Source organism: Neovison vison, chromosome 2 (genome assembly GCF_020171115.1).
Source record: "Neovison vison isolate M4711 chromosome 2, ASM_NN_V1, whole genome shotgun sequence".
In the NCBI taxonomy this organism is placed as follows: Eukaryota; Metazoa; Chordata; class Mammalia; order Carnivora; family Mustelidae; genus Neogale; species Neogale vison.
In genome coordinates this window covers 85,579,765-85,701,660 of record NC_058092.1, presented here as the reverse complement: position 1 = coordinate 85,701,660, position 121,896 = coordinate 85,579,765, and the positions used below count along the sequence as shown (strand labels likewise).

Sequence of the window (121,896 nt, the reverse complement as noted above, 5' to 3'; positions counted from 1 at the left end):
TTCAAGAGAGGTTTTCCTCATAGTTCTATGGGGGATGAAGTTGTGACCAACTAAGAAATCATTTTGTTAGTCTAATGACAAGACAAGAGTGTAAAGAAAAAGATGGGGAATAGGTGAGAACCTAGCCAGGTAAAAGTGAGACTTTGTGATCTATCAAATGCGATGTGGTAGTCAAGATAAATAATTTTTTTAAAAAGATTTTATTTATTTGACAGACAGAGATCACAAGGTGGCAGAGAGAGAGAGAGAGAGAAGGAAGCAGGCTCCCTGCTGAGCAGAGAGCTGGATGCGGGGCTCAATCCCAGGACCCTGGGATCATGACTTGAGCCGAAGGCAGAGGCTTTAACCCACTGAGCCACCTAGGCGCCCCAAGATAAATCATTTTTTGAATGTTATGATTATGTCTAAAAAGACTTAGTGCTTAGTTTTGCACTTTCAAAAATCTGTCAGTTACAATAAATGTTAACAGTAAACATTTGCAGAATGGAGTGCCATATGTTAGTGAAGCACTAACTGTAACTTGGTTCCTTTGGTATTCTCCATGCCTGGGGGTGGATCTTCTAGGTTTTTTGTTTCGTTTTGTTTTGTTTTTGAATCTTAACTTCTTACTAAAGTTCTCATGTAGCAACTTTGACAGCTGGCCGTCTCTTAACATTTTTTTTTTCCTTTTTAAGATTTTATTTATTCATGAGAAAGAGAGAGCATAAGCAGGAGGAGGGGAGAGGGAAAGGAAGAAGCAGGATCCCTGAAAAGCAGGGAGCTCAACACAGGGGCCCTGTTCTAGGACCCTGGGAGGATCATTACCTGAGATGAAGGCAGACACTTAACCAACCAACCCAGGTGCTCCTCTCTTAATCATTCTTATCCTTGTTGTTTCTGACTTTTTTCTGCCTCACCTTGATAAGACACATATATATGCGAATGTATTCAAGTTGTGTAACCTAACCCATGCTTGGCACTTGGGGTCTGAATATTTAGCCAAGAGATTGGTTAGTTACCTTATTAAGGCAGATGGCTGCCGACACAGCATTTTGACCAGGTGATCCCGGATTATGCTTAGACCCAAGCAGAACAAGATCTAATGCTCTCTGTAATCAGACGGCAACTACTAATAGCCATGCTTGACTTATGGATGGATGGTGGTAAGAAATGTGAGGACAAGGACAGAAAATTGCAATTTTGAGGGTCTTTGGAGAGACGATTTCTAGTAAGAAGACGGTGATTCTTGGTTCTGTAATTTATGTGTTGTGTGACTTAGGGCAAGACACTTCAGCAACGTTCTCTTTATAAAATGGGTATAAAACATTTAGTGTAAAGTTGACTGTTACATGGTAGGGGCTCACAAATGTTTATGAAGTCTGAATTTTTTATTCCAACTAATTGGCTATTAAGTTGGACCAAAATGGATTACATACATAATAGCAGCCAAAAACACAAGAATTAGGAAGAATTTCAGCAAGCCAAAAACTGTTTTGAATAAATTGAGACAGCCTATGTTCCTAGATGAGATTAAATATGGTTAGTGTCAGTTCTTACACATTAACTTACAGTGTGAACAAAAGTTTAGTAAAAACAGTTAAGGGAATACTTTTTGGATATGTAAAAGTACTTAAGAAGAACAAAGGGAGGATATAAAAAACAGGATTCTAAAGAAGGAGAGTAGGAGATTGGTAAGAAATAGCTCTAAAAATATTAAAACAAAATATTATAATAGTTAAATGAGTAACTTCAATAGTATAGCACAGAAATTAGATAATTAAGAAATGTAATCACTATAAGTCATATTCAATTCATGAGTTTGGAATGTAACAGTTTGGAAAAAACCTAAGTAATGTCTTACCTCATTGCTGGTTACTGTTATAAAAAACAACTATTAAATCAGAAAAAATTTTATTAAATTATTGAATGAGGTTGTTTAAATTTTGAAGAGATAGAAGAGTTCACAAAGATAAACATGAAGAGATTTGATTGAAGAAAAATTAAAAACTTTTGTAAGTTAAAAAAAAAGCCTCTGACCAAAAATAACAAGGCAAATATTAGGGAAAAAACGGTAGCCAAAAGGATATAGTATCAGTATTAATAATTCAAGGCCTGTACAAATGGAAAAAACAAACAACTTGCTTGACTTTATTATTTTGGCACATTGAGGATCTATATAAATAAGTTTGTCAAGTTTAACAAATAAAAACTCATAAAAACTGAAAAGTTTGAATTTCTACGTAATTCTTATCTGAAGATAGAGATAATTATCTGCAGTAAAAATGAACCAACAGTAATGAAAGGCAAAGACAAAATAGATTAACTTTGGTCATTTGATGTTATTTTGTTCTATATTATAATTGAAAACAACAACAAAGAAAGTGGAATGGAGCATGTGGGTGGCTTAGTTAGTTAAGCATCCAGCTCGGGTCATGATCTCAGGGTCCTGGGATCAACCCCCACTTTGGGCTCCATGTTCAGTGGGGCATCTGCTTGAATTTTCTTTCTCTCTCTCCCTTTGCCCTTCCCCCAGCTCACTCACTCTCAAGTAAATAAATATTAAAAAAAAAAAAAAAGACACATGAAACAATCTTTATGGCCACTTTTAGGAGGTACACATATATTATATCCGTTCTGGCCTAGAGTATTAGCCTTTAGCAAGTTGATAAAAGGCAAATGAAAAATTTATGGAGGAGTACAAGGTTTCACGAAATACTAGCGGAATGTACACTTGCTAACAGAGCTACTAATATAGCAAAAGTTTATTTTGCTCCTAATTTCAATATGGCTATTAAATAAATTACCAAACAGCCTAAAATTCTTCCTTCTCTTTTTGCCCTCCCACATCCCACAAAAAAAACAAGTACTCCAAATAAGCAAGCCCTAAATAAATGGTAGTGGTCAACAGACTAGTTAATTATTAAATAATGGAATGAAATAAAATATGGTCCTTTAGAAAAGATTTTTATTTTCTTGGCACACAGACATAAAAATGACATTTTTTTTACTAGATATAGCAGTTGAAGACATATTGGAAATGAATTACAGTTCACTAGGTTATAATGTCCACAGATATGATGACAGGTCTCATGTTTCCTCAACTATCTTTGAAACATTAAATTATCACAGCATACTGGTTATACTGGTAAACTTACTTCTCCTGTTAAAGAGTAAGGTTGATCTGGATTACTGAAAAACCAAGGCACAGAACCATCACCAAAATGTAATATAATTGTACCTCATCCAACATCACTCAGGAATGAAGCATTTTAATTAGGTGTTCTTCAAATGACATTTATCCCTCTAAAGTCTAAAACTGTTCTTTTAACTACTTTTGATGAAATAATGTCTAACATGCTTTCTTAAACTTTAAAATAGACCATGCAGATAATCACAATATTCTTTCCCTAATAGTCCTTATTGGAATATCAACCACTTAATTTTCTAGTATAACATGATACCCTTAAAAATTACTGAGGTGGCTAATTGCCTTTCAACCCAATATGGCTATGTTTTAGAAATTATCAACTTTTTTCTATCTATCTATCTGTTTATCTATCCATCCATCCATCCATCCCATTTAACTACCAGCTATTACTTAATTTCATTAAATACATTGGTTTTCAGTTATTTTTCTTACCACCTTTAATATGAGGTTAAGGTAGAGCAACATAACTGCAAAAAACCTTTGATGACTAATGGTTCACTCTCTCAAGGTAGGTCATTCCTTGTAACTGCAAAGGTTAGAAAATTTATACGTTGAGCAATGAAGAAGGAAGGGACATTTGGAAACTGATCCGTTTATAGTGACCAGACAACTAAATTTGTAGGATTTAATCTGCTTTAGGTTGGGAAACCAAAAAAGTAAGCTGTTAAAACTATTTCTAAAGTAGGGCCAGCTTTGAAGAAGGGTGTGCAGGACACATTAAGTTGCAAGAGCTTTTGAATGTGGGAATCTGACATCTTTCACATATTTTTGAGACCTAGAAGTTTAAGTTACTTGCTTTTCTTATTTTTATTTCTTAGTCATACTGAAGATGGTTGGGTATGTGACCTTTAACCAAGAAAAGTGTTACAGTACCATTGTTTTATTAACTATAAATATACGACTGAATAATATTAAATAGTAATGAAAGGATTTTTGCAACTATTTTCTTTCAACTAAAAGTACAGTGGTCTTATTTAAGTGTTTCTTGAGATAAGAACAGTAAAACAATAAAAATTCCATCTGGAGAACAAAGTATTATTCAGAAATATCAACTCATATAAATGTTAAAAACCTATTTCCTTTTATGACTTCAGAATTACGGTCATGAAAAACTTTTTAAATGATTCTACTGAATTCAAGATAACTACTAAATTCATATATTTTTACTATATTAAGATTGTTCTCAATGCTAAGCTTATGTAGCTTTCAGTTAATAGGAAACTAGCATCTACTCTGACCCATCAATACACTCTTACACACAAACCAAAAATAAGTTTTAGAAAAATTAATTTAGCATGTTTTTCTTCAAAGTTCTCATAAATATGACCAACAAATGCATTTTGAGAATGTAAACCATCTCATAGTAGGAAACAGGAACTCAAGATTAATTTTATAAAACGTTTTAGGAAATAAATTCTTAAATGCTTGTTTTTTTTCATATATCCTATGTATGCATCATTAACATAAAATTATGGCATTCATTATATTAAAAACATTAATATATTAGTGAAATAAAAGCACACAGTGAATATCTGTGCTCCATTTCTGAACATAAAATTGTAGATAGATACTTCCGTGATTCAATTATTTGGTTACTATTTATCAAATGCAGTGTGGAAGGTGCTAGGAATAATACAGTAAAAGGTGAGAGAACATTAGTTAACTATAGCATATTCTGCATGTATTATTACTAAATAAAATATAATACCACAATTTGAAGATACTTTTCCATTTCTTTCATTACTACATTCTCATATTTCATTTTTGCTTATGTACAGTAGATTACATGATTTTTCTTTTTCAAACTCCAGATCAAACTCTTTATTCCTAGGAATTTCAAGAATTCTTTCTGAATTCAAAAAAACATCCTTTTGGTTATGATAGTTTTTGTTTCTGATTCAAATCAAAAGATACCTCTGTACATTAAAAAAAAAAAAAGAACAACAACAAAAAAAAGAATAGTGCTTTTGAAGTCTTACCTAACTGGGTATCAATATCCTGTGAATAAGATTTTTTTAAATGATTCAAGCCTGTGCATATAAAACATTTACATTATATTTTGACCTTGCACTCCATAACATAAGTGACTGCATACTTAATACATATCCACGAATCAACTATAAGTCATAAAGTGTTTCAAGAACAGTAGCAATTGACCAGGCTTGTGTTTCACAGCTGAATGGACAGTACTGGCCATTCTCATTGGTCAGTTCAGGAAGTCCTTTCCAAGGGGATCTTAAAAAAAGAAAAGACATTTTATGAGCTTTAACACATAAATTGTTTGTATTAACGAAATAGTCAATACATTTGGTGCTTTTTCCTTCTAGTATAGTTAAACAATCATGGGTAGTCATTTGCTACAAAATAAAAGAGATATCCTTATGATCTATGTATAAAGAATTTAGATTGAAATTTTAAGGTGTGCCTGGGTGGTTCAGTCATCTAAGCGTCTGCCTTCTGCTTGGGTCAAGATCTTAGGACTGTCTCCTATATCAGGCTCCCTGCTCAGCAGGAAGTCTGCTTCTCCCTCTCCCTCTGCCTTTCGCTCCCCCTGCTTGTGATCTCTCTCTGGCTATCTCTCTCTCTGTGTCAAATAAATAAATAAAATTATTTTAAAGTAATCTGAACCCCTTGGGCTTGGACTCAACCCCAAGACTAAGAGTCACATACTCTATGGACTGAGCCAGCCAAATGTCCCTGGATCTTGGCTTTTAAATAACATTCTTCATAAATACAACAAACAAACAAATAAACAAACAAAAAAGTAAACAAACCAGGGATAGAGAATTGCCCAACTAGACTGGGGCAGGGAAAGTAAAAGATGAGTTTAAAACATTTTATTGGGCCAGAAAGCAAAGTTCTTCCACTTCTGACAAACATCAAACAGCAGAGACAGTATTTCCCTCCTGCCTGAAACAATCAAAATACTGGAGAAGGAATATGAAACAATAATCTTCGAGATACTGGATATTAGGCAACAAAGAACAGTGATCCCTAAGAAATGAGAAAAAAAAAATGAAGGAAGCCCTATGACTACCATACCTTACAGCCTGGAGGGAGTTTCCAGGACTTGGCACAGGGAAGGGAACACAGGTAGAGCCTCGCAGACTCCTTGAGAGTCCAGGAAAAACACTAGAATTTTCAGGACAGAGTACAAAAAAGGAGAGAACTCTGGAGATATGCAGAGGGTCCCACTCAAGTATTCACCTACCAATTAGTCAACACACATGAGGAAACTAATGAAAGACGGGGAAGGAAACTAACAAAAGATGGGGAAAGAACCTCCTGAAAGAATTAAAGTAGTACCTGACATTTAAACAGGGTCAGCAACAGTGCTTATTTCCACCAGCCAGGTTTGAAAACTTAATAATTTTAGGGATATGGGATAGAGAACTCAGATGGGCCATGACTCATTAGTGGAGAATAATTAGCCCTCGACTAAATGCTGCTCTAGCCAGGCCCAACAAAGCTTAAAATCAGGGGTGCCTGGGTGGTTCAGTCAGTCATGCATCTGCCCTCAGCTCGGGTCATGATCCCAGATTCCTGGGATAAGGCCCTGCATGAGGCTCCCTACTAAGTGGAGAGCTGCTTCCTCCTCTCCCTTTGCCACTGCCCCTGCTTCTGTGCTCTTTCTCTCCCTCTGTTGAATAAATGAAATTAAAAAAAAGTTTTTTCAAAAAAGCTTAAAGTCAAAACCTGAAAGGATCAAACTGTTTCCAAATAATTTAACTGCATTCCAAAACAAAGTTAAGATTATTTATAGAAATACAAAAAAATCTAATACCAAGCAAGATAAAATTCATAGCTGGAATCCAATAAAACACCAGCAGGTGATAAGTAGGATAATACAACCCATAAGAAGAAAATAATCATTTATAAAATGGAAATAACTAATAATAGCTCATAGCTAAGTTAGTATCCTGTCCACATGACATGTACTAACTAACATATTAATCCTCAAAACAATCATGGTACATCCATTATATGAGGAATCAGGGCCAGAGAAGTCAAGTAACTTGCCCATGGTGACACACCTAGAGAGTGGAGAAGTGAATAATAATAATAATAATAGGATAATCATAATGATAATAGCTATTTTATATAGTTTCTGGATTAAATGAGTGGTATCATATAAATGCATTTAGAAAAATGCCTGGAACACAGTAAGTACTCAGTAAGTATTATTTCCTATTATTATAATTGTTATTAGCGTGAGGTAAACAAGGGGAACTTAATACAGATAGCATAAGGTTTTTTATGAAAAGAAGAAAGCAACAACTTCAAATACTATAGGCAGGTCAAAGAAGAGAACTTGGAAGGAAGTCATGGGATCTGGGAATGAGAAAGGATCTTGTTGAAGGGGCGCCTTCATGGCTCAGTCAGTTAAGCATCTAACTCTTGGTTTTGGCTCAGGTCAAGATCCCAGGGTTGTGAGATCGAGCCCTGCTTTGAGCTTTGGGGAGTCTGCTTGTCACTCTCTGACCCCCCGCTCCTCCCCTACCTAATATAAATAGAATCTTAAAAAAAAAAAAAAAAAAAGAAGAAGCAGCGAAGCAAAGGAAGGTTCTTGTTGAGTGGTCACAGAAAGCAAAAGGAATGAGGCTACTCCTATAGGAAGTTTGCTGAGAAGAAAACAGAATGCTAGGACACAGCTAGAAGTAAGAACAGTATGAATGGACTTTATTTAGGATGGGCTGACAAATTTCTTTCTAGCTTAAGAAGAAAGAATCAAGTGGAATACCAAGAAAGGATAATTAGTAGAGCAAGAACATGGAACAGGTGGGAGGGATGAGATCATGGGTAAAGTAGAAGAGTGATCCCTGCAGTGCAAGATGATTTTACTTCTCACAGACAAAAGAAAGAAAAATAAATGCAAACAATAATAAATACTGTGGGGCAATAAAGATAGGATATAAGAATGTTCACATCACATACAATCAGACTCAATTTCTAGATGAGGAAAAAGAATTATGAAAGGGTTGGGTTTTCTGTGACTGCATTCAAGTGAATAAAATCAAATTTTGAAAAAAATAGAAAACAACATTCATGGTGATGGATGGCAGCCCTTTGTGTTCATATAATCAAGGAGATAAAATTTATGCTGTTTATGCACAATTATTTTGAGCAATAAGCTGTACATATACAGGCATGCCTTGTTTTATTGTGCCTTGCTTTACTGCACTTTGTAGACACTGTGTTTTTTACAAACTGAAGGTCTGTGACAACCCAGCATCAAGCAAGTCTATTATAGGCACCATTTTTCCAAAAGCATTTGCTCACTTTGTCTATGTAATATTTTGGTATTTCTCACAGTATTTCAAACTTCATTATTATTTTATTTGTTATGGTGATCTGTGGTCAGTGATTATGATTTGTTGAAGGCTCAGATGATAGCACTTTTTAGCAATAAAACACTTTTAAACTAAGGTATGTACATTGGTTTCTTTAGACATAATGTTATGGCATATTAAATAGATCACAGTACAGTGTAAATGTAATTTTGACATGCACTGGGAAACCGAATAGTTGCCTCACTTTACTGTGATTTTTGCTATACTGCAGTGGTCTAGAACTGAACCCACACTATCTCCAAGGCATGCCTATATTTAGGATTAATCTATAATTTGGGAAATTAGGATAGCTTTTGACTATATATATATATATATATATATCATCTTACAAAGACACATAACTCTGACACTATCTCTAATAACTATGACAAAGGAGGTGACAAATGGATTTGAAATAATAGGAAAAACCAAACCTGATATTTTAATTATAGTAAAACATTTCTGAAAATTATTCATTGATACATCTTTATTTTTAATTTATTTTTAAATTAGTCTAAATAAAAAATAAACATACAGTATTATATTAGTTTCAGCTATACAATAGAATGAACCAGCATTCTATACATTACTCAGTGCTTATTAAAATAAGTGTATTTCTAACCCTTTTCACCTATTTCACTCATCCTTCCCCTGCACCTCCCCCATGACGACCACATATGTCTTTAAATCATTTAACTCAAAGGGCCTGGCCTGAATACTTTTAGTTTTTGTATTTATTCTGTTTTAGTCATACCCCCAAATATCCACTATATTTAAAAAATCAGACTATTCCACATGTATAAATCATGCAATATCATCTTCAAATTAAAATAAATAGTAACTTAAAATAATTAAAGGAAGGTGACAATTATATCATTGAACTTGTCATACTAAAGAAGAGTAAAGCTTTGAAATTTCACTGGGATACCTAGAGTATATGGAAATGAATTTTAAGGAGTTGTTATTTACCTAATATCTAATGAACCGACTAAACACTAGTTATGGAAATTACATGACCCCTGATGACTTACCTCTCAAGATGAACGTAGTGTCGGGAAAGAATGTTTTTAACCAAAAACACAGTCTTGGCATTAGCCTCAGGACCCATCAATTTGGAAAAATATAATTTTGCACGAAGAAAATACCCAACGGGCCACAGCCACTCCTAAAAAATGGTGATTTAAAAGTAAAGAAAAAGAAAAAGAGCTGTGAATACCTTTAAAGCTATTTGAAAAATAACTTCAACTGAAAACTCTGAAAAGAGAATGAAATTCTTACAGGTCCTTGGTGATAATTGAAACCTTTAGCAAGATTGTAGTTGTCATTGTCTAAGGCATTGTCATAAATTCCACAGTAAACCATATCACTGCAAAATGATTGAAATTTAGGTTAGAAAAAGATCAGTTATTACACAAGAAGCATTAGAAAGATTTTTCAATAGCAAAAGTAGGAGAAATAATAAAATTATTTTGTCTTCCAAATCTATAGAATAAGCTCATCATCTATCTAACCTTAAATTAGTATATACTGAGTTTAGAATACTTTGGGGTTTTTTTTACAACCCATTTAAAAAATTAATTAATTAGCTAATTAACTAATTTCTAAGTAAGCTCTACACCCAATGTGGGACTTGAACTCATGACCCTGAAATCAAGAGTCACATGCCCTACTGACTGAGCCAGCCCAGCACCTCCAGAATACTTTAACAATGTGTTAGGAAATGATTAACAAATAGTTACTGGCTAATAAAAAAAAAAGATATAGGGCGCCTGGGTGGCTCAGTGGGTTAAGTCGCTGCCTTCGGCTCAGGTCATGATCTCAGGGTCCTGGGATCGAGTCCCACGTCGGGCTCTCTGCTCAGCAGTGGGCCTGCTTCCCTTCCTCTCTCTCTGCCTGCTTCTCTGCCAACTTGTGATCTCTGTCAAATAAATAAATAAAATGTTAAAAAAAAGATATATATATGAAATAAAATAAAACATATAAAATATATATAGTATTCAGGTATCTTGCCTTCAAGGAGTTAGTCTGACACTAAATATTTGTTAGAGTCAATTATTTTACTAAGCTTCTCATATACTGATGATGACTAAAATACACACAAAATAATTTGAATTAGTAAACATTAAAGATACATTTTCATTAATTATTATATATGAAAGGTTTTTTTTAAAAAAAACATTTTATTTATTTATTTTACAGACAGAGATCACAAGTAGGCAGAGAGGCAGGCAGAGAGAGAGCCGGGGAAACAGGCTCCCTGCTGAGCAGATAGCCCTATGTGGGGCTTGATCCCAGGACCCTGGGATCATGACCTGAGCGGAAGGCAGAGGCTTTAACCCACTGAGCCACCCAGGTGCCCTAGGTTTTTTTGTTTTTTGTTTTTTTTAAAGATTTTATTTATTTATTTGATATATAGAGAGAGATCACATGTAGGCAGAGAGGCAGGCAGAGAGAGAGGGAAGCGGGCTCCCCACTGAGCAGAGAGCCTGATACGGAACTCAATCCCAGGACCCTGAGATCACGACCTGAGCCAAAAGCAGAGGCTTAACCCACTGAGCCACCCAGATGCCCAGAAAGGTTGTTTCTTAAACTTGTCCATGAAGTTATTTTAAAACTAACTAAAATTGGAAAAAGTTTTTTTAAAAAACCTAATTAAAATAGATACTTATCAAATTACAAATAGCAACCAAATAGACATAGAAAATTTATATACTTACAAACTTAACAAACTATTACAAACTTATAAAGACACATAATACAGATATGTTTTTTTCTAGACATAAAGATAATACAAGAAAGTTATCTGTAGTCAGTTTAATAAATTATCACTTTTTTCTTTTAGTGAGAGGCAGAACTTGCTACATGAGTAAGCTTGAACTGTGTGTTCCAGTGGTTCCTAACACCCCTGAAATTATGAAGAACACCTCAGAATGTAGATACACACAAAAAGTCTGCATCTCAAGACTGAAATGAGTACACAGTAAATTAGGAAAATTCTTCAAAGGTAAGGATATTATATAGAAAAGGGACTCTGTCATATATTGATATAGAAAGCAAATTATGTTGGGTATCAAGCTTTAAAGGAAAACAACAAAAGACAAACAGGAAAGTCATTAGAAACTCAAGAAAAAACAAAAGTTGGAAAAGAAAAGAAATATAAAATGGCATAAATACATAATCAAAATAAAAACAAAGTCAGTTAATGGTTTAAATAAAAACAGTGGGGTAATTATATAGAAAGGATGGAAATGGTTGGTAGTAAGGTGAGGAGAGAGTTACTCTTTTATCTGTCATCATTGGAAGTAATCAATTAATGTCTAATATTTTTAAAAAACTCAAGAAACATCTGTATACACATAGTATTTAGAAATATGGAGGGAACTACTGGGAGTTAACAACTTGGAAAATAAAGACTGTCTCTAAGGAGACAATATGTCTATGCTTCCAATGTCCATAATAATCATGTATTACTTTTATAATCAGAAAACAATAGGCATTAGGAAATATTCATAATGTATTAGTTTTATAAGCTTAAAACTCTTATTGATTACTCAATATAGGACAAGCATGAATACTGATATTTAATGAAGATACAGCTGGTATTTTTTTTTTTTTTAGATTTTATTTATTTATTTGACAGAGAGAAATCACAAGTAGACGGAGAGGCAGGCAGAGAGAGAGAGAGGGAAGAAGGCTCCCTGCTGAGCAGAGAGCCTGATGCAGGACTTGATCCCAGGACCCTGAGATCATGACCTGAGCCGAAGGCAGCGGCTTAACCCACTGAGCCACCCAGGCGCCCCACAGCTGGTATTTTTAAAAACTGTTTGAACACAATTTCAGAGAGTGTGCTGACAACCAAAAAAATTAGGGCTGATGCAATATAATATCAACAATATTCTTAATACTTATACTCCAACTTACTCTGGGTCAAAAGTTTTCATGCCAAGATTAAATATAATTAAATATAATTATTTATTATATACCATATGAACAAAATTCTTAAGATTTATATTTTAACTTACTCTGGATCCAAAGTTTTCATGCCAAGGGGACCAAGCAATTTTTTTTCTGCAATCTCCAGAGCTTTCCATGCTTTTTCTGCAGTAAAGAGCTCAGGGGCCTAATGAATGTCAAAAACAAATATTCAAACTTTCAAAGCTCACAAAAGAATTAGTTTTCACCCACAGTGGAACATAAACTATTCATAAACTTAGAAATGAATACTATTTAAAAATTTTAGTGTGGGTTGAATTGGTTTTGAGCACAGATGTCTAACCAGATCTAATGCTATGGGGCTGACTCAGAAGCACTGTTCTTGGCCTTGGAAGGTAGGAAAGATGCTAGAGGTGATTATTTCCTTGTGTCATTTTAAGAACGTGTATGAGCTCCAAAGGAAGTTGCCACAGCTACAATGAAGGCAGAGCACACTTAAACACACCTAATTCATTTTTCAGAAGATTTATAATAGCTTCCTTTAAGTGTATCTGGTAATTGTTTTTTGCTTTTGGAGTTATAGCGAAAAATAGAAATAAATTGCATTCTAAAAGCATGAGTAAATTTATTTGTGATACGGAGAAGGAGAGAAAGCATATTTAGTACTCTTTTTGATAAGGTAGAAACAGCTAAGCAGGCACAGAAGGGCACACACCTTCTCTGTTTTACTGTCCTTATAGTTTACTTTTAGACTAAGTAGAGATAAAATAAAGGGAGTCTAGAATTCCTGGCTAGATAGAACACATTACAGTAATACAATGAAGGAAACAGAGTACGAGTTGAAGCTACTCACATTAATTCACCAGTCTAAAGCTTCCCAACTAGGTGTTGAGGTACTAGTGGTCATTGCACAGGTGTGCCGGAATACCCAGGCCTTCAGCTTTCCAGGCAGGGGGCGGCCCCGTGGCTAACTAAAGCAGTTGGACCTGGCACCACTAACCTAATCCATTTTGTCCAGTATTTGCTGTACAAATACCATTATTTTCTATGTGTGCTATCATACGAAAAACATTGGGAAGCACTTTATTAGTTGTCATCTGTTATTTTCTGTTTTTTGATGCCAGATGTTGTAGGTTAAGGGTGGTATGCACAATGCTTTATTAATTTAGAAAGACTGTATTAAACTAGCTAGCAAACAGTATGCTTTTTGGCAAGTAAATGAATTTGAAAACAAATGGGAATAAAAAACTAAATATACTCTAAATAAATAAATAAAATCTTTAAATATATTCTATCACAACATTTCTGAAATTTGAAAATAACAATTCACTTACTACAACCATTGCTATGGTAAAATTAGGCCTGAGTTGATAGTCACACCAAGGGCTTGAAGCTCCATAACTATCTTTGTATATGCCACGTTTGTGAACCAGATTAGGATGCTTTTCATTAGAATCTGAAGGGTCTTCTGACACATGAAACAACTTTTCGAAGTTGGCTTGTATTTTTCTGTTCCACTCCTCATATGAGACTGTCACAACCTTTCCTGAAACATGAGAAAAGACTTGGCAGTTTTAAGCATTCAAAGAAAGCCATATATTTAGTTACAGCCAAAGAGTAATATTTAGGCAATAAATTATTCACTTTTTAAAAGTATCAGGGTCTTTTGAAGGACAGTAGTCTGAAACTTAAAATTATCGTTCATTGTATTACCAGAAAGGATTAGATTCCATCAAATGATCCCTGATTTGTCTCTGTATCACTCTTAACATGTTTGATAAAGTTACGTGTATTGTGCACTTAAAATGAGGTTAGTCTGAAGAAGTGCCAGAAGTGTAAAATATATACGGATTTCAAAGAAAATACTCCTCCCACAAAAGAATGCAAAGCAGCTCATGAATAATTTCATGCTGATTACACGCTGAAATAACATTCAGCATATATTGAATTAATAAAATGTATTATCATAATCAATCTCCCCTATTTCTGTCTACTTTTTAAAATGAGACTACTAGAAAATTTAAAATTATATATGTGGCTGAAAAAGATAATATATATGGCTCAAATTATATTTCTTTTGCATAGCACAGTTGTAGAAAAAGAGATGTAAAGATTTCATAAGTGTTCACAAAAATGCAACTTGCTCACAGTCACATTAAGGACAAAGAAAAGCATAGTAAGACAGTAACTATGATGCTTGTCATATCTCAGGTCAAAGTTGCTGCAAAAATATGGTTAGTCACCAGGTTTGTTATAATTTTATACTAGGAAATTAATGTTTTTTCTTTCTTCTTAATCTTAAGGGTTTCTAATATTAGTTCATAGACTCAAATGATGATTACACAGATTAAGAGTACAGACAGTATATTCAAAGTTTCTTTTTAAATGAAATAAATAGCTTACCATGTTTTTTTACTGTGACTTCATGATAAGGGAAAATTCTTTTTTTGGATAATTCCAGCAACCAACGGACAGCAGATTTACTCAGGCCCACAATTTCCACAGCAGACCCATCTCTAAAATTAAAATAAATTTTGTTCTGTGAGTTGGAGTCATTTAAGCACTACTTAAAGGGCATTCAGTAAAAAATTTTGATGAATTATATACTATAAAAATAATTATTTATAAAAACCCCTCACTTTATGGAAATGTATACTACATATATAAGAAATCACTCCTCTTACTATTTTGCCATTGCTTACCTTCTTAACAATTAAAAAAAGTTCTATGAAGTGGAATAGTGATTATGGAGTTAAAGGAGATGGCAGCTGGAAAAGGTAGGGGTGAGGAACCAGAGAATACTGAAATTGAGCACCAGAGAAAAGATAGCAAACATGGGAGATAAGGCTGGATAAAGTCAGGGAAGATACACATAATCTGAAAGCCCATTTTTAAGAAAAATGAAAGGGAAGTATAAGAAGATCTAATAATGTACCAAAATAAACATGTTTTAAAAACAATTTGCAAAGCATGTAACGACACATAAAATTAAATGATTTTTTTCACAAGTCTGACTGAAGATAAAATTTGGAATAAGAAAATAGTTTCTCAGACTTAATACTTTTTTTTTTTTTACTTAATTAATTTTTCATTTTTTAAAAGTAGGCTCCACACTAGGAATGGAACCCAATAAAAGGGCTTAAACGCATGATCCTGAGATCAAGACCTGAGCTAATATCAAGAACCAAATGCTTAACCAGCTGAGCCCTCTGGGCACCCCTAGTATGTAGTATTAAGCATTTGAAACCATAAAAAGAAATGATGGGATAAAAGATTAAAAAAAAATTAGGGGGGAAAAGGGTTCAGAAATCAAAAGTATTCCATAAAAACAGGATTTGGGCATTTTCTACATTTATAAAAGATGGGCATAATGAAATATTTACAATGAAAGCAGTTCAGGTTAAGATAAGATCTTAATGACAGGGATAATGAATCACAAAACTTTCCTTTGAGGTGCTTGTAGAGAATCAACCATGAGAATTTCCAGAAAAGAACAAAGAGCTTTACTTGATGACTTGTAACAAGAGAGTTATATTGTAGGAGAGAAAGGAGTGAGTGGAAGAGGAAGTAGGAGGGAGGAAGGGAGAGTTTCACTGATTGACTTTTTATAAAGATCATTTACTTATTTATTTATTTGAGAGAGAGTGTGTGCACTTGTGTGTGAGTCCGTGAGTGGTGGAGGAGACAGAATCTCAAGCAGACTCTGCACTGAGTGCAGGGCCCAGCGTGGCGGTGGGGGGCAGGGCAATGTGGGGCTTGATCTCACAACCCATGAGATCATAACCTGAGCCGAAACCAAGAGTTGGACGTTCAACCTACTGAACAACTCAGGTGCCCCACATTTTGACTGATGACTTCTGACTGATGACTAACCATAAAGACTTCATGGTTAATAGAATAAAAGACTCCACAAGTAAGTGGTTTTAAAAAGGGTATTATTATACAATTACCATACAAATAAATATTACCTTGGAGTGGCAGGGATTCCTCTGTTTCTAGCTCTGTCACTTTCTCCCATTTTATCCATCCAGGTGCCACAATTTAAGCGATTTCCTCCATAAACAAATCCTGTTTCTTCGTCAACCCCTGCGGTTATATTAAAGCCTGAAAAAGCAAAATAGAACATTTATAAAATCTGATAGGGATATAATAAACTAGGAAAACTACTCTGGAAAGCAATGTGGTAATACCTTAAAAGTTGAAGATGTGCATATTCTAAGTAATTTCATTTCTAGATATGTACTTTAGAGAGATCCTTACCTATGTGCCTATGAAGGTGTGTACATGGATATTCAATGCAATGTGTTTGTATTAGCAAGAAAATAGTCACTGAGCAGAGGAGTGAATAAACACAGTGGTTTATTCATATGTGGAAAACTCACTACACCATTTAAAATTAATGACCTGGATTTACAATGCATCATAACTGATAAGACCCCAAAACAAAATGATCAAGCAAACAAGTTGCAAAAGGATATGCATAATAAGATACCTTTTCTTAGAAGTTTAAGATACAGATAATACTTATACAACCATGTATGTTGATATGATTATGTCTAATATGATAATACTTGATAAAATTTAAAAACATAAAAGTTATATGTATATATTATAGTGTATTTATAATATACTGGCTACATACTATATAATATACTACATGAATAATGTAGTATATAGAATAAATACTACATGATACAAATCATATGTAATTTACACATACTCAAACACAAACTCATAAAATACAAATACATACATGGCAAAAAAAATCCTGATTATAGCATAGTCATTAATTCTAGAGAGGGAGGAAAGAGAGAGAGATAAAGATGAAGCTTCAGATCCATTTGTAATGGTTTATTTCTTTACAAAATAAAAAAGAAAGATCTGAAGAAAATATGACCAAATGTTAAATGTTTGTCTAATTTTATTTCTAGGCTTAAAGGTGTAATTTATATTATTATTTTCTCTTACTGAAATGTTTCAGTAAAACCTACAATCTTACTTAAAAACTACAATTATTCACAGATATCACAAAAAATGTTCTTTTAAATATAAAATCAATTTCTATTCTGTTCCCTAAGTGAAGGATAAAAAAAGTATCAGTGATTCTTACTAGTTCAATCATATATACAATTTGTATGTTACCACTACAAACACTAAATTAAATAAAGGGTGTTAATTACTGTTTAAAATATAATTTAGAACATGTAAGAAGGAATTTAAGTTCTTTTTTTTTTTTTTTAAAGATTTTATTTATTTATTTGGGAGACAGAATGAGAGAGAGCACAAGCAGAGGGAAGTGGGAGAAGCAGGCTACTTGCTGAGCAGGGAGCCTGAAGCTGAGCTCAATCCCAGGACCCCAGGATCATGACCTAAGCTAAAGGCAGATGATTAACCAACTGAGCCACCCAGGTGCCCTAGAATTTAAGTTCTAACATCAAAATTTGCCAATGAGTTAGTGAGTTATCTGAAATATCTGAGTTAGATCACTTAAAATGATTATCATTTTACATTAAAAACAATCATGTTTACAAAAAAAAGTCCACAATCCTATTACCCCAACAAAACTATTACATTTATGTATTCCTTTCTAGTCTTTTCACATAATATTTTCATAAATATTTCATATCAACTATTTTTCATGTATTACATTCAACACCCATAAGTCCTTAATAATTACATTATATTAATATTACACAAATTATTTTTATTTATTTATTTATTTATTTTTAGATTTATTTGACAGCAAGCAGGCAGGCAGGCAGAGAGAGAGAGAGAGAGAGGTGGAAGCAGGCTCCCTGTTGAGCACAGAGCCGATGTGGGGCTCGATCCCAGGACCCCAGGATCATGACCTGAGCCGAAGGCAGAGGCTTTAATCTACTGAGCCACCCAGGCACCCCAATATTATACAAATTATAAAAATTATGATTTGTAGGAATTACAGAATTTTTCATTCAAGTCAATGTAAACATTTCCTGTTAAACATAAAGACTGTTGCATCCTTTTATGTAATTGTAAGCAATGTTATGATCAATATCATGTAATATCACTTTTTTATGTGTTTTAGATTACTTCATGGACTAAAGTCCCAGGGGTGGAATAAATTCACGAACAAAAGCATGAATATTTTATATCTCATAAAACATATTTGGGTATCTATCTATCTATCTATCTCCAAGTTGCTTTCCAAGAAGAATGAGTCAATTTACAATGTCATCTGTAGTATCTGAATACCTCTCAAAACTAAAAACAGTTATTTGTTACTGTTTGTTATGGACTGAATTGTATAAACACCCAAATTCATATGCTGAAGTCCTAAACCCAGTATATCAGAATGTGACTTTATTTGGAGATAGTAATCTAAAAAGTTAATCACATTAAAATAAGGTCATTAGCCCGGGCTCTAATCCAATTTGACTCGTATCCTTGTAAGATAAGGAAATTTGGGCACAGACAATGCACAGAAGGAAGCTGATGTGACAGTACAGGGAGAACACCATGTAAACATGAGCATGGACATCTACCAGCCGAGGAGAGGGGTCTGGAAGAGATCTTTCTCTCATAGCCCTAGGGGCCAAGTCAACCCTGCCAAGACTTTAATTTTGGACCCCTCACCTCCAGAACTGACAGACCATATTTCTGTCATTTAAACCACCCAGTGTGTGGTGCTTTGTTACAGCAGTCCCAGCAAATGAGTACATTGTTTTTGCTAATAGCAGACTTACACTACTATGTGCCATGCACTGTACTAAGTGCTTTAACATACATTGATAACATACATTCAATATCATTGAATCCTCATGTCAACTTTAGGAGGTAGGTGCTATTATTATCTTTCTTTTACAAATACAGATGAGAGAGGCAAAGAGAAGTTAAAACTTATGCAACAGAACACAGCTAGAAAATGAGTAGAGGGGAATTTTAAGATAGCAAGTCTGCATATGCTGATAAAAAAAAAAGATAGCAAGTCTGCTTCTAGCATTGGTGCTTTCATTTACACTATGCTCTCTCTTATGATAATTTACTGGGGAAAAATGGTGACCCATTTTAATATTAATTTGTTTGAGTACTGGTAAGACTGAATGCTTCTCAGGGCACCTGGGTGGCTCAGTGGATTAAAACCTCTGCCTTCAGCTTGGGTCATGATCCCAGGGTCCTGGGATCAAGCCCCGCATCGGGTTCTCTGCTCGGTGGGGGGCCTGCTTCTCTTCCTCTCTCTCTGCCTCTCTGCCTACTTGTGATCTCTCTGTCAAATAAATAAATAAAATATTTAAAAAAAAAAAAGAAAGACTGAATGTTCTCTTGTGTTTACCCCAAGGCCCTGGGATCATGGCCTGAGCCGGAAGCAGATGCTTAATGACTGAGCCACCCTGGCACCCCAGGTCTAAATTTTTTAGTAGCTGAAATAAAGAAAACAATAAAGGAACTAAATAGTAGATGGATATGGCTGAAGAATGAATTAATGAGATGGAAGATCAGACTAAAAAATTTCCAGAGGCAGCAGGAATGGATAAGAAAAAAATAGATAAGAGGGGGAAAAATATATTTTTTCTTAAAAATATAAGAAAGGAGCTAAAAGCTGTGTGGGTAGACACAAACAAGAAGATATCCAAATAATAGTACTCCCAGAAAGCATAAAGAAAAGAAATAGCTGAAGAAATAAAATGACAAATATTCCAGAAATAAGAGAAGATATCAGATTGAAAGGGCTCATAGAATGCCAAATGAAACAGATGAGAAAAGTTAGAATAAAATCCTGAATGAAAACAAAGAGATGGTTCTGAAAGCTTCAAGAAAGAAAGAGTAGATCACTACTAATGGAACAAGATAAAGGTCAACAGAAAATAATTGGATGCAAGAAGGCAATGGAATAATACTTTTTAAAATATTGGAAAAAAAAGAACTTAAACTCAAGTGCATTATGTCATTTAAATGTGAGAACATAATAAAAAAATTTCCAGTCATACAAGGCCTCAGAAGGTCTGACACATAAATTCCAACTTTAAAAACACTTGGGATGCCTGCGTGGTTCAGTTGTTAGGTGTCTGCCTTCGGCTCAGATCACTATCCCAGTGCCCTGGGATGGAGCCCTCCATCGGGCTCCCATCCACTTCCCCTGCTTGTGTTCCCTCTCTCACTGTCTCTCTCTCTCTGTGAAATATAGATAAAATCTTTTAAAAAAGTAAAAATAAAAACCCTCTTGAAGATAGTGCTCGTAATACAACAATGGAAACAACGATAACCTTAGAGATCATACATGCTTTTTTACTGGGTACTGTTCTGAGAGGTTTCATAAGTAACAAATAAATGAGATTAATTCATTGAATTAACTCAAATAAATAAATCTTGGAGGATGTTGTAAGAGAGATGGATAGAAAAGATGATCAAAGTACACCTAAAAGTTTATTGCTACCTAAAAAAAGAAATAACCAAAGAAAAGAGAAAGAAAAAGTCGAGTCAAAATAATTCATTAAAATACAGATGGGGCACATGCTAAATTACTAGTTTGGTTAGGAATCAGTCGGTACAGTTATATAGATATAGGTCTTAGGAACAAAAATCATAAGGACAAGATGAGTGGATTAAAATGGAATGTGTTGGTTCTTCTTTATTTGCAAAAGGCAACCCTACAAAGTTAATAAATGTAAGATATTATCTTTGTGACATGAGGGTGGGATAGGATTTCTGAAATAAACTACGGTGAAGGACATCATAGATAAGGTTAATTTGGCTTTTAGTGGGAATATAGACTAATGTAATCATTATGGAAAGAAATTTGGTAGTGTTTAATCAAAGAGCATACAAGTATAGTGTATGAGCTCTGATACAGTAATACCAAGTGAAAGAAGTCAAACACAAAGTACAAATACTGCATGATTCCATGTATATGAGGTACATAGAACAGTTAAATATTTAGATGCAGAAAATAGAATAGTGGTAACTAGGGGTTAGGGGATGAGAGAATGGGGTTATTGTTTACTAGGTATAGAATGTGGGATGATAAAAAAGTTTGGAGATGGATAGCAATGATGGTTATACAACAATGTACTTAAAGCTCCTGTGTACTTAAAATGGTTAAAATGGGGGCGCCTGGGTGGCTCAGTGGGTTAAGCCTCTGCCTTTGGCTCAAGTCATGATCACAGATCGAGCCCGGCATTGGGCTCTCTGCTCAGCGAAAAGCCTGCTTTTCTCTCTCTCTCTCTGCCTCCCTCTCTGCCTACTTGTGATCTTTCTGTCAAATAAATAAATAAAATCTTTGAAAAAAATGGTTAAAATGATATATTTTATGGTAAAATGATAAATGTGCATTTTGCCTCACATCAAATGTGCATTTTGCCTCACAAAAAACATCAATAGTAAAAAAAGAAAAAAACCCAATAATCCAATTAGAAAATGGGCAAAAGACACAGACATTTCATCAAAAAGAGATACAGATGACAAATAAGCACATGAATAGATAGATGTTCAATACCATTACTCATTAGGGAATGCAACTTAAAACCACAACATATAGTGGTGTACCCAACCACCAGAACAGCTTAAAAAATGATTAACATCAAATGCTGCTGCGGATGTGGAGAAGGTGGGTCTCTTGAGTTTGTTTGGGGGAATGTAAAAAGATACAGCTACTTTGGAAAAAAGTTCAGCAGTTTCTTATAAAACAAAATCCATACTTACTATATGACCTAATCATATTCTTGGGCATTTGTCCCAGAGAAATAAGAATTTATGTTCACACAAACACCTGTATATAAATGTTTATATTAGCCTTATTTATATAAACTCAAAAATGGAAAAAACCAAAATGTCCAACAGATGAAATGTTACATCCATGAAAGAGAATACTGTGGAGCAATACAATGGAATAAACTATTGATAACATGCAACAGCTTGGAGGCATCTCAAAGGGAATTATGCCTAGTGAAAGAATCAATATCAAAAGGTTGCATACTATATAATTCCATTTTTATATATATTCATTTTTTAAAAAATATTTATTTATTTGACAGGGACAGAAATCACAAGTAGGGAGAGAGACAGGCAGAGAAAGACAGGGACAGGCTCCCTGCTGAGCAGAGAGCCTGAGCAGGCCTCGATCCTAGGACCCTGAGACCATTACCTGAGCTGAAGGCAGAGGCTTAACCCACTGAGCTACCCAGGCGCCCCTCATCTATATATACTTAAAATGATAAAACTATAGAGATGCAGAACAGACTAGCAGTTGCCAGGGGTTGTTGGTGTGACTCTAAAGGGGTAGCATGAGGAAGACCTCTGTGCTGATGGAGCAGTTTGGTATCTTGACTGTGCTAGTGGTTACATGAAGCTATACACAGGGCAAAATTACACAGAACCATATACACATATGCTCACACACAAATGAGTAATATAAAAATAGTTACAACTGAATATGGTCTAAAGTCTATTTAAACTAATGTCAGTTTCCTGATTTTGATATTGTACTACAGTAAGATATACAGTAAGGTAAGATATCCTCATTGGGGAAACTGGATGAAGGCTTCAGAATATTCTTATCTATAATTTTTGCAACTTTTTTTTCCTTTTCTTTCTTTCTTCTTCTTCTTTTTTTTTTTTTTTTAAAGATTTCGTTTATTTATTTGACAGAGAGAGTGAGCACAGGCAGATAGAGTAGCAGGCAGAGGCAGAGGGAGAAGCAGGCTCCCTGCCGAGCAAGGAGCCCGCCCGATGTGGGACTCAATCCCAGGAGGCTGGGATCACGACCTGAGCCGAAGGCAGCTGCTCAACCAAGTGAGCCAGCCAGGTGTCTAATTAGGCTCCACACCTAACCTGGAGCCCAAACTCATGACCTTGAGATGAAGACCTGAGCTGAGATCAAGAGTCAGGCACTTAACTGACTGAGCCACCCAGGCGCCCTATTTTTTGCAACTTTCTATCAGTCTCCAATTCTTTCAACATTAAGAAGTTAAAAAAATCTACATGCACATAAAACAGTATATGCTTTGCAGAACATAAGTTAGTACACAAAAATGTATATGTACTGTATGCTCTGCAAATGTCTGTGCATTACTTCCTGTTTCTAAAGGGTAATAAAATAAATTATCATTAGTCTTGCACTGGCTGGTGATGATAGTGTGCCACAAAAATAAGAATATTATGAACTTCTAAGAGGATAAAAAAATGTATCTATTTTAACTCTGTAGATGAAACTTTTTACAAAAAGAATTTTCTAATAGCCCAAATTAGAGACAGATTGTAGATGAAATCTTAGTAGCTGTGTGACTCTACTGTGTGACTCTTAGCCACTTAGTAGCTGTGTGACTCTAGGCAAGCTACTCTGCTTCAGTCATCTCATCAGTACAAATGGGAACACTACAACTCACCCCCAGTGTTCTTGGGAGTGTAAATGAGAGTAACATAGGTAAAGAAGTTAGCATAATGCCTAGCACATAGTAAGTACTTATTATTATAATTATAAATGCAACCACCAAAATTACCTTTCAAATTAGCTGACAAAATATATTAAATTTTATTTTTCCTCCAGAAGCTCAAACTAAACCTGTGAGATCAGGACTGTGTTAATTTTTCTCACTGTTATATCCTGAAGTTTTATACACAAATAAAATATTAGTCAAATATATGAACAATTAGAGGATTTAATTCCACATCATCAGTAAATCTTTACTATGTAAAGTTATGTACCTTCATCCTTCATGTTTCGATCTATCTGCGGACCAGCATTCCTTTCTCGGAATTGGATGCCCTGCATATGTCTCTGCATTACTTCCTGTATTACTTCAAACAATGGTTGATCCTGTTTGAGACATAATGGATATTAATTCTGTTAGAAATTACATTTTTCTTACCTTCTCTCAAATCCCATAACTGATTTTCTGAAACATATATTGTCCTTTGGGGAAGAAATGGGGATCACGGGTGAGACTGGGGAAAGAAGGAGCTCTTATACACCAAATCGTAGAATCAGCCTTTGGCATATGAATATTTAACATACTATAGTTTTGACTATTCATGTCTGTGACATCAAATAGTTTGTAATTTTGCTGACACAGAAAAATGATTCTTGTGAATTTGTGTAATTTCTATTAGAGCGAATTGTGTAGCTAATAAATGTATCTATCTTACACAGAGATCTAAACTTTCAATCAGCATTGCTGTTCTTACTCATTCACATATATAGTAAGGGGGATAAATTACACACTAAAGTGATACTTTAGGTAAAAACTTTTTTTGAAAGATGTTCTTTGAATATTTCATGATAGAAACATCATGGGGACACAGACCTCTGCTAACTCTAAGGTGGTTTAGAAGTCCTCCGCAGTCACATACCAAACAAATTATAATATAAAGGTAGATCAGAAGTGGCAAAAGAATAGTATCATTGTACATTATTGACTGGGAAGAAAACCACTCAAAATGTTTATTTATTCTGCACTGTTTATAACATAGCCTCTGGACTCCCTGGATTGGTGATCAGGCTTTCCACAATTTGGTTCACCCTTTCCCACTTACTCTTACTACCCAGCAGGTACCCTCCATAAAAAGCCAAATCAGACCAAGCAGTATGTGCTAAACTGTGCTTCGGTCCACCCTGCACTTTATTTTTCCTTTCATCTCTGAAGTCTTCCCACACCTTCCCTCATTTCTGCTGAAATCCCACTTACCTTTTAAGGTTCAGTTTAGGTGAAATTTTAGCTACTTAATGAAGTCCTCCCTGAGAACCACCTACTAGATTATCTCTCTCCCTTTTATGCACAGCATTTCCCATGCACTTCCTTTTACAATGGCCATATTAGGTACATATCATATCTTCTATCATGTTGCAAGTTCTTTAAGCAAGAAGCAAGTCTTATCTGCTCAGAGAACTAGCAAGTGCTAAACATATACCATTGCTTGAAGAATTTTTCAGATTTGGATTCTTTATTACATACATTTTTATATTAGAGGCTAAGTTATTTTTCAGGAAAAAAAAATTGTTTGAAGAGGATTTTTACCAGTGTGCCGGCAGACAAAGGAACAGAATCATCTGTAGGATACATTCTGGAAACTGGGCACTTGAGAATGTCTAGGCCATTTGGAACCATTTTACAGTAATCCTGAATACACTGTAGCCACCACCACACAGCATCCCGGCAATTGTATCTGGCATAAGTTCCTTCACCCAGGAGATTAGGAATGAGACCGTGTCTCAGGGTACCAGCAAATGCTAAAATAATATTCCTAAAACAACAGAATTAAGTGGATCATTCGACATGAAAACAATCACTTAAAAGATTTAAGTCCCTTTTTGTGACTATTATTTCAGATGCATTTTCTCTCTTGTCCCTATTTCTTTGACTTTTCATGTAGAAAGCGGTCATAATATGAGAGATTAAGCACTGAATTAAAAGCCTGAAACCTTGATCCTAGCCCTGGCTTTTTCCTCTGACAATCTGTGTGGCTTACCCTCTCTGGGATAGTTTTTTCATTTGTGGACTTAGGTATTGGACTGGGTGGCTTTTAGGGTCCGTTATAGCTCTAGAGTCTACTTCTGAAATCTGCGGTATTTCAGAATTGAAGTAAATGCGACATGAACTGTATTGTTTTAAATACTGAAGCAAATACATAAGAAAATAAATGGGTAAAAGCTGACCTTGGAAATCATGATTTATTTTCAAAAACTGGTAGAGAATATTTAATCTTTTAAAGTATTATTGTACCATCGTATACCAAATGACAACTTCGTAAGATGGAACAGCATTTCTAAAAGGGGCATGAAAGTAAGACTAGGGTTTAAAACCTAGCATTGCCATCTGTATGATCTAGGAAAAGTCATTTAAAATGTCCAGGCTTCAGTGCTTTTTGGTTAAACCATTTAGAAATTTAATTAATTTTGTGTCTCAGTTTAACGCCCACCTCTTCAGTAACAGTGCAGTTATTTGTATTCTGCAGTACAAGTGTTAATAGGGATAGTGACACTTCAATTAAGAAAAGGTCAGAATGCAGCAATTGTAACCACCCAGAACAATGTCATACACTTGAAATTTGAATAAAAAGACCTCTGTCCATGAATATCTCTGCAGAAGGAGGAAGTAGAACTCTCTGTGGTACAGACAGCCTTGTGCTGGCCAAAAATGGCTTTCCTACATGCTTCAACCTAATTTTTAGGTGGCCGTGGCCAGATCACTAGATTCTAAGGCAAGAAGGTGAATGGAACTGATGTATGTTAAGTGCATGAAACAGGTGTATTTTCCCCACTCTCTTTCCCTCTCTGCGAGCTGGCTGGAGAGTAGTAATCAGAAGCCCTAGGAGATGTTTGATTCTCAAGAAGAAGGAGCCTATATCCTTGAATCATTATGTGGGAAGCCAGCTCCTGAACACCCACGTAGAACCAGAAGCAAGAAATAAATTTCGTTTGTGAAAAACCATTGAAATGTAAGAATTTATAATTTATAGCACCTAGCACTACCTTAACAAATACATTATCTCTCAGAATCATCCAAGTCAGTGTTGACAAACTTTTTCTGCAAAGGACCAGACAGTAAATATTTTAGGCTTTTTTGGCCATATATATGGTCCCAGTCATGCATCCTTCTTCTTTTTTAAATGACTCTTTAAAACGTTAAAAACTGTTCTTTGGGGGCGCCTGGGTGGCTCAGTGGGTTAAGCCGCTGCCTTCGGCTCAGGTCATGATCTCAGGGTCCTGGGATCGAGCCCCGCATCGGGCTCTCTGCTCAGCGAGGAGCCTGCTTCCTCCTCCCTCTCTCTCTGCCTGCTTCTCTGCCTACTTGTGATCTCTCTCTGTCAAATAAAATAAATAAAATCTTTAAAAACAAAACAACAAAAAAAAAACTGTTCTTTGCTCGCAGGTCATACAAAACAGGTGATAGGCCATATTTCTCTGACCCCTGATCTAGATAGTTATATGTAAAATTAAAAAGCAGAAATTGTTGATGGTAGGGCGCCTGGGTGGCTCAGTGGGTTAAGCTGCTGCCTTCGGCTCAGGTCATGATCTCAGGGTCCTGGGATCGAGTTCCGCATCGGGCTCTCTGCTCAGCAGGGAGCCTGCTTCCTCCTCTCTCTCTCTCTGCCTGCCTCTCTGCCTACTTGTGATCTCTCTCTGTCAAATAAATAAATAAAATCTTTAAAAAAAAAAAAAAGAAATTGTTGATGGTATACAGAAATGATAATTGGGAGCCATGATAACAAGGAAAATAATAACAATGATTTATATTATTATGATTTACATTTATATATGATGATTTATATATAATTTATATGTAATGATTTGCATTTATGTAATACTTAGCATGTGACAGATGTTGTTCTAGACACTATAACTGTATTAATTCATTGAATCCTCACTAGGGACGCCTGGCTGACTCAGTTGGTGGAGCATGTGACTCTTGATCTCAGAGATGTAGATTTGAGCCCCAAATCTACATCTCTGAAGGGATGTACTCTGAAGAGATTACTTAAAATCTTTTCTTAGAAAAAAATTTTATTTATTTGAGAGAGATAGCAAATGCACACTTGTGAGTGAGCATGAACAGGGGAGGGGGAGAGGGACGAGAAAACTCCCCACTGAGCATGAAGCCCTACACAGGGCTTGATCCTGGGATACTGAGATCATACCTGAGCCGAAGTCAGATGCTAAAATGGACTGAGCCACCCAGGCATCACCCAAAAATAAAATCTTAAAAAGAAACCCTTAGAAAAACCCTGTAATATAAGTACTATCACCATTTTACAGAGTACAAAGAGAATAAATAATGTATTAGTTGGTAGTTTGGCACCAGGATTAGAATGTGGCATCTGGCCCAAACCCAAGTTCTTAACCACTATACTGGCTGAATCCTAATGTTCCATGTTCTACTTCTTAATCACAGTTATTTAGGAACATTTAAGGAAGAAGCAAACAGCCTCCCAAATTTCTATAACCCCACAATGGTCTCTTAAGTGAATAAGAAAAGGTCTTCTTATATTAGGTAATAGGGAAGAATGTAATACATTTCGGATGTCCACTTAGAAATCTTCAATCTAAAAAAGAAATTTTCAATTTTAAAAAGACCCAAACCAGAACTTTTGTCATTTGAAGAGGGAAACTTCAGGTTTTTTGAATGACATCAAAACAGGTATCATTTAAATTCTTTTTCTGCTGGAAGTTTTAACTTGCAGAGCAGTGCTGTCAAACTTTTGCCTTGGGCTGCTGAAGATCACCTGGAGCCCTTGTAGAAACACCAATTTCCATCCGCTATTTTACCCTCCCCATCCCCACATTCAGAGCTCCAGCATAAGGACCAAGAATTTGCATTTCTAGCAAGTTCTCAGGTGATGGTGACTGCTGATCCGTGGTACTGATTTGTGCTGATCTGAGTGGCACTGCTGTACAGCCTCTCTTTTCTACCTTTGACAATTTCATTCATATTACTGTGGCATAAGAAAACATTATTTTAAGTCTAAAAGACACAACTGGAGGTTACAAGGCCTGACAACACATAGAGGAAAACCTGATACTCTAATTCTTTCTACACGACTCAGCCTTCATTATAGAAGGGAAAAAATGATAAAATTCAAATTTTACCCAAAAGTTCATCTGAGTTCTTATACTTAATTTGGGCATAGAAATTTTACTCTTTAGTGAGTGATGTTAGTAACATGATTACACACTTTTTATTTTTACTGAGATCAATTAGCAAATGCTGAAGATAATTTGACCTATAAATGAAGGACTAGAACTTAATAACATCAAAGATATCCACTCCTTTGAAATTCTAAGATCTTATTAAATAAACACATTTTAAAAAACTACTTAAGGAAATCATACCTCCTAAATGTTATGAATAGATGGCAAGAAGGAAAGTTTGAAGAGCATGTGAAAAACATTTACACATAAACTTGCATTGCAACTTTTTAGAGATCTCCTACCTGGCCTCTACATAGCGTCCAGTAATCAGCAGTAGACCTCTCAGTGCAATAAAAGTATCCCTTCCCCAGCAGCGGAAAATACCAGAAGAAAAATGAGGTAAGCCTAATAGAAAACAGAACAAAGTAATACGTTAATCTTAATAATACACACAGGCCTATGAACTCCATTACTGTAGGTCAGTCCCCCTAAGGCAGGGGGACAAGAATGAGGGAGTCGGCAAGCCCTCTAAAATTATCTGTAAAATGTATGACTATACCTATGTCAACATTTCTGTGATGAATTTCCATGTTTTTTTTTTTTTAATATTTTATGTCTTTATTTTTGAGAGAGAGAGAGAGAGAGAGAGCAAGAGCAGAGGGAGAGGGAAAAGCAGACTCCCTACTGACAGGAAGCCAGGCAGGGCTTGATCCCAGGACCCCCCAGGAGCATGACCTGAGCAGAAGCCGGATGCTGAGCCCACTGAGCCACCCAGGTGCCCAGAGGTTCCTTATTCTTATTTTTTTCTTTTTATTCTTATTATATTCTTAAAGGAATCTGTGACCTCAAGGGAATTAAGAGTCAGGGGCAGAAAGGGGTGCTTATCTAAATGGATTAGAATGTGAGTCTTTAAACACAGATAAACTTTCTTTTGATAAATTAAGGGTTGAAATCAGAGATCTAATATTTAACATATAAACAAACACTTAATACAATATTAATGGTATATATATTTTCAGTGACACAAGTGGGAACGGTTACTAAAGCATAAAGTATACTCTCCAGATATGAGAGTGGAAGAGCTCCAGAGAGAGAAAGCTGTGCCATGTAACACTAATGATATATTTGAAAAGATTCTACCTGCAATTAGAGGCAACAAATTAAATATGAAATGATGACCTTAATGATACATAACTGAACATGTTTATTAATTTATCGGTCTAGATTCAAACTTTAATACCAAATTTCTCATTAATTCAAAACTACTTAAAAGTGTTACAGGGGTGCCTGGGTGGTTCAGTCAGTGAAGCATCTGCCTTTCGCTCAGGTTATAATCTTGGGGTCCTGGGATTGGGCCCCCCATCAGGCTCCTTACTCAGCAGGGCATTTGTTTCTCCCTCTGCCCTTCCCCCTACTTGTGCTCATGCTCTCTCCCTCTCAAATAAATTAAAAAAAAAGTGTTACAGTTTGTTGGCCAGGTTTTACAAAAGAAAATAGAGATTTCAGGTACCAAATAACTTGAACATTCTACGTTATTTACATTATGCACAAGATAAAATAGGGTGATTGATGGATAAAATCTAAAATTTTTTTATTAACATATACTGTATTATTTGCTTCAGGACTACAAGTCTGAATCATCAGTCTTACACAATTAATAGCACTCACCATAGCATATAACCTCCCCAATGTCCATAACCCAGCCACCCTACCCTTTTCCCTCCATCCCTCAGCAACCCTCAGTTTGTTTCCTGAGATTAAGAATCTCTTATGGTTGTCTGCCTCCCCAGTCCCATCTTGTTTCATAAAATCTAAAATTTTACTTCTATACTGAGTTTAGTTTCTTATAAAACATGTCAAGAATACACTGTTACCTTTATTTGTACTAAAAACAATAATCAGTAGGAAAGTAAAGGAAATCAGCATTCTACTCAAAAAAGAAATATGCTAAAGCAAAAATATAACATATATTTCAGGAAGGGAAAACTAAGGTCTTAAGTAAAATGTATACAGTATCCATTCATAACTATCTTCTAAGCATTTAACATTATTTGACATTATCTTGTTTTCTTGTTTTCTGATTTGTTGCATGAGTAACTGTCTTTCCCTAGAAGAAAATAGGATTCACAGTTATAGAAACCTTTACTGAATGAATGAAATAAAAGGCTAATTATAAAAGGTAAATTGAGAGGCAAAAGATTTGACTACAACAAAAGAACATTTTGGCCATTTAAGTTTCTACTAATTGGGTCTTTACCTTTTTTGGAGCAGACATTTTTTCTAAGAAGGATCAGAATTAAAGGTAACATCAGATACTTCTTTCCTAAACTGTCTCCAAAATAATGGTATAAAATTTCCCTAAACACTTCGTACATTATTTACACATAGTTGATTATTGATATCTATCTATCTATATATATATATATAGGTTTATATATAGTTGATGGTTATAATTTTGATGACGATGAGGATAGCAGTTGACCTATACACCACTCTATGCCATGCAGACTTCCTGGTACTTTAACCCATTTAACACCTTGTATGAAATATGAGTATAGATAGATTCAAGGGCAATTTTGAGTTGATATATCCCAAAGTATAGTCAGTTCGTCTTAAGATTTCAAAACTATAAAATCTCTAGCACTGATATGTGGAGATGTTTGCATTAACTTTTGACCTCTAAGAGTATATGACTTACAGATCACATATTTTGTGAGTGACTTCTACCTTGTCATTTATTATACAAGTTTATAATTTTTTATGCTACTATTACCAAAGGCTTGGTATTCATTTTAAAATGAACCCCCCAAAACCTGTCTACAAATATGTGCAGTTCTATACTTTGTTGGTATGAAGTATACAGAACACTCCATTGGGATACTGGAAGAAAATATAAAAACTCCTATTTATATTTATACATTTATCTTTATAGTTTCTATTTTTGTTTTATACTGTACCTGATTATAAGTATATTGAGTATCATATCTTCTATCAATATATCATTTATGATATCAGTATATCAGTGTACTTATTTTGGGAGTGCTTAACAACAGCAGTGAATAATCAAGAATGTTGAGATCACTATTTTGTGTAATAGACTTCTAAGCAGCAGGCTTTAAAACCAAATTCTGCACATCAATTTTCTTTCCACAATGATACAGTTCAGTTTCATGAGAATCTTCATGGATTCATAGGGGAAATATAAGTACCAGGAGAAGATGAAATAGTTGAATGAAAATCTAAAACACAATTATGTAATAAAATATAATCATTCTAAATGAAAAGTTAATTTCTTTTTTAATTGTCAGATCTAAGTCTTTTTTCTTGATGAGGGTAGATGCAAATTTAAGAGGAAATCACATAAATACTATTACTTTCATCTTGCAATTTGGTAATTTTCAGTTTAGTTTGGAAAGTTCTAAACTCAGTGGCCTTAAATGTCAAAGAATCTATGAAATCTAAGGAATGTTAAGACATCTATTCTTAGATTTGTTACCTGATTCAAGTTTTAACATTACTTGCAGGAAAGGATGCCAAAAAATATAGTTGAAAGCATTTGACTGCAATTAGACACATAATAAAAAATTATTTGACACTTGTTTTGTGTTTTGTAACACAAACAAAAACAAAGAGGATCTTATCTCTTGGTAATTTACAAGATTGATTTCATTTTTTAAATTGGGAAAAAGTATAATATAAAAGGGTAGTAAAACAAATCTGATAAAAAAATACAAAATGTCAAGAGTCAGGAAAAAAAAAAACGTGCAGAAGGATTGACCAGCCACAATGAAAAACACACATAAATAAATGCCTGTTGTACAGTATTAATTAAATAGTAAGCACAAATATTAGTTCTACAAGTAGATATGAAATCTTATTAAGCAGTCACATAAAATCTTGGATAACATCATGTCTTTTTCTAAAAATAGTGATTTTCCCATAACTTTTCCTCCTTGAATAATATTGACTGACACATTTTAACCTGTATGTAATTTCTTACCTGCAGCTAGAGACACACAACACTGCTCCTTTTCTTTTGTGATCTCATTTAGCCTGTATGGTACATCCATAAGTGAAGGTGAAAGAAGTGGCAGAGAAGGGCACTTTCCTACTCCACACATCTGCACTGATCCCAGTGAAAGGTGTTTCACAAAGGTAGAGCCATTCTGAACAAAGCTGTAACAAAGTGGCTGAATTTAAAATACAATTTGTAGAAATACAAAAATTTTTATTATTTATTTACTTAAAAAGTTTTATTGTGGTAAGAACACTTAACTTGAAATCTACTCTCTTAATAGATTTTTAATTGTACAATTCAATAATGATACTGTTATTTACAAGCACAATGTTACACAGCAGATCTCTAGAACTTACTCTAGAGAGTAAGGTCTTGCACACCCATTGTTTCAAAAATTTTTAGTAGTATCATTTTAATTTGATTCTTTCCTTCAACTAGCCTCTCTACCAGATGTGTAACAATGGTAATACTGGCTGAAAATATTTCAGTTTAATTAGATTTCAGAACTGCTTTCATTTCACCCAATATTATGGCTGGTTTTAAGTTTAAGGCCTACTGTGCAACAAATGGAAGGGCTGAAACTTTTTTTCAAATATTTTATTTATTTATTTGAAAGAGAAAGAAAACACAAGCTGGGTGAGGGGCAGAGGAAGAAGCAGACTTCCTGCCAAACAGGGAGCCCAAATTGGGGCTAGATCCTGGGACTTGGGGATCATGACCTGAGCCAAAAGCAGACGTTTAACTGACTGAGCCACCCAGGCACCCTTGAAGTTTTGTTCTTTCTAAAATTATTCCCAAATCAGTTTGATGGCTCTTCAGTGGTTCATTCAGATCTGTAATTTCATTTTAGGGAAATTTATCACTAAGGGAAAATTTCACTCATAGTAATAGCAGAATAATTTTTCTCTAATGAAAAATTAGGAAAAAAACTGTACCATATTCTAAAAACTATATCTGTTAACAAGTCAAAGAATAAATAGAAGTAAATAATATGAAACAATTAAATTTTCCCATGAACATGAGTTCTTAGCTTTACTGAACAGATTTTAATACCTATGTTTGTTTTTGTATGCTCCAAATAAAAGGATGCAAATACTATCCACTTACAAACTTTCTCAACTCTATGAATCTATGACAGTTCTTTATGCTTTGGTCTTTAAAGAGTATATAAACTGACTATATATGGTTTCAACACAAACATGCCTATTTACTCAAGCTTTGTTGGATATACCTTGACATCTGCTTCCATGCTATATCCAGAAGAGTGGTGTATGCACCAATTAATATAGCATCGAAGTAACATGGGATGAGATAACGTGGGATCTGCTTCAGGTAGAAGAACATAGCCTGCAACCATTTACCAACCTATTATAAAAATAATTTTAAAAGTTATTTTGGTGTGAATAGCCAAACTATGGAAAGAACCTAGATGTCCATGAACAGAAGAATGGATAAAGAAGATGTGGTATATATACACAATGGAATACTATGTAGCCATCAAAACCCCCTGAAATCTTGCCATTTGCAATGACATGGATGGAACTAGAGGGTATTATGCTAAGCGAAATAAGTCAATCAAAGAAAGACAATTATTATATGATCTCTCTGATATGAGGAATTTGCAAGGCAGGGTGGGGGGGTCATCAGGGCAGGGAGGGAAAAAATGAAACAAGATGGGATTGGGAGGGAGATAAACCATAAGAGACTCTTTATCTCAGGAAACAAACTGAGGGTTGCTGGGGGGTTGGTGGGGAGGGATAGGGTGGCTGGGTTATGGACATTGGGGAGGGTATGTGCTATGGTGAGTGCTGTGAATTATGTAAGACTGATGATTCACAGACCTGTAGCCCTGAAGCAAATAATACACTACATGTTAATTTTTTAAAAAAGTTAATTTGGTGTGTTTACAGGCTAGGTGCATTTTAAGAGGTAAATCCAAACATGCAGCTCTACTATCTAGTAATCTATCAACCAGATTTCCATTTGTTAAAATGGGATGATGAAGAAGGGAGGAAAGGGGGAGTTTTCAGGTTAGAAAACTATGTTAATTTTATATACACCATAGTAATATAGTTTTTATTGTTTCCTTGTTTTATGAACTAGAATAGACTTTTACTTACTTCAGCAATAGTTCCTGATCGTGAAATAAGTCGGTTACTGACATAATCAATCATCCAATCTCCAGATCTCAAATTATCACAAAAGGGATGTCCCAAGTCATTCTTTGGTCTTATTTCTGCCAAGACGGACATTAATCCTGAAAATTCATAGAAATATCATGCTGTTACTGGCAGAGGCAATTTGTTCCCATAGCCTGGGCTACGGCTGTCTCTTAGTTATACAGGATGAACACATATAGAGGTAGACATAGGGGCTGTTAAGACCACAGTTGCACTTCCCATGGTTGGAGATGTGTGTGGCCACATATCTTTGCCCTGAGATACAAACACATACTGAAGGAGACTACTGTTGCAGGAGCTATGTAGAGCTTTCCAAGATTCCTAACTTCTGAGACTTTTCTTGTTCTTCTGAATTTAAATATTATAATATTCAAAGGCAACTAACTGGCATAGTTTCCCCCCAGCCCTAAGGCATTGGGGGGAAAATTGATTAAGTCTGTATTTTCTCATTTAAAAAGTGGTGGAATCATTAATATTCAGGCAATCACAGGAGTGGTTTCAGAGAGAGCAAGAGCATCTCTGATGATAATAGGCCTGCTTTGGAAAGGATCTTTGAATTATAACAAGAGGGAGTTGGAACTAAACAAGCTACCAAGGTGAAGTATATGAGCATATTCTTTTTTTTTTTTATTAAAGATTTTATTTTATTTATTTGACAGAGAGAGATCACAAGTAGGCAGAAAGGCAGGTAGAGAGAGAGAAGGAAGCAGGCTCCCTGCAGAGCAGAGAGCCCGATGCGGGACTCGATCCCAGGACCCTGAGATCATGACCTGAGCCGAAGGCAGCGGCTTAACCCACTGAGCCACCCAGGCGCCCTATGAGCATATTCTTAAGTAATATTCAAGCAGAAACATTAGAATTTCTATGCATACACAGCAGTTTCTGTTATTTCAATGATGGAACAATAGTACTTCTTTCATTACCCAATAATGTAATAATTTCCACATTAAAAATATTGTATTAATAGCCTCACCAAGTTCATTTTGACTAATTTTATTTATATATTTAGGATTTAATTTTACTTTGTATATAGCATGTCTTGAGAAATAATAAATATATAAATTTAAGATGTAGTTCTTTCTCCCAAGAGGCTTACAACCTTCTTTGGGAAACAAAGCATAAAACATAAAAAAACTAGAAAACAAGACAATATAAAAAATAATGCTCCACTTTTGCTCTAACTTTTTTTCTAACTTTTTAAAAAATATATTTTATTTATTTATTTGACAGACGGAGATCACAAGTAGGAGATCACAAGTAGACAGATGTAGATCAGAAGCAGGCAGAGAGAGGTGGAAGCAGGCTCCCTGCTGAGCAGGACCCAGGGATCATGACCTGAGGCAGAGGCTTTAACCCACTGAGCCATCCAGGCACCCCTGCTCTAGCATTTTTGAAGAAGGCAAATATAGCTCAGTAAATATAAGTTTCACTTGTTGAATAACGGTGACATGATGAAGCAGCATTTTAGAAAAAGAGATCTGATCAATGGAATGGAATGTTCTGTGGAAGAGGTAACAAGAAATTTGAAAACTGGTTACTTGGTTTTGCAGACAGGACTTAGTCTTTGAATAGGGTGTTAATTGCGAAAGTAAAAGACTATGGTATACTCTAGAGAACACAGAAAAAATTCAGTCACAATCACTGATTGAATACAGAAGATAAAAGGGACAGATCCAAAAACAGATTCCTAGATTCCAACATGACTTATTATTATAAAAAGTAGAGAAGAAGAGAAGGGGGATTTTGTTTAGGGGAGAGAAAGTTAATGAAGTTAAGTCTGACTTAATTGGATGTTGCTATTAAGAGTCTGCTAGAAATATCCAGTGGAACACTGGAAATACTAAACTGTCAGAGAAAAAAAGGGATTGATACAAAGTAAAAAGTAAATCAGGAGAGAGTTAGTAAAGAACTAGACTTAAGTTTAAGAAAGAAAAGGCCAGAAAAGAAGTTCAGAACCGTGCGGTTTTTTCAGTCAGGGAGCAGAAGGAATTCAACAGCTCAGGTGAAAATGGAGTAAGCAGCTGTCTAGGACTGGTAACATATACATTTCTCTATTTTGCACACCACAAACATTTTTTGTTGAAAATGAGACTGTTTTAGAAAAAAAATGTCAAAAGCACCAAAGTCTAGAAGAAAGTTACTGGGAGCTTTGTTATGTGCTTGGTTTTGTAGAAAGTACAAAAGCTAAAAAACAAGAATGCAAAAAAGGCAAACATTGTTCTTTCTCAAGGTGTAATCTAGTTAGTGGGGTCTTAAGGCTAACAATTATCAAGTACTAACTATGAACTGAGCATTGTCTAAGTGCTTTGCATGTATTAAGTCACTTAGTCCTTGTGGTAGGCACTATTACTGTTTCCATTTTACAGATGAGAAAATTGAGCCATGCAGAGTTTACTCCAAGGTTATAAAGCTAGTGAGTGTAACGCAGGGAATCTAGAGCCCATTCTTAACCACAACAATAAATATTCACAAAACACTGTACTAGTTAGTAAAATATCTTCCAAGTAAGATGGTGTAGCAAGTAAGAGGCATAGTAAATTAATGCAATGGGTATCCAGGGGGACTAAGATCTTACCATGAAAAATAATAGTTAAAGGAATGTTTTGTGGAAGATATAAGAGTCAAACTCATCCTTAAAGATCGGTTAGACGGACAGAGAAAATGAGTTGCAAAGGAGGCATGATATGTGGAATACTACATGAACTAGGAATACATGTGTGATCAGCCACATTTCCTAGATAAAAATCCAAGAAAATATTTCCAACCAGCTGGGTTAAACTGAAAATTAAATATTTAGATCCTATGTCCTGCCTCACAACTACTCTAACTACAGAATGTTTTACTATAAGTTCTCTTTTTGGATAAAACAAATATGCAATGAAACAAAGTTTTTGATTAGATGAAAAAGGAAGATGAATGTATTATATTTACAACCTATACCATTTGGGGCCCAAATAAATGTTCTCATTTAGTCTTCAAAAAAGCCTATGTGAGGTTCATTTTGTATTTCATTACCGAATACAAATCAACAAATTCACTATTTGTATAAAGCAAATAAAAATACATCTTTTAAGCCTAAAAAAAAAAAAGCCTATCAATTATACAATACTATTCACATCTTTTAAAGGCAGAAATGGGCACAGAGAGGTTAAGTTACTGGCTGGAGGTCAATGAATGAGTGGGTGGCAGGGCCACAATCTGAACCCAAACAGTTGGATTCTAAGCCCACACTTTAATTCTATAAAGAAGATACCATATGACCCTAAAAAACTCCCCCAAACACAAAAGCTTAACTATCCTTGTATTTGCTTACCTTGAAGACCTGCATATTTAAGAGATGACCAGTTTGGTATGTCATAACAGCCTCCACCATCCTCTTGTTCTTCGGCTTCACATCGGTAAAGTACCTGATTCAGCTCAGCCAAAGTTAATTTTGAGGCAATGCTAAGAAGTGGAAAATAAAGAGAACTGGTAAATACAGTAAAATGCTGTCAATAAAGAAGAAAATCTGAATCATAACCATAAAATACCTTAACAATATATGTTTTAGTACCTCAGCACTATAATATACATTACAAACAATATATGTTATAAATAATAATTAAAGGATAAAACATGCTAAAGATTCAGTTAGAAGTAACATTTCTTCCAAGCCAAGAAAAACAAATCAATTGCCAAATTTTATTACTTGGAAGTATCCTGGAAAAATATTTTGGTTGCTACAACCTTTTTCTCACAAATTTGCTTTTTTGTTTTTCTTTTTTTCTAAAGATTTTATTTATTTATTTGACAGAGGGAGAGAGAGACCACAAGTAGGCAGAGAGGCAGGCAGAGAGAGAGGGGGAAGCAGGCTCCCCTCTGAGCAGAGAGCTCAATGTTGAGCTTGATCCCAGGACCCTGAGATCATGACCTGAGCTGAAGGCAGAGGCTTAACACACTGAGCCACCCAGTTGCCCCACAAATTTGCTTTTTTAATCTTTCTTGATGGACTTGGTTTTTTTCTCTTCTTTATATTCTTTTAAGTAGGACATCAATAACATTTTTATGTTAATTATCCTAAAATTGAAATACTTGTCAAGGACCAGCAAAGGGATAATCAAAATTCATAGTTAACTATCTTAGAAATCATGTAGTATTTCTCTCCTCTCTTAAGATGGCACTGCCCTTTAGCTCGGTTATTCAAGAAACCAAGATTTTCTTAGCTAAGGATGATTCTCGATAATAGAAAGAGTCTGTTATGGCCTTGGTTTCTCCTTGGTCCGTGTAGCAGTGAAACTGTATAACTGACCACACTTGAATACAACACAACCTTACCTTTTTTTAAAAATAATTCTAGCTGTTCCAGTCATTTCATTCTACAGAACTGAATACATATCCTCTTGAATTTTATGTGAAAATATAACCTCTTAAATGTACTTCCTTCTTTCTCTTTTAGTTCTGTCTCAACTGAGAAAATTATGGTTGGCTGGGCTTTGTTCCCTGTTTCTGCCAGACTCTGTCCTCATTGTTGGGACAGACTCTTCCTTCATCCACTATTTGTGAGTCAAGTTTGAGCAAATCAATCAGCAGTCTCAGTACCAACTCCATTCTAGGCAAATGCTTTCTGACACATAGCCAGTGAACTTGCATATGAATTACCTGGGAAGCTTATTAAGATACAGATTTCTTGGCCTTACCCTGATAATCTGAGTAGGTCTGAGGATGAATATGCATTTTATAAGCATGCCACAGAAACATAAAACAGCTTCATCACAGATATTTTTACTTTCATTTCATTGCATTTATTTTTTTGAATATTTTATTTATTGATTTGATGGAGAGAGACACAGCAAGAGAGGGAACACAAGCAGGGAGAGTGGGAGTGGGAGAAGTAGACTCCCTTCTGAGCAGGACCTGATGCAGGGCTCGATCCCAGGACCCTGGGATCAGGGCTTGAGCCAAAGGCAGACGCTTAATGAGTGAGCCACCCAGGCGCCCCACCACAGATATTTTTAGAAAGCAAATACTTTTATAATAGTTTGAGTTGAACTGATATCCTTAATGATAAAAGCTCTTATAAAAACAAAAAGTTGAACACAATAAAAAAATGGGTTAGTACATAAAATGCTATTTCACTGGATAAATACACAGCCAATGAACAACAAAAATTTAACTTGGGGCACTTGGCTGGCTCAGTGGGAAGAACATGTGACTCTTGACTTCAGAGTCATGAGTTTAGGCCCCACGTTGGGTCCGGAGCTTACTTCAAAAAAATAAATATTTTATTTATTTTTATTTATTTTTTTTTCTTGTTATTCTACTGTTTTTTTTTCAATTTATTTATTTTCAGAAAAACATTATTCATTATTTTTTCACCACACTCAGTGCTCCATGCAAGCCGTGCCCTCTATAATACCCACCACCTGGTACCCCAACCTCCCACCCCCCCGCCACTTCAAACCCCTCAGATTGTTTTTCAGAGTCCATAGTCTCTCATGGTTTACCTCCCCTTCCAATTTACCCAAATTCCCTACTCCTCTCTAACGCCCTTTGTCCTCCATGCTATTTGTTATGCTCCACAAATAAGTGAAACCATATGATAATTGACTCTCTCTGCTTGACTTATTTCACTCAGCATAATCTCTTCCAGTCCCGTCCATGTTGCTACAAAAGTTGGGTATTTTAAAAAATGATGTGGAAGGAATATGGTGTATGCAACTTAGCCTCAGTTCAGAAAAACTGTGTGCACGTGTGTGTGTATAGAGATGCATGTGTGCATGTGTGTGTTTGCTCATATCTATAGCTACATATAGAGGGTGCGTGAGTGTGAGTGTGCACATGCAAGCGCACATACAAATGATAAAGCAACAGGACATGTGAACAACAGATGATGCTAATATGACTACTGGTTCTTGGACCACTGTCTGAGTAGCCTGGACATAGAGGACCCTTAAAACTGCTTAAATCAGGCTTGCAGTAACTTACCAGTTATTAAAGTGGCAAATCTTTATAAACTAAGCTGTACTTACAAAGCAAAAGGAGTTTTTAATATAGGATCTGAGTTGTCAACAGCAAGGCTCCCAGATTTAAAGTGAGGACTGAACTGTGTCAGATGATTTCGAAGAATTCCAACAGCAACTTGTGCATGTGGATCAAGACTAACTCTGAAAACGTTAATTTAAAAAATGGTTACTTTTTAGGAATCATTTATTCAAAATTAACAGAATATGTCATCTATTTTACAAGCAAAGCCAACAGTTTGAACTCCAACATACCTGAATATAATAACACTTCCTGGAGACAAGTTTTCAAATTCTATTTCTTGAATATATTCATTGGGTCCTTTTGTGGCAATTCCAGCTTGTTTAACAATTTTACTTTCACTAAGCTTGAAAAAAATCATATAAAACCATTCAATCAATAATTCTAATGTCTTTAAGACGTTAAACATGGTAGTAAGATGAGAGTCCCAAATACCTGAATATGTTCTCTAATTTCTACTGTGATGTTTGGCATTCCATTGATCGCATGCTCATCCTTCTGATAAGGTTTTGTATTTCTCTCAACAGTTCTGGCTTCAAGAACTACTTCTTCAATTTTGCCTACGAATAAATAAAAATATTAGTGAAATTTCACATTAAACCATCTGGAATTAGGAGGTGCTAATTCAATTTAATTCATTAAACTTAGAGTTGAATATGAAATAGCAGTCTGAGAGTAGATCATTCTACCCAAGATGTATTTTTTACTCAATGCTTTGTTTTTAAAATTATAAATTAACAAAGACCTCTCTGAAAAAAGATCTTATCAAGTAATAATGGCTTAGCTCTCGGGAATGATCTATAACCTTCCTAATTTTGAGCAGAGAGTAAATAAATCCCTTGAAACATTATTTAAAAAAATGAAAAATTTCAGAAATACAAAAAGTAGGGAAACATTTTAAAAAGCCAGATCCTACTTCTTAGCTGAAGAAAACATTACAAATGTGTACCCTTTCTTTCCCTTCAGAGGTAACAGTCACCTGCAATTTGGCATTCCTAAATCCTGTGCATTTTACTACATATATCTGTTTCCCAAAACAACATACATTATTTCCCATATTTCCAACCTTTATTAGAGTAGATCCAAATTATATATATATACATATATATATATTTCTGCAACTTGCTTTCTATTAAACAACACTATCTTTTAGATTTGTTCACATTGCTACATAAGCTGCAGCTCATGCTGCTGCTCATTTGTTTCAAATGCCAAATAGTATTCCATAGTGTGAATACACCAAATATATTCCTGTTTGCCCATATTCTAATGGAACATATGAGAGTTTTTCAGAGATATACCTAGGAGTAGAACTGCTGAGTCAAAGGATATGTAAAACTTGAATTTTACTATTTAAGTAATTTGAGCCATTAATCTGACAATAAGTAACAGTACCTTTTGATCTAGAAATTCTACTTCTCAAAATAATTATTAAGAAATTATTCAAAAGAAAAAATTATTCCTAGTGTATATTCATTGTTAAGCATACTAAAGAATATTAAAGATGGAATACTAATATAATAAAACATGAAATATTTAACATAATGAAAATCACAATTCTGTTACAAAATGGAAATGTTTTAATGAAGACCAATGACCAAAGCAAAACCTGAGATAATATTGTTCACACTGATGGAAACCATGTGAAACTGTACACATACATTAGCAATAATCAGACAAGATTACTGACTATACACTTGTAAGCAGTTAAAAATAAGTAATGAACATTTAACCTTGAAACTATTCAAGTTGAGGGGCGCCTGGGTGGCTTAGTGGGTTAAAGCCTCTGCCTTTGGCTCAGGTCATGATCTCAGGATCCTGGGATCAAGCCCCGCATTGCATGGGGCTCTCTGCTCAGCAGGGAGCCTGTTTTCTCCTCTCTCTCTGCCTGCCTCTCTGCCTACTTGTAGTCTCTGTCAAATAAATAAAATCTTAAAAAAAAATCCCAACTATTCAAGTTGATAATCTTCAAAAACTGGAGTTTATATATTTAATAACTAGCAACCAATATAGAATATGATGATTTTTATGGGAATCTTCATCCCCTCAATTAATTGCCAGACTTGGACAGTTGCTATATGCACAGGAGAATGTTTTGCTATAAAATATAACAATAAGGAAGAAATAAAATACACACATCTAGAAAAAAAATCTAGCAATAATAAGGATATGATTTAGGGGTACGTTTTTATTTATTTATTTAAAGATTTTATTTATTTATTTGAGACAGAGACAGAGATAATGAGAGAGAGCAGAGAGGGAGCACAAGCAAGGAGGAGAGGGAGAAGCAGACTCCCCACTGAGCTGGGAGCCTGATGTGGGTCTTCCCAGGACCATGGGAAATTAATTTGGGGTAACTTACATTTTTCCTACATGGACAATATCGTTATGGAAATATTCTCAAATATTAACATTTTCTGAGTTGTGAAATAGCTTTATTTTCCTCTTAATTTACTTCCTATTTCCCATTTTGTATAAAACAAACGTATTTCCTTTATACCCAGGAAATACGTATGTATATTCATGTGTTATATATATGTATATGTATGTATATTTATAGTGTGTCTAACTGTGTACTTGTGTATGAGTACGTACACACACACACACACATATAAACCAAAGTGGAAAATAGTTTAATATTTAAGGCTTTTCCTTTTTTTTTTCCAATTTATTTATTTTCAGAAAAACAGTATTCATTATTTTTTCACTACACCCAGTGCTCCATGCAAGCTGTGCCCTCTATAATACCCACCACCTGGTACCCCAACCTCCCACCCCCCTGCCACTTCAAACCCCTCAGACTGTTTTTCAGAGTCCATAGTCTCTCATGGTTCACCTCCCCTTCCAATTTACCCAAATTCCCTACTCCTCTCTAACGCCCCTTGTCCTCCATGCTATTTGTTATGCTCCACAAATAAGTGAAACCATATGATAATTGACTCTCTCTGCTTGACTTATTTCACTCAGCATAATCTCTTCCAGTCCCGTCCATGTTGCTACAAAAGTTGGGTATTCATCCTTTCTGATGGAGGCATAATACTTTAAGGCTTTTCCTAATCCATCCTCAATTCCTTCCTAGCCCTCTTGTCACTCCACTATTTTAAGCAAATAGATATTTTCATTAGTCCCCAGATAGTCTTACTAACACCTATTAATATGAATTTTCTTTTTTACATCTTTCAAAAACTATAAAGTTCCACCTCCCTTGAGAAGCCTTTTCTAAATACTCAGTGATTTCTCTCTTTTGTGAACATATAGCAATTACAGTCTCTCCACATCTCTTCTTTGACAATTATAAAACACATCCCAGGGTGCCTGGCTGGCTCAGTTGCTTGAGTGTCTGCCTTCAGCTCAGGTTGTGATCCCAGTCTTAATTTCTTTCTTTAAAGTACACTCTATACCCAACATGGGGCTTGAACTCATGACCCCAAGATCAAGAGTCACATGTTCTACCAACTGAGCCAGCTGGGTGCCCCAAGTTATGCAAAATTTTGAACTCTTTTTCTCAACTACAACCACACCAGTACTGTGTTATAATCACAGTAACATTTTTTGGTTGCATTACCAGGGATGCACATTTGAGGCACTTCTTTGCTGTAAAATGAAGTCTTAGGATTCCTGAAAGCAGTTCTAGACACAGATACAACAGACTGATGAATGCTGGGTGAATGTCTTGTTACTGCCACTATGTCTTCATCAACCTGATCCACATATACCTGAGAAACAGAAAGAGAAAACATGTTAGCCTTCAAATTGGAAAAACTTACTCTGAAACTGAACCTTAAGAAACTTACAAAAAGTTAGTTTCTTGCCTGAATGAAACCCTTGGCCCCAAGTTCTTGATGAAGTTTATTGATAGCACTTCTGGCTGCAATAATTCCACTTTGGAAATTAACTTCACCTTTATCTGATGGAGATGCTCCAGGATTCCACTTCGTATAAAATCGTTCTTCAGAAACCACTGAAATCTGAACAAAGTTAAAACTCAGCCATGTGTACATTTTAATTATAATGAGATCTTTTAGTAAAAATGCTCAAAGTTGTTGGCCATGTGGATTTAAAAAAAAACACCACCAAGGCATACCTGGTGAGGCACTAATTCATCATAGCCTTTAGTACTTCCACTAGCACAACATGCCATGGAAACAATCGTGGTACTTGGCAGAGCATCATATTCTGACCTATGCTAGAAAACGAGAAAAAAAAACCCACCAGGGTTTATTTTCCTTCAAATGCAAAGTGCCATCCTATTGCATAATGAAGTAAAGGACAGTTACATAGTTACATACTGTAAGACATTAATTGGCTTTATTTTATTATTTTTTGATATTAATTTGCTTTAGAATTGAACAAAACATTCAAAAGCTAAGTACCACAATCACATATAAATCTAAGACATGATTCTGAAGCATGTGGATATTGCCACTAAATATTGGATCAAAAAATTTATTTTTTCCTTTTTCAAGTTTTATTTAAATTCCAGTCAGTTAACATAGAGAGTAATATTAGTTTCCGGTATAGAATTGAGTGATTCATCACTTACATACCACATTTCGTGCTCACAAGTGCCCTCCTTAATCCGTCTCACTCATTTAGCCCATCCCCTGCCCTTCTCCCCTCCAGCAACCCTCAGTTTGTTCTCTTTAGTTGAGTCTGTTTTAATTTTTTTTTTCTCCACTATGTTCATCTGTTAGGTTTTTTAAATTCCACATACGAGTTCAGCAAAATAAGTAAATACAAGAAACAGAATAGATCCTTACCACAATGGGACACTCGTTATCGTGGGTAATATCCATAAACAGGGCATGTGCAATAGCTGGCATTAGCGGCCTCAGACAGGGCTGAACAAAGGATCCAACAGGTTCTCCTCCATATCTGTAAACCAGTCTGCCCTCTTCGTGGCTATTATATGCACTCATTGCCTCTGCAAAGCATTACAGAATATTTTAACTACCTTCATTATTACTGGTCAAGAAGAGGTTAGGTTTCTTATCATGGCTGAGTTTCCAAAAAATGACCATAAAATATTATAAAAAATAAAACTGCTTTAAACATTTAAACAAATGTCTATTAGTTTAAGTGACCAAAATGTCTTTTCTATAATTGGCCACAGAAATGGCTCATGTAGGTAAAAGGGAACATATGTTGTTTATTAGGATGTTAGCCATATAGGATCTATGGGAAAAAATCTAAGATTCCATCATCTATCCAAGTAGGAGATGAAAACTAAATTTGTATATTTTCAAAAACAAAAAAATGCTGTTGTTCATGAATCATCAATTCATTCTACTCATCTTTCAATTTAAGAGGAGATGTTTTACCCCAGGAAAAGTGGAAACTTTTCCTGATAAAAACAGACTGAGATAGAGAAAAGTTGGTGTAGAGTTTTTAAGAGAACATTAACTATGTCAAATATTATTAAACATTGTATATAACGCTATTAAATGCCTTTTAATCTACTTATACAAAAACTAAAGCTTTAGATGGGAAATATACATCAACAAGCCTACCTCTTATTAGGGAACTAATGCCCAGTCTAGTAACAAAGATATTGTCCAGCTCTTCGCTTCCTGTGAACAGTTCGGCTACTACATACAAATTGGGTTGCAATTTTCTAGCAGCATCCAACATGTACTGTAAAAAGCACAGTCACAAATGTAACATAAAGAGAAAAGCAAGTGGGGGGTAGGAAAGGAGACAAGACTAGGCATGGATTTGACATGAAAATGTCATGGAACAAGACAAAATGGAAATTCAAGAAGAATTTCCAAATAAATTTAATTGTGCATATGTAAGAAAACATAAAAGGAACACAGGAAACAAGAAAATTCATAAAGAGATTAAAACAGTTAAAAAGGAAGATTAGATTTTGCAAAGATACAGAGACACAAAGGAGGAAAAAGGAAGAAGAAAAATGTTAGTGTCACATTAAAAAATGTAAACCATAACACTGTGATTCTGCTAGGCTTTCACCCTGTTTTATGTGTGTTTGTTTGTAATACCTCTAACCAGACTATTAATTTGCAGGCTTTTGACTAGGCCATTACTGGTAAATTTCCTGCTGGTGAATCATTTAGCTATTGCAAAGATTAGGTCTAACTACATTAAAAGCCAGATTTTCCTACAAATGGTAATCAGCTCTTAATCACAAACCAAATTGGTTCCAATTTTCTTAATATAATGTTTGCACAAAGGTTAATAAAATAATTGAAATTCTGTCAGCTAACAAGTAGGGTCCTAGAAGATTTTGTAACTTAAAAATTAACAAATTGAGTTTTAATTTTCTGTTTTGCCACAACGTTGCGATAGTTATATATATATATATATATATATATATATAGTGCAACAGCTATATAAAATATAGCTGTTGCTAAGAGCACAATAAGGAAAAACCTCTGCTAGTTTTTGGAACTAAAAAATATTCTACCGCTTTAACTAATGTTCACTAAATTCTTCCATATTAAATCAATTTTTCATCATTGGACTAAAATCATATTCATTATAATACTGCATTAAAATAACAGAAATAGATATTTTCCAGATAAGCATACATTTCCAAAGAACACTAAGTTGTCACTAGGAAGCTATCAAAGATCTTATAAACAGGATGCAAATTGTGTTTATAAAGCTGTATTAGATAGAAGATACTGCTATAAATTTTGGCATTGCCTCAGTTTCTATAAAAAGCCCAAAGAATGATAAACAACCTTCATGTTTACAATTACATTTTTATAAATAATCAATAAAGATGGAATCAATGAGGCTAAAACAAGCTTCAATATACTTTAATGTTAGTGCTTAAATAATAATATGTAACAAGTGACTTCATTGTCTATTAATATATTAAGAGCAATCAGAAAATAATAAGAATAAGATAGATACTTGCATATTATTAAAAGGATAATATTAATCCTTTAAAAGTTAATAATGAAATATTAGAAATATTTTAATAATATACATGGTGATATGGGTATGTATATATCATCAGAGACAATATAATCTATTTCCCTAAATTGAGATAAAAATATAAATGCATTAAACATTTTATAGCCCAGATATCCATAACTACTGCATCAAAAGATTTTGTTAGAATTGTGAAGTTATGCGTAAGTATTAAATACTACCACCAAATCAATGCTGGTGTCCAACTAGGAAAGAAAACACATACTTGCGTATTTTATTTAAGGAAAGCAAGGAAAGAGTACTACATTTCTTTGCTTAATGCAGATGAATTGTTTTTCTGTACCTCAGCTACATGAAGTGGTGTTGAGTGGCAGTTATCAAGACGCACTCCTTGGAAATAAGTTGCAGTTATCTCAGTGTATTTTTTCATGTGTGCCCAGAGAAAAGGACAGTCCTCTGGTTTATTTCCATAGCGTAATTTAACACTGTCTCCCCAGCAAATAAGTTCTCTCCTTAGATAAACGTCTGAGCCTGTTAAGAAAGGAGCTTGCTTTCAACAGTTCAAGAAATAACATGAAAACATTTACTTCAAGGAAACACTGTTTTTTTAAAAATCGTATTGTCTACTTCTATCCCAAACCATACACTGGTTAAAATTATGTCTTAAATGGTATGGTTATTTAAATCTATAAAGTTAAAAAATTAGTATTAATTTATATCTCATACCGATTTTGTTAAAATTTGACCTAGAGTCTCTTCTAAAAATGTGTACTTAGTGTAAAAAAAATCAAGTTGCTTCTTTTAAAGAAAATCAGTAATAGTAATATCACAGGCCCTTTGAAGACAGCATTCTACCAAAAACATTTCTTCTTCAAAGATTTAGTTATTTATTTGAGAGAGAGATGGACAGCATGAGCAAGAGAGGCAGAAGGAGAGGGAGAGAAACTCAAGCAGACTTCCTGCTGAGAGCAGAGCCTGATGCGGAGCTCAATCCCACAAACCCCGAGATCAGGGCCCACACTGAAATCAATGGTTGGACACCTAGCCAACTGAGCCACCGAGGTGCACCTCTACCAAAACCATTTAAAGCTGTGTTTCTACCTCGTTACGCATTTTGGCAATAGGTTACATTAAATCCATGGCATGCAGTAGAATGCCTTTTTGCATTTAGAAAGGAGAAGGCAGAGATACTTAAACCCAAAGTACATTCTTTAAGAAAAATGAGATTTTGAATTAGAAAAAGACTTCTCATTCAAAAAGACTTCTAAATGTTGAAAAACATATTGATAGGTGCCCAGCAAAATTCTGTCTGACAAAGAAATGACTGTAGAAAAAGAAAATGCTGGGAGTGAAAGGGAAACCTAAAATTAGTTTTTAGTGTAATTTCTATTCAAATACCTTAATACCCCTCTGGTTAATGAATGAAAATATCTCTTATGGCAATATAGTTGTAATAGCATGGTCTCGTATGTATTTTTTTTTTCAAATACTTTATTTATTTATTTGACAGAGAGAGAGAGATCACAAGTAGACAGAGAGCCAGGCAGAGACAGAGGGGGTAAGCAGGCTCCTTGCTAAGCAGAGAGTCCCATGCGGGGCTCCATCCCAGGACCCCGAGATCATGACCTGAGCCAAAGGCAGAGACTTAACCCACTGAGCCACCCAGGCGCCCCTCGTATGTATTTTTTAAAATGCAATAGATTAAAATTTTAACCATATAAAATCTTATTTAGAACCATTATATAAAATAGATAGATAAAAGCCATTCTGGTTGAGCATATAAAGACTAGGAGGGGAAAAAGGGGAAAAGGAAAAAATGAATCCCACTCTTCCTGTTCATACCTTCTCTTCTCTCTCAAACTGTATGCACTCTGGCATCTCTGTGATGAAACAGTTTTAGAACTATTACCTTGGTGGGGAAAAAAGTCAATGAAACAGTTTGTATTTGGAGTTTGCTGTAAACTTTTCTCTCCCTATCCACAGAGAAGTTAACAAAAATGATATACCTGGTTCAGCAAAGTTTCGAAGGGGATCATCTCCCATTACCCATCCATTATGCGCCATCAGAAAACAAGCTTTATTTGGGTTATGAATCATAGATTCTTCTGCAGAGAGGGTCATTTCTTCATATGGGAATGTAAAATACCTATGGAGATACAATTAAATATTAAATCCATACAGAGAGATTCTTTGGAGAGAATTTAAATTAGTAATATTAAAATTAAAACTCCTCCTTAACAAATAGAATAAATTAGTCTTACATTATAGGAAATAAACTTTTTTACAGCTCAAAAATCTTCAGAAGACTTTCTGAGTAGATCTATTAAGATTTGAGAAATGGGAAGTCAGCATTATAGCATTATCTGGTTAACAGTTTAAATAATAAATTAAAAATTTAATAAAATTACTAAGAAAATCATTGAAATATTGGTGTTAGTTTTGCAAGAGGTTTTACTACCCTTTAGTTGCCTAATCTGTGCTGCACATTACCTACAAGATAAGGATCTAAATGCTGGCTCAATTTGATTAACTTTGAATTTACTAGTAAGTATATAGTCCTCCAGAAACATTAATGTAATGTTTATAAACTGATTCATACTGATGATAGTTTCTTTAAGGACTGGCCTAACAAAGTTAATATTAACCCTAGTTACCAAATCAAAACTTCTATTTCAGTTAAAAAATGTACTGAAGTCACAGATGGAAGGAAAACATTCAGATTAATTTAAAAAGTTAAATCCAATATTCAATTTTTAACCTTTAATGAAAAGAAAATGAAAATGAAATACCTGGTAACTAGAGGATGTTTTCTAGTGACAGGTCCTAATTTAGGGCCATGGCCAGCCAGTCGTTCATAAAACACATTTCCCAAAAGGCAATTAACTACCTGAAACACATTAAATTATGTATCTCAGTAAAAACAACCACAAACAGTATTAAGACTCAAAGAAAAACAGCAGTTCAAAGTAGGTGAAACCTGTTCCTGATGATAGTTCATGAGTTGATGCTTCTCTGAATTTAACTCCTCAATTCTCTTACGGAACCAATTACAGCATTCATCAATTGCAGCTGGGCCCTTGCTAGAGCAGAGAGAGCAATACATGCTGAATATTTAATGGTTTTAAAATTCTACATTTAAAACTTTTCTAACAAGGGTCACAGAAATTTATTTCCTTATTTGAAACTTCAAACATATTCATCAGGATCTTAACTAATGGCTGAAGAAGTTTTCCAACTGTAAAAAATATTATATAAACATATAGGAACATGGCCTACCACACAGAAAAAAGAGGAAAACATCATGCATTTGAACTAGCAGAATTATGGTGAATTACTTTTTTTTGATTTTCTATTCAGGATTTTAATACTAGCTGTAAAGATCTGTAGGTAATATTATCCTTTATCTCATAGGAAAAAATTCATAACATACTCATGTGGTATGAAAGTTGCTAGTGCAATGTTCATATCTACAGTACAGCCAAGCCTTCTGTATTCAGGATCCTGAATAATCTTAAGGTGTTCCTTTGGATCAGGCTTGGTGGTTATTTTCCTATTTCCTAAAAGAAAGAAGAGATGATATCTTAAATGCAAATATCCACAGGGAGATTTTAACTGTTACTGATATTCAAATTTTAGTATACAGTATTTTTTTACAGAAAATAAAACAAATGTTTATTTATTTCACAAACATCCTTCCTACCTCCCCCCATCTTCTTACACACCACCTAACACACACACACACACACACACACACACACACAAGTATACACATAGGGAAGGAGGAGAAGAGAGAGATTGGAAGGGAGAACATTATAGAAGAAAAACACAGGGATTCCTATCACTTCAAACTCTGCCCCACTTCTCTGCCTCAGTCAGTTTTCTCTTACTATAATTTTTAGGGCATTAAGGATGTGGGTAGTACAAATTTTCCTTCTAGGTGTTACCAAATACACTAATATCAGGAGTTCCTTTTCTTCAAAGATTAGTTTCTATTCAGAAGTCAGTCTTATTAATGACTTTCTTTGCATTCTCTGAAAGAAACACACTGGCTAGTTTTTATACTTTTTTCCTTTTTACCAATAAGCATATTCCTTATATAATAATAAAAAATGCAAATGTAAATAAATGTTTTGTGGGAAGAATTTTTATCCCTTTGCTGGAACTTGTTCCTGATAAATTAGATGTTATGCAGGATTGCCTCCACTGGGTTTGATTTTATTAATTTATTATTATTATTCTTTTTAATGTTTCTTTTTAAATTTCAAATCAATTAGTTAAAATATAGTGTATTATTAGTTTCAGAGGTACAGTTTGGTGATTCACCAGTTGTACATAACACCCAGTGCTCATGACATTCAGTGCACTCCTTAACTGGGCTTGCTTTTATATTAACTAGCTAACATCTGACTTACTCTAAAGAGACCTTGAAGTGGCTTATAAAAGCACAAACAAAATAAATAAAATATAAATAGATTCTCAAGATTTAGTTTCTGAGGTTCATTTGGAAGAGTATATATATTACACCTACCAGTGGAGCACCTAGGTTGCTCAGCGGGTTAAGCGTCTGCCTTTAGCTCAGGTCATGATCCCAGGATCCTGGGACTCAGCCCTGCACTGGGCTCCCTGCTCGGCAGGGAGTCTGTCTCTCCCTTTGCCCCTCCTCCTGCTCATTCTCTCTCTCAAATAAATGAATGAAATCATTAAAAAAAATAAAGAAAAAGGAAAAAAAAACTGCCAGGAAGTGTTTGAAAAAAAGAGAAGCTTATACAATCAGTGTAAGGGATAAAAAAGTCTTTAGTATTGATAGAATGGAATAGTACACATAACAAATCCACATACGTTTAGTATATGACTACACTATGAAGTCTTTATGGTGTACCACAAATCAATATAAAAGGATGGATTATCAACTCAATGCCATTTTTTGAATAAAAATATTTATATAATACACAAAAATAAATTCTAGGTGTGTTGATCATTTCTTTATTTTTAAAGGTTTATTTATTTGAGAGAGAAAGTGTGTGTTTGTGGTAGAGAGGTGCAGATGGAGAGGGAGAGAGAGAATCCTCAAGGTGACTCCTTGCTGAGTGTTGAGCCCGATGCTGGGCTGGATCCCATGACCCTGAGATCACAACATGAGCAAAAATCAAGAGTCAGATGCTTAACTGACTGAGCTACCCAGACATCCCTTGAACACTTAAATATAAAAAAAATAAATAAGATTATTAGAAGAAGACAGAATTTTTTTAAGAAAACAGAATGTTGATGGAAGATTTTTTGTAAGCGTGATGTGAAATTAGAAGCTATAAAAGACTAACATTTTTGAGTATGCTGAAAAAAAAAAACCCCATAATCAAGAATTAAAAGATCAACAGCATACTAGGAGGACATATTTGAGGCCAGCATAACAATTACCAATATAATAAGTCAATGTGAAAAAGTCAAACAGCCCAATAAAAAATAGGGAAATAGGAAAGAACATTAATAGACAATTAATTAAAGATCTATAAGTGGCAAAGCAACATGTGAAAAGGTAATTCACTAATGAGCAAAGAACTACAAATTAAAATAATGTTTTGCCTGATTGACAAACATTATAAAGATTAATGGTGTCTAATGCTAATGAGGGTATAGTTAATGATAGTGTAAACTGGTACAACTCATTTTGAAAAGCAACTGGACAATACTTCTTGTTAATTTATCATTAAATTTGTATACTCTTTGACCAGGAAATTCTACATCTAACAATTTATCTTAATTTATCCTGCAGATTTATTCACCTAAGTAAAGATAACACATATAAGGATATATAGGATATATCCTTATAAGGATAACACATATAAGGATATATATATATCCACATATGAGGATATATATATAATACAGTTTATAAGGATATAAGTTCTACAAAAGTAAGGGCTTGCTATGTTCACCACTGAATCTCCATGCCTGGAAGATTGCCTAATATGTACTAGGTGGTTCAAAAGGTATGCATTAGGGTGCCTGAGTGGCTCAGTTGGGTTAAGCAACTGCCTTCGGCTCAGGTCATGATCCTGGAGTCCTGGGATCGAGTCCCACATCGGGCTCCTTGCTCTGCGGGGAGTCTGCTTCTCCTGCTGACCTCTCTACTCTCATGCTCTCTCTCTCTTTCTCTCAAATAAGTAAATAAAATCTTAAAAAAAAAAGGTATGCATTAAATGAATGAAAGAGTGAATGATGAAGAAAACTGGAAATAATCTATCAAGAGGGCTAAAGAGAGATGCCTGACTGGCTTGGTTAGTAGAGCATGTGTCGGGGTTGTGAGTTTGGGTCCCATCCTGCGTGCATAAATTATTTAAAAATAAAATCTTAAAAAAAAAAAAGGTTAAGGGCACCTGGGTGGCTCAGTCAGTTGAGTGTCTGACTATTGCTTTTGGCTTGGGTCATGATCTCTGGGTCATGGAATCAAGCACCACATCGGGATCTATATTAAACAGGAAGTCTGCTTGAGATTCTCTTTCTCCGCCTTTCCCTTTCCCTCTGCCTCTCCCCCTGCCCCAATGCTCCCCATCTCACTCTCAAAATAAATAAATAAATCTTAAAGAAAATAAAAACAGTGTATTCCTCTCTAGAGGTTATTGGCAGCTGCAGTAATCTGCTCACTACCTTGCACTCATGCACTTAACAAACTTATATTGAACTCTACTATATTCTGAGTATTGTGCTAAGGAACCAATAGTAAGAAACAGTCCCCAAGAGAAATAATTATGTATTATTATGACATGCCCTTTAGATATCTCTGCTAACTCTCAGGACTACATTTTATAATAACACAAATATATAATAATAACAGATTTAATAATGTCTTAGCCAGAGAAAAGAAGGGTTATCCCTTTAAGAGTAATAATAAATTTCTTAAAATTGCTAGAAACATTCTAATGTATATTCTTTACCTTGTGTAAGAAGTCCTCTAAATTGCTCAACTGCTTTGTAAACATCTACTTGGAAAAATTCCCAGAGCTGAATTTTTGGAAAAATATCTTCCCAAATTACTTTTCGAATGCACTGAAAAATTTCAATAGTTAAAAAAAGATATATTTAAAATATTTTCACTAAATATTATTTTTCAAATTAAATATAGACTCTAAATAATTTTCAACCATACATTTACTTTGTATTTTAGAAATTTTGTTATTCTGTTTTAGTGTGGTGCTCCTCTATACATACTGACATTCATTTGATGATCATTTTCAATCAAAGCCGGTATTCCTTTTTCTTTGTATTTTCCTTCTGCAACGTCACAGGATAAATGCCACAGTGCTCTGTCTAAGACCCAGGCAGGCTTTAAGTGTGGAGAATTTACAAGATTATATGCACATTCTGGATGTTCTTGGATCCATCTACTATTAGTGGCTTAAATAAAAAGGAAAAATAAAGGAATATCTTGTAATTAAAGTGAAGTTAGTATCTATGTTAAGTTTAAAGATGAAATAAAATATCAATATCCACCACTCATTGTCTTATTATATATTAGACAATATTTAAATGTCATAGTATATTATATAAAGTATATATTACATTTCTTCATCAAATATTTAATATTTGTTTAAATTTTTATTACAATTTATGATATTGTAATGTGAAAAACACTTTTTTGGTTGTGGTATCCTGTAATCCACTTCACCATACCTTTTTACTTTCTGTTGTAGGAATTTTTAATTGTTGTAAGATGCAATTCTGACTTATTAACACTCCTGTAAAAACAAGTTTATTATTGTGGGAGTTAAGAATGGCCTTGTCCAGGGCGCCTGGGTGGCTCAGTGGGTTAAGCCGCTGCCTTCGGCTCAGGTCATGATCTCAGGGTCCTGGGATTGAGTCCTGCATGGGGCTCTCTGCTCAGCGGGGAGCCTGCTTCCCTCTCTCTCTCTGCCTGCCTCTCCATCTACTTGTGATTTCTCTCTGTCAAATAAATACATAAAATCTTTAAAATGAAAACTATTAAAAAAAAAAAAAAAGAATGGGCTTGTCCTTGGTCCATTTTGATGATCCTTGAGTCAACTACATTTTGGAACATTCCTTCTAAGCCTGAAAAACATCTTTCCCTGAAAGCCAGACAAGGCTTCTGTCCCAATCTTCAGAACTCCAAATGTCATTTACGCATTTTTTCCTACGTAATCATTTCTTCCTCTATTTTGGGGGAGGGGGGAAGGAAGGTGAGTTTCTTTCCTCTGGATCTTTAAATACCATTATATCTCCCTAAGGCTAAGAATACAAACAAATATACATCCCATTGAAACACAGTTATTTCTCTGCCTTCTATAGTCTGTTAGTTTCAAGACCAAACGTCTAGAAAATCCAACCTGTATCTGCCGCTTCCACCTTCTCCCCACAGTCTTGTTCCTTTTCCACTGCAATCGGCTGCTGCATCCAGCACTCCACTGAGGTTACTCTAATCATGAGATTTAGTGCGGCTTTCTCAACTTTATCCATTTAACCTCTATCACATTTGCCATTACTGATTACTCCCTCACTGATTTATAAAATACTTCTTCCTTGATGTACAAAAGGTATTATTATCTTGGTGGGTTTTTTATTTTTCCTTCTCTCTTCTGGTCCTTCCTTTCTCATTTCCGCTAAAACTTTGAGGGAGGTTTGGTACATCTTAGTCCTTCTCTTTCTTTGAACAGAGTCCTTCTCTTTCTTTTTCATCTCACCACCTCTTCTAGTACCCACATCTCAAACCAGTTCCAGCTCCAACAAGGCCCAGGCACATCTACCCAAGCATTGGGTAGCATTGCCTGAGGACATCATATTAACTCAAAATCCATTCACATGTTTACATATATCTACACTCAGAATGTAATCTATTCCAGGCACTGTTCTGGGAGATGGATATTCTGCAGCAAAAGTGAACAAGGCTCCTGTCCTCATGGAGCTCCTGTCTTCATGGAGCTTTTTCATTCTAGAGAGGTGAGTTGGTTGGCTTTGTTTTGTTGTGCTTAGACAATTCTGATGGAAGAAAACTCTCTCACAGGCAACTTCTTTGCATAGCTAAATTTGAATGGTTAATGAGATACATTGTTTTAGTAAGACTGATAAAAGTGAGGCCAAGAAACTGCTCTGTTTCTTTTAAAAGGGTGTAGCTTACATCTTATCCATTTATATCAGTAAGTTCAGAATCAGAATCAGAGGAGTTCTGCAAAGTATTCCACCTATTTACAATAGTAAAGAATATTTGTTTTAATTTTTAAATAAACAGAATTTATACATATTCTGTTTCATCTTTAAAATAGAATAATGGGGGCGTCTCAGTGGCTCAGTCGTTAAGTGCCTACCTTCGGCTCAGGTCATGATCCCAGGGTCCTGGGATCGAGCCCCACATGGGGCTCCCTACTCAGCGGGAAGCCTGCTTTTCCTCTCCCACTCCCCCTGATTGTGTTCCTGTTCTTGCTGTCTCTAACTCTCTGTCAAATAAATAAATAAAATCTTTAAAAAAATAAAATAAAATAGAATAATGCCCCGAATTCATACTGAGGAGCATGAGTGGTTAATGTACATGAAACAAAAAGTAATAACAACTATCGAATACCCTACCATATGCCAGGTAAATATACTACTTTATCAATCCTCATGTCCTACCACATGATGTAGGACTTACTGTTATGTTCCTTTAACAGATGAGGAACTAAGGCACGGAGAGATAAGTAACCCAGCCAAAGTCATATAGCTAGGAATGAATTTAGGAAAGTTTCTTCAGATTCATCTGCAATCTTAACCAGATGAATGTGTTCATGCCTCAGTCAGCTGAGCACCATTACAATTCTTATAGAGTTTAAAAATCATTATTATTTTTAGTTTCAGTCATTTAGTAAGTAATATAGTACATAATTTATTTTTTAATTATTTATTTATATTCATAATAAACACTTAAAGACAGGATATATAAGAAACAGAGATGTTGTAATAACAGTTAAATTAATAATTCTCAAAAATCGGGCGCCTGGGTGGCTCAGTGGGTTGGGCCGCTGCCTTCGGCTCGGGTCATGATCTCAGGGTCCTGGGATCGAGTCCCGCATCGGGCTCTCTGCTCAGCAGGGAGCCTGCTTCCTCCTCTCTCTCTGCCTGCCTTTCTGCCTGCTTGTGATCTCTCTCTGTCAAATAAATAATAAAATGTTTAAAAAAAAATAATTCTCAAAAATCAACTTAAGCTGGCTTTCCCTAGATTCATCATCAGTTATTAGAATTCAAGATGTAAGAGAAAAATGTAATGATAATTGTATCATTTGGATTTTCATTTATTAAGAACCCTAAAGCTATCCTAATTTTTAAATGGTAAAATCCGGAAACTTTGTTACTTATTTTTTTGAAAGAATATCAAGTATAAAATGAAGGAATTCTAAACCTTAGCTAATAAAGTATTATTTCTAATTCTGCAATAAAGAGAAGCCAACCCAAACTATATCTTAATATACACCAAAATTAAAAATGAAACATGGATTTCTAAAGTGGTACTGTGAGGAACTTAGCAAACATTCTCCCCAGCACAACCACAATTTAAATAGCAAAAATTTTAAGTATAATCACTTAAAGTCTCTGGAAATTGTCTTAAGGGCATTCAGCATATGGAGAAACACTTATTCAAGAAAATCTACTAACTTTCAGTAAGAAAGCAAGAGTCTGTGGCATTTGAACTACAATCTACTCCCTTAACCTTCCCAACCAGCTATGTGTTAATGGAAGCTCTGTGCCAGGTGCTCTATTTTAGGCAGGCATGGCCAACATGGAGACTTCCTCTTCCTACCATTCCCAGTCTGGGGTTAAAGTTTCATGCTGGGAGAGGCAGGCTGCCCATGTTCTCACACTTCCTCTAGCCCCATTTTGTAGAAGCTCTATTCCAAGTAGGCAGGAAAAGAAAATCTAGTCTCTTTTCCTCCACTTCAGCCACCCCTTCCTCTGCCCCCTGGTAGGGTGGACATCCCACCTAGCTGTGGGAGGCCAAGAATACTGAGACTCCAATTGCCTCTGAAAGTTGGAGCTTACTTGTAGGGTGAAGGTCCCACGTGGGAGGACAACTGAAAAGATCAGGGATTGCTACCTCCTGCCTTGTGTGCCCCCAGAATGAGATGGTACCTGGGGAAAAGTGATCTCATCCCCAGCTCTGGAGCAGCAGCACAGGTGTTCCGCTCAGGGAGAAAGACAGGCCATGAAGATGAAGGGCTCTGCCTGAAAGGGCTGAATTTGTTTGGAAGAGTGAGTGAAGAACTCCATGCATAAGGGCATTACTGAAAATTATGAAGACCTTGGTGGGGAGCAGTTGAAAGAATGCTGGTAGCTCCATGATACAAGAAAAACATCAGAGCAAACAAACAAGTTTAACAGCACCCAGGAAAGCAGGGAAAGAGAAAGCAGAGGACAGCCCTCCTGGGCTGCATCCACTCAGAAGCAATTCTATAGGACATGGGAAAGACTTGAAAAACATTCCTCAGATCCTATACAGACCCATCAACAGAGGACAACTCACTAGCAAAGGGGCTTAAAGACAACCTCTACCCAAACATTAAATGAACACTAACCTACAGAGACCCAGGGTGAATCCTAGGAAGCCAGGCTTAAAAATAAAATCACATTTATCTTTGGCAGTCTGGAAGACCATATGTATGCCCAAGGCTGTGTGATCTCTAGAGCAACCAGAGAGGGAACCTCCAGGGCTCCGGTCCTTGGTAAATCTTTATCCATCCTTTTACTGTGGACCTCTTGGTATCTTTGAATGTAGAGTGTGTTGCCTGTAGACAGCATATAGTTGGCTTTTGTTTTTCCAATAACACTGACAGCCTTTGCCCTTCAAAGTACAGGCACATCTTGGAGATATTGTGGATTTGGATCCAGACCATTGCAATAAAATGAAAATTGCAATAAAGCAAGTCAAACAATTTTTTTGGTTTCCCAGTGTATATAAAAGTTAATTTTATATTATATTGTAGTCTATTAAGTATGCAATAGCATTATATCTAAAAAAGCAATGTATATACCTTAAATAAAAAAATAATGTTTAAAAATGCTGTTATCTGAGCTTTCAGCAAGTCATAATCACAAATCCCTGACCACCATAACAAATATAATGATGAAGAAGTCTGAATGATGAAAAGTTTGGCAAAAGTTACCAAAATGTGACACAGAAACATGAGGTCATGAGGTCAGCAAATGCTGTTGGAAAAATGGCATCAATAGACTTGTTTGATGCAGGTTGCCACAAAACTTCAATTTGTTAAAAAAAAAAATCAAGCAATAACTGAGAAGTGCAAAAAAAATGAAGCACAATCATACAAGGTATGAATTACTTTACAAATTCCCTGGATCTTTGGCTTACAAATTTTTTACTATGCTGAGTGAGGCTATCTTTGTTAAGTTACTTAAAATACACTGAGCTTTAGTACACGTAGATTAATTTTTGTTTAATCAAATTTTAAAGGTTCGGAAGTTTCCAGCCATTACTTTTTCAAGTGTTTTTTTCTGTTCTTTTCTTTCCTCTCCTTCAGATATTTCCATGATGCATGTTGGTATGCTTCAAGATGTCCCACCTTTCATTGGAGCTCTATTCATTTTTATCTTCTTTCTTCTGCTCTTCAAAATGTATAATCTCTGTTCACTGATCCTTTATTCTGTCAACTCAAATATACTGCTGAATACCTCTAGTGAGTTTTTTAATTTTGGTTATTTACTTTTCAACTCCAGAATTCTCAATTGGTTATTTTTTAAAATTTCTATTTACTGATACTCTCTATTTGATGAGATAGAATGATCCTATCCTCCCCTTTACTGCTATAACCTTTTTTTTTTTAATTCTCTAAATATATTTATAATAGTTGCTTTGAAGTCTATATTGGCTAAGTATGACATCTAGGACTTTTTAAAGGCAATTTCTGTCACCTGCTTTTTTTCTTGTGTATATGGGTCACACTTGCTTTTCTTTGCATTTCTCAATTTTTTGTTGCAAACTGGGCAATTTAGATAGCATACTGTAGCAACTCTGGATATTGAGCCCATTCCTTCCAGGAATTGGAAGGAATTGGCTGCCTGTTTGTAACTTGGTTAGACTGTTCCAGTGATGTCTATTTCCCCTGCAGTGTGCAGCCACTGATGTTGTCACTCAGAGGACGCAGCTGGGGCCAAGGGCAGTCAGCATGGGATGAGAGTGGTTTTTAGCACGGTTGTCTTAACTGTCTCTTTCCCTGAACTTTGTTAAGTTGTTTGCCTCTGCTAAAATCACACTGTTACTCTCTTGTGCTATTATTTTTGATAATAGGCTGGAGCATAAATTGCTCCACAGTCTGATCCAATTAAATTTGGATCCTTTGGCGGGGATAATCCCTGAGGCCAGTCTTTGAGACTTGTCTGACCCCAGGGAAACTGTTCTTAGCTGTCTCTTTCCCTGGTTCTTTTGGTTAAACTACTGGCTGGCCTATGATTTAATATGTTGCTCTCACGGTGATACCAGCCTCCCCTTGTTTACCACCAAAGTCTCCACTATTTCCAAAAGTGTCCCATGACAGGTACCAAATAACATCAATTTCATTCTTAGTCTGTTCTTACTGCACATCTCCTCCTCTGGGCAGAATGCTTATGACACTGCTCTATAGCTGTTGGCAGGAACTGTAGCCTCTGGTTTTTTTTGCTTACCTCTCTTGGTATGGAACCTCCATCCCATGAGCAAGCTGAGGCAAGGGCACCTTGTCCTGTCACGCACGGGGTAAAGTTTTTCCCCTCTGAGTGGAGTGGGGTTGGATGAAGGAAGGGAGCCCAAGACCTCTCAGCTGTTCTTGCCCAGAATAGAGTTTATGCAACAGAGTGCTGGAGTTGGGAGGGGCATGAGAAATGCTGGAAGCCTGCCTATTTCAACTGTAGCCTATGCTGGGAGTTGAAGAGAAAAGAAGCCTTGTGTTTCCAGCTGTACCTGTCAGGAGTAGACCTATCATCATTCTGAGCTGGGGCAGGGAGAAGCAGGTCCTGGTTCAAATGTCACAGACTATCACTGCTCCTACTGAGAGTTTGTAGATTTTCTTATATGCTTCTCCATATGCTGAATCCCATTAGAACAATTTCCAAAGACTTTAAACAGTTTTTTAAAAATAATTTTTATCAGTTGTTTTGCTGGGTAGAGGGTCTGTGAAGCCCTCACACTGCTAATCTGGAAGTTGACTCCCCTGGATAGTAACTTTACAATAAAAACCTGTTTTCACAGAAAGGACATTATGATTTATAACACTTTCCAATTTAAGGCTGAAGCAAAATTCACTTTTTTATATTGCACAGACTCTCTCAAAGGCCTTAGAAATACAGTCTCTGATACAGACTGCTACTGTACTCCGATTTTTTTCTCCCCTTGTTTCTTTAGTAACAGAATTCCCAAGGTTCAGCTGTACATACAGCTGATAGGCTACACTGTAAGACTCCGTTGCAGCTAGGTGTGACAAGAGAAAAAATCCTGTCTGACAAAATGTAAGTATGTGTGTATGTGTGTGTGTGTGTGTGTGCACGTGCACACACATATATAATATATAATACATATATATTAATATAATATATATATCAGATCATGCCCTTAAAAGGTATGACTTCTTTTCCTCATTTCCATTGGTTGAGGGTGATATTGGGAACTAAATGGCCATATATTTGATTAAGAGTTGGAAGCAAAGTGTTGGAGATAGAGCAATGTGAGAGAAAGAACCTCGTTCCCTATTACCATTGAGCTACTATATCAGTCTTGGGATGCCTAGCTCATCTTTTATAAGAAATAAATACAGTTTCAGTCTTGTCTCTTTGTTTTTATCTCTTTGTTAAAGCTGCCTACACCATATCCTAACTACCTATAATGCCATTATGTAGCTTGATAAGAATAATATTATAGATGTTAAAGTAATTATCAATAATGTCAACTTTTCAAGTGAAGAACACTGAGTTCTTATATATTAGGAAGTTTTCACTGGGGCATTGAGAGAAGATAATATTTGCAAGGCACGCTGGATTAAACTGAAAGCTGATCATGGCCAGAGGCTTCTCCAGGCCCAGCTGTTCTAACAGGTGATTGGACCAATCATCTCCCTGAGGATCACCAGTTGGGAAGCTCTGATACAATTTATAGAACTGTATATTGGTAAAGAATCGTGGGATTCAAATGAGTTAACTTTAATAAATCCTTTTAGCATGTAAGGGGTATAATTTTTAGATTTAACTTCTAAGAATTTACTAATAAGAGTCATTAGTTTTTTCAAATAAATACTATAGTACCAGAGCTGTTGCTACATGGGATTCACATGTTAGTCTGCAAAGTATTAATACTGCAAGTTGAAATATGTGATCCTATGTCTCTTCTATGATCACTCTCTTATTTTTTAATTATCACATTGAAAATACATGCTGACTTTATCTTCAATGACACTGTTTTCTTTGAAAGAAAAAAAAGTGGTACTATACAAAGTGATTTTTAAATTGAAGGACACTTGTGCATCATTTGTGTTTTCAAAATTTATGTTATATAAAACCATAAGAAATAAAATAACCAGACTATAATATTTCCATCAAAATTAATGGAAGTAGTTAATGAAGCTCATACCAGTATGGTTGTAGACAACATCAGTAATACAAAGAATATTCCATTCCTTTTTCAATTTTTCCACTAGTTGTCCAACATCATTCCAGGTATACTTTTTATTAGGTCTTGAAAAGTCAGGATTTAATTCTAACTGGTTGGCAAGGGAGTAGCATGATCTAGATAGTCCAAGAGTCTGTAATGGGGTAAAATGAATCATGTTGTAACCTGCAACACAAGAAAATAAACAAAGACCACTGTTAGTAAAAAAAAAAAAAAAAGACAAACTAAAACTAAGCAATATATAATTTTAAACTTCCTTATGTAATTCTACCTAGCAAGGCAATCATGAAACTAGAAAAGGAGTCAAAGACTAGTGTTCAAATCCTACCTGTACCCCAAGTGACTTCAAGCAAGTCTACTTAAATCTTTCAGAATACCAGTGTGCTCATATATAAGACAGAGAGAGTGAGAAAATGCATTTGAAAAAAATCATGGTACACAGTGCGTAGTTATTATTAGGAGTTCGATTTATATTCGTTGGATGTACATATAATACATGTAGAAAATATATTTTATATAAGTATATCAGCATGTCTTGCTCCTACTTTTAATCCTCCAGTGTACTTGTGTTCTGTTTCAATTATGTCAGTGAATGTATCTCTTTCCTCATATTATATTCAACTTGAAAAAAGTAGAAAATTAATATTACCCTTTGCATATACCCTTTGTATATGGGGTAGCACATACCTTCTATATAGATGATAGTTACTCAATGCTGAATTAAAGTTATATACAATAGTAATACATTTTCCAAAACATTTTAATAATTTACTACTAATTTTTATATGTCAAAGCAAAGTCTTCTAGACAATAATGATCTCATTTTATTATTAGAGTTCCTTATTTTACTGAGTCGAACCATATAATGTACTATTCTAGTAGGTTAAAAGTGGTTGCCTTAACAACTTTATATGATTCTATTTACATTACTAAATATACAAGAAACAAAATTAAAAAGAGAATCAAAGCTTTTGAAATCTGTATCACAGAGGATAATTATATTTATTTTAAAAAAGAAAAGAAAGATAACTGACATTACCTGATTCTTTTGCAACCCTAAGTCTGCTTTCCCATTCATCAAAAGGTCCCAGACATTTGGCTAAAAACGTCTGGAGTGTAACACAGTCCAAAGGTAACACATGATTATCAGCACCAACATGTAAAACAGGATCCACAACTATGTAACCCCCACCACTTTTCTCATTTCTAAGGAGAAAACAAAACAAAAACTTCTCAATTAATGATAGAAAAAAATCCTCATCTGATAGTCTGATTTTTCTAATGAGAAGTGGAATTGTCCCATTTAAAAATATATTTCTAAGAACATAAAATCATTTACAAAGTTGCAATGAAACTCAATGGAAAAGCCTCATTTTATCTTCTTCTAATCTCTACATAATAATATAATATATATAACATCTAATAATGCTGCTTTAAGGAAAAATAAGTGTACTAAAATCTATCAGTAATATCAACAGCACTCAAGCAAAGAGCATCTTATAATGAAGTTATATGAAAAGACTAGAATTTTCAAGCGTTTACTTAAAAAAATATTCTGAATCTGCAATAAGTCTTATAATTACTTCCTAGGAATTAAAAAATCATATTCTATTTGCATCTCAAAAAATCCCGTAAAAATTGCACTGCCATGGTTTGTATAGTAACTTTTTACAAGCTGGATAATTTAACTAGATAAAATAAATTAACTTTTATCCCACATTTCCCACGTTAACTTTTATACCCACATACAGACACCTGACTTACCCTTGAAGGAAGTAATACTGAAATGATCCAGCTTGCTGAAGATTAAGTTTACAGTATTTATCGGAATCATCTTCTCTCTCTGTTGGATTTTCCCATTCCAGGGAACGGAATTTTTCTCGATTAAATGCTTCTCCAGGAAATGGGTAATTTGTATACACAGTAACTGCTTTTCCCTGTAAAGTGGGGCCTAATCGGAACTGTAGTTCGAACCCTAAACAAAAAGCACATTTCAATAAACTCGTTGTAGGAACTTAAATCACCACATTAAAAAAATAGATGTTTTATTTAAAGTATTACATAAACTGATTTCTCAACTATGTTTAAATAACTCCTAGGGATGCCTGTGTGGCTCCTTCACTTAAGTATCTGCCTTTGGCTCAGGTCGTGATCCTGGGGTTCTGGGATAGAGTTTCGAATTGGGCTCCTTGCTCACTGGGGAGTCTGCTTCTCCCTTTGCCTGCTCTGTGCGTTTGCTCTCTCGCTCTCTCTCTGACAAATAAGAAAATAAATAAAATCTTTTAATAAAAGATTATTTATTTATTATTTATATATCATATTATATTTATTTATTTATTTATTTATTATTTATATTTATTTATTTGAGAGAGAGAGCAAGCATGAGCAGGGAAGAGGCAAAGGGAGGAGAAAGGGAGAAGCAGGCTCCCCACTGAGCAGGGAACCCGACAAGGGGCTTGATCCCAGGACCCTGGGATCATGACCTGAGCTGAAGACAGATGTATAACCAACTGAGCCACTCAGGTGCCCCAAGCTTAATTTAAAAAATTTATTTTTTTTTATTATTGGAGCATACTCAACATGTTATATTACTTTCAAGTGTATAATATAGTGATTCAACAATTCTACACACTACAAAATGCTCCCCGCAATAAGGGTAGTCATCATACCAAGTTATTACAATATTATTGACTATATTCCCTATGCTATACTTTTCATCTCTGGGACTTACTTATTTTATAACTGGAAATGTCTACTTCTGAAGAAACTTTTTGAGAAGAAAGAAGCATACTAATGTCTATACTTTTAATGTTCAATTTATTAAACATCTAACAAAGTACAGAAAACTATGTAAGGAGTGCCTACCATATATTGGAAACAAAATAGACAATGATCTCTGCCCTGGTGGAGCTTGAGTTCTAAAGGGGGAAGGCAGCCATTAAACAATGAACATGACGAATAAGTAAGAAAAAACAGTATGCCAGGGAGGGATAAATGCTAAGAGAAAAAAGAAAAAATCAGAGCACTGTAAGGAAAATAGGGGAAGAGAAGAGATGGTGGGGAGGTGGTAGCAATTTTAAATAGATTGGTTGTTAAGAAGTTGAAACGCTTGAGAGAAGCAAGGGAGTTAGCCTCATGGCGATTCATGGCCATCTATGGAAAATATTGACCAAGCAAAGGAAACAGAGAGGACTTAGGATGGAAGCATGCCTGGTGGTTCCAGAAATAACAAGAAGCTCAGTATGTCTGGATTGGAATAAGCTAGGAGAGAACTAGTAGGATATAAGGAAAGAAAGGTAACAGGGAAGTCAGATCATGAGTTTGTAAGCCATTGGAAGTATATTGGCTTCTTCTCTGACCAAAATGAGGAGCCAATGAACAGTTTTGAGCAGAGACATCACATGACCTGACTTGTGTATTAAATCACTCTGTATATCCCTCTGAGTATGTCTGTTTCTGGCCTTAATGGAGTTAAGTGGTATTAGATTTGCCCTCTGCTGAGAAACTAGAAGAAATATATAAGACAATTGTTTTCAGAAATAAGTATTGAAGTACTGTGATACCCGAGAGAAAGGTGATTCCTATGAACCCTCTACACTTCAGACTGAGTAAACTTTCTGGGCTGTGAAACAGGGAGCAGGAACAGTAGTCTGAGTTGAGGAGACAGAGATTAGAGTTTGGGGAGGATGAAGAAACTTCAATTTTCAGAGCAGAGTATGGCACAGAAGAAAGCTATGCAAAGAAAGCTCCAGAAAATTGCCTAGGGTCATCTTGAATCTACCTGAATGCCAGGCTGACATGGGAATTGTTTGACTACAGGAGGCTGGGCAAAGAATAACTACTAGAAACTATCAATTGACCAGTTCCCAGAGCTTACTCAGGCCTGGGAGACATTGCAACTTTCAAGCAGCCAGAGTTAAGAGACGTTGTTGAACACCTGTTGTATTCAAGAGTTGCTTCTATGTAAAAGGGCTAACATAGCCCTAGAGTAAGAACTACTATACACTTACCCTGTCAAAGCTTAAAATAGCCTCAAAAGGATAAACTGACCCACAGATAATGTATACGGCTGCTAAAATAAAAGGCATCATTCCTTTAATGGAAGACAAAAAAATCCAGAGATACAATAATAGAACATTCACAATGTCTACCATCCAATAAAAACTGCTAAACAGAAAGAGGAGGGGAAAGTGTCAATGACACATATATCTGGGGGTAGGGCATTCCACACAGAGGAAACAGAGTATGTAAAGGACCTGAGATTCCTGCTTCTGGCAAGGACGGAATGAATAACAGGGATTGGATTTACACTCTTCCTTGAAACTTAAAGGAAAAAAACAGACAAAATATATGAAATGATACTTTTCAAGTCTGGACATCAGGCAACAAAGGGCAGTGATCCCTAAGAGACAGAAAATAAGCAAAGTGAACCTTACAAATGCCCCTTCTTACTACCTTGGAAGAAGTTCCAGGTTGAGGCACAAGGAAGAGAATGAGGCAGAGCTCAACTAACTTTCTGAGCTGAGAAGATGGAGCTAAGAATCCGTAGAGACCAAAGCAGCTAGTTTGCAGAAGAGAACAGTTAGTGAGGAAGAGAAAGCTGCACAGAGACAGAACTCCAGAGATTTGCTGAAGGCCTCCCTTCAGTATTCAGCAGAGTACTGATCAGAGCATGTCTGAGACCACGAAGAGCACCTGTTTGCACCAGCCAGATTGGAAAAATTAATAATTCATGAGGCACTGGGGAGACAGTTCAGAGGCTCTTGTTCCAGTGGTGGAGAATAATGAGCCCTAGACCAGGCACAGACTAGACTAGCTTCACAAATCATAAGAGTAAAACTCAAAAGTATTAAAATATTTCCAAGTAACTTAACTTCATTACAAAACAAAGACAAAAAAACATTTATAAGAATCCAAAACTACCCAGCATCCAACAAGGTAAAATTCATAATGTCTGGCATCCAATCAACCCAGGAATGACATAGATGTTGAACTAGAAGATAAGGAAGGACATCAGTTATCATAACTGTATTCCATATGTTTAAAAAGTTATTTCAAGACATGGAAAATATTGAAACACAGAACAAAAGATCCAAATAAAACTTTAAAAATGAAAACTATAAGTAAGGTCTGAGATGAAAATTCTGCAACATGGAATTAATGGATGGTGAGATGTGGCAGAAAAAAAATTAGCGACTTTCAAGACACGGGAATAGAAATATGCAAAACAAAACAGAGAAAAAAGAATCCAAAACTTGAAAAGCATCAGTAATCTGTGGAACAAGTCAAGTGGCCTAATATACAGGTAATTAGAGTCCTAAAAGAAGAGTAAAGAGAGGGGGGATATCAAATGTTTAAAGAAATAATGGGTAGAAAAATCCCCAAATTTGACAAAAACAACAAATTAACAGATCAAAGAAGTTCAAAAAACCCTGTCAAGAAACATGAAGGAAATCACACCAAGAAACATCAGAATCAAATTCCTCAAAACCAGTGATAAAAAGAATATCTTACAAGTAGCCAGAGGGAGGGAAAATGTCACAGTAAGTTCAGAGGAAGAATGATAAAGATGACAGAGTCTCCTGGGACACAATAAAAGCAAGAAGACAGTGGCGCAGTATCTTTAAAGGTACAGTAGATTCTTGGACAATATGGGTTTGAACTGTCCAGGTCTGCTTACACATTTTTTTTTAAACAGTACAGTACTATAAATATATTTTCTTTTCCTCATGATTTTTTTAAAAAAATATTTTATTTATTTGAGAGAAAGCATGAGTGATGGTGAGGCACAGAGGGAGGGGGAGAAGCAGACTCCCCACCGAGCAGAGAGCTCTAATCGGGGCTAGATCCTAGGATCTGGAGATCATGACCCCAGCTGAAGGCAGAGGCTTAACGGACTGAGCCACCCGGATGCCCCTCCTTATGACTGTCTTAATAACATGATCTTTTCTATAGCTTGCTCACTATTAGATTGCAGCATATAATATATACAACATACAAAATATATGTTATCTGTAAGGCTTCTGGTCAACAGTATGCTATTAGTAGCTAAGTTTTAGGGGAGTCTAAAGTAACACTTGGATTTCTGGCTACGTGGAAAGGTGGGTCAGTGCCCCTAACCTCTGCACTGTTTAAGGGTCAATTGTACTGAAAGATTAAAACTGTCAGCCTGGAATTCTATACCTGGTGAAAATATCTTTCAACAATAAAGGTGATTTTTCAATGTCAGAAAAGATGTTACAGGGGCGCCTGGGTGGCTCAGTGGCTTAAAGCCTCTACCTTCGGCTCAGGTCATGATTCTGGGGTCCTGGGATCGAGCCCCACATCAGGCTCTCTGCTCAGTGGGGAGCCACTTCCCTTCCTCTCTCTTACTCTCTGCCTGCCTCTCTGCCTACTTGTGATCTCTGTCAAATAAATAAAATCTTTTAAAAAATTAAAAAAAGAAAAGAAAAGATGTTACAAGTAAGCAAGGCTGAAGCTACAATGAACCCTACTGTGGTGGATATGAATCAGAGACAGCAGTGTCCATATCAGCATCAGTTTGATTCAAAGCAAATCCTGAAATGCAGATCATGTAGATGTTTCAGTCATGTTTAAAATTGCTCTTTGGTAGAAGTAAACCCCTCCCAATGATGTTTGACAGATCGTAAATTCTACATCACAACATTAAATACCAGGTAAGCTATTCTTTGTGAACACAAGATTTCAATAAAAGACATTATGAGAATGCTGGACCCTTTCAATTTACTGTAATCCAATCAAATACCTCTATTTTGCCTAAAGAAATAAAAATACTGTGTTTTGCATAATGCAATGTGAGGAATGGAAGTTCTAGGCATTCCTTGAAAAAAGTTATAATTTAGTGATAAGTACTGATAACCATACTCTTGGATTGCACTAAATTATGAATATAATTTTTTTTATAGCAAATGGCTTTAGCAAGTAAGAAACAAATTATCTAAATGGCATTATTAAGTAACTGCAAAAATCTAGGGACTCGCTTTTACTTCTTACATTGTACAGGGAAACTTAAATTTCTTTTCCAAGTAGCTATATACACAAATTTTTCTATATGTAATTTGGCATAAATATATTAAGTGTTAATAAGGCTTATGTTTGACTCAATAATTTCATATACATGTATATTTTGTGAGGAATTAATCAATGATGTAAACACAGGATATATTCATAACAGCTTTATTTACTACATTTAAGTAAACTGACAACAAACTAAATATCTAATGATTGGGAATGATTAAATAAATTATGGTACGAATTATGGTCTTATCCAAGCTAGAATATTATAAGCCATTATAACATTATAAGTCATGTCATCTAAAGATATTTAATAACATGGCTATTTTTATTCTGTTTTGTTTATTTTACGCATCTACATAGATCTTTTGAAATCCTTTCTGGATAAAAGCATGGCTGAAATGTGTCAACCAGGAGGTGGAATTCATACACCATTATACTTTAAGCAGGTTTCAACTTGCTTGTATAGTATAAACCCAATTTTGTTTTGAAACAATGACCATAGAGAAAAGGCTTTTTATACGCTGTATAATTTTATAATTGGGGAAACATCATTTTAAAGTTAGAGGCACAATTATGAAGAGATAGTGTGAGAAATAATTGCTGAAGGAATTAAAACACAAAATTTTAATGCTCCGTGACTGTGAGAATCATAAATATCTACATCTTTACAATAATGATTACATTTATTAGAGAATAAGTGGTATCATTTTGAACAGGTACAAACATCAGAGATTAGTTGTCTGAGAATATTTAAACAACCTGCCCCCTGTTCAGTTTATACAAATATTGTTTTTATCATTACACAAGGATTCAGAGAACTTGTAGTACAAAGGTTAAAACTCATCCAAAATCTCAAAACAGTATTTGGATCAGCAGTATGCCCTCAGAAAAAAACTGATAGCATTCTCTAAATACGAATATTTATTTATAGAATACACATATAGGATGATTTAATAGATTATATAAATTACAAAATAAAATTGGGATGAGATATAAATAAAATAAGCAATATTTTAAATAACTAATTCTATTTATTAATGGACAGAAAAAATTTTTTTAGCTCTCAAATACTGATAATCTCTGTCAGTGACAGCAATGTGATTAAATAAATTTCATTAATTTTGTCTTGATTTAATATTTTATGATAAAGTAATTTAAAGATTTCAACATCTGTTTCTTGATATTTGGCTTAGTGTCCTCAGACTTGAAAAAACACCACAAAAAAATACTCAAATTCAAATGGAAGAAGCTCTTGGTGGCTATGTTTACTAATCCATGACATTAACTTTTCAATTCATTCACCAATTATGTAAAGATTTTTGTTGAAATGTCAGCAAACTATATGCAGCCTATTTCTTTAAATAAAGTTTTATTGGAACACAGCCACACCCATTCACTTATGTGTTGTTTATGGTTGCTTTCATGATACAATGGTAGAGTTGTATCAGAAAAGTTGCAACAGAAAGTATATGGCCTGCAAAGTTGACATATTTGCTATATTTGCTATCTGAAGCTTTACAGGAAAAAATGTGCTCAACTCTGTTCTATAGTATTAATTTTCATCAAAAAGCAGTTAACTTTCTCACTCATGTTTACGTCACAAGTTGTGTTTATTTTTTCAGAAGTTCTTTTTTAGAAAATATTTTCTAAGTATTGCACTATTGAAAGCTACATGTCATCCCTGAAAAAGACAAATCTCAAACAATAAATATCAAACACTTTCTAGCTCATCTTCAAGTTTGACAACCTCTTGAGGTAAAAGAGGCATTTATGGTTATCCTACCTTTTTTTTTTTACGAAGTATTACACAGACTCTACTATTTAAGATAATATTATTTGTATCTTAAGTACAGATACAAACAATATTATCTATAATATTAATCTATATAATAATATAACACTAAGAATGTAACCCGTGGCAACATACTGCAAGCAAACCAAAAGTGGTGTGATTGTAAAACCCTTCCAGACCTACAACCTCTACTCTTTTCTCAGAAAATGTCCTTTTTGTTTATAACTTATCTGACACACAAACAAAAAGCACCGATGTCAATTTATGGATTACCAAAATGTAACTGCTTTTTTAAAAGTCTTTTTTAAAAAGTTATTTATTTATTTTTTAGTGATCTCTATACCCAACGTGGGGCTCGAAATCATGACCCTGAGATCGAGTTGCATTCTCTGCCTGAACCAGGCAGGTGCCCCCAGATTTAATAACTTTTTTAAAAACAGAAACAGATGAAACAAAAAAGGGAAAAGAAAGGAAAAATCGAGGCACCTGGGTGGCTCAGTGGGTTAAAGCCTCTGCCTTTGGATCAGGTCATGATCCCAGGATCCTGGGATGGAGCCCTGCATCTGGCTCTCTGCTCAGCAGGGAGCCTGCTTCCCTTCCTCTCTCTCTGCCTGCCTCTCTGCCTACTTGTGATCTCTGTCTGCTAAATAAATAAATAAATAATCTTTAAAAAAAAAAAAAAAAAGAAAAAGAAAGGAAAAATCATTTACTTTTCCCATATATTCCAGTAGATAGATCAGTGCTTTACCCTCAAGGGCACATAGCCATTCTGTAGACCTCTAGTACATCTCCCTGAAACTAAAGTTTTTATATACAGTACATGAAACATTAGAATACCTAGAGTACGTCAGATTCCATAATTACTCAGTTTACTAAAATTAGCTTAGGTCATAGCAGTACATGGTGTGGCTATCTTATGCCTCATAGAACACTAGGAATACTTTACTCAGATTAGCCATTCCCTCCTGTAGGTAACTAGTAAAATGAGTGATTAAACTATTAATATAAACTAAATTTTTCCATCTTGTTCCCTCCACTAAATTTATATAAGCTCAAGCTCCTAATCAAGAAACCTTTATAAATATTTTCTTTAAAAAAATTGTAAGTTGAAATTTGACCAACCAATATAAAAATGGAAGAACTCCAGGTTTGGGGAAAACTGATTTTGTTCATTATTCTGCCACTGAATGAAACAGGAAATATAGGGGAAGGCTATGATTTGGCTAGAAAAAAAATCATTATTTGGTCTTGTACTTGTTGAATTAGAAAAATCTATAGAGACATTAGCCTTGAAAATGAGGAGGAATCCTTTCTTAGGGAAAAGTGAAAAGAAAAGAAAAATGAAGAAAGCCTTGGTGACCAATTAAATATGAAAGAACCCAAACCTGGCAATTTCTTCACACCTAATTGGTCACCAAGTCCTATGAATTTAAAAATGTCTCATACTCTATTCCCTTTTTTCTGTAGTTAAACCCTTATCTTTAACCAGACATCTTTTCAAAATAGCCTTCTTGATGATTTGTCTCCAACGTCCCTTCATCTTTCACATTATAATTACCTTTTATAACAACATGATCACCTTATTACTGTACCCAAAAAACTGACATGTTCCCATTTACATCATTTGGTTGAATTTACTGGTTTTAACTAGAGCTATAGACTGAACCACATCATTCTTATTTTATAAACCCTTCATAGTTCCCTCTTCAAATAAATTGGCTGAATTTACACTTTTTGCTAGCTTTGACTTGTGTTTTGGTAATCAGTTATCAAGGATTTACTGATTGTTGTACATTGTACTAGGTTTATAATACTTTCCCTATCCTCACAGATCTTAAACTCTAGCTGGACACTATAAGACTGATAAGTTTTTAGAAACTGCTACGTTGTTCAGGACTTAATTGTTCTGTGACTACTGTGTGATTGGAAATCAAACAAAGGAGATAACAAAAAGTTAAGGAAAGACCTCATGGATGAGGCAAAATTTTAGCTGAAAGTTGAGAGGCAGGGGACACACAGAATGATAGGAAAGGGATTTAACAGATATAGAGGAATCTGACCAGGTGAGGGTGTCAGGAAAGCTATGAGAAAAGCCAGGCGTAAGGAATTAACAAGGGAACTATAAAGATGTAGAACACTAGTAATGGGGAGCAATGAGATAACCACCTTGGCTGGGGAAGATGGATTCCATTGCAGAATGTCTTGGAAGCCAGCCAGAGGTATTTAAATTTCACTTTATATACAAACATCAATAAATGAAAAGGGAAGAGATGGCATAAGAAGATTATTCTTTTTTTCATTTTTAAGATTTTATTTATTGGTCAGAGAGAGAGAGCGTGTGTATAAGAATTGGGAGTGGCAGGCAGAGGGAGAAGCAGGTTCCCTACTGAGCAAGGACCCTGATGCAGGGCTCGATCTAGGGGCCCTGGGATCATGGCCTGAGACGAAAGCAGCCACTTAACCAAGTGAACCACGCAGGGCCCCAAGAAGATTATTCTAGAATCCATATTTAGGCATATGAAAGATAGAGACAGGCAGAGAGAGACATTTGGAAAGAAATTAATAGTACTGAGAGACTGCAGTTAAAGAGAAGAAATTGTCAAAGAAGAGTACAAAGTTTCAAAGGCCTTGAAACTATGAAAATGGAGATATCACTAAAATGAACAGGATGGGAAATAAACAAGGTTTGAGAATGGGGAGGAGAAGATTTTGGATGTTAGACTTAAGCATCTCCAAGTGGAGCTATCCTGAGTCTATTCTATAGTGTAATACCTGGAGCCAAAAAAACAGGGCAAAATAGATAGGTATAGTGATCTATCAATGCCTTTTACCAATTTAGGACTTTAAAACCATATATTAGGGCTGCCTGGATGGCTCAGTTGGTTCGGCGGCTGCCTTCAGCTCGGTCATGATCCTGGAGTCCTGGGATCTAGTACTGCATCAGGCTCCCAGTTCCACAGGGAGTCTGCTTCTCCCTCTGACCTTCTCCCCTCTTGTGCTCTCTCTCTCTCACTCTCTTTCTCTCTCAATTAGAAGAAGGCAATCTTGAAAAAAAAAAAACCAACCATATATTATTAATTTTGAGGTTCAAAATCCAGGAAGGTAGAGGAGCAGAAATTAACATCTTCACTTCACAAATAAATGTTAATAATTCATGGATTTTCCCAAAGTCAAAAAAGCAGTTAGCAGCAGAGCCAAGAACATTCTAGTTTTGTACTCTTGCCATTATACTCCTGGCTTTCAAGAAGCAAGCAAAATTCAAGGCTCTTCTTCCAAAAGAGCTGTCAGCATAAAAGCAACAAATGAGGCTATGAGAATGTGTAATTCTTTAAGGGCATTAGAAAAGAAAAAGAAAGGATTTCTTGCAGATAGACAGAATTAATTAAAATGTGAAAGGAAGTGAGATCAACAAGAGACACCAAGAAATTGACAAGAATACTCAAGAGGGTGGGAAAAAAAATCAAAACCAGGAAAGTGCAGAGTCAGGAAAGCCAAAAATGGAGTAAGTACTCAGTGATCTTAAATGCCAAAGTTGGAAGAAGGTTATTTGGCATGGAAATAACGCATTTGATGGTTGAATTTTTTTTTTCTTCAAATATTTAAAGCAATATAATGGGGGAAAAAATCCTTCAATGTTTACTATCAATGTCTGTTATACTACAAAAGGGGCTTCATTTTATATTTCGTTCATTAAATTTCTACTTCACAAGTTATATTAACATAAATGAGTGTGGAATGTTTTTCAATCTTGAAAAAGTATAAAGTTTTTTTTAAAAAAAGGAGCTGAAATATATTTCAATGTAACCTGATCAATTTTTTCACTTTTTATTTGGCAAAAAATATTTTCAGCTTTTTCTTCGCCATTATTTGAGAGGATTTTGAGAAACCTAACTAATAGTTTGCCTTTAGCTGTGATCCATTTTACTAAGTCAAAGTTCCAGTAAAGGAAAAGAATGAGGGCTATAAAAAGCAAAACTATACATATACTCCAAGTAAAATTACAGATGAAGTAATTTACTAAGTTTTTATAATAATTGTTAATAGAAATAATATGGTCAATGTCTTGATCCTACATGCAACTTCTGTCGTAAGTGGAAATTACCATGGAAAGAAAGTGAGCTACTTTATCCTTGTTCTAACATGACAAACACAAAACATTTTCAATTTTAGAACTAAAATTAACTCTAATTAGTGATATTTTTAGAATACAGCACCATCTTTGCACTGATCAAATTTAGAAAGGTCCTTGGCAATTATATCTATCTTAAAGTTTTAAAAAATTTGATATGACATTTAATTAAAAATTTAAAAGACACATTAAAAAAATTTAAAAGGCACAGGGCTAACTAAATCACTTGCTACTGACCTTGTTCAAGTCTGAAGAGGGTCTTTTCCAGCTTTTCCATTTCGTTCAGAAGTAGAATTCTAACCTGTTTACTGTGTCCCATTTTGGCTTCTAGAAGACTTCAAATCTTTCAGAATTGAAAGAACTCCGAAATCGAATGAGTTACCCCTATGAAACAAAAAGGAATTAAGATAAAGAAAAGAACTACCATCTTAAATTCTTTAAGCCTGACAGCCGCACTTACATGTTCTCAATGTGTTTTAACCCTAGCAGAGCAAAGAGAAAGAATGAATTTTATAAATAAGACCTTAGAAGGCAAATTAATAGTTGTTTCCACCCTTCGAAGCACAATAGGACCGAAGCAAAACTACTGTATTATAGATTCTTTTACAATTAAAACAAAACACAAAACTAAATCATTCTCAGAGAAAAGCAATACGTTTTGGAAAGCCTGGATTGGGCTGGGGGGGAAATTCCCGGTCCCAAGCCAAAAGGCTCTGAAGACCACAAATGGCACTTCTGCTTGCAAGAGATTAGTCTGCTCAAAGATAACAGGTGGGAGAGTTCCCCATTCCCAAATTCGGGTTGGAAGCCACCAATGGGGAGATGAGAACAGAGGGAAGCAGGTGTTGCCCCTGGAATAGCTGCTGCAGACATAGGATGTACAGACAGAGCTATAGATAGAAAGAACGCATTTCCCAGAGAGGCCAGCGGCATTCCTAGCACTTACACTGAGCAAGTTATACGTGCAGCTTCTGGGACACTGCAGGACCCGCCACTCTGGTGTTGGAGTCGGGGGAGGAGACGTGAAGGAAAGCAAAAAGGGAAAGGCAGGCTGCCCAGGCGCAGAAAGCAGCCCAGACTAGGAGGGCCGGGCGCCGTGAAGGGCAAAGGGCGGGGCGGCGGCCGCGGGGCCTGGGCCGAGGCCGCTGTGTGAATGGCAGAGAGCTTCTCCGTGACTCCGCCTCGCGCTGGTCCCTCAGGAGACCCTCGACCCCACCCGGCCTCGAGTGCAGACGCCGGGGTGGGAGCTGTCAGATCCCTTCGCCCACTTCCGGGAGGCTCCGCACCCGCTCGTCGCTACCGCTAGTCTCGCGAGACTGTGGTCAGCGGGGCCGGGGGCCGGGGTCCGGCTGCGGCCCAGGCCGGGAGCTTTTTTTCTTTCTTGCCGCTAGGCAGGTGCGAGGTCCGGCTCCCGTACTTCCTTTACCCGCCCGGGAGCTCGTGTGTGAACCTCAAAATGGTGCGGTAGAAAGCTGCCGCTAGCTTGAGCTGCACAACAGGGTCGTTTTGTGGAACGGCTCAATGGTGGGAGGCAAGCGACCTGACTTCTGGTGCTGCTTCTACCACGATGTGTTTTGTGTTTTTGTTTCATTTTTAAAATTTTTTAAACGTCTATTTATTTATTTAAATATGGCTCAAGTTTGCTTGGCCCCAGTTCTCGCAATCTTGATTTCCCCATGTCTAAAATAAGGGGCCTGGCGACGGTCTCTGACATTGCATCCTTCAAGTGTCTACCAACTCTAGTGCTAACACAGGGCTCACCTTGACTGCAGACACACAACTACTAGCTAGGTGAAGTGTGGCCAGTTTACAAACACTTGAGGGTGTAAATACCACTTATACAACGTCTGGTTGTATCTGATGTACATTGCATAGACCTGAAGGTTGTATGGGATTAAGGATGAGGAGGGCACCTGTAGAGATGAACGCTGGGTGTTACGCACAACTAATGAATCCTTGAACACTACATCAAAAACTACTGATGTACATAAGCTGGCTAATTGAACGTGATAATTTAAAAAAAGAAGACAGGAGAACAATTGTACAGCATGGGCTCAATAAATATAACTACGATTGCTTAAAAAAAAAGAGATCTATATTGGCTATTGCTGCACATATTTTAGGCCAGAAGTTTAAGATGTGGTACAGATGCCTATGGAGATTTAATGCAAAAACCTGTCTTCTAGAGTGTTTTGAGGACACCTAAGGATCATGAGAAAACGGACAAAGGTTTCGAGTGTGGAGAAAAATCTTGCTTCCCTTATTGTGGAAATACTGTAGGTCTGAGAACAATAATGGGTTAAAAACTAAAGATCCTGAAGTGCTTGTTTCAGTAGATTTCTGAGAATGGTTAGTTGCAAGTGGTCCAAAACGGAGTTTGGGAACCTGTAGTTCACTTATTCATTTGACTAGTATTTATTGAGCACCTATGATTTGCCAGGCATGGAAGTGAAACAAATTCACTGCCCTCTTGGAACTCCTACATTTTATTTGTGGGAGATTGATAAATTAAATAAGTCAATTATATAAGATAACGAAAGGTTGTAAGAAAAAGAGAAGTGAGAAGTGTGGAAGAGTCAGGAGAGGGAGGTTTGCAATTATAAATACAACTGTCAGTAAAGGACTTGCTGGTAAATTGAATTTGATCCCCACAGAGTAAGAGGAAGGAGGATATGCAGGGTAGAGGGTTACACACAGAGGTACCGAAGTGGAAAGGCCATGAGGTAGGAGCATATTTGCTGGGTTCAAGGAGTCCGCCATAACTGATTGGAGAGAGTTGTAAAAAATTAGGACGGGTAATGGGGGTGGGGGAGGTGGGCAGCCAGATCTTATAAGACTTTGTAGGCTATGGCAAGGGTTTGGGTTTTTAATCTGGGCAAAAGAGACATTGGAGGATTTTGAGCAGAGGAGTAACATAATCCCATAGAACTTTTAAAAGGATTACTTTGCAACTTTATAGAGAATAGCTAAATAAACTGGAGGGTGTGGTGAGGAAGGAAGCAAGACCAGTTATTTCAGTTAACCAAGAGAGCAGTGTGTTTGTGTAAAAAGAAAGTACAGCAGTGAAGGTGATGGAAGTCATTAAATTACGGATCTATTTTGAAAGTACAACTTTTACTGATGGACAGAAAAGAGTCATGGGTGATTTTACGGTTTTTAGCCTGAGTAAGCAGAAGATTATTGTCCAATAGAAATATAATGAAAAAAGAAAAGAAAAGAAATAAAATGTACCATATAGGTAAAAAAAAAATCTTTCAAGTAGCCCCCAAAAGTAAAAAGAAACAAGTGAAAATAATTTTAATAATATATGTTAATACGGTGATTAACATAATTTTAAAAAGAAAAGAAAAAATATTTTAATATATTTATATTCAATTTAATATATAAATTTATATATACAAACATATTTAAATTTATTAATATACTTTTTCCTACCAAGTCTTCAAAATTTGGTGTGTATTTTGCAGTTCTAGCATGTCTCAATTTCAATAGTTACATCTCAAGCACTCCATATATTTGTGGCTAGTGGCTACCATATGGACAGTGCAGAAGAAGCTGCCATTTAATGAGAGAGGAGTAAAAGGGAAGGGGCAGAACTGGGGGATGAAATTCAGGAGTTTGGTTGAAGACTGTGAGTAACCAAGTGAAGGTAACTATACATTTGTTTGACCTAACCGTCAAACATCCAAGTGGAGATATTGAATGATCACTCGTAGCTCTGGTTTCTGCAGTAGTGTTTTTCAAATTGTAAATAAGAACCCACTGAAGGTTGTAAAAGTAATTTATCTGTTGCAACCAATGATTTTTTTTAAAATAAAATTGGAAAGATCTGAATGCAATGCACCTGGTAAGTCTATTATTTCAAAAAACTTCTGTTTCTATTATGTTTTGTTGTACTGGGTCATGTATTCCTCCTGGGAGTCATGGTCAAAAACGTGTTTGAGAGCCACTGCTCTAGGATGTATGCTGTATAAAAGCATAATAATTCATGATTATGAAATGTTCCTGCGTTTTCATCCCAGCTCTGCCACTAACTAGCTGTGAAACTTAGGAAGATACTCAACCTTTTTGTGCTTTGGTTTTTACAACTATAATATAGGGATAAAAATAAAAGCTACTATTAATTAAATGAGGACTTAGAACTGTGCCTGAGACATACTAAGTACTATGGAAGTACAGATATTAGATTGGGACCCTAACTGATGGGAAACACAGTTCATGTTCATGTTTGTGTCAGGCTTTCCCACCCATACCTCCTTCTCCTTTCAGTCTGTCCCATGACCCTCTCATTGTACTGCCCTCCTGTTCATCACTCTTCTCCAGGGCTCCAAAATTAGCCTTTCTTGCTGTCCCCCAGCAAAACTGTCACATTAGTGCCCATTATTTCAGCAAGAAATAAGGAGCAAAACAGACTGACAAAATGAATTCCTTTAGCAGGGAATTATTCTGACACAAATGTTTGAATTTTAAAAGATCTGTCAATCCAAATGATCTTGATTTTGGAGTTTTCATATTGTGAAAGAAAGCGAGGAATGTTAAGTAATGAAAACCTTATGATTCAAAGTGCTGTGTCTCCAAGATTACATGTACAAGCCACATAGTGCCCTTTTTTAAAAAGAAGAGTCACGCTAATGTGCTATTTGTGACCTTGGAATGCCAGTGAATTTACATTCTAGGGCTTCAGTGGTGCCATGTGCTGCTTTCATTCTGGCGAACATTTGTTGTGAGCCTATCCTGTGCATAGCAGCGATCTATATATACACAGTAATCTCATGCTGGAGTTGTCAGGAGAAGAATCTCCTTGAGGAATAGTTGATGGATAATCTCAGCTATTTGGCAGTGACTCTAGTGTTTTCTAAAACACTGATATTAATGTATTTGGGGAGTGGGAGAAGGGCTGTGGTCAGAAGGGTCCGAAAACACTACAGTGTTTCTTAAGGTCTGTGTATGTGTCTGTCTGTTTTTAGAAAAGAAAGGAGTTATTTGGGTATTATGTATGGTATGGTCCCAATCCTGTAATAATTTATGTCTGAAATGGACAAGTCTGCCTCATTTGGTTTTTATATCCATTGGCATTTTCTGGTGTATTTTATTTTATAGCAATAATATAGTGACATTATTAATAATTTTATTTTGCAGAATTTGGAATTGTGTTTCCAAAATCTCTTCTAAATTGAATAATTTATTCTGCACTTTTTTGAAATATCCAGATTTAGCCAGTGAAGATAAGAGAGGAAGATAAGAAAGGAAATATAGTTGACGTCAGAAAAATAGAAGGACTTAATATAATGATATAGAGATATGGAAGCCAGAGAGAGATTTTTTGAAAAGGGGATAGTACAATATAAAGAAAAAGGACTCTGGGGACGCCTGGGTGGCTCAGTTGGTTAAGCGGCTGCCTTCGGCTTGGGTCGTGATCCCAGGGTCCTGGAATCGAGTCCCACATCGGGCTCCTTGCTCAGCGGGGAGCCTGCTTCTCCCTTTGCCTCTGCCTGCCTCTCTGTCTGCCTGTGCTCACTCTCTCTGACAAATAAATAAATAAATAATCTTAAAAAAAAAAAAAAGGACTCTGGAAACAAACCAGGGCTTAGTTTTAATCTCTCTGAATTACAGTTGATTCATCTGTAAAATGGAGAGAATAACATTTCACTTGAAGGGTCATGATGAGAATTAGATGAAATAATGAAAGCGTTTATCAAAAATCAGGCTTTTAATAAAAAAAATGGTAATCTAAAAAGAGAAGGGCTGATGGCTAGATGTCTTTGCTGGGTGAGGGATGGCAGTTAGACAAAGCAGATGAAGAAGAGGCTCCCAGAGCGTGGGAATCAAAGGACATAATAAAAAGGTGTCTTATTCAGTGAAGAGGGAGGATACAAATGAATTCTTAGAGTGAAGTCAGAGCCCAAGGTTTTAGACTAAATTATAGAAAACAGAAGAAGGATATTAAGAATGAAGTAAGGTTTAGTTGCTGTATAATTAGTATTTGTTAGAAAAATTATTGAGATGTCCATATACAGAGGTATAGTTGTATTTTACTTATTTTTAAAGATTTTATTTATTTATTTGTCAGAGAGAAAGAGAGCACAAGCCAGGGAAGTGGCAGGCAGAGGGAGAAACTGGCTTTCCACTCAGCAAGGAGGCTGATGTGGGCCTCAATCCCAGGATCCTGGGATCGTGACCTGAGCCAAAGGCAGACACTTAACTGACTGAACTACAACTGATCCCTGATAGTTGTACTTTATTTAAAAACAAAACAAAACAAAAAAATAGAAATTAAAACTTGGGATCTTAGAGCTTGCATAGGAAAAGGCATTTAAAAAGTCTTAAGCATTAGGGCACCTGGGTGGCTGAGTTGGTTAAGTGCCTCCTTTGGCTTGGGTCATGATCCCAGGGTCTTGGGATGGAGCCTTGCATGGGGTTTTCTTCTCACCACGGGGTCTGCTTCCCCCTTTTCCTCTGCCCCTTCCCTTGCTCTCTTTCTGTCTCTCCCTCTCTCTCTTTTTTAAAGGTTTTTATTTATTTGACAGAGAGAGAGAGAAAGAGCACAAGTAGGCAGAGCGGCAGGTAGAGGGAGAGGGAGAAGTGGGCTCTCCCCTGAGCAGGGAGCCCAATGAGGGGCTCATCCCAGGACCGTGAAGGCAGCCGCTTAACCGACTGCACGACCCAGGCACCCCTCTCGCTGTCTCTTAAATAAATAAATAAATAAATAAGTCTTTAAAAAAAAGTCCTAAGCATTGATGTAACAAATTAATCAATAACAGTATATGGAATGCTTGGAAACCATGGTAGAAGGAAACTGGAGATGGTTTTTTAATGGTGACTTTTTTTTTTTCTAACGATAGGTCTTTTAAAATGTTCTTTGGCCTCCAATTTAAAGCTAAATCATTTTACTTTTATCCTTGTGAATAAATTTAATTTCCTGTCGAAATCCTGACTCCAGGCGCACCTGGGTGGCTCAGTGGGTTAAAGCCTCTGCCTTTGGCTCAGGTCATGATCTCAGGGTCCTGGGATCGAGCCCCTCATTGGGCTCTCTGCTCAGCAGGGGGCCTGCTTCCCTTCCCCTCTCTCTGCCTGCCTCTCTGCCTACCTGTGATCTCTGTCAAATAAATAAATAAAATCTTTTTAAAAAATTAAAAGAAAAAAAAAAGAAATCCTGACTCCACAATTTCCCTGTAGTAAGGTTTAGAGTTGGGAGTCTAGTTGGGGAGAAAGGATGAGAGGAAGGCTTGAGCTGATTTTCTATATTTGTAAGGACTACTTCAGCTGCATATGACAGAAAAAAAAAAAAGCAACAGTGGCTTAAATATTATATTTATCTATTTGACAGACAGAGATCACAAGATCACAAGTAGGCAGAGAGGCAGGCAGAGAGAGAGGAGGAAGCAGGCTCCCTGCTGAGCAGAGAGCCCAATGTGGGGCTCTATCCCAGGACCCTGGGATCATGACCTGAGCCAAAGGCAGAAGCTTTAACCCACTGAGCCACCCAGGTGCGCCTGCAACAGTGGCTTAAAAAGGAGATAAATTTGTTTCTCCCATAAAAGTTTAGAGATGAGAAATTGAAAGCTGGTGTGGCAGCTCTGTAAAGTCATCAGGAACCTAGGCTCTCTCTAGCTCACAGCTTCCTCCCTCTTATTACGTGTGTGGACCTTATCATAGTACAAGAAGGCTGCCAGAGCTCCAGCTATCATATCCAAGTTCAGACAACATGATGGAGGAAGAGGAAAAGAAGGATACACTTCCTTCCTTTAAGTATTTCTGGAGATACCAGACAACATTTCTGCTTCTATTTCATTCCCCAAAACTTGGTCACGTGCATCTAGGCAGCAGTGAAATTAGTCCAAACCCAGATTTTGTTATTAGAGAAAGAGAATGAATAAATAATGTCTGATACACTTTGCTTGGTACTTTATTTTTTATTTTAATTGTTTTTAAAGCAAAAGAGTTTGGAGTAGGAGGATGGAAGTCTCAGGAGGAATGTCTCCAAGAAAAAAAAGAAAAAAAGGAGGGAGGGGGAACCTGGCTGGCTCAGTTGGTAGAGTGTATAACCCTTGATCTCAGGGTTGTGAGTTTGAGCTCCATGTGTGGCGAAGAGATTACTTAAGAAAAAAAAAAAAAAAGAAAGAAAGAAAGAAAAGAAAAGAAAAGAAAAAATAAAATGGAACTGATCTTTTAGTGCGCTTGACCACACTGAGAGATGTTTCACAAAAACCTTAGTTTTCTGTCAGAAGGCTTAGGGATGATGAAGCAAACAAACTTGCCAAAAAATTGAAAAAGTCCAGTTGGAGACTGCACTTACAGATCTGTCAGCCAAATGAACTTGCTACAATTAAACTCCAGAACCAGCCAACTTACCCTCCCTATCACGGACAGACTGGGGAAATCATGCTCACTGCATGTTTACTCCCGAGAAAGAAGGACAGAGGTGAGCCAAGCTCACCTGGTATTTTCCCCAAATTTACCAACCAGGTAAATCACTCCTCCTCCCCAGGAATGGAGTAAATTAACTAGAGCAAAGAGAAGCCAAAGGTTTTTAGGGAAGCTCTGTCTTAAAAAAAAAAAAAAAAAAAAAAAAAAGATAGAATTAGGGAATACATTCATCTTCAGGCATTTTGCAAGTCTCTTAATCTTTTTTGTGTTTTAATTCCTAACTGTAATTTATTTTCCAAGGATAAACAAAAATAAAGTGTCTGAAAAGTTTCAAAAATTAATATATACCCTATAAATACTTAATAACAGTTAATATTTAAAGTGCATCTAAGAGGTGCCAGGCACTGTTCTAAGCCCGTTATGCATACTAAACTCAGTTCCTAAAACAACATTATTAATTACCCCTAGTTTAAAGATACGGAAAACTGAGCGCCCAAGCTTAAGTAACTTGTTTAAGGTCACATAGTGGTCAAGTAGAAGAATGTGATTTCCACTGCATTCTCAGTGATTCTGTTCAGTAAACTCTAAATCTGAGGGCACTGATGTTATGCCATGGCCTGGAAATCAGTAAAGTCTTTATAAATTGAATTTGGATATTGCTGACTTTATACATGTCTGTGTCAACAGTGAGTGTTTTCTTTTAGGAATATTCTGGCTAATCTAATACTCAGTGATCTCAGGACAGCTCCTTCAGGAAATCTTTCCGACCTTGCCCTTTCCACCATGGGTCTGGGTTAGGTGTGCCTCCTTCGTGTCCTCTATTGTATGATATATCATGTGAAATCATGACTGTCTTTTTCTCTTCTCCCTTTCTCACTAGAATTTTTGAGGCAGGGATTGTGTTTTCTGCTCTGGATGAAAGAGTTGTAAAATTATTTACACTTCTTAGATTATACTATGAAAATGATCTTCTTTCAAAATAAATAAGCACTCTATTTTAGAATAGTTTTAGAGTTAAGAAAATAGTTGCAAAGAGAGTATAGAGTGATTCCCATTTCTTCAAGCCCAGGTTTCCCTATTGTTAACATCTTAAATAGTATGATGTATTTGTTACGATTAGTGAACTGATATTGACCTATTATTACAGTCCCTAGTTTATTCAGATTTCCTCAGTTTTTACCTACTAACCTTTTTCTGTTCTGGGTTCCCATCAAGATACCATGTTACTTTTAGTTGTCATGTTTCCTTAAACAGATTTTGGCTGTGACAGTTTCTTATACTTTCCTTTTTTAATTTTTATTTTGTATATTTATTTATATATTTTTTAGATTATTTATTTATTTGAGAGAGAGAGAGCATGTGTGGAGGGGAACACAGGTGGAGAGAGAGGGAGAAACAGACTCCCCACAGAGCATGGTGCCTAATGCAGGGTTTAATCCCAGGACCCTGAAATCATGACCTGAGCCGAAGGCAAATGCTTAACTGAGTGAGCAACCCAGGCACCCCAGACTTTCCTTTTAAAAAAATTTTATTGATATATGCCATTGTGTAAGTTCAAGATGTAGGATGTGTTGATTTGATACATTTATATATTGCAAATATGATTGCCACGGTAGAGTTAGTTAACACTTTGCCATATCACATAATTATTTTTGGGGGGGGATGATAACCTTTAAGACGTAGTGTCTTTGAAGTTTGTAACACAGTATTGTTGTCTATAAACACTGTGCTGTACATTAGATCTCCAGGACTTACTTATCTACTGGTTATAAGTTTGTAATCTAACCGACATCTCCCTAGTTCTCCAATCCTCTAGTTCCTCTGTCCCCTATATCCTCTTTATCTCTTCATCCACTGATGGACACTTAGGTTGTTGCCGTTCTCATCTCCTTTACTGCTCCTCATCTGCTAGATAGGCGTGGGAAAACAGAAGTAACTTTTTAGTCTACTCTATTTGAAAACTAAATCAGATCCAATTATTTAAATAATCTCTTTAGCCCTATTTCTATGAAATAATTGTTTTATTGCTTTCATCCCCATTCCTCTCCCTACTTCTAAATTGTGTCTCACATGAAATCATCACGTCGGAGGAGTTGAACTCTGTGATCTTGGACTGGGCATTGTGCAGAGGCTGATGTTCCCTAACGTACATCTGTGTAGTCCTGTTCCTGGCTCTCCTGTTGATGATGGCTACTGATGTCTACAGCTGATAGCTTCCTGGTCCTTCTTTCTTGGTGTGGCCAGAGTATAGAAGCCCTCCCTGCTGTCTCAGACTTCCTTGATGTTCTACTTTCACCGCAGACCCATTCGAGTATCTGGAGTGTTCTCAGCCTGGTCCAAGGCACAAGACATCCATTTCATAAGACTTTGCTGGAACCACCTCACCTCTGCCGTGGTGGATCCATGTACCATGTGCTGGGGACGAATACTGGGTCCTGTCTCTAACTGATGTCCTTGCTATATCCTCCTAATCATGCTGGGACTCCCCTTTTTGGACCCCTGCTCTACTATTTTTTTTTTCCCCGAGCATAGCACTCTTCATCCAGAGCTCAAAACAGAGCAGAACAAAAGGTCCTCTATGCATTTGACAAATACTGTACCTACTGTGTGCTAAGCACTGTTGTGGGTACTGGAGGTGTGGTAGTGAACACAGCAGACAGAATACTTGACCTTCTGGAGTTTATTTTCTAATAATGCCCTGAACCTCTCTGACCTGTTTCCATCAGGACATATCAAACTGATTGTCTCACCTCCCTCTCTCTTCAGATGGTCTCATTTTCACAATTACTCAAAACCCAGAAGGAATGGATTTCCCTTTTTTTTTTCCTACCAGGAGCTAGCCCATTAGTCTCCCCCTCTAATATGTTAAATGAGAGATAAAAGAACTTAGAGGGACTCCTAGGTGGCTCAGTCACTTAAGTGTCTACCTTTGGCTTAAGTCCTATTGGGCTCGTGATCTTAAGTCCTATTGGGCTCCTTGCTCAGCAGGGAGCCTGCTTCTCCCTCTGCCTGCTGCTCTCCCTGCTTGTGTTCTCTCTCTCTCTGTCTCTAACAAAGAATTTTTCTCTCTAAAAAATGCCTGTAGTCTTGCTGCAAAATCCTGTTTTGGATGTCAGGTGTTTAACATTAGCTTGTCTTTTTCTTTGCATAATTCCTTAACAATCCAAGTCCCCTACTGAGGCAGGTGGGTGTCGTAGGCCTAATGCGAGAAAGTTTTGTATGTGGAAAAGCAAATGAGAAAGGCACAATGATATCTTTGATTAATTCAAAATGGATCAAAGACTTAAAACATAAAACTAAATAACTATAAATATGTATATATATATATAATCTATAAATATAGTTTATAGAGTTATAAACTATAGAACCATAAAACCCTTAGAAGAAATCATAGGGCAAAAGTCATGATACTGGATTTGGAAATGATTTCTTGGATATAACATAAAGACATGGAAAATAAAAGAAAAAGTAAGCATATTGCACTTCATGAAAATTAAAAACACTTGTGTAAGAAAAGACACAATCAACAGAGTGAAAATGCAGCCCACGGAATTAGAGAAAATATTTGCATAACTGTATTTGATAAAGGATTAATATCCAGAATATATGGAAGAAATCAACAACAAAAAACTGAAGAACTCAATTCAATGATTGGCAAAGGATAGACAGTTCTCCAAAGAAGATACATAAATGGTCAATAAGGACATGAAAAGATGCTCAGTATCACTAATCATTAGGAAAATGCAAATCAAACCACTGTGAGGTACCACCTCATACCCACAGATGGCTACTGTAAGAAAGGAAGAAAGGTTTTCTACTGTAAGATAATATACTCTGTGAACAGAGATAAATTTACTTCCTTCTAAATTTGGATGTTCGTTCATTCTTTTCTTTTTCCTTCCTTCCTCCCTCCCTCCCTCCCTCCCTCCCTCCCTCCCTCCCTCCCTTCCTTTCTTTCCATAATTGCTCTAGCTAGGACTTCTAGACTCTATTGAATAAAAGTGGTGAAAATGGGCACTTATGCCTGTTCTTTTTTTTTTTTTCTTTTTTTCTGTTCTTCATCTTAGAGGAAAAACTTCTAGGCTTTCACCATTGAGTCTAAAGTTTGCTGTGGATTTCTCAAACAAATGTTTTGTTAAGGTTGATTCTTTTTTTTAACAATTTAATATAATTTTATTTAAATTCAATTACATAACTTAAAATGTATTATTAGTTTCAGAAGTATAGTTGAGTGATTCATCCGTTGTATATAACACTTAGTGCTCATTATATCACATGCCTTCTTTAATGCCCATTGCCCAGTTACTTGAGCTCCCCCTCCAGCAACCCTGCTTGTTTCCCATAGTTAGGAGTCTCTCTCTTTTTTTTTTTTTTTTAAGATTTTATTCATTTATTTGACAGACAGAAATCACAAGTAGGCGGAGAGGCAGGCAGAGAGAGAGAGAGAGAGAGGAGGACGCAGGCTTCCCGCTGAGCAGAGAGCCTGATGCGGGGCTTGATCCCAGAACCCTGGGATCATGACCTGAGCCGAAGGCAGAGGCTTTAACCCACTGAGCCACCCAGGCGCCCCTAGTTAGGAGTCTCTTAAGGTTTGTCTCACTCTCTGATTTCGTCTTATTTTATTTTCCCCTCCCTTCCCGTATGAGTCCCTGTTTTATTTCTTAAATTCCACATATGAATGTTGAGTGTTTTTTCATAAAAGGGGGTTAAATTTTGCCAAATGCTTTTTTTTCTGCATCTACTGAGATGATATTTTATTTCTTTGAAAAAACATGCCTTCCCCCCACCAAATAAATAAAAACATGCATTTCCTTTCCTTTTTGAAATGTCACAGGGTTTGAATTTGTAGTCTCATGAGAGTATGATAAGTCTGTAACTAGCATGGTGCTAACAATGTTGCATTTGATGCCTTTTCAAAAGTAGCTCTCATTAATTTTGGCTAGGTTTTTAAATTTTCTCAGACATTAATAGGAGAGCTGGTTTTGTGGGTCTTTTGCCTAACTCGAAAGGATGGAAAACAAACCTCTTAAAACAAAGGTTTCAAAATGGAAGAATGCATATGATATCCTGACAATAACAGTTATAGGTCCATCTCTCCAGAGATGTTATAACCTATAACAGTTATAGGTCCTTCTCCAGAGAGGAGGGTGGGAAGTATCCTTTTTCCTAACTCTCAGTGCCCAGAATTGGAGATTGTTGCCTGAGGTATATAAAAAACTCTTCATAAAATATCCTGGGAGGAAATCAAAGCACAATGGTATATCCCTTGCCCTTTCTCCATCTCCTTTCTCCAATAGAGAGTGCATCAAACTCAGAAACTTTCATGTAGTTAATCTACTGTGAAATATAAGTCTGAAAGAATCCACGTTCTATAAATGGGACTAAAGTGAGCAGTTATGCCATTTGAGTCAGTATTGTTGAATTGAAATGTTTAGATTTGGTATTAAGAGAGAACTGTACTCCTTTTGTCGTGTTATTATTGATTGTTTTCTCATTTTTGAGCTCTATAGACTCATGCATTATTCAATTCTCAAAGGTTAAGTTGATAGACTATCTAAGGGTAGATGGCCAAACAGTAATGTCAAGTCGGAACTGGAAAATAGAGGCACTTCGACTAACCCATCAACGTAGGTCTTTATTTAATACAGAGCATCACGTAATACATTGGGTAAAAATAAAATTAGGTGAAGTATAGCTGTGAGTTATATCTGCTATATAGATTCTCAGTTTGTTGACCAACACAGCCTAATTTACCAGAACACTCAACCTTAGTATTTCACTGCCAATCAAGTAAACTCAGAGGAAAGGTCAACAGTATAAGTATAATAGAGGCCAATCTATTTTAACTGCCTAAGGGTTTAAAAAAAGCCCTCTTCTCAATTTACAGTGACTGTGGGAGTTGTTTTCCTGCTTACACAGTGATTACAGGCATTATATATCATGAATGCTGCACAGTGGATAATCAGCAAAACTTTAAGGTTAAATTAAATTAATTAACACTTTGGAAAGCTAATTGCATGACCATAGGTTACATGTCCTGTTGACGCAAGTGATTGCTTCTTTGAAAAATACTAATAAACTTTTATTTTCTGTTTTTTAAAAGTGTTTTATCAGGGAGAATTTATTTAGAGATTCAAACATAGTGACGTTACGTTTTAAAAATATATGTGACTTAAATTTGACAATAATAGTATTTTTGAAGTATAAATATATGTGATGTACATTAAATTTAAAGCAGATTCATTATTTTAGTCTGAACTGATTTTGCAAATCATGCCGTATTCAGTTAACATATTCTCTGGGATCCATCTTGACTTATTTTTCTCTCCTTCTCAGGGTTTATTGAATCATGAAAATTTGAGGTGATTACTAATTCCTTTATGTTATATCTTAATAATGATTTTTTTTAAGATTTTGTATATTGATTTGACAGAGAGTGACACAGCAAGAGAGGGAACACAAACAGGGGGAGTGATGTAGGCTTCCCTCTGAGCAGGGAGCCTGATGTAGGGCTTGATCCCAAGACCCTGGGATCATGACCCGAGTCGAAGGCAGACGCTTAACAACTGAGCCACTCAGGCACCCCCCAATAGTGATCTTAAAATCAAGATGCCAAACAGTATTCTTATGTTCATAATTCTAGACTTTTTAGGAAACAAGTTGACATAAAAGGTGATTTGTAAGCATATTCAAGTTTGAGAAGTGCCAGTCATATCTTTGTGCTTCAAGTTCATGTCTTCCTAAACTCTGTTTTCAAAGACCCTCTACCTACTACTTTTCTGAAATCTGTAGGCCATCAACTAGCCAATTCAGCTGGGTGAGCTTGGACTAAAAGAATTTCTCAGAAATACTGAGAAATATTTAGAGAAATAAGGGATGATTTTCTATGTAAATACTGTGGAATCAATGTATGCTTTTTATTTGTATATTTTCAAAGATTCATTCACTCATTTGAGAGAGAGAGAGAACATTTGGGGGAGGGAGGGGCGATGCGGAGGGAGGGGCGATGCAGAGGGAGAGTCAGACTGTGCCGAGCACGTAACTTGACTCAGCGCTTGATCCCATGACCACAAGACCATGACAACAACCGAAACCCAAAGTCAGATGCTTAATGGACTACACCACTCAGGAACTCCTTTTATTTGTATTTTAAAATTTTTCTATGTTGAAAAATAAATATAGACTATATGAATAATTTATAGCTAGTTTTACTATAGGTCGCGTCATCTCTGGGTTATAAAGTTCTTTGGCACTTTAATTATTTAGTATAATATGTATCATGTAGCTACAGTGCATTGTCTTGCAGTATATTGATCTAATTGGTTTATGATATCAAAAATAGAAAAAAATCAAAATTACATTAGTATAGAATTAGTTTTCCTACAAAGAATAAGTGAACCACAGAATGTTGTGACAACAAGCTCAGTAGTCAATGTTTTGTTAGCTGGTGCCTAGAGGAGTACTTAAACCTAAGCAAGATAGTTGCATTTTATTTGGTAGCATAACCACAGATAAAGTTGTCTGCTTAATCCCTGAGGTTAGTTTAAGAGGCAGAATGTGATGTTACTTGTCACTTCATTACTCTAGATTTGGAGAATTTGCTTCTAAAAGTTGTTTATTCATCTGCTAAACTAAACTTGCAACATCAGTGATAATATTTGATGCTTATGTAGTACTTTACAAATTTTCAAAGTGTTATATTCATAATTCTATTGAACCTTCACAATAAGTTTGTGAAGAAGGCAAGATAGTTGCTAACTCCACATCTCTGAGTTACAGATAAGAAAAATGAGGTCCTAGTTGATAAAGTGATTTCAGTAATAGAATCTGGCTAGTGTGTGGTGCTCCCCGGGTGAGTATATATGGCCTTATCAGTGCTTCTGGAACTGTCTGAAAAATAGCACAGTTTTTTTTTTTTTAAAGATTTTATTTATTTATCAGAGAGAGAGAGGGAGAGAGAGCGAGCACAGGCAGACAGAATGGCAGGCAGAGGCAGAGGGGGAAGCAGGCTCCCTGCTGAGCAAGGAGCCCGATGTGGGACTCGATCCCAGGACCCTGGGACCATGACCTGAGCCGAAGGCAGCTGCTTAACCAACTGAGCCACCCAGGCGTCCCAGCACAGTTTTTTTTTTTTAAGATTTATTTATTTTAGAGAGAGAGAGAGAGAGAGAGTGAGAGCAGGGGGAGGGGCAGAGAGAGAGAGAGAGAAATCTTAAGCAGGCTCCCTGCTGAGTGGGGCTGGACATGGGTCTGATCTCATGACCCTGAGATCATGACCTGAGCCAAAACCAAGAGTCAGTCCCACAACTGACTGAACCATCTAGGTGCCCCAGAACAGGCATTTTTGTAATAGAGTTATGTTCATAAGTTTGATTAGTATAAAGCAAAAATTCATTGACTCATAGGTAAAGTGAATAAAACCTGTTTCTCCATGCCACCAATTTCCTTTTCTTGTGATTAGGTCACCACAAAAGGACCAATCTCTGTACATTTCTATGACTGAATGAATATTTGGAGAATTTTTATTTGGGTTTGTTGGATGCTATGTTAAGTTGGGAGTTATTAGTACTCTGCTGTTCCGAGTGTGAGCCCAGGACCAGCAGCATTCACATCACTTGGGAGCTTATTAGAAATGCACTATTCCAGGCTGAATACCAGACCAACGATATCAGAGTGTATTTGAACAAGCTCTCCAGGTAATTTGTAAGCCCATTCAAGTTTGAGAAGCACCAGTTATGCCTTTGTGTCTCAAGTGCATACTTTCCCAAACCTCCACTTTTAACTTTCCTGAAATGTGTAAGTCATCAGGTAGCCAATTCATTTGGATGCTTTTTAAATTTTAATACCTGTAATTTTGTGTGCGCTAAGCTGTTCTTCCCTTATTTGTCGGAAAAGGTGCACTTTTTTCTTTTGCATTCTTTACATTTTTTCCTTCTTTCCTCTTGATGATTTTTGCTTTTGGAGGCAAAGTGTCACCTCTGGCTTTTAGGAACGATTTTCTTGCTGATCAACTTGAAGATTTTTGTCCATGGCATTTCCCTCAACAACACTGAGGTACTGTTTCTGTTTAATATGGAATTTTATCAGAAAGGTGAGCTGCCATGAATTCCAATATTGTGTATTTCTAAGAAGCTTTAGAGTACCTTTAAAAATAAAACTGCCAAAAAATTAAAAAAATAGAACTGCCGAGGAAACTACTTGGCGACTTTCTCTGCCATGTTCAGCTTTTTTTGTTTGTTTGGTTTGCCTTTTCACCACATTACAGAAATCTTTTATGATCCAGTAATTCTGCTATTAAGTATTTACCCAGGGAAAATGAAAATACTAACTTAAAAAGACATACGTACCCCTATTTTTTGCAACATTATTTACAATAGCCAAGATATGGATGGAAGCAACCAAGTGTCCATCAATAGATGAATGGATAAGGAAAGTGTGGGGGATATCTATATCTATATATCATGGAACATTACACAACTATAAAAAGGTTGAGAATGTGCCATTTGAGACAACATGGATGAACCTAAAAGGGTTTATGCTAAGTGAAATAAGTCAGACTGAAAAAGACAAATACTGTATGATTCCACTCATAAATGGAATCTGAGAAAATGAATAAACAAAAAGCAGAATCAGAAGTATGAATGCAGAGAAAAAACCTGATGGTTGCCAGTGGGTCGTGGTACAAAATTAGTGAAGGGGAGAGGGAGACACAGACCTCCAGTTATTATTAGTAGGTCATGGGAATAAAAAGCAGAACATAAGGAATATAATCAGTGGCATTGTAATAGGGATGCAGTGGGACAAAGGGTGGGTATACTTGTGGTGAACATAGCATAATATATAAACTTGTCAAATCACTAAGTTGTACACCTGAAACTAATGTAACATTGTGTGCCAACTATACTCAAAGGAAAAAAAAAAAGAAAAAGAAAAATCTTGGGCCTGATAAATTTCATCTCTCCCAGTAGTAGTTCATTTTGTGTATCTTAGCTATAAGTCTTCTATTATTTTATTCCAGAATTTAGAACCAATTAAAGGAAAATTTGTATTGGACATTTTCTCCTCTTTAATCTCTTAGCTTTGTTTTCTTTTTTCTCCCCATCTTTGCTATAAAAGGAAAAAAAAATCCTCATGAGATATGTTGCCATTTTGAAGTTATGTATGTATGTATATACTATTTTTGTGTGTGTATTGGAAGTCAAATACAGAAATATTCTCTGTAAGTTACACTTAAACCTTTTTAGTTGGTAAATGCCAACAACATTGTTTCATAAGACTGCTCTTTACTTTGAAACCATATCCTCTATTTCTTCATTTTTCTCTAAAAACCACACAGGATGATGAGGAAATAAAGTGAGAAAAGTATGCTGAATTATACATACAACAAACTATGCTAAATATAATTTATTAAATGGTATGTAGAAGTTCATGGTACAGAGTGTAGGATTTTCTGAATTTGACCCTGAGAGTTGATTATTGGCTACCTGAACCACTGGGGCATTTGGAACCAGGAATACCTTTCAATCAGTGTGAGAAGCCACAATTGAACCCAGTGTCCTCAAAGTCTACGGCATTATTTTACCTTTTTGCAAGAATTACAACTTTGTATGGTTTCTACTGTCATTGGGTGCTGAGCAATAGCATTCACAGTCACTTCCTCTAAATAGATAGCATGCAATCCAGACTGCCTAACATTTAAGTTCTCTGCTTATGTCTTCTGAGAAGGTTGCTATCATGCTTGCTCTATAAGAAAGAAGAACAGCAGTGGGGAGGGGTCTTTTTCCTGGAGTACTGGACTGAGTGTCCTTCAGATGGTTTGGGGCCCACATATTTCTTCATGGGAAAAGTGGTAGGATCAAAGGACCTGAGACTTTTGTTGCTGATTGCTTGAGTTTTCTCAATAAAACCTATTTTTTAAACATTTACAGTATGATACCTGAGCTCTGGTGAACTTCAGGTGGCCACCACAAAAGGACCCAGCACATCAAAGCTTTGCTCTGCATACCTTGCTTTGGGCAGTTTTTATCTCAGTTTGCATATTTGTAACAGGGATTGAAGTCTCTGGCCCCATTCATATTTTGCCTTGGACAAAATGTCCTCTTATTTGTCTGTTAACTCATGCATTTTCTTCTCAGCCGTTTACCTCCCTTATTCACGTATCTCCTTGCCCAGCTAAGATGCCATAATGTATTGTTCAGCAATACTTCTGCTAGTTCCCTACATTCCCTTCCCCTTCTGTCTTCTTTGTGGCATCTGCCAAGGCTGCAATCATTGATAAACCAACTGCTTTCTCTACATCTGTGCCTGAGCAACCAAGCGTTGCTTGAGAGAGTTACACAATAGAGCATGTTTTTACAGAAAATTAATTAAAATCACTTCAAATTGTATACTAACCCTGAAATGATTGTCAATCAACCTTTCTCCCACTTTCCCTAAGGATTATTTCAAGCCTGCTCAAACCTTCTTCCTCTCATCTGCTATGATTCTCGGAAGGTGGTCTTGACTTTCATTTTATAAAGATGATAGAAACCATTAAATGGGAACTCCATCACCTGTCCCACACAGGGACACCTGTGTGTCCCATTTCCAGGATACACAACCCTGACTGTATCTCTATTCATACCATTCCATTCCCCTTCTGTTGCAATTATTTCTCTCAGGCTAAATCCTCCTCTCCTGCTTTTATTTTCTCCTCTCACCTTCCAAGGTATCTGAAGTTATAAATTATCTTTTCTCTAATCTGAATATTCATACTCTCTCTCAGTTGAAGCTTTTAAAAAGGCTCAAGTTTTTTCCCAACTAAGAGAAAGAAAGAGAGATGCAACTATTAAAAAAAAAAAAAAAAGAAGGAAGGAAGGAAGAAACCTTGCTTTTTGCAATGACATGGATGGAACTAGAGGGTATTATGCTAAGTGAAATAAGTCAATCAGAGAAAGACAATTATCATATGATCTCACTGATATGAGGAATTTGAGAAAAAAAGGCAGAGGATCATAGGGGAAGGGAGCGAAAATAAAACAAGATGAAACCAGAGAGGGAGACGAACCATAAGAGACTCTTAATCTCAGGAAACAAACAGGGTTGCTGGAGCGCACGTGGGTAGGAGGGATGGGGTGGCTGGTGATGGACACTGGGGAGGGTATGTGCTACAGTGAAAGCTGTGAATTGTGTAAGACTGATAAGTCACAGATCTGTACCTCTGAAACAAACAATATATATTAATTAAAAAAAAGAAAGAAATTTTTTTTAAAATCTTAAGAAAAAGAAAAGGAAAAAGAGAAAGAGAGCAAAGAAAGAAAATCCTCACTTGATTCCTTCATTCTCTTTGAGCTACTGCCCTACTTCCTCTTTCCTGACAAATTTTTGAAAAATTTTCTCTATGTACTATTTCTGTTCCTCTCCCACCAGCAATCTCTAAACCATCTTCAAGCTAATTTTGTCCTATGTTACTCTATCTCAGGATTTCTTAACCTTGGCACTATTGGCATCTCAGTCTGAGTCATTCCTTTGTGGCGCCATCCTGTACATTTAGGATGTTTAGTTACCAGCATCCCTGTCTTCATTCACTAGCTGCCAGGAGCAGCCCTGTCCCTCCAGATGGAACAACCAAAAATGTCTGTCGACATTGCCAACTGACTTCTGTGGGACAAAATCACCTCTTGTTAGGAATCAGTACTCTAACCCCATGGCACCTGTAAGGTGACTGATGACTTTCATGATGCTACCTTTCATTTTTTATCTGACTTGAAATTGCAATGGCATCGGGCATTGTTAACCTCTCTCTTCTTGAGACAACGTTCTTCTCTCACCTCCAATGACTTAGTATTTTCTTGATTTTCTTTTTACCTCTCAAATTGTTTGTTCATTCTCTGTCTCTCTCTTTCTGTCTCTCTCCCCCCTCCTCCTTTCTCTCTCTCTTTCTTTAACTCTCCTTTGCAGTTCATCCTTTGCCAATTGATAATTAAATATTGGCATTCTCTTCTTACTCAGCTCTCTTTCTGGGGAATCTCGACCCCATCCAAGGCTTTAGTTTCCATATTTATACTTCTGCTTCCACCTATAAGGAACTAGCCTCCGTATGGCGAACAGGCCAACCTTCCCACCAAAGCAACAAAAAAGCTGGGTACAATAGTTTATCCATAGCTTGTGAGACTTATCTCTGTGTGGTAACCTTGTCCTCTAGAGAAAAAAAAATCTCCTAGGTCTACCTTTTGAAAGGTAAGAAAATTAATTCTTTGTTTTAAAAAAGGATTTTATTTATTTACTTGAGAGAATGAACGCAAGAGAGAGAAAGAGAGAGAACAAAGGGAAAGGGAGAAGCAGGATCTTTCCTGAGCAGAGAACCCAACATGGGGCTCAATCCCAGGACTCCAAGATCACCACCTGAGCCGAAGGCAGACACCTAACCAACTGAGCCACCCAGGTGCCCCAAAACATTATTAGTTCTTAATGAAAATAATACGAATAAAGATGGAAGTGCTATTTCTTAAACTGGCCTAGAAGGGCTTACATAATCTGCCTCTGCCCCTGCTTCTCACTCCTGTATCCTCCCTAAACTCATCCTACATCACTGTCCCTCTTGTGTTCCTACTCCTGGCAGCTGGCCATTGTTCAGTCCTTTGCTGATGCTCCAGCACAGGACTCGTTTTGCTTAGAATGCTCCTCTTGCCCACCTCTGCCTAATTATCTCATCCTTTGGGTCTTGCCTCAAGCAGACTTCCTCAGGCATCCTGGTCAAGAAACTGTGACCAACTAGCGCTGGTCAAGAAACTGTGACCTTCTTGACCAGCACTAGGCCCCCATGATGGAGGCTTTTAACGGTCCATCTCCAGACATCTCCTCATGGCATGGCACAGGAGCAGTTTTCCATTTACTTGTGTGGTTAATGAGGCAGAAGAATACAATTTAGTGGTTAAAAGCAAGGATTTGGGGTTCAAGAGTTTGCTCATCTTTAAAATGGGGATAGTAAAAGAACTACCTGTAGGGTTATTGTGAGTCTTGAATGATTTAGTGTGTGTACAATGCTTAGAATGATGCCTGGAGCGGGACGCCTGGGTGGCTCAGTTGGTTGGACAACTGCCTTCGGCTCAGGGCGTGATCCTGGAGTCCCGGGATCGAGTCCCACATCAGGCTCCCAGCTCCATGGGGAGTCTGCTTCGCTCTCTGACCTTCTCCTCGCTCATGCTCTCTCTCACTGTCTCTCTCTCAAATAAATAAATAAAAAATCTTTAAAAAAAAAAATGATGCCTGGAGCATAGTAAGCATATGTAAATGCCTGCTGTAGTTTAAAAAAACTTAGAATTTTCATCTGTCTCTTCCACTATTTTTGTTCATCGTTTTTTACTCAGTGCCAACATAGTTTATGACACATGGCAGGCATGTGGTAACTGCCAGAGTAATGTGTAAATTAAAGTTTGGAAAAAGAAATGCTATATAAATGCACAGCTAGTTTGTAGAGATGAAAAAATAGAGATTCTGCATTGTCTTTTAAAAAATGATTCTACTATAGTCATTCCTTGTCTTCATTTGCACAATCTAAGCGGAGAGGAAAATTCATGATTTCTTAATTTTAGGAGAATTTAAATAATATTTTGTGCTTGTTGAGTTCATTGTAACAAAATCAGTGAAGTCAAAGTCTTTGAATTAAGATATAAATTTGTTGGGGTGCCTGGGTGGCTCAGTCGTGGATAGGTGGATAGAGCTAAGAGTATTATGCTAAGCAAAGTAATAGTTCTTCTCCTAGTTTTTAGGCAGTCATCTTCTCAACTGTGTCATCACATGGCAGAGAGAGGGCGAGCTCAGGGCTCTCTTCTTGTAAGGGTACCAGTCCCATCAAATTAGGGCCCTACCCAAATGACTTTATTTAACTTCTACCACCTTCTCTCAGGCCTTCTCCCTGAGTACAGTCACATTGGGGGTTAGGACTCAGCATATGAATTTTGAGTCGACACAAACATTTAGTCCATAACACCATTCAAAAGAAGGATAGAATATGATTTTGGTGACTATGCCAAAAACTTTTAGAGAAGAGGCTTTTAGGACTGAATTCAAAGGATTTGGACTTGTAGAGTTGGAAATGAAATAATACCATGATCTAAATATTATTTGTGGAAAGCAGAAGGAATATAAGATTTGTGTGTGGCTAGTGAGAATTGGTTTGATTGGTCTCTTAGTGTGTGAGAGGGAAATGAATGGAAAGTAGGTGAATTTTAAGTCATTGAAAAATTCAAATGACGAGCTGTGGAGTTTGTACTTTAATTCATGAGCAGTAGGAACCCATACTTTTAAAAAGGAGTGATATGATCAGACTTGTTCTCCCAGAATATTAATCTGAGAGAGACTTGAAGGGGCTGAAATTGATAGCTTAGTACTGGTCCTGTTAGGGAATTGTATTAATAGGAAGGAGGTAATGAGAGCCAAATTTATAATGGTGGTATCAGGTACTCACCCGTGAGTCAAACATTGACTCTTCCTCAATAAGGCAGCTTTGTAGTGGGGAAACATACACAGAAACTAATAATTAAAATATAATGGGATAAGTGCTAGGATAAGATTCAATCCACTAGTAATATTTAACAATTCTAAACTTGTATACACCTAATTAAAATACTCAATACTTATGAAGCAAAAATGGATAGAACTACAGGGAGTGATTGACAAGTTCTCAATGAAATATTCATTGTGGAATATTTCAACTCATATCTCAAAATTAATGATAGGTTGAGCAGACAAAATGGTAATAAAGATACAGAAACAGTAACTATATTGACATTGGCCCAAAACAGAAAATAGTATAGGTCCAGAGAATAATGTATGCAACAACTAGAGAATATATCTTGATGCTGTTTCTCCTTTCCCCAAATTCTCTTTTCACCATCACCATTTTTCTGCTTTTCAAAAGGAGGGAACACCTCTTGTCCATCCCAGGCCTCCCATGATGTATCATCTCGGGACATACAAACTCCAGAGGTCCAATATTGGCATTGGAAAATTCTCCTTTAATCATAAACCTTTCATAGGTCATTGTCTTTTCCTGTCTTTTTTTTTTTTAAAGATTTTTATCTATTTATTTGATAGAGAGAGAGAGATCACAAGTAGGCAGAAGGCAGGCAGAGAGAGAGGGGGAAGCAGGCTCCCCGCTGAGCAGAGAGCCCGATGTGGGGCTTGATCCCAGGACCCTGAGATCATGACCTGAGCTGAAGGCAGAGGCTTAACCCACTGAGCCACCCAGGCGCCCCTGTCTTTTCCTGTCTTATATGAATCTTTGTTAAGGGTGAGTCATGTCTTTAGGAAAGCAGTAATTTGACCGGTGTTGGGATACTCCAGATTCAGTAGGATGGCACCGCGGGAGCCATGACCATTTTTCTTTAACTGCCTCAATTCTTCCATGTTCATATTTTGTCAAACAGTGAGCTAGTGCTGAGGGAGTCACATCAGAGGGCCGCACTCATTCTGGTGGGTCAGAGAGGCAAGCAGCAAGACCAGGGGTGCTCTAGCCCCAGTGCTGTGCCTGTCGCCTTGTCAGTCAGAGGGCTGGAGTCTCCAAGGGCTTCGCCTGGTGAGAAGCACCTCCTGAACAACAAACTTGGAGGAAATGATAGATACCAATTATTACCAATAATGAAACAGAAAGAAATTTTTCTGAACTATTAATAATAAAAAGAAAATGTACCAACTATGTTGAAGAAAAGTCTCAGTTATCTTTCTGTTTTCCCTATGGAAAATGATACAGAAAGGCACTGCTATTTGAAGGGGTGATTCAGAGTATTAGCCCAAAACTGTAGAAAAAGTGTTACAGAGCTATGTTAAGAATGACGTTTTCTGTTCTTCTAGGTCATGTGATATTTCTGGACTTCAACATCCTTTTAAAATTTATAATTTGATGTGATTTCATTCTTGTATTACATAAATATTTACTTTTATACCTATATTTTAAAGTAATAATATTGTATTCTTTTTTTTAAAGAGGTCTGCACCTCAAGTTATATTTGAACAAAACCTTAATCTATCTAATCTATATTAATCTATCCCTAAAACTGATATTTTTTCTCTTTCTCTTTCTGTCTCTGTTTCTCTCATATTGCTTTTCATGTTCTTAAAAGCAGGACCGGGGGCGCCTGCGTGACTCAGTGGGTTAAAAGCCTTTGCCTTCAGCTCAGGTTATGGTCTCAGGGTCCTGGGATCAAGACCCGTATCGGGCTCTCTGATCAGCAGGGAGCCTGCTTTCCTCTCTCTCTCTGCCTGCCTCTCTGCCTACTTGTGAACTGTCTGTCAAATAAATAAATAAAAACTTAAAAAAAAAAAAAAGCAGGACCTACATTGATATATATGGGATGTAAAGTATTCAAAAAATATCACCTAGGATATAGTGCCCTAAATTTTAAAGAAATGGCTTTATTAAGTTAAGATTAATTACTCCCTTTCCAATGTTAATATATTGTTCTAATTATTAGATACAAAATAAATACTTCATATATTTTAAGTTTTGCAAACAGAACTTCTATTCTCATCTACTTGTGTATAAGAACAATTTTTCTTTAACAACAAGAGGTTTAGATAAAAAATAGGAATAGTTAAATCCTGACTTACACTAGCAATAAAATACTATTAACCCATGGATAAATGAACCTTCAAACACATTTAAAAATATTAGGTGGTCAGCTTAAACATCCGTGGGGGATACCCAGCTTTTCGTGTTACTTTTAAGGGCATGCAAGCTCAAACGTTTGGAGACAACTGATCTGGACAGATAACTATGGAAGGCTATATAAATCAATCATGCAACTCCTTAAAGGGAGCCACCATCTATTTTTAACTCTCCTGTTGGCAGATTTCAGCAGACAGCTGTATCCGATGGAGTGAGGCTGCCTGACAGTGTGGAGGGACGTTGTGTTGGCTCACCTATTTTCAGCTGTGAAACATTCTTTCCAAATCCCAATATTTAAAAGATGTCTTTGAGACTAACTTTTTTTGTAGTTTGGGAAGTGGAAATATCTCCTATTAATGTTATTTAATAGATAGCATGGGAATTTATGGGAGTCTGCTGACAGCAGCTCTGGTCAATTTCCTCAAGGCCCTCCCTCCTTTGACCTGTCTGGGAATCCCGTGTACTTATTATTATTTGTATACACCGTACACAAAGATAAACTCAAAATGGATAAAAGACCTCAACGTGAGACAGGAATCCATCAGAATCCTAGAGGAGATCATAGGCAGTAATCTTTTCGATATCAGCCACAGCAACTTCTTTCAAGATATGTCTCCAAAGGCAAAGGAAACAAAAGCCAAAATAAACTTTTGGGACTTCATCAAAATCAAAAGCTTCTGCACAGCAAAGGAAACAGTCAACAAAGCAAAGAGGCAACCCACGGAATGGGAGAAGATATTTGCAAATGACAGTACAGACAAAAGGTTGATATCCAGGATATATAATGAACTCCTCAAACTCAACACACACAAAACAGGCAATCATATAAAAAAATGGGTAGAAGATATGAACAGAGACTTCTCCAATAAAGACATAGAAATGGCTATCAGACACATGAAAAAATGCTCATCATCATTAGCCCTCAGGGAGATTCAAATTAAAACCACATTGAGATATCACCTTACACCAGTTAGAATGGCCAAAATTAACAAAACAGGAAACAACATGTGTTGGAGAGGATGTGGAGAAAGGGGAACCCTCTTCCACTGTTGGTGGGAATGCAAGTTGGTGCAGCCTCTTTGGAGAACAGTGTGGAGATTCCTCAAGAAATTAAAAATAGAACTTCCCTATCTATGACCCTGCAATTGCACTCCTGGGTATTTACCCCAAAGATACAGATGTCATGAAAAGAAGGGCCATCTGTACCCCAATGTTTATAGCAGCAATGGCCACGGTCGCCAAACTATGGAAAGAACCAAGATGCCCTTCAACAGACGAATGGATAAGGAAGATGTGATCCATATACACTATGGAGTATTATGCCTCCATCAGAAAGGATGAATACCCAACTTTTGTAGCAACATGGAGGGGACTGGAAGAGATTATGCTGAGTGAAATAAGTCAAGCAGAGAGAGTCAATTATCATATGGTTTCACTTATTTGTGGAGTATAACAAATATCATGGAGGACAAGGGGTGTTAGAGAGGAGAAGGGGGTTGGGGTAAATTGGAAGGGGAGGTGAATCATGAGAGACTATGGACTCTGAAAAACAATCTGAGGGGTTTGAAGTGGCAGGGGGGTGGGAGGTTGGGGTACCAGGTGGTGGGTATTAGAGAGGGGTCAGATTGCAGGGAGCACTGGGTGTGGTGAAAAAATAATGAATACTGTTTTTCTGAAAATAAATAAATCAATTTAATAATAATAAAAAAAGAAGGTCTCAAGTTACCTTAAGCAAAATTTCCCTCCTTATGGGTTTGCTAAGAGGATAATGAATTCTCACATGCCTGTTATCCAAAGCTGAGGGTGTGTTGGCCTTACAGGTGTGTAAGTAAAAAGGGATATTCAGTTGACTTTGCAGAGCAAAACCAACCATCCCCTCCCCAAAAATTCTAGTTATGTTCTGTTTTTTCCTATTCTGGGATCAGAGGGCAGCCAAAATAATAATGCTAGTGGTAATAAAACTGAGCTATCCATAGCACAGTGCTCTCTTATCCAGATAAAACTGGAAACACTCTGAGGGAGGAATGAAAGGCTTGAGTTCCACCTGCGTATTTGGCCTCTCCCTTTGCTTACCAAAGCCCCCTTCCTCCCCATCGTATCTGATGGCATATTTCTTTTTGAAAGTTTGTAGAGTCAGGCATCAGGGTGGCTCAGTCAGTTAGGCATCTGCCTTCTGCTCGGGTCATGATCCCGGGGTCCTGGGATCCAGCCACGCGTCAGGCTCCCTGTTCAGTGGGAAGCCTGCTTCTGCCTCTGCCTCTGCCTACTGCTCCCTGTGCTTGTGCTCTCTCTTTCTGTGTCAAGTAAATAAATAAAATCTTAAAAAAAAAAAAGAAAGAAAGTTTGTAGGGTCAGTTTGAAACATGTGTTTCTCTGCCCCCCAAATATGCTGCATCATATTCAACAAACTTATCTTGAAATAATTCCAGCACCTCACCTGTTACCATTTTGTTCCCAAAGAGCTCCCTCCTGGAACTCTCTTTCCTCTACTCCCTTCAGGATGGATCACTGTCTAGGCTGCTGAGGGGGGTTATGGTCATGGGGGGTCATGGGAATCTTCACCTGCCTCGTCTCCTAGAGGGTCTAAATTCAGCATGACAAGATATCAGGTGTAACAAGATATTAAGTGAGATTTTTTCCCCCCTCTTGTCCCAGAATTATAAAGTACACATGTGAGGAACAGAGACATTTAGCTTTCCACATTCCAAAGAGAAACACCAACTAAGCCTCATACCTGCTTCCCAGGGCTTGAAAGAAGACTGGAGGGGTAGAATTTTGTCAGAGACAAAAATCCAGCTGAGATAATGGTACATTTGATTGAGCTCGTGACAGTAGAAGTGGTGAGAAGGGGTCAAATTCTGGTTATATTTTGAAGGGAGAGTCAATTGGATTGGATGTGAGAAAGAGAGGAATTAAGCACGCCTTCACATTTTTAGACTACTGAAAATTGAAATTGAAAGTACGAAGTTGCTGTTAAATGAAGTGAGGGAAATTATGGGTGAAGCAGGTCTGGAGAGGAAGACTGTGAGTTTAGTGTCAGACTTGTTGAATTTAAAATCTATATTCGAAATCCAAGTGGGGATGTCAAAAGGCAGTTGGTATAGGTATAGGAATCTGGTGTTCAGTGTGGAGATCTGGGGGCACTGCTATCATCTTGGGAGTCCTAATTTTATAAATGGTGGTAAAATCCATGAGATTGGGTGCGAGCTTCACTGATATGCAGGTAGAAAAGAGAAAAGGTTCATAATGTCAGCCCTAGGGGCACTCTGACATTGAGAGGCGGGGATTAAAAACAAAACAAAACAAAAAAACAAAACAGGAGAAGGGAACGGAGATGATACAACCAGGGTAGAGTTTGGAGGAAACACAGGAGAGCACAGTATGCTGGATGAGAAGCAAAGGAAGGGTTTCTGGGAGGGGAGTGAGGGAGGTGCTCCTGGTGGGTCCGCAAGAACGGAGATACACCTGGTGACCCAATAAGCCCAGTTCCTGGGGCTGAGTATCTGATAGCTGGAGGAAGAGAGGAACGGAGGATGTCAGTAAGACAGCCTTTTCAAGGAGGTTTGCCCTAAGAAGAAGCAGAAAAAAGATGTGGTAGCTGGGGGAGGAGTGTGACAGGTCTAGGACCCTCTTTCTTGTTTTTAATATCAGAGGAAGAACAGCATGTCTATTTACCATCTGTGGGACTCAGTGGAGAGGTAAAAACTGATGATTGTAGGAGAGAAAAGGGGGATGTATCAGTCTAGATTGGAGCAAAAAGCAGATGGGGTGCACAAGATGGGTAATTTGAAGTCTTAAAAGGGATTATTTACGAGATGCCTGGGTGGCTCAGTGGGTTAAGCCTCTGCCTTAGGCTCAGGTCATGATTTCAGGGTTCTGAGATCCATCGAGTCCGGTATTCGGTATCCCGCTCTCTGCTCAGCAGGAAGCCTGCTTCCCACCCCCCCCACCCCCCCCTCTGCCCACTTGTGATCTCTGTCAAATAAATAAATAAAATCTTAAAAAAAAAAGGATTATTTACTATACAAAATTATGGTCAGAGTATAAGGAAAACAAAGGGATAGTGCAGTACCCTGGGGTAAGTTACAGATTGGTATTAATACCAACTGGGAGAGGGGAAAATTTTCTGAAATCCGGCAAAAGGGAGCTGTGGAGACAGACCTATTTGAACCTTTTGGTGGATGGACTTAGTCAGCTTATGGAGAGAGAGCCAGAAAAATAAATGCCCCATCTCCATCTTCCTCCTTCCTGTACATTCCATATCCTTTCCTGGGCACCCCCATCCTTCTCACCGGACAGAAAAGTCTGGAAGCTGGAGGGCAGGGGAACCTGTTGATGCAGAGTAGACTGGCAGAGAGTGGAAGAAAATGCATCTGAAAGGGCCAACAAAAAGTTCTGCACAGGAAGAATTACAGAATTGAAATGGTGACCTTGAGTGAGAGAAGAAGAACCTGGTGTACAAGTGGAGAGATTAGCCATAGCATGGGACACCTGCCGTTCATGCTCAAGATGGGCGAGAAGGCAGAGGGCCAGGGTGCACATGCTGGTAGGTTGTGTGATGTGATGGTAGGAGGTTAAAATGCTTTTCTGCTTTGATTCCTCCAGCTTTCTCAGGGAGATAAGAAGCAAGGTCATCAGCTTCAGCATGAAGTCTTTGTAGGTGTGTGGTATTAAAGCAGGTAGGGAACGCTTCTAGTTATCAGTTGATTGCTAGCAGGGAACTGCTTATACTTCTGCTCTTATGCCATTTATTTTTATTTTTTATACAAGACTTTATGAGAGAGAGAGCGAGAGAGAGCATGTGCGCACGCGCATGTGCACAAGCATAGGTGGGGGCGGGGGAGACAGACTCCCGGCTGCAAGAAGCATGCAAGAAGCTGCAAGAAGCAGCTCGATCCAAGGACCCTGAGATCACGACCTGAGCCACTCCATCCCACTCAGTCATTTCTCTTCAGTGCACACTACTTTAACCTGCAATGAATGCCACATACTTCTGGCTTTGTTTTCGAGTTGTTTCCTGTTGTTCTTGGACTCTGAACTTGATCATAAAACCATCTATGGCAAGAATAATTTCCTTTTTGTCATCCTCCCACGGTGATGAGTATGGACTTGTAACAATTGCTCATTGAATAGTTATTATACTCAGTTCCTACTCAGAGCCTGCTGCAAATGTGTGGTTTCTATGTTGACAGTGAGGTTAATATAATATTTGTTTTTTAGCTATGTAATCCAAATGATATTGTGATGACCACTTGAAAGGAAAAAAAATGTCTTTTCCAATGGCATTTTTAAAAATTTAAATAAGAGATTTTAGCTGAATATGAGCCAGGTGCATTTGCTCAACGAATTATAATTATTGCAGGAAAATAGTTTAAGTTTGTTACAATCTTGTAAACCAGAGATTCTCAATCCTGGTTGTATTGGTTGTGAACCTGAAGGCATTAGAAATTGAGCATCTGGAGCCAAACACAGGCAGCTTAAGAGACATTTGACTGAGTATGGTTCCTCTCCTGGGTATGGCCTCCCTTCTTGCTAATTCCAGTGCAATTAGTCACCAAGTTCTGGTTCTAGGTCTAGACTCTTAATTCTCAGGGCATCTGACATTCAACCTGTCCCAAACCAAACCGTCATATTCTCCCTAACATGCCCCACTGTCTTCTCATGTTCTTACACTTTGAAATAATTCAGGATTCTGTCTCTCATCTGCGTGATCGATCCATTCAATTCTGTCAGCTCAACCTCCAAAACACATTGTCATTCAGACCTCATCATTTGTCTCGCTATCATGCTATTCCAGCCCTCTGATAAATATGAATCATAGATTTCATGTGTATGAATTATATTTAATAGAAAACGTCTTAGAGCAATCACTTAAAACCATGAATTGTATTGTTTCTCTATTCACAAGCCTTCACTGGCTTTCCATCACACCCAGAGTAAAATCCGTAGCCCTCCCCTTGGCTTGCGAGGCTGGGTTCTCCCGACTTCACTGCCCACCACTTCTTCCCTTTCTCATCTCCCTCCAATTTTCCTTGAAAACACCGGGAGTGCTCTCGCGGCTTTCTCATGCTGGAGTAAGCTTTTCTCCATATTTTTGTGGGGCTCACCTCTTCAGTTAACTGAAATCTTTGCTCACATTATTAACTCCTTAAATGATTACATGTGATTGTGGTTTGTGTGGGCATAAAACTGGCAGAGGACAATATTAGCATCATTCCTCCAAGATTAGCTATTTGTCATCTCCATGACTGTTCAGGTTTCATAAGGCACTTTCAACTTTCTACCTCTTTGACTGTTTTTTTTTTTTTTTAAATATTTTATTTATTTATTTGACAGACAGAGATCATAAGTAGAGAGAGAGAGGCAGGCAGAGAGAGAGAGAGAGAGAGAGAGAAGGAAGCAGGCTCCCCGCTGAGCAGAGAGCCCGACAATGGCTCAATCCCAGGACCCTGGGATCATGACCTGAGTGCGAAAGCAGAGGCTTTAACCCACTGAGCCACCCAGGTGCTGTTCTTTTGACACAAAGAAATGTTATATTGCCTGGGGAAAAACCCCTAAAGATAGGAGAGGCTTTTTTTTTTTTTTTTTTTTTTTTTTTTTTTTTTTTTTGCAAAACCAAACTGCCCTGTGGGGCATCCCAAGATCAAAAAACTCTTAACAATGCCAGCTATTAGCCTCTCTGGGTGCGGACTGTTAAGATGTAGGACAATCAGAATGAGTCTTATTTAGGTTTTTTAATTTATACATATATTCAGGTAATAAAAATCCTCTGATAATAACACCATTTTGGAACAGCTATACAGTTATTTCTGTTTTGTTAGTGCTAGATCTATCTACACTTATAGGATAATGCTATGAATTTCTGTACAGTATGTGTGTAAATATATGGGTATGTTTGTGGCCATGTCTATATATGCTCTCATTTGCTCTATATAAGCTCTCTCTATATAAGCTCTCATTTGTAGAAATCATAATCCCCATTTTATTTGATACTTTTCTTTCCTGGGATTTCTCAATACTGTCAGTTCTGAGCTAGACTGGCTTTACATCAGACGAAGTATGATACTTTTAATTAATGTTGTGCTAACTCATTGGGCTGTTAGTACTTGAGAAGAGAAGTCTTTATAAGTGTGTATCTCAGGACACCCTATTCCTTCTCCCTGAGACTCTTACCACTGTTCTAGGAACTGTGGGAAGAATACAGTGAACTGTGTGGGTCCTTACTCTTCAGGGTTAGTGCTTTATGGATAGTGCTTTGAGAGTGGTTGGATAGAAAGATACTAGTTACCTCTCTCTCCTTCCAATGATCAGACAGAAAGGAAAACATGGGTTGTCACTGAGAGAGAAATGTGCTTTTCTGTACTCCCAGGTGCTGAGAATATATCAAATTTCCTAGCATCTACTGCCACCACGTGGGCATTTATAATGACTGCATTTAAACTTGAGTGTTGCCCTGTTTAAGGCTGGTCCTAAGCTGAAATACACAGAATTTAAGTTTGTTTTAGTGTCCTTTGACCTCAAACTGACTCCTGAGTCCCCTTTAGCTTCCCTGTACTCTCAGACTCATGATGAGTTTCCATTATTACTTTTCTCTTCCCTTACGCGGCACTCTGTTAAAGCAGTGCTGAAGTCAGTCTGCTGATACTCTGAGGACTTCTAATTTTTGATACTCCAGTTTGAGACAGAGAGACCCCAAGATGGTGCCCAGTGATCTCTGTTTCCTGATATTCATGCCTGTGTATCCCTTTCATCTTGAGTGTGCATGGGCCCCGTGACAGAAGTGATGGGACTGGTCCTTCCACAATGACATTACATGGCATTGTAACTTCTGTATTGCTAGCAGACTCTAGAGTACCTTCTGTGCTCGTGTGCATGAAGCAAGATGCCATGTTGGGGGGGTACTCAGTGAAAATGGACTCGAGACCACTACTGGCTGTCAGCAGGTAAGAGCTGGAGGCTCCAATCCCACAGGACATAGCCAGTTGAATCCTGCCAATGACCACACGAACCTGGGAGCAGATGGCTCACGGTGGAGCTTTTGGATGAGATGCTAGCCCTGGGTGACACCTTGGTCGCAGCTTCAGGGGAGATCCTGAAGCAGAGGACAAGGTTAAGCTGTGCCCAGATTCTATGTGATAGTAAATGTGTGTTGTTTTTAGTTCCTAAATATGTGGCTATTTGTTCTGCAGCAGTAGCTAATAAATACACAGTTCTTTGGTTTTACTTATGTGACTCTCCTCCTTACAGGACTGCAGTATAGGTCTTTAGAGACCATTCTTGGAAATAAATGGAATTGTCAAACACCAAACTGTGGTATAATTGCCCGTCCCCTCCTACCAAGGTGCTGTTACTGAGTCAGCTTGTGCCTGATTCCTTTAAGGTAAGTTTTCACTCAGAAAATACCTCAGCGATTCATATAGAGAGAGTGCTGTTGGGAGTGCATATGCAATTCCCCAAATAATCGTGGGTGGGCTTAAATCCAGCCATGGGCACAACTTAGCCAAAATCCAAGATCACATACCTTGTCGGATAATTTATCCCCTTCCAGGTGCAGTACAGTGATTATGACTGATATTAAACTTTATTCTTAACTTTAAAAAATGCTTCATGTCAGGGCTTAGCCATGAAACACTCGACTAAGAGGATGAAACACTTGACAGAGAGTGCTGAAGGGCAAGGTCGGGGACAGGGAGTGACTCCCTTTATCATAGACCATCAACTTGATCCTAGAATACAACCAGGACTTTTTTTTATAATGGCACAGAATTTCATGTACATTATGGGGGAGGCAGTTATGTTTTGTCAATGACATGCTTCTGATGAACCAGTCTGAAAGATGTAAAGGACGTTCACCTGTAGTAACTGGTAATTTATTAGCCTAAGCTGCGCCTCGAGATCAGTATCACCTTTTCTCATAAAACATAGTTTTGCAGGGGGGGGGTTGCCATCAGGATCTGCAGTTTCTAGAATTTAATTTATTCTTTGTGAAAACCAGCGCAGCATTTACTGCTGTACTCTGTACCTGGTACAGAGGCTTAAATATGTTTAAACTCAAAAAGTGCTCATAAATTATCGTTTTGGCATAACTGAAGTGAGCTTGGTTGTCAGGCATGCTCAGTTTCAGCCAAAGGGCGGGGGTTGTCAGCAATCCCTCTTGCTCAGCTGTAGACACCAAGAGTTAAAACCAAAAACAGACAAGACCCCACCCCCCCCCTTAACTCATGCTCTAACTGAAACCCATTGTTCTTATTTCTTATGGCACTTTCTTGAGGCATTGATGAAGATGTTTTGCAATGACTGGAACATTCCAACAGCCAGACCAGAAAAGCCCTGAAAGCAAGAGAATGCCTAGAACACCACCTATATCCATCCGTTCCTCTGCCCACGATTACATGCTGAACACACATCATCCCTCACCTATGATCGTGTACCCTCTGCCTGCGCTCTTGCCTGTACCCCACCCCAGCCTCGCCCTATGAAACTCTAGGTGTCCATCTGGTGGGTGGAGGGGTCAGTTGTTGAGCTTTGAGCCTGTCACTTGCCTGGGCTGCCAGCACCTGAAATAAATTTCTCCATTTCTCTTTTCCAAACCCTCATCTCTTGAGTTACTGGCTTCTCTTGCAACAAATTTATCTGAGTTTGCTCAGCAACAGTTGACAAACCCAGCCAGGAGCTATGCTTTCCATTTGCCCAGAAACCCTTCTGGATTTCCTGGAACGGAGCCGTTGGCCACGGTAGTGCACCGGGAGTCACACATTGGTTTCCCGAGTCAGCAGCTGGGATGGATCTGTCAGCAATGGAAAAGAGGAGGTTGGTAGTTCTGGACAGTTTGGGGGCAGACTTGATGGGTCTGTAAACTGATCCTCTTGATGAGTGACTTCCTGTTCAAAGCAGAGTACACTCCAGTATCCAGCCCCGCACTAGATTCTTTCTGAACAAAAGCTTGCTCATGCTGTGTCCTCTGATAGATGAGTCTTTATTTGCCCCCTCTCACTGCTATCTCTGGTCTAGGCATCTCGAAACAAAACAATCTCCATTGTCCAAAAAAGTGTAGAAAACTTAGGCCAGAGGCAATATTTAAATTTAGAGGAGGTGTCATGATGATTCCGAAGGATTATTTTGGTGCAGTAGAGAGAGAGACACAGACAAAAGCAGATGCACAAACTGGGCCAAAATAACAGACACAGAGGTGGGTTCAGGTGCATTATTTATGGAAATTATATATATTGCCTGGTGTAGGAGTGATGACAATGCCGACCTCATCTTGTTCATGTTTGGTCCATGCCTTCTCTTGGGACTACATATTCTGGGCCCTTTGGAGATTAATACACATAACTACTTTAGAAATGCCTGCGAAGGCCGGGATTGAGGGAAGTTTATTGCGGCCTCCTGTGAATTTGTTAGAGATAACGTAGTCTTTTCCCTTCCTGATGCACAAGTGGTACCATGAGATCTAATGAAAGGCTAGCTGCTAGTTAGGTGCATATGAGCCCTTTGAGGTGTGTGTGAACCCTTTGATTTCATGAGAGCGCCCCTCCCCAAATGTCCCCTTGCTCTATATAATTTGTGGACTGGTTTTGCGGAGAGTAACTATGCAGCTGCCATGACTCATCCTCCACCCAATCCCCTCCACTGTTAGTTGCCCTGAATAAAACTGTGGAAGCCACCTGGAGTTGCCTGCTCCCTGTTCTAGTCTCAAAGAGCCTTTTCAGTTTGGGGGATACTTTACTGTCTCTCCCCCACCTTCCAATACCTGGGACACCCAAAACCGAGTCCCTCTCTTGGTGGGTGTCCAGCCAAAAGACATAACTGAGCCAAAGAATTGGGAAAGGAAGAATCTTCCAAGTAAAGGAGAACATCAGGGATGGGGGATAGTTCCCAAGGCAGTGTTTCCTCAAACAGCAAAACTCAGAAAGTTTTAAGTTAAGGATGCATGTATATTCATGAGGGTAGGTGTGTTCAATGGGGGAATTCAGCATGGGATTGGGGGCAAAAGTCATCTTAAGGTGGACTTAAGAGTCCAAGTCTTAGTTGATTGAAATCACAAGGGCTGGCAAGGGTTGACATTATCAGTCCTCTGGCTCCACTTGGTCCAGTATCTGAGTTTAAATCCTGCAAAGGTAAATCAAGAATATGTGTCAGGTCAGTTTTTACTTTTGAACCAGCTTTGGAAGTTTTATTGCTGAATTTTTGTTCCTGAGCTGATAGTAGCTGTTCATTGTTGCAATGTTATGTTCCTTTAAAATCATTGTCTACTGGGTTCTATTTTGCAATTTCAACATATCCCAGGAAGTTCTGCAAAGAAAAATGTGCTTGGTCAAGTAGTGCTGGGCAGCCACAGATCACAAGATGGCTGGGAGCCCAAGGTGACTTTTCTCCTTTTTCAAGATTTTTTTGTTTATTGGAGAGAGCACAAAAGAGGGTGCAGGAGCAGGGCGAGGTTCAGAGGGGGAAGCAGGCTCTTCGCTGAGCAGGGAGCCCAATGTGAGGCTCAATCCCAGGACTCTGGGATCATGACCTGTGTTAAACGCAGATGCTTAACTACCTGAGCCACCCAGGTGCCCCTAAAATGAAATTTCTGATGTCAAGAAAGCTAAGTCTCATCTTTCTTTCTCCAAGGACTGTCAGGGAACTTTCTTCTTCAAGTTTAACAAACAGTTAAAACCAAAAATAGACAAAACCACTTAACTCACACTCTAACTAAAGCCCATTGTTCTTTTTTTTTTTTCTAATTTTTAAAAAAGATTTTATTTATTTATTTGACAGAGATCACAAGTAGGCAGAGAGGCAGGCAGAGAGAGAGGAAGGGAAGCAGGCTCCCTGCTGAGCAGAGAGCCCAATGCGGGGGCTCAATTCCGGGACCCTGGGATCATGACTTGAGCCGAAGGCAGAGGCTTTAACCCACTGAGCCACCCAGGTGCCGCCAAAGCCCATTATTCTTATTGGTTATGGCACTTTTTTGATGCACTGATGAAGATGTTTGGCAAAGGCCAGAAAATTCCAATTGCCAAGCCAGAAAAGTCCAGATAGCAACAGAATGGTCAGAAGAGGTCTCATTCTCTGCTAAATATATACCAACCCCCACCCATGATCACACACCCTCTGCCTACTCTCTTTCACGTACCCACCCCAACCTCTCCCTGTAAGACTCTAGGTATCCATCTTGCGGGTCCAGAGATTCAGTTGCTAAGGCCTGAAACTGCCACCTTCCCTCGCTATCAGCACCCAAAATAAATTTCTTCCTTTCTCTTTTCCAAACCCTGATCTCTTGAGTTACTGGCTGCTCTTGTGACAAGTTTATCTGAGTCCGTTCAGCAGGTGTGTTGGCAAACTCAGGAGCTATTCTTTTGATTTGTCCCGCCTCCTGGGGAATCCCCATGATGGAGCAGGTGGTCATGGCAAGTGTGCCTGGGCTTACCTTTCATTTCCTGAGTGAGTGGCTAGGATAGATCAGCTGTGATAGATCTGTTGGTAAAGGGACCCCTAATTCTTTCTGCTTGCAATAGCGAGCTGGAAGTTGGGTCAGTTTTTAGAGCACTAAGAGAGAAATGTGAAGCCAAAGTTGGTGGTGGAGGGGTACAAAGACTGACCTATCAGAAGACCCAGCATGTGCAAATTTATGTGCAGAGTAGTTGGGCTTAAGGGTTGGAAATTGGAGGAAGTGTATAGATTATTTATTAATTATCATTTTATTAATCAATTAATTAAACAACCTTTTTATTTTAGTTGTTTGCCAAGCAGAAGAGTCATAAGGTCTAGTAGGATATAGATCAAGCCCACAGTGATTTTATAGTTTCCTGTGGAAAAAAGGTGAGCATAATAAGTTAACTGAAGGTAAAAAAAAAAAAAAAAGTAAGTTAACTGAAGGGATAGTAGGAGGGCAGGAAGGAGGTGTTTAGAGGAAAATGATGGGGGCCGGTGTTTGGAGGTTGGGCAAATGGGTAAAGGGGATGTTGGGGAGAAAAAATTTTTAACTGGTCTAGGAATTAAATTAACAGGAAACACGTTAACAGGAGAAGGTCAAATTTTTCCATTATAGGTGGGACTCCACAAGAATATGAGGCCCAAAGGCAGTCAGGTACTTGAAGCTTATGTGCCATCCAGAACTAATGAGAGAGGGGTGAAGGTATGGGACCTCAAAGGGAAAAAAAGCAATTCAGAGGAAGATGAAAATGAATAAATGTGTGACAAACAAATGTCTGCTGGGCCTACAAAACCAATGGGATTCAGAGAGGAATTTTAACGAACGGACTTTGCTAGGTTCCTTCCAGTCGGCCACACCAAGTTTGCAACATACTGTATCTATCTATGATGATAGTTCCTTTACTAGAACAGTTCTAACTAAATTTTTTCAGGCAGTGATAGGGAAGTACAAAGGTTCTTCCTGATCCTTTTGTTTCTTGGGAAAAAAATCAGTTAAAAATTAATCCATATGCTGGGTTACCTGGGTGGCTCAGTCAGTTAGGTATCTGCCTTTAGCTCAGGTCATGATCTCTGGGTCCTGGGATAGAGCCCCGTGTTGGGCTCCTTGCTCAACAGGGAGTCTGCCTCTCCCCCTGCTCATGTGCTTTCTCTCTGTCTCAAATAAATAAAATAAAATCTTAAAAAAAATAATCCACATGCCAAAAAGATATATTTTGTGGTGGCAAATTCTGCTCCCCTAGGGGTTAAAAGGTACAAACTTAATAAATAATAAATGTCATTGAGATATAATGTGTAGCATGGTGACTACAGCTAATTTGGAGGTTGCTAAGGGAGATCTTAAAAGTTCTCATTATAAGAAAATAAATTCTATAACTTTGTGTGGTAATAGATGTTAATTAGACTGATTGTGCTGATCCTTTCACACTATATACAAATATCAGATTATGTTGTATAGCTGAAATTGACATGTTATATGTCAGTTATATCTCAGAAAAAAGTAATAATAGCATTGTTACTCAACAGAGAGTTTTTATTTTATTATAAATTTATTTTATTTAAATTCAATTAATTAACATACAGTGTATTATTAGTTTCAGAGGTAGAGGTCAGTGACTCATCAGTTATATATAACACCCAGTGCTCATTACATCATGTGCTCTCCTTAATGCCCATGACCCAGTGACCCCATCCTCCCACCCTCCTCCCCTCCAGCAACCCTCAGTTTGTTTCCTAGTTAAGGGTTTTTTATGGATTGTCTCTCTTTTTGATTTTGTCTTCTTTTATTTTTCCCTCCCTTCCTCTATGATCCTCTGTTTTGTTTCTTAAATTCTACATATGAGTGAAATCATATGATAATTGTCTTTCTCTGATTGACTTATTTCACTTAGCATGATACTCTCTAGTTCTATCCATGTCATTGCAAATGGAAGATTTCATTTTTTTGGTGACTGAGTACTATTCCATTGTGTATGTACACACACCCCCCACATCCTTTTTTTAAAAAATTTTAATTTATTCATTTGAAAGAGAGAGTGCACAGGAAAGCATGATCAGTAGGGAGGGTCAGAAGGAGAAGAAGAAGCACCCCCCCGCCCCGAGCAGGGACACCACCACCCTTCTCCCTCCCCCACCCTGGATGGGGGGCTCAATCCCAGGACCTCAGGATCATGACCTGAGCCAAAGGCAGATGCTTAACTGACTAAGCCACCCAGGTGCCCCCAAACCTTCTTTATCCATTAATCTGTTGATGGACATTTGTGCTCTTTCTATAGTTTGGCTACTGTAGACATTGCTCTTATAAATATTGGGGTAGAGGTGCCCCTTCAGATCACTAGATTTGTATCTTTGGGGTAAATAACTAGTAGTGCAATTGCTGGGTCATAAGGTAACTCCATTTTCAACTTTCTGAGGAACCTCCATAGTGTTTTCCAAAGTGGCTGCACCAGCTTGCATTCCCACCAACAGTGTAGGAGGGTTCCCCTTTCTCTGCATCCTTGCCAACATCTGTCATTTCCTGACCGTTTAATTTTAGCCATCTGTCAGGTGTGAAGTGGTATCTCATTGTGGTTTTGAATTCTATTCCCAGATTGATGTTGAAAATTTTTTCATGTGTATGTTGACCATTTATTTCCCTGTCTTCTTTGGAGAAATGTCTGTTCATGTCTTCTGCCCATTTCTTGATTGGGTTATTTTTTCTTTGGGTATTGAGTTTGGTAAATTTTTTACAGATTTTGGATACTGGCCCTTTATCTGATAAGACACTTGCAAATATCTTCTCCCATTCACCCAACAGGTTGTCTTTAGGTTTTGCCTACTGTTTCCTTTGCTGTGCAAAGATTTTTATCTTGATGAAGTCTCAATAGTTCCTTTTTGCCTTTGTTTCCCTTGCCTTTAGAGATGGTTCTAGCAAGAAGTTGCTGCAGCTGCCCAAGGTCAGAGAGGTTGCTGCCTGTGTTCTCTGCTAGGATTTTGATGGGTTCCTGTCTCACATTTAAGTGTTTCATCCATTTTGAGTTTATTTTTGTGTATGGTGTAAGGAAAAAGTCCAGTTTCATTCTTTTGCATGTAGTTGTCCAGTTTTCCCAGGACCATTTGTTGAAGAGATTGTCTTTTCTCCATTGGATATTTTTTTCCTGCTTTGTCAAAGGTTAGTTGACCACAGAGTTGACAGTCCATTTCTGGGTTCTCTGTTCTGTTCCATTGATCTCTGTGTCTGTTTTTAATGCCAGTACCATAGTGTCTTGATTTTTACAGCTTTTTAATAGAGCTTGTAGTCCAGAACTGTGATGTCACCACTTTGGTTTTTTTTCCAACCTTCATTTGGCTACTCAGGGTCCTTTTTGATCCCATACAAATTTTTTTTAAAAGATTTTATTTATTTATTTGACATATAGAGATTAGAAGTAGGCAGAGAGGGAGAGAGAAGAGGAAGCAGGCTTCCTACTAAACAGAGAGCCCGACATGGGGCTCGATCCCAGGACTCTGGGATCATGACCCAAGCCGAAGGCAGAGACTTTAACCCACTGAGCCACCCAAGTGCCACTCCATGCAAATTTTAGGGTTATTTGTTCCAGCTCTGTGAAAAATGTTGATGGTATTTTGATAGGGATTACACTGAATGTATAGATTCTCCCAGGTAGCAGAGACATTTTTACAATATTTGCTCTTCCAATCCACTCAATAGAAATTTTTGAGTTCAAGTATTTTTACTTAATTTTTTCCTTTGTGTTGCCTCACTTTATTTATTTTTAAAAAATTTATTTGTTTGAGAGAGAGTGGGGAAACGAGCAGGAGGGGCAGAGGAGAAGGAGAGAGAATCCCAATGGACTCCACACTAAGTGTGGAGCCCAGTGTGGGGCTTGATCTCAGGACCCAGAGATCACAACCTGAGCTGAAACCAAAAGTCGGATGCCCAAGTCCTTTGTGTTGTCTTATTGAGTTTGATTTCAACTTGATATTGACAGAGGAAAATAAGTACAAAAACAAAGAATATGTAACTTTGGCTAAGAGAAATAACTGTATTTATAATTAAACTGTTTTACCAAAGCTAAAAATATGTAAAGATGTTCTTTATAGAGCTTAAAATCTGAGGAGAGGCATTTAGGTTATAGGTTAACTATAGGTTAACTATAATAGTTATCAACCTAACTATTAGGTTGAAACTTTATTTCCAACTAACTGTGAGACTTCAGGTCGGTCATACAACTTCCCGAATCTTTATAACTTTCCTGATCTTTAAAGTAGATGTGTATGGGGAGAAAGAAAAATAAAAAAAGAAAATGAAGGGAACACAGAAGAAACATGTGGTGGGACAGCCCAGAGACATGAACCTCCCTGAAACATCTGGATCACTGCAAAGCATTTTCAGTGGTAGGAGCTGGAGGGGCAAGCAGCAATCATATGCTCAAGGGCTTTGAATGATGTGTGTAGAGGTGGAAAAATAATTTTCCCTCTATCATGTAAGGGTTAAGGACGGGCTGCCCCAAGATGGGATACTTTGGCATGAAGATTATTTTGAGTTAAAAAGCAACCAAACCCAGTAGATTCAGGAAAAGCTCTCTACCTCCCCCTAAACTGCCTAAAAATAGTATAGATAATTTGCTTTAGGAAATTTATCACTATAGATAACTTCATTATAATATGAACTAGGTACAGTAGCCAGGGAGGAACCTAATTAGTTCTCTTTGATCAAAGTCCTCTATGTCCCATTGTTACTGAGTGGTGCAGCAAACCATTGTTTACCAAATATTTATTCTTTTTCATCTTTTTTTGAATTACATTCCTTCTTTTTGAAGTGCCAGACCCCTATGCCCTTCTCCATAGTTCAGGATGACATATATACCTAATTCTGCCTGTTTTTGAAATGTCCACATCTGTGTGGATTTCTTGTATGGAAGAAATTAAGTTTGCTTTTCCTCCCATTATTCTGTCCTATGTATGTCAAGTTGATTTTTTGTCCAGCTAGAAGGGTCTTGAAATGGACAGGAAATTCTTGCTCTCCAACACCTGGTGTGGTTGGTGGCAAGATACTTTTAACTTGTTGGATGTCATTCACCCCAGACACTGCTGTAGCTGAGAATTGCCTGGCAAATAGTTGGCAGAAGGTAAGATTTCTTACCATGTCAGTTTCCAGGAATTGCTGTCTGTGGAATCTGAAGGAGAGAGGTGGTATCTTCTTTCTCTCTTTCTAAATTTAGATTAGCAGGAGAAAATGTTTTTGGAATCAGTTCCTTGGTCTTAGTGATTCTTTGTTTGAAATTAGTAGAGTACTCTCGTTTTTGATCCATTTCCTCCTAGGGATGGTCTTTGTATCTCTTTGTGTCTTTTATGTCTTATGCCATAAAAAGGACAGAACTCGGGCACAGCCCTATAATCCTGCTGTTGGAGCTGACCCCACAGACTGGTAAATTCACAGTTCTCATCAGACCATTAGACAAACTTTGCAGTGGCTTACAGGTTGTTGCTGAAGGACAACTTGGGAGCCAATGCTGCAAAATTGGTGGGCATAGATTGAATACTCAAAAGCTGTTAGAACACTTGCCACCTCAAGAAGACTCCCCTGTTAGGATAAGTTGGTCATGGGTTAGATGGGCTGGGACTCTCATGGGTTGGGAATGGGTTAGACTGACACTAGGTCACCTGCCAAACTCACGAAAACTTCCTTGCAAAGAGGAACACTGTAAAACAACACACAATCCTATGACACATCCCTCTGAAGTATGAATTTGGCTCTAAGAGACCAAAGACTTAACTAAAGTTGTTAAAGTGCATCTATTTTTCCTTTGGTCTTCTTCTGTGTCCTAAGGGCTTGGCTTTGTGACTAGTGAGAATATCCTCTTTGGTCTCTACCATCTGGAGCGTGTACTTACTGGCATGCCCCGTGGTGGCCACTTGCATAGACTGGGGATCTGAGTTTCTTTCTCTCTCCAGTTGTGCCATCTCACAGGAGTGTTTGCCACGAGAGAGTCTAGCCCAGAGGGGCCTTTGTTGTCTGAATGTTTGTTGCTTGTTAGTGCTGGAAAGTCTCATTCCAGAAATTTCTGCCCAGTGTCAGAGGTCAGGGTGTCTGTGACTGGAGGGGTCTCAGGATTTCATGGGAGACTGGAGGAGACACCGTTTTCACCATGGCATCCTCACTTATTGTGCAGCAAAGGGCTTTTGCTTACTTAGATTAATTTTGGGAGTAAACTTTTGAATCATAGGAACTACATCATCTCTGCTCTCTCTGAATGCCTTTGCATCTTTGGTTAAGCCATTAAAAGGCTGATTGGTTTGAGTTGCTATTAATAGATTCTACTCATCAATGACTAAGTGATGGATCCTTTAAATTGGCTATGTTTTTAAAGAATTACATATTTTATGGAGCGTTTTCAATTGTCTTATTAGTGTAATAGGTAGCCTCAGGGACTCCCTTGACAAATGAAAAGAACAATAAAAATCAGACTTAAGATATAAATATAAATGTCTGCATCTAATGTAAATTCCTCTTCTTAAAATCCAGCCTTAACTACCAGTTTTAACTTTTCTTCCCCTACAAGATTTACAGGGGGCACTCCAGCCTAATCTCTATGTTTGAAGAATACAAGTTGTTCATATAGATGCTGGACGCCAGGAAATGAATTTAACAAAAGCATCTGAGACTGGCATTAAGGCTCACTTTACTCCTATCTTCCAGGGCTCTGTGATCAGGCTCTGCCAGGCT

The 121,896-nt window shown here is 37.0% G+C and overlaps 1 protein-coding gene across 1 annotated transcript; it reads right to left on the bottom strand.

Annotated features, from left to right (window-relative positions):
• Positions 1–4,948: 4,948 nt before the first annotated feature.
• Positions 4,949–78,004, bottom strand: AGL (amylo-alpha-1, 6-glucosidase, 4-alpha-glucanotransferase). The gene is made up of 34 exons (XM_044238751.1): positions 77,703–78,004; positions 76,994–77,140; positions 65,562–65,772; positions 64,837–65,003; positions 63,759–63,962; positions 55,380–55,561; positions 55,102–55,213; positions 51,600–51,726; positions 51,147–51,249; positions 50,959–51,056; positions 50,176–50,315; positions 48,513–48,700; positions 46,777–46,900; positions 46,027–46,190; positions 45,351–45,452; positions 45,079–45,234; positions 44,832–44,982; positions 41,702–41,826; positions 41,500–41,612; positions 41,254–41,388; positions 38,559–38,689; positions 35,186–35,322; positions 34,297–34,430; positions 33,048–33,223; positions 29,350–29,452; positions 25,437–25,662; positions 24,127–24,238; positions 16,419–16,554; positions 14,854–14,966; positions 13,785–13,996; positions 12,540–12,637; positions 9,796–9,883; positions 9,549–9,682; positions 4,949–5,422 (listed from the first exon to the last, which is right to left on the bottom strand). The coding sequence occupies exons 2-34, from the start codon at positions 77,073–77,075 to the stop codon at positions 5,305–5,307; spliced, it is 4,602 nt and encodes a 1,533-aa protein (XP_044094686.1). The 5' UTR covers positions 77,076–77,140; positions 77,703–78,004; the 3' UTR covers positions 4,949–5,304.
• Positions 78,005–121,896: the final 43,892 nt, after the last annotated feature.

Bases quoted from the DNA above. Each gene is read 5' to 3' on its own strand.
- AGL (XM_044238751.1), bottom strand. From the start codon at position 77,075: ATGGGACACAGTAAACAGGTTAGAATTCTACTTCTGAACGAAATGGAA. The intron at 46,191-46,776 runs GTAGGCTTGTTG...AATGCTTTGCAG, and splicing joins CATTAGTTCCCTAATAAGAG to AGGCAATGAGTGCATATAAT. The intron at 44,983-45,078 runs GCAAGAAACTAA...TCTGTTTCTCAG, and splicing joins GGGCCAAGGGTTTCATTCAG to GTATATGTGGATCAGGTTGA.